Source organism: Phasianus colchicus, chromosome 7, assembly GCF_987193195.1.
Source record: "Phasianus colchicus chromosome 7, bPhaCol1.hap1.1, whole genome shotgun sequence".
Taxonomy (NCBI): Eukaryota; Metazoa; Chordata; class Aves; order Galliformes; family Phasianidae; genus Phasianus; species Phasianus colchicus.
In genome coordinates this window covers 30,119,280-30,245,873 of record NC_143442.1, presented here as the reverse complement: position 1 = coordinate 30,245,873, position 126,594 = coordinate 30,119,280, and the positions used below count along the sequence as shown (strand labels likewise).

General features: G+C 37.7%; 1 protein-coding gene across 18 annotated transcripts; it reads left to right on the top strand.

The window, feature by feature from the left end:
• Nucleotides 1-16,332: 16,332 nt before the first annotated feature.
• LOC149917299 (uncharacterized) lies at nucleotides 16,333-125,669 on the top strand. Of its 18 annotated transcripts, none has more exons than XR_016468406.1 (7): nucleotides 16,333-17,505; nucleotides 30,914-31,121; nucleotides 35,036-35,133; nucleotides 39,243-43,423; nucleotides 108,707-108,810; nucleotides 121,048-121,144; nucleotides 122,587-122,912. XR_016468406.1 is itself a non-coding variant. In XM_090144411.1 (6 exons), the coding sequence occupies exons 1-5, from the start codon at nucleotides 101,592-101,594 to the stop codon at nucleotides 121,131-121,133; spliced, it is 405 nt and encodes a 134-aa protein (XP_090000537.1). In that variant the 5' UTR covers nucleotides 101,374-101,591; the 3' UTR covers nucleotides 121,134-121,144; nucleotides 125,270-125,669. The 18 variants fall into 18 exon arrangements, 5 of the variants coding, with proteins under 5 accessions (XP_090000534.1, XP_090000537.1, XP_090000536.1 ...); XR_016468404.1 differs by lacking the exon at nucleotides 16,333-17,505 and adding an exon at nucleotides 18,207-26,746; XM_090144411.1 differs by lacking the exons at nucleotides 16,333-17,505; nucleotides 30,914-31,121; nucleotides 35,036-35,133; nucleotides 39,243-43,423; nucleotides 122,587-122,912 and adding exons at nucleotides 101,374-101,693; nucleotides 102,719-102,781; nucleotides 105,105-105,154; nucleotides 125,270-125,669.
• The last annotated feature ends 925 nt before the right edge of the window (nucleotides 125,670-126,594 follow it).

Genomic DNA, 126,594 nt, shown 5'->3' with positions numbered 1-126,594 from the left:
AGTTCATGGAAAACACTATCTTTGGATACATTCCTGCAGAATTTAGATTAATCAAGAATACATTCTGACTTACCATATGTAATTAAAAAGCAAAAAGCTAGGAAAAGGGAGAGTTTAATGGTATCCATGAAATATGTATTCCCTCTGTTTCATAAATGCAAATTTTTGAAAATTGAACAGTTCTGTATGCATAGGATGTTCTATCTTCTATGTTTCTTTTTATTTATTTTTCCCACAATTCCGTTTTTCTTAGAGAACTTTTTGAGAATGTGTGAAGTTTGCAGACTCTATATTTCAATTTTAAGACTACAAATAATGGCAAACACCTTTCTTTCTTAAAACCTAAAACCCAGTCTTTTTCCTGAGGATCACAAGTTGCACGTTGATGTCTCTAGGGGTTAGCAAGCCTACCAAAGAAAGCTGGAAAAAAATATTGTGGTTGGCCCCAAGAACTGTGCTGACTTCCAGGAATGATAAATCCGTTTGTAATCTACAGCTCCATGTGTTCTTGTAGTTGTACTTTTTTTCCACACCATATGAAACAGCATCACTCAGCTTGAGCATTGCCTGAGACTGCTCCAATATTACATGCTTGGATGGTAGTCCTTGCAGCGGCTCTCCAGGAGAATGCAATTTTAAGCACAAACAAATGAAGAGTTTGAACCCAATTAGGTGCAAACATACAGAGAATCAAGTTGTGTATGTACTGAGAGCTATGGAAAGACAGGGAGAAGTCCAATTTTTTGAAGTTTTCCAAACTCCTTGAAGATCTTGCTCACCTATTTTTCTGATGCAAGATACCAGACACAAATAACTCACAGTGCCAAGACCACCTGTGCAGGTTGATTACAATTTGATGCAGTCACTTCTGTATCTACTTGTACAGTTTATTTATGTTTTGGATATGGCATGAATTCATAGGAACTCTTTTTCTTCTTTCTTTTCTGCAGTGTGCTTACTTTGCTGTAGCACTCCTCTATTAGATATTTTTCAGTCTTTTTAAACACTTGTCATTATGGTAGGATAAAGACAGAAAAATATTACTGCCCCTTTTTGTGTCTTTGTGTCACTAGCTTGTACACCATTCCTTTATTGTCACATGTATCTACATAACTATTTCTAGACAAACCAAACGGTATACATGTAAACTCTTTTTATATCATTCCACCACTGTGGCCTTTATTCCTTTAAAAAAAAATTAGAATTTTAGGATAAAGTCATTAGAGATGTTCTACATTAGAACCAAATTCAGTCACACACAGGAGATCCTCAGATTCCAGGTGAGCATGCTGTTAAGGAGATTCACCCCAGGCTGCTGATCCCACAGGGCCAGCACCTCCTGCGAGGTGGTACAAGCTGGAGATCGATGTCACTATAAGGGTTCATCAGACCCAAACATGCAGGAAGAGTTGTGTAGCCTGAACTTAAAAGAGCTTCTCTGATGTTTCAGCTCTTAATTCCTTCTTACCGTGTCAGTTCTCCTCTTCCTCACCTCAACGGTCCCCGTACGGCACCAGAATCATGGCACATCTGTTAGACTGGTCTCTTGACTACTTTATGCAGGACTTTCCTTTCTTCACTTGAAATCCTGCATTGAACCTCATTTGATATGCCTGAATTTTACCTTTTTTTTCCTCCACAAGCTTGAATTGTGGAGCATCAGTCTCTACTGTGAGAGAAACAAAGCTTTCAAACACCACTGCTGTAGGACCTGTTTGAAGAGTAAGTATGCAAACCTCACGAAAGACAGACTAGACAATTCTTGTGAATCAGTCCCAGCCTCCCCTTAAAGGCTGTCTGGAACTCTTTTCTTTGCATGGCTGCCAACATGGTTCTCAGCAATTCATTTGGTGAGATACTGTCTGAGGCCAAGCCAAATGTACTCTTGATTTTCACAGCCCTCTCTCAAGATCAGTCTGTGGCTGTGGTAAGTTAAATGCATGTGGAAAAGTGAATAGCTGCCTCACAGTTTTGGCAGGCCTGACTGCTCCAAGACCACCACCCAGACTTTTCTCCATTACCAGTTAATATTTTAATCCTCTTTTGTATCGCTGAAGGCTTGTGCGTTATTTGTTAGAAATCCCCCCTCAAAAAAAGTACAAAAGGCATCCTCCAGACATGTGCATTAACTCAGGAAAAGGTTGTAAAGATTCCAACTTCATATCCACCACCAATGGATGGATTAACTCTCAGTGAGCCGTTACCATACTATACTCTCTGGAGTCCTGGAAACTCCAGTGCACAATCAGGACCCCGGGATTTTCTTGATATTTGGAAGAAGCATGTCAAAAATGGTGGAAAGGCAGGCTCATAGAAGGCTCTTGTGGTCAGTATCCTCCCACAAACATCTTTTGTCTTGTATTGTATTTGATATAAATACATTTTCTTTTGAGTCTGTGCCAGCGTGGCCAAAGACCTTCCTAGCTTTTGCTGTGGGTGAAATACTCTTTAGTCAGAGATGGGTCCAGTGGAGAAAATGGAAGTGTAAGCTGCTGTCTGCAGCTGGAAACCATACAATGCAGCATATACATTTGGCCTGCCAAGGCTTTTCTTGGGCAGGACAGGTTATGACAGCTCTATCAGTTTCCTCCAGAAGCTGCTGCTGGAGCTGGTGTCTGGACAGTCTGGCTGAGCAGAACAGCACAAGCTGCAAAGGCTGGTTTGGGTTGGGGCAAAAAATGAAGAGTTTCTCAGAGTATCTGTGCATATTTAATCAAATATTGAACGAACAGGGAAAGACACAACATGTATTTGTTATAGAAGAGACCTATTCCAATGCAGAGTAGTGAGTCAAAATTCAACAGTATTGGTTGTTTTTTTCTTTATGCTGAGTATTTAAAATAACTCATGGCAGTAGAAGCCTTCTTAGCCTTCACATTTCTCTGTACTGATAAATCATTTTATTTTAATCTAAGGCAATTAATGTATTTTATCCTTTTTATGCATGGACATAGTTTTGATCAATCCGCCAAGTTAAGACTTTGCCCCTAACAAGAACGTAGAGAAGGGTGGTGCACAGTAAGAGGCGTTTTGGTATTACTGCATCATCTCTAATACCCGATGTTTTGAGTCAGTGTACAGTTGCTCTCTGCCCTGGATGAAGCTGTCGCTAGTTCATAGGTTAGGCTGCAAAGATGCACTAGCAGTGAGGTTTCATCTTACACCTGCAATCAACTTGCTACAGGCCTTTGAAGAAATGCTCTGCATTTCTAAAGATATTCTATAATCCTCAATGCAGCCTTTAGCCAGTTCTCCTCCCTTCAGCTTATTATCAAAATGAGCAGATTATGCAGTATTATGTGCTTAATTTTTTTTTTTTTTAAATCTATGGTAACATACGTTATAGTGGAAATAGGAAGATATGTTTATTTCATGTGCAAAAAGAGGAAAGATTTGACTAATAAATGATATTATCCCAAATATTGCATTTCTTAATCTGTAAAATATTGCATTTAGAACAAAGTAATAAATTTATGTAGATCAACATGGAGACAGAAAGAAAAAAAAAGAAAAAAAAAGTCACTGAAACAGTGGAGGGCTTTCTAGGTGCTTTTTCTGCCAAACTAAATTGTTTTATTCTCCTAATGGATGTTTTAGCTGTCATGCCCTAGAAACTTTTGACTAAAATTAACTTCATTAATAATGCCAGGCCGCGGTGTTTTTATATACAATGTTTTCATATCCAGGGAGCTTTTTCTACTACTCATTATTCTCATTATATTTTATCTGCTAGTAAAGCTTTAAGTGCTGTCACCAGTAACCTGACTTGCAGTTTTGTGACCAGAAGCTGAACTCTTCCACAAAAATGTTACTTCTTTAGTTTTGTCCCTGATCTGAAGTGATATCATGTTTCTGTTCTTGCTGGAAAAGCTCAAACCAAGCTCAACTCTGTGGTTTTGATCTAAGTCTGAACGCGCAGAGTGCAAATCTCAGACTGACCTACTAGGAAAACACTGACAACTATCTGCTTCGTTGTAGTTACCAAAATCTTAAGTAATTTTTATCACTGGCCTAGACTCACTGCTGCTGTCACAGCAAGGGACTCAAGTCAGTTCCATTTACATCCCCCTGGCTATTTACTCCTTCCGCAAGGAGTAAGGAACAAGCTCCCCAGGGTATTGGGCAAAGTCCTAAGCTGCCAGAGGTCAGGGAGCATTTCAACACTGCTCACAGGCGTAGGGTTTGGGTGGTCCTGTGTGGAGCCAGGGGTTGGACTTGATGATCCCTATAGGTTCCTTCCAACTTGGGATATTCTGTGATTTTTCCTACAGCTGTACCTTAACAGTGGTGATTTGCTCCCCTCTGCAGTATCCCACACTATCTATGCGTAACAGAAACAATCTGAAAAGGGCTGAGATGCCTCCACCTGAGAGAGCAGACCTAAGAAACCCCTTCAAGACACACAGGTGTCTTCAAATATTTGTGAGACAGAAATAACCTTGCCTAGGACAAACAGGTAGAATTTCATCTCAATTCTGTTTGGAGTCCACACACTGGAAGAACAGGAGAGCAACAAGAGGAGAAGACCTACAGGAATATGACAATGGCAAGTGTGCTCAATGTACACATAACACCTGGATGCTTTTGTTAATCCACAGCATTAACCACACACAGCACCAGGGGTCAAAACCCCAGGGATTTGAGGGAAAATACATTAGTTTCAGTGGATTCCTCCCTTTGCACCTATGTGTGGTGTATCACCAAGCAACGGTTGTGAGTTGCTGTGGTTCAGCATGGCTGCTGTGAGAACCTCATGCTGTCCCAGGAAGTAGCAATGTTGTGTCATCTACACTTTCTAAAATTGCAGAGTTCTTTGTTTTTTTTTTTTTAATTAATTAATTTTAAAAGATAAAGTACTAGCCATAAGACTAGGACTGAGGCCCTTCTAAAGGAAGGATGGAAACTGAAGGTTTTTTGCTTTACACAAAGAGAGGATAGGAAGAGTTAGAAAAAAGGAAGAGAAGAGTTAGAGAAGGCAGCTAGGACAGGAAAAAGCACCACTGTACTCCTCTATATTTCTCACTGAAACTGTAGCCAAGGTAATTTAAACCGCCTTGCTGCAAAGAGATTTAAAACTTAGCATCTGATTATATTCTGCTGTTTTTGTGCTTCATGGCATTAGCCTGTGTAGACTTGACAGGAATTAATAAGAAATACGTCCTGTAAGAAGAAGCCAGTATATTTTTGTGATTCTTTCAGCTATCAAGAAATGTGTAAGTGCTACTTTGTTCTACCACTTTAAACTGCAGGTATAACATCAGTTTGGTATGAACATGAATATGTGAATGGCAGCTGAAAATCTGTGGCAGGCTCAGTAGCAGACTGCACAATTGCAAATGATAGCATAGAAAGAAGAGGCAAGAATAATGTTATCTAAACCCTAAACAACACAAGAATCTTCATTTCAGCTGTTTCTGTTTATTACTTTGGTTGTATCACTCATCTAATTTCACTGCTGCCTCTCTCTTTAATAAAGTATATCATAGAGCTATAATTTTAAACAATTACATGGGAGACGTATTTATAGAAGCATAATCGAGGCAGGAGCCTGCAATGTTCATAACAGTCTTTCAAAATGATTGCCTGGTGAAATGCTGACCACAGCGCGGTAGATATAGTTTCTATCACATGCAGATGGCTTTTTGTGTGATTTTCTTTGCTACAACAGCAATATATGTCAAGATGATGCTGAACCAAATTACAGCAAGAATTAGCAAACAAAAACCCTTACTAATGTATTATTAGATTTTTTTCATTTGGGAGATATGTTGATTTTGGCTATATTGATGTCCCTGGGGAAAATTCAACAGTTTCTTTCTTGAAGTGTTTCGCATCTAAAATTAACGTTGCCAGAAAATGTTGAATTATCTGGATTCATCTACTGTTTCCATCTGTTAATAAAAAGTGCAACCACATGCTTTTCTTCTTCTTGATTGACATGTGGTTTACCTTGAAAATATTTTATTTGTGAGAGTCTTTGCGTTAAAAACCTGAGACATTTGAAAATCAAATGACATAAAAACTGAACTAAAAGATGCTCAGTAGGCAATATCTCCACTTACACGCAAACTGATTTTTGAACATTGTTAAAGTGGTTTTCTCAGAACCTAGTGGGAGATCAGTACCCAATTTCCACAGAAATGCAGTACAAAATACCAGCTGACGCACCTTGCTATTAGTGTAGATAGTAGCAGTGGTGAGACAGAAAGGCAATTCAGAGGACTATCAAGAAGGAAGAGAGCTTCTAGATGCTTTAAGCCACTTGAACTCCATCAGTCCTGAGCTGATCCCCGGGTTTGACTTCACTAACTCAAAGATGCCATTGTGCTCAGTCTTTTCCTTCAGCACCCTATGCGCCTATCTCATCTATTTCTTGCTCCAAGTGCACATCCCGTGCCAAGCTTTATGATGAAATCTTTGCAATTAAGCTTTTTAACCAGGTTCCCTGTGGTATATCACACCAGAAAGCATCCAATTGAGTTGTGAATATCTCCAGAGAAAGGTACTCCACAGTCTCTCTGGACAGCCTGTTCCAGTGCTCTGTCATCCTCAAAGTAATGAGGTTTTTCCTCATTTCAGATGGAACTTCCTGTGTTCCCATTTGTGCTCATTGCCCTTTGTCCTATCACTAACTACTACCGAAAAGAATGGCCCAATCAGTTTGTCCTTTAGAATATATGTAGCTGTTGATAAGATTCCTACCTCAGTCTTTTATTCTCCAGGCTGAACAGCACCAGTATGGGAAATGCTCCAGGCCCTTAATCATCTTTGTGGCCCTCTGCTGAACTCTTTTCAGAAGCTCCCTGTCTTTCTTGAACTGAATATTCTGGAACTGGACACAATACAATTATTTCTGAAATTCTGTTTGTGAAAATCATTAAGCTAATTCATTATCAAAGCAATGATCATCCTCTGAAAATGGGACGTTCTTGATCAGTAAATGAATCAAGCCCAAAAAGAACATTTTTCTTCTTTTTGTACAACTGTACCTTTTTTAGATGTGTGTCCAGAGTGTCTTGTTATTAGTTTTGTGCATTCTGTGCATCTGTAAGTGTGAAGTGATGATGATCAATTACAAATGCAACACTAACAAACTCTAGAACATGAACTTGCTCAGACTGCTAGGCTCAACATGGGTAGTGATAGTTAGAATAAAAAAATCCTGTAGGAAAACAGAAAAATTTCACTTAAGACTTAAATTTCTGGAAATGTATGTAGCAGATAGTCTGAACAGTTTTGAGACAGCCTTATATGAGTTCCATTGGCCAATGAGAAAGAGTGCTATCAGAAGTTGCCTGTATTTTTATTTCTGGTCCAGAGACTGTCGAAGTAGTTTTCAGGTCATATGATTTCAGAAGAAAAGGGAAGTTATGAAGTGCAGTCAAAACTCTGAATATTACCTGGAAAGAGTGTGCTGAAAATGTAATGAAAGGCAGGGACTTGGACACAGGACAAAATTTTGTCAGAGATTACTGCAGGATGACAACAAGCTTTGATAAAATAACTAAAGGCTGGCCAGTCAGTCAAGCTCAGATGGAAAGTGTAAAAAACAGATTATCTTTCAGCATTCTGGAGTTGTAAGTGCCAGAACAGTGTTCAGTGCATAGGATGACAAGAGCAGTTAGTGCAGAAAAGATGACCGGATCCCAAGTGAAGCAAGACTTTGAGATCTGTCTGCATCCTTGTTTAAAGCAAACATACCAAAAAGAAAAAAGAGAAAAAAAATCAAAAAATAACCTCTGCAACAATTATGAAAATTGCAGGTTAAATATAAATGTATCATAGAATCATGAAATCACCAAGGTTGGAAAAGGCCTCCAACATCATCCAGTCCAACTGCTTGCCCACCACCAGTATTTCCCCACTGAACCACATCCCGTAGTACCACATCTAAACATTTAAATATTTGATGTCTGATGAAGCACTGTTTCCAGGTTTGTGGCAAAAATGCACTGATGTAAAGAGTGAGAAACCACATACTTCAGCTGTATACAAAAAATAGAAGCCTGCCTGAACTCCAACAGAGTATGAACAGTAATTGCTAGACCTCCTGTGAAGGATAACATCTAGTAAAGTGGATTGAATTTGTTACAGTAGCATGGTCAAAAGAAGACTATTAGCCCTTAGCAGTTCTAGGTGGAATCTTCGCTATTCTAAGAAAAATAGATTTTAATTTACATTTAAGAGTCATTTAAGGATTGGGATATATAATAGATGATTGATATTGGCCCCAAATAAACAGCAAACATCAAGTAAATTGTTAAGACTTTTGCATGTGCCAAAGATGGTAAAAAGTCTCAAAGGAGACTGTCAGTTACACAGAAAAATCAGCTCCATGGAATCAGTACAGATAAGCTTAGGCCAGAGACAAAAATACATACTTATCTTAATCTCAGACAGTAAATTTGTGAATTGTTTAATCAACTCCAATTCTGCTAGATGAGATATATTCTAAACAAGTACCTTGCAACTGACAATAGTTTAGTGAACACCTGAGGACTTGCTGTTTATGGAGTCACTGAGGTCATAAACCTTGTGATCCCCAGGGACTGCAGCAAGAGAGATAGGTCAGGAAAAAACACAAGAAACTGAGTCCAGAAGCTTTTTAAATGAACATTTCAGTCCAGCAGAAAGCAGTGGTGAGGAGTAGCTGTACTGTATTTTGAATGATATACTTTCTTCTCAGTTCTAATTTTTGTCATTCATGAAGTGTATTGCTTTGTCTTCTAACCTCCTCTCTTTACTTCATGTTCTTTAGTGCTCTCAGTTCTGTGTCCCCTTCTGTGGGGTTACCCTTTTCCCATGTGTCCTCATTCCCACCTTCCTTTTCTCTCCTCTCCCATGCTGTCTTCAGTTCGGGTATCACTCATTTCCCCAAAGCCTTCAGCTTTGAACCAGTAGCAGCTCAGCGTTCTTGGGCTTTGCCATGGTGACTTTTTAATCCCACAGATCCCTTTCAAATAGAAAACAGAAGGGGGATGTAATAGTTAGGCCATTGTTCTTATTTTCTTCCTGGGAAGAAAAATTGTGCATTTATCCATAATGGTCCGTAAAGTTCTTGGATAAAGTGCAAAATCACACAGCTTAATGATTTCCTTAGCCAAGTAAGTCTTGGATCATTTTTCTGGATATGACCAGTTGATGCATTGCACATCCCCGTGTCCAAATGGAAAACAGCTCATTCTCTGGACAGATTTGCAGCTGATTCAAATTGTCACAGTGCTGTTTTATTCAACTGAGTTTTGAACAAAGTCTAGCTATATATCTAGAACATAGTATCTCTCTATCGTGTTTCCTGCTATCAACACATATCTGTGCAGACTTGGTATGATGAAAAGAACGTCATTGTTAATTTTTCATTCTTATTATGTTTATTTTGACAGTTCTTTATTAAAAGAGTTTAGCATTTTTAAAATTAATTCAAATATTATTTAGGAATAATATTTAAAGCTCATATACTTAATTAATACAAAGCACTTTAGAAATTCAGTTCTCAGAATTTTGTAACAAGTGGTCTCTGAAAGGAGGGAGGAAAAAAACAGGAATATAATTTTTATCTTGTTGAAATAAACTCAATGTTCAGACAATTTAGTCAACCAAAATCTAGATAATGTGTTATACGGGGCTGTAGGAGAGGTGGAGCCATTAGAGTAACTGCTTGCTGGAGCATCCAAACTTGAAAATATTGTGCAGTTTCCTTCTCCTTCTCAGGGAGGTGCTGGTGCCTCAGGGAAGTATCAGACAAAATTACACTGTATATTGTCAGGAGGCCATTCTATCCCTGTAATTTATGTGTGATACCTTTCATTCCTTTTAAATACACAGCAACCCTTAATATTCCATAAGAATAGGATCTGCTTTTTGTAACAGACTTTATGCATTTCCAGTGCTTCTTTTCTATTTAAGTCCATAGTTGTTTCTTCACAGCTTCATAATCAGCAGTTGACCACATGGTAAGATGCCAGTTGCTGATGAAGAAGGAGGCCACTAGGCTTAGGCAAGCTTTTAAATGACAGATACAGTTCTCTCTTTATATGCATTTTTAAAGCTTGAGATTAGCTGCAGATAATTTTTTACTCATCCAAATGGATGAGTTCTAAACAGTAGTGAGTAAAAACTAAAATCCCTGGGACAACATCTCCTTGTACTTGCTGCTAAAGATGATTATAGGCTAACTTGCATTTTCCATAAAATTTGAGCATGTTTCATGGCCATAGAAGCTAGACAGGAAAATAAAAAGTAAAAAATCCTTTTTTACTGATTGCAGCTCAGTTTTTTCTTTCACTGCAGGATGGTCCATACAAAATAAAAGCAGTGTTTATCTTTTCACATGCAAAAAATTATCGTTATATTGCCAAGAGAGTCAATATGCCCTGGAGAGAAATGCAGTTAGGAAAAGCTGTCAGCCTACCTTCTTTACCATTTACCGTGGGAAAGCCATTGTTAACAATCTAGTTTTGCTGCTTTCCAGTCAGGGAATCAAAGCCTATATGCTCACATTCATCTCAGCTAAGGTCCCCTTTATAGCCATGCCTACCTATGAGAAAAGCCATAGAACAGACATGTGGATTCTGTTGTTTGTGTCAGTACTTTGCTTAAAGGTCATTACACGAGCTGGCACCAACTTCTTGGCTTTCTAGTCTCAGAGAACTGTGGTGGCCATCTGTAAGATCTGAAATTTGCAGCTGGATTCAATCAGATACTATTGGAATAAACCTTGGAAAAAGAGTGGCTAATGCCAAGCTGTCTGTCACTGTCAATTTAGCTCTGCTTTAAACTTACAAATGTAAATTTTCGTGAACTGTTGGGAAACAATAATAAAATCAAACGTCGTATTAAGCAATGCATATTTTATCCTAATGAATGTATCACATATGTGATAAAGGATGAAGCAAAATTAGTTACATGCCTGACAGCAGAGATTGCCTGGACCACACTGGCCTATCCTTCCACTGTAACTCTTAGAAGAAAGTGTTTGCTTTACATAAAAAGGGCGAGGTCATCAGGAGCTTGTCCAAACCAAACTGGCCAAACAAACCGAATTACGACAGTGTTGTCATGCAGATAGCAACTCACTGTAAGCTGCCCTTATGTAAGGCCATTAGACATGAGAAAGTTTCTTATTTGTTCTGTAAGGCAGATAGGGGACATGGAGTGATAATCAAGTGCCTTTAGACTATTCAGGCTCAAATCAGCTCTCGACTTTCTGGGGGAAAAATAGCATATAGTAATAAATTTTATAAGCAATTTGGCTCAAGACCAGTGAAATAGGAAGCTGTTTAATATTCGGAAGATTGCAGTCAATCCTAAATCATTCAACACTAATGATGCTTTTATGTATTGACTTCATAGCCTTATATTTAGACACCACAAGGTTTTTTGACTTCCTGATGGCTTTCGTATATTAAAGCAGAAACAATCAATTATAATTTAAAACCATAAACTAGTAAATGTCATCAAAGAAAAAAAAATGAGCAAGATGAATTTGCTTAATATAAAAACTGTTGTACCCTTTAAGTTGCAAACCCTTTTTCAAATAGGGGAAAAAAAAAGAAGATTAACAAGCATTTACTTTTAATGGGTGCTTATATAACATAGTACAGTTTTAAAGAGCTCTTACTATCAAAACTGAATTAGCAAGCTTCAACTATAGTGATGTTAAAATATAATTTTCAGAAATGCATCATTATATTTATTTGTTCTATTTCTGAAGCATCCTACACTCATTTTGTAACCATAAAACACTTCCTTTGTTAATGCTGCAATTTCAAACAAAGCCAAAAGTCAAATTAAAAAAAAAAAAAAAGCTGCTGTTCTAGGAGCAACTTCAGCTTGCACTGCCTTCTGCCTTGTTGTTGAACAGCTTGTTTCAATGTCTGCAGGTTGTGGTACAGTTCTGACTTTTTTATTGTTTCATTTTATAACAAAGTTCAAATGAAGAAAGATTTTAAAATCATTTTGATATATGTTGATATACTCAAGTGTGTAGTCAGTGGAAATTGTTTCTAACAGAAACCAAACTTGGCATTAATGATAGTAAAATTTTCAGTACAGGCTCTGTATCTGAAACAAATGTTTCATTATTCTCCAGTTTTCTTATGCCAGCCTTCATATCTCTTGAGCTCTGGTTCTTAGAAGCAGTTGGATGGCCCTTCCCAACTCACCTGCAATACATGCAAGGTGTGATCTTCAATTTAATGAAGGAGTTTACTGGAGCTTTGATGTATTCTGTTAACTCATGTAAAAAGTCAGTAGGTTACAGGCACTGAGTGTAGATGACATATAAAAGTGGCTTTGATATATCAAAGCCGATGGAAGAACGTAGCTGGGTTCTCTGTACGTTTGCCTCAGCAGCATAGTTTAAAATAAGCCTGCCTGTTTTATAGGTAATGCAAAGCACCTGTGGGTCAGGAAACCATCAGCTGAACTGTACAGTGAAAGCTGATGAATAAAAGATATATATTGCTCTGATTAGCATTTCTGCTCCGCGCATGACAAAATGAAGCCTCACCAGGCACCGAGCTGGCCTTTCTGTTTGTAGCCCAGGGGTGATCACTTAGGTATTGCTTTTGTTACATTAATACTAACAGGAAAGACACAGTTATCTTGTGTACCTGTACTAAATTAATAACATGCTAGTACAGCTAATCGGCTAATACAAAAATACACTTCTGTTCTGGATCAGAGAAGATTTTTGTTTGGATCTCAGTATTAACACTTAGGATGGCATTTCTCAGCACTTACTACGTAACTGAGATAAATATCATGTAAAATGAGTTAGTTTGTTGAAGGCTGAGATATACAAGCACATTCACTTGTTTATGTTGTAAGACTTTTCTGGAGCAATCTCACCATAAATGAGCATATCATGTATCTTCTGTCCATCTTTCCTGAGGTCTCCTTACTGATGAGAGAGCAGATGTAACAAACTGAGAACAGACAGGAAACTTCAACAGCTTGTTGCCATGATAAATATACTGACTGGGTGACTGTCTGAGAGTACTGAAAACTAAGAACTTACACAAGTCTTGGAAAGACTTGGAAAAGACAGTATTTGTGTTACTATAGCGTTCTGTGCTGTAACTTTGATATTTGTACTGGAAACCCCTGTAATATGTCTGGATTTTTAACTAAGATCTTCCATGCTTTGGCAGAAAGATATGCCTTGCAGCCGTAAAGCTAGCAATTTATTTTTTAGGCTACATGGCATGATGGGTGTGTGATAGAGCTGGAATCGTGTCAGACAGATGAAAGATGAAAGCAGTGAAGCTGAGTTGTGACTCCAGGAAGGACAGGCTAAGGGTCAGGCTGGAGGAGAGTAAAGTCTGCAGGCATCCCAAGGCAGGATGCAGAGAATCTTCTATTTCAGAGCACTGGAAGACATCAAAAAAAGACAGAGGGCAGAATGTGTGCTCTCAGATGGTCCCAGCGAGTGCAATGAGGTTTGCATGGGTGAGGAGTGGCAGCAACTTGCTGTATTTGTTGGTGAGTCCCCATCTTCAATACCAGAACTAAAGCACGCATCTTCAGCTCATAAAGCTAAATGCCACCTGGCTGTCTCATGCATTTCTGATTAGTTATGTTTCAAATGAAGATCAGGCAGCTTTGAGAGGATAGCCACTCTCATCTGGCAAAAGCGAAGGAAGAAATCCATATTCAAATTCATATTATTCAATGATTATAATTACTTGTACTGCAGATTGCTTGTCACAGCATCTCTGCTGATGGAAAAGCCTAAATAGTATATTGATACTGTTCCAGACACAAAGATCTAGAAGTTCTCCAGAAAATTTCTGATGTGTCTAAAGAATGCTAGCCTCAAATATATTAAATTATTTCCACAGGTACTCAAGACTATGATCTATCAAAAATAGGCAGATAAGAGTATTAGAGACCGTGTACTTACAATGTGTAGTTCTATGGCTAGGATTGTTTGGTTTTTTTTTTCAGGAAAACCATCAAGAAGAGTCTGTGATAAGCATCCTTCATTTTTTTCTTGGCCAGCCTCTTTATTTATTTTTTCTATTTTCCCTTCAACTGTACTTCTTTCTGGAAAATACAGGACGAATGTTTTGAACACTTCTAATTAATGTTAGCTGACATGGCCATCTCTAGAGCCTACACAGACATGGTGTACATGTTTTGAAAGATACACATATCACTCCCAGTCTGTAATTCAAAAAGCTGTTTAACTTCTGCAGTGCTTTACTGACAGCCTGGCTTTGTGTCTTATTCTTTAATTATGTTTTGTTTAAAGGCTGATTTTCTTTCCTATGTTTTGCTTTTCTCATTTCATAAGCAAAAATAGCTGTTCAGCTCATTTTATTTTCTTTCTCAGTTAATGGAACGGAAATGTTTTCAAACATATGTGTTCCTATTTGTGAAATATATCAGGGTTTATTGTCTTCCATGTTGTGAACAGTTCTCACAGCTTTGTCTGCTGCTTAGTCCAAGTTTGTGTTACTGGTACAATTTGCCTCAACATCATTTGGAGGATTGAGGCAAACAGTTTTGGCTGAGGGGTCATTTGGAAATGCATTCTCTGAGTTGGCAGTTTTCCCATCAAAGATCAGAATAAGTCAAAGGACTACTCACTTGCATGCATACTGCTTATGTGAGTAAAGGATTTTAAAATGTCTGTTTCTCTTTTCTAAGTCAAACCTCTGTAAACAAAAACGAACTGGGGATTGGATCCTTGTGCTGAACTTAGTGGTTCCACCACCCTCAACCTTTAATTACGATTTAATTAACTTTATTAAACTCATGAGCAGTCTTAGAAAAAGATTTTTCCGGACTAATAGGTTTGATGAAAACAAAAAGATTGATAAAAGGAAGGGTTTTAAATGAGGCTGAATACATTCACAATAGCAATTAGTACTATCAACAACAGCTTGATAAAAAATATGGTGTCTATTTTGTGAAAGACTTCATTATTAAACAAAGCTGTGATTTTGTGCTTCAGCATCCAACTGCGCTTGAATACATTAACAGCTTGTACCGAGTGCAGACCATTTAGTTCCAGATCTTTGGAATTTTTATAGAAAATTGGCAAATGAAGTACATCTAAAACACTTTTATGGCCACTGAGCCTTCTTATGAGTAGATACACATAAACATCCACAAAGTTTCTCTTGATGGATGTCCTTCCTAAGCATTTCAACCCTGTGGAAGAGGATCGGCTCCTTTGGAAAATGAGCAAGTGTTTCGACAAATAAACCCCCTATTTCTTCTGCATGGAAGGTCAGACCTGGCATAGAAAATTACAGTTCTTTGCTAAATGGGGTTGCTGGTACCAAAGGCAACATCTCATGATAGGTAGAATCTCCTCCTCAACACCAGAGTCCTGCACATATTGCAGCTCTCACTAAAATGTCGCTACAAGCCACAGTTTGCTGCAGACAGCATTCTAGCAAATGCTTTTGTTGAAAGCTCAGGATATGTATGGATCCCTTTTAACAGAAAATCCCAAAGCACAGAGAATCCTATCCTTTTCTTCTCAATCTGCTCATTTTTATTCTTTGCTTATTTCACATTTTAAGGAAATGCATTACATTTGATAGAGATAAAATATTATTGCTTAAATATATTTTACAATAAGTTGAATAATTTCATTTTATTCTTTTACTTAAAAACCCTGCCACCTGGGACATAATTATTATTGTTTACAAAATCTAAGTAACTCAGTGCAGTATGAGCTAATTAGATCCTTCTTTTGTTTAAATCCTGCTCTGAAGCTGAGAGAAGTTTTGGCTCCTTACTCAAGCCTCTAAATCAGGATTTCCTTTAGCCAAACTTGCTACATATATGGGATTTCGCTAGCAATGAAAAAATCTGCATCTTCTAGTCATGAAAAAATGCACATGTTGCTGTTCTGCTTGTTGTTTTGTTAAAAAAAAATAATAAAATTGAACACCAAACTGTAAAGATATAAAATGGATAATCCTGTCGTTGCTTCTGTCACATGGTAGGGTGAGATATCAGGATTTGTTTGATTATGGTCATGAAAAATAACATTTCAGTAATCCTGTGCATTAATTGTGATTAAATCACACAACAAAACACTGCTGATACAAATGTGCTTGAGGGCCACTCCACACACAAGCTTTTCCACTCAGAGATTCAACAGACAAATGAGATGCAGGCTGGTGGGTTTATCCAGTGCACTTCTGGGCCCTGCTCAAACACCACAGTGAGGTCATTTTTTCCTCCCTTATTTCAGACTGAACTCAATCACAGATCAGCAGCAAAATAAAGAAAATTAGAAAAATATTTTTAAAAAAATAATAAAAAAAAAACAGCTTAGAAGAGAAAGAGGTATCTATATGCCATGGAAGATGGATCTGTGGACCCATTTGTGGCCTGAGATGACCCAGCTTTTAGGACATCTTTCATGGCTTATCTCTAGTCCAAAGCTTTTAGGAAAGAAGGAGATTTGGAAAGGCACTGTTTTTATAACCAGAATTACAAGCTGACCCCAGGGATTTTTCTTTCCTGGAACTGGTGAACATGGGCTTAGCTGACTGCATCAGTGAGTGTAGTGTGAATGCTGAAAATGTAATAAATAATGTGTAATAAAGTAATCTACTTCCCCTGATAATTTGTACCAACACAAATGAATAATTATACAAGAAAAAAACAATAGCTGGCATATTTATAGGAAATTTTGCTTATGCTGCTTCTAACTCTCTGTTGCATGTGACAGTTATTGCACCCGGGGGATTACAAATTTTTAAAAAAGTTATAAAATCTTGCTTCCTCCAAGGTGCACATTGGAGGCTCCATGCTGACTTTGGCCAGTGCGAGAAAAGGAGCATGGACCCCAAGTTGTGCCAGATGTCTACCCCACTTGCCACAGAAATGGAGTGGGTTTATTCATCACTTAAACAGGCACCTGAATTTTCTGGCTTTCAGCAGTGCACATTTAATTTTTTTGTGCTTGTTGATCTGCTTTCACCTATGTAACGTGTGCATTATTTTCTACTTGAAGCAATGCTTTTGAAGTCCAGTTTTGCCTCGTGCCATCCCTCCCACTTCTGAGTTCCTATTGGGTGGGTTGATAATAACACTGATCCTGAGTTCATTCTATATGCTACTTTTCAGTTATGATCATAGGGTACTGATTTGCTGCTGGCAATGTTTAACAACAGTTTCAAGTTCTGTTCCAGAGCCTCTTTGGTAAAGTGATGTTACATCTAAGCTCTTCAACATCACACGAGACAAAGCTACTCTTTGAAAATGCAATCCAGTATTCATGTGGTGATGTTTTGCTCAGAGACTCGGATAGGACAGTGCAATTCTGCATGATCCTTGACTCTTTCATAAAAACTCTGTTCATATCAGGTGTCCAAGAAGATGACCATGAACTAAACCATAGTTACTTCAATATATGGCTGAATTTATCTTGGACCTGGGAATTTCTTTCCCCATGATGAGATACTCACCTGGAAGACCAATTTCGCCATCCTGAGCTTCTTTGTTTAACTCAGCCGACACAACCTCCTGCAGGTAGGTATAAAAGCATCCAGCAAACAATTCTATGCCAGGAGTAATGGCCAAGTTATCCACTGGACACAAAGATAGGAGCTATGGACAGATGGCAGACAAATGTTTGGGATGGGAGTCTTTTCCTTTAATTTCCACTAATTTCCACTAATCAGAGGTGGTGGATATGCGCGTTGTGCAAGTTGCTGATCGGTTTGGGATTTTCTGTTTGGTAATGTGCTGCCTTCTGCCCCGTTCCTCTGACACTATTTACTCTCAGCAGTGCTAGAGGTGAAACCTCCATGGCTGCATACAGGGGTATGATCACTCACTACAGGAGCACCCATCCCAGTTACAGATGGTTGCTTCACCAAGTGCATTTTGCTGTTCAATTGTCTAATAGATAGAACATATTGCTTCATTCTCTGCTGTAAATCTGTAGTGGTGCTATCTTCATCATGCTGCAATTGGTAATGTTGTAATCAGTGAGGTACCTAACTGTTTCTAGAGCATTCGAGTGCATTTAGTTAAATGATTCACAGTTTACTCTCTAAAGTTTCACTGCAATTTTAATTTCTGCAGACATCCTCCAGTTGCTAACATAAATTTAATTAAGATATAATTCTTTGCTAATGGGAGTGAGTCAGTCAGATAAATAAGCTAATAGTGCCAGGGGTACTCCTTGTTTACAGCTCAATGCTATAAATTCTGTGGACTGTGCACATATTAAGGAATTGACAATTTCAGTGTGTGAGCTCTGGCTTACACGAGAACTGTTTTTCCTCTATGAAGTTCTGACAGAAATGGGAACATCTGAGCAGTCATTTGCTCTCCTACCACAGTAAAACATTGTTTCACAGAGCTCCCTAGCAGTAGATAATTGTGTTCTCCAACCTGCAATTTCCTCCCAGAATTAAAAGATCTTAGAGATCTTCTCCCTGTCATCTGTGTTAACGTGAGCCTTCAGTCTATTTTTTATGGACAATTTTATTTATCGTTGTGAGATAATTAATTATTCTCTGACAATCAGAGCAGCTCATCAGATAAGGCCCTTTAGCCTTCACATGCATGTGCTTTCCAAGCCTTTCTGGCTAGGCCAAGCACTTCGTGCTTTGCACTGATGTGAGCTTCTGACAGCACGATAGCCCTCGGCACAGGAAAAGGAACATTTGATCTGTTTTATTGTGACTGTTTTGATTTACTTGTCTTCATTTTGGCAGGCTGTATAGGAAACAGCAAGTTGGCAAAAAAACACTTAACTAAGTGCCTAATAAGTTGTGATGCATCTATATTTTGAATAAGAAAATAAATAATACTAAAATACATTAATTCTATAAGATTACATGGCAAATCATATAGATACACAGAGACTGATTTCCCCACAGTTCATGTGTAAAAGAGAATAAACATTTGCAGCCAAGGCACAGTCAACCAAAACCATGCAACAGGATATAAACAGGCAATGCAGAGACATGTTCTAGTTTGGTTTGGTTTGGTTTGGTTTTTTTGGATAGAAGACCATGCACGTGGCTTAGTACCTTCACAAGCTATATATATAGCACAGATGCTTCCAATTCATGAGGACATTTTAATCGTGCAAACAAAGGAAAAAAATACTTTTCAGTCTGGATTGCAAATTACCCCTGAGGGGCACAACCACTTAAGCCCCAGCAGCCTGGGAGCTCTCTGTTTTGACTGGTAGAGATGTGACAGTACAGTAAAAGCCAGGATAGTTGTTTCTTAGAGCTATGGATTAGGTCGATACAGGTCCAACAAAGATAACCTGTGGGAGGTTATGTACAGTGGCTGCTGTAGGGATATTGGAGATATATGCTGAGGTGCCAGTAATCAGATCGCTTTTCATGGGGTTAGGTCCTAACGTAAGTAAATGGGTGAAGAGAGAAAAGCTTAGGAGGGGGTCCTTAGCCTTGCTACTTAAAAGAATAACATTGTAGAAAAAATAATGAAAAAGTGGAGAGTAAAAAGTGAGCAATAAGGGGAAAGGAGGCTTTTGTTATGTTCTGCTAAGACACTTTATTTTTAACACACTAATTCAGAAGAGTAGCACATGCTTAAAAAAAAGAAAAAAGAAAAATAACTAGTGAATTAACTAGTGAATTTTATTTTCAAAATAAATGGTACTTAATATACATTTCATGTCTGCTGCCCACCTTCCCAATATATGTTTTTCTGCATATTAACCAGGCTATCTCCATCAAAGGACCACCAGGTAGAATTATATATCCACTAAGAATCCTTGTATGAACCTTTCAGAGAGAATTACCTTGGTTATTTACACCTAGATACTACATAAATTACCTCACCTTCTGAATTAAGAAAAAAATTTTTGAAGGCATATGTTGAGAATTAATTCTTACTGAATTAAATTAATTCACAATATATGCCTTCAAAATGGCTCAAGGCTAAAGCATATTTCCCAGCACTCCTTAAAAGCAAAGTCAAGGAGCACTTATTTTTAGCTAAATTAATTACTAGCTGTGAACATTCCTTGAATGATGTGGCACAGACTTGTCATTCTGGTACAAAGGTTTTGGAATTACGTGTAGAACAATCATACATTCAAATATTCGTTTTCCATTATCATAGAAAACAAGAATGATGCATTTTTTTTTACCCCCAGTTCTTAATTTATTTCCTCATTCTAGGAAGGTCTATTGTGCATATTTAAATAACAAGACTTCAATGCATTATTCATTCATAGGCACTCTCCTCATTGGAAGAAGCATATGAGAAAAGAAGGCATTATATCTACCAATTTAGAAAGAAATATTTTATTCCGAAGGACTTTCTGGAATTGCCTGAGTGGTAGGATAGTGAATGTTTTCAATAATAAACTGCTTTCAGCTTTAGCCCATGAGACAGAAATGGCAAATTTGGTCATATGATTGATTAAATTCTTTAAGCACAAGCTGCACATCTCATACAATCTGATCAGTGTAGTATCTAGATAGCCAGCAAAACAACACAACACTGAAAACTAGAATTATGGCTGGTCCTTCCCTGCTAGGCAACTGTGCATTTACCTCAAGGATCATTTTATGTATAGCCCAGCACCAAGAAACATGGCTCACAGAAGACTTGCAAGCTCCCATATTTTTGCCTATGTCTGCTCTGCTGAAGTGGAAATCTGATTCTCAAGAATCTTTTCTTTAACTTAAACAATAAAAATGGTGACTTCCAATGTTTAAGAGAAAAATAACAGTCATACCTGCATATTTCTCAATCCTTATTGTATGGAGAACTTGAATTCAACAATTAATAATGTTTAATCAATGTGAACCGTAGACAATCAGACCTATACTTTGTAGCTGAAATATGCCATTCAGTTAAGCCTGCCCTCTACTAACAAGAAATGAGTTGAAGATGGCCACAGAGCAGGAAAGCTGACCTGTGTCCCTCCATCTGCTTCAGGGGAGATCTGCATGGAATGCACTCAGCTGCATGGGCAACCATGATGTGCTTCTGCAACTTCCAGTGAAAAGAGGTCATTTTTTGATATTCTGCAGCTGCTTTTGCAGCATGCACTCCTACCTCCTTGTATGGGAACTGCTGAATCACGGCCTGAACCTCTGATTGATCACTTGAGGCAAGGAATGAGTCAGCCCTGGGAGCACAGGTGAGGGCAATTCACCTGTGCTGCCAGAAGGGCAGACCTCATTTAAAAGCTGACTATTAGCAGGGAAAGATTTTTTTTACTGGAGATCCTTCCTTTAGTTTTCCAGTGAGCCTAGGGTAAGGGTAAGCCCTCTATCTATTCTTTTTGGTGTAATAATCTGCTTAGCCAAACTCTCTTGTATATTTCTTAATTATAACACCTGTATATTCATTGATTATACACCTCCTACAGTTTGGAATATCTCAAAACCCGAAGCAACACACCTGTCTCTTCCCCAGTGTTAAAAAATTGCTTAGACTACCTGACAAGATAGGTGAGCGTGAAGCACTACTGTGGAGCCTCTACTAACCCAAGGTAAAGAGGTGGAGTGCTATTAGAAAATCCTGGCACATCTTGCATGAGGCAGATCCTAATAAGGGAGCAAGAGTGTCATTCTTCTTCCTTGCAGTTTTAAAGAGTGCACAGGGCTGACACTTCCTGGAAACCAGAAATCCCAACAGACGTTTTGAATTCCAACTCATCTTTATCTTATTAAATAACTAAGGCAATCCAACGATATCAGTATGAGAAAAGCTCAGTACATGCAAAGTAACTTATTGTTCTGCAAGCAGGACCTTGTTTCTGGACTTAGCAGTATCTTTCCAGCAGCCTACAAAGGACATGGGCTTTGACATTCCTTGTTGCAAAAGTTTGTCACAATTCTAGAGGTTATTTGAAAAGAAAAATGTTTTTTTGAGAAAAGAAAGGGAAAAGTGGAATACAGCTAATGTATATTTTCTTCTTTCAGAATTACTGAAAGTATTACGCAACAGCCGGGTCTTTCACTGGGGGCTGTGCTACCCAGGCACTGCCAGGCTGCTATACGTAAGTTGCGTTCACTGCAATGGATACACTAACTTCTCTCTCTTCTGTAGAAGTATTACACATTTTTCACCCAAGTAAGCTGGGTGTGCTCTGCCTGTTAAATAAGAAGGTGAGGCAGTGGTGTGCAGAGGAGCCTAGTTCTGCAGTAAAAGCCAGCAAGGTTTCTTGTGAAAACAGGGTTTCAATCTCACCTCAACCAAGAGGAATGCTGAATAGGATTTCTACATGCACCAAGCATGAAGATGTTCATGCAACACAGACTCATGCAGTTCCATAAATGCCGAGCACGTTGGCACTGAGAGGGTTTTGAGAGGCTTGCATAAGCTTAGGACACAGCTCCAGCTAAAATGCAGCCAATGAAGTGCAGGAGGATGAAATACAGCTTAGTCCTTAGACAGCCAAAAGCAGAGCTCAGGCATAGCACTGCAAGTTCAGCTGTGCAGCTCTGAGTAAAGCTGGGAGGCTCACAGTGCACTGCTGTTGGATGGAGTAGCGATGAGCCTCATGCTGTGCTTCAGGTGGGCCACGTGCTTTGGCCAGGCTGTGTAACTCCTGTGCAGAGGCTTGCTGCCGATGAAAGTTACTGTTGAGTCAGGGATGCTTTTATCTTGAGCTGTCCCCTGCCAAGAACGAAAATGCACCAGATCTCTTCACTCACATTAACTTGTTCTGTGTCACATTCTTTCTCCTTCCAAAGGTTATGTTGACATCTTACTGATTTGTTGCATTTGCTTTCTCTTACTAGTTATGTCTGCTCTTCTTCACACAGGGAGAGCCCATTGCTTTCCTTCCTTGAGACATTTACTGTAGAAGGCTGAGATCACTTTCCCAAGCTGCATTAGATGGAAAGCACTGGCTGTATGCTTGGAGCCCAATTCATTCCCTGCTTTTATCCAAAGACAAGTTTAAATGATCTAATGATAAATAGACTGATTGATAGCCATATAGCCTCTTTCTGATAATTTATACAGTCTTTACCAGCATGGTCAGGAGACTTCTGCTACAGAGCATTTTTTTTTGTGTGCACAGACATTCATTACTTTTGATGCCTCTTTTTCAAGACGTGTATTTTTTTCAGGTGGTAGCAATGCATTGGAATGGCTGATTAGGTATGATAAATTGTAGCAAATGATCTCTGCAGGAATTTTATCATCACAATTCTCCGTTTATAGAACATTGTTTCTTTAAGAGCTGAGAGCAGATTGCACAATGTTCTACGTCCGAATCATCTTCAGTCCTGCCCTCCCCTCTCCCAAGTCACAACTGTAATGAATAGCACAATTTATAGATTTATTGAGCAAGGGGAGATCTTCCTCCTGCTGCTGTCTGCCAGCCACTGACAATTCCACTGAAGCCTTCCATCCAAAACAAGAACTTTCTTCTCCTTTTTGGTTTAGGTGGAAACCTAATCATTCAGTTACACTTGCTGCCTATGGAGGAGCTACAGAGCAAGGAAAAGTCTTTCTGACTCGCAATGCCATTCTTTGATGCTATTATATCTACTGCTATTTTTAGGACAGCAGTTATCATAACTGTACAGGGTTGAGTAATCAAAAGTGCCTAGATTTGTATAAGTACTGTAAATGTACAAAAACACATAAAGAAAGGTACAAACTAATACAAACTAGTGTGCATTCTTGTTAAATCAAAAATTTCATGTCATATTGTGGTTCCCTTATTTGTTACTGTGTCTTCCTAAGAAGATGAATATGGGGAACATGATGCTCTTTTATTTAAAATCAAATTGTTTTTTCTTACCAAACATAGAAGGTATTATTTCAACCTACAAGGCAATACTGATGTCAGCATGGATGTTTATATACTGGAAATGACCTGTTTTTTAAAGTGGAAACAATTATAGCAGTAATTGAGGTTTCCTCATAGGATTTTATGATTCAGAACAACAATTCATGCCATATAAATAAAATTGCTTTCAGCCTGGAAGCACATGTATCAGTTTTGTGGAATAACAATCCCAAAATGGCAAATGGAAATAAAGATTAACAGTAAGAATTAATTTTAGATTTAATTATCCTTTTTAGTAAGGATACTTTTTAAAAAGTAGATATACTACAAAAAAGAGAATATAGATTTTAGTAGATGTATTATGCCAGAGCAATAATACTTATATAAATATTTTATCTCAGCTAGAAAGAATCCGGTAGTGTTTGTGGAAGAGTATTTGTTCTATGCAAATTAAATTGGATATGCAAAGCTACACTGCATCAATCTTACTCATAGCACACTGAAGTCACTCAGCCATATACGTGTCTGAACCAGCGTTCAGGCGTGCTGGATCACTGGCAGACAGTCAAGGCACAGAGTCTGACATGGAATTTCTCAATGACTGCACCCACTGGCAAGCTGCGTCTAGCAAGTGAGGCTCCTTCTTGTCATCTTCTCCAGTAGGGTCACACGAGGCCAGAAGGAGCTGGCTTGAAACAGGCTCCTGCCTCACTTCCGTGCAAAGGGAAGAGGAGAGGAGAAGCTCTGATGTCTTGCATGTGGAGGAGAAACCAGCTCTTCTTCCAGAGGGATCTTGTGGCTTTGGAAAAGTGTCTTGTTTACAGCCTTTCCTCAGCTCCCTCTCACCAGCTGATATAACTCCTGCCAATAAGCATCTGCTCTTTACCACATCTCTTACTGACTCAGGAAAAGCTGAGTAGCAACGGCCAATACCTGTCCTTTATGGTGTGATCCTATCCCTTCATACGTGTGCAGGGTTCCTTCAGGCTCATGGCCCATCTGTTGGACAGATTGTCTCTTGTGTTGACACAAGATTCACTGTCTACACACAAAGTCAGGAATGAATAATAGGATAATTCTGGCTTGCAAACTCTTTTAAGTGTGTCAAGCGCATGTTTTGTGCTGGTGTTTCAGAAGGGACATTGAGTCCTGTTGGAAAGTCTCCAAGAACCTAACCATCTCTCATAACATGAAAGAAGTTATAATTGCTAATTACTGAGCAATTACTGATTCTTATTCCACTTTGATTCTTTATCTCTGAACAATCACTCTCTACATCTTATTTTATTTGTAACTGCTAAACTAAGAATGCTTTGCAACTTTCTTGCAGACTGAACAGATCACCATATTTTGGGCAAGCCAAACTACTTGATCTCCATTAGTATTCTGTAAGATAGTCTTCCAGATACTGCAACATTGTTGTGATATTTTTATTATTATTTTTTTAACAATAAATACTAGAACTGCATACATGGTGGTAATTTCACAGTAGTGAGGTATCATAACCAGCCACAGCAGGAGTTTCTCCTGATATTCTGTATCTACTTCTATGCCTCTGTTCCTGTAACTTTATTACCATGAGCCTTTCTGAGTCATATTTTTCCTAACGTAATTCCTAAACCATAGGAGCGTCTTGCCAATCCTGTTGATCTTTCATTATGTAAGTGGGAAATATTCTTTTGGAAATTATGTGCTGCAAAGCTTTGAATGAATTACCTTCTGTTTCTGTTAACTCTGGTAACCAGTGTACAGAGGGAGAGTGTGTTGGCAACAATTAATTTGAGATAAATTCTAAAGACAGCCCTAGGAGGTAGAAGCCCTGAAGGATGTCAGCAGGAGGAGGTATAATGTATGACCACTTGGATTTTCAGGATGATCCTCCCAGGCACACTCACTAAAGAAATCTGTTGTCTGTGAAATGGAAAGCATAAGGGCCATCATCTTTTAAAACAGTTTCTTAACAGAAATCTGAAAAAAATACTGATTTTGTATGTCACTTTGTTCCTATGGCCGTTGTTCTTGATGTTTCTTTTAATTAGAGGAGTTGATTCCTGCTGATTCACTTCAGGTGTGATAAATTTATGCAACATGTTCTTAAAAATTATCTCCAGAACTGATAGGATGCATTTTGAAGCCAAAATAATTCCTATTCAGTTTTTCAGTGCAAACACAGGCCCTCAAGCCTCATGCATACAACTGCTTTGAGTGAAATATAAAGTGAATAATTTACAGTATTTTATTTTCAAGAGAACCCAAATTTAAACTAACAACAGCAAAAGAAGTATTTTTGAATATTTGTTTTGAGTATGCTCCATTGAATAGGGTCACTGCCTTTGAGAAAAGGAGGAGCATGTTTCTGAACATGATGTCGTATCCCTGGATTACCAAAGCAGCATACCCAGGCAGGCCAGGTGAGCAGTGTGTGCTGGATGGGAAGTGTAATATCTGCAGATAGATCTAAGCCCATAGAGCAGCATCTCCAGCTTCAGTGCAGATGTTTTTCATACAGGAAGTCTCTAATCCAGACTTTCCCTCCTCTCCTCTTGCTGGCCTCACATGGCCTCTTTGTACTTTTTGCTCCTTCTGAAACAATTATCTACAATTGAATGGCAGCCAGCTCTTTTACAGCCTGTGTTTTTCAAAAAAGTAGCCATTCATTCCAGAGATCACATTTAGCAGAGCATTCAAACAGACCAGGCTGCAGGTAGAAAGTGTTTTTGTTGTTGTTACTAAGTATGACAGTCCAATATCCAAATCCTGTTCCTTCTTCAATGTTTCTCATATATGCCATGCTCAGATACAACCCATATACATGCGTATTTATGTCTTCATTCTTTCTGAAAGCTTTCGTGACTTTTAGAAGAGACTGAGGGCTGCACAAAAGAAGTATTTGACAGTGTTTTCCTGAAGGATTTCCACCTTTGAACAGAAGTCAAGGCAAACATTGAAAGATGCTGTGCTGCACTTAGATTGTGTTATATCTTGCAAAGCCCCATTGAACAAATCAGTTTCCCTGAGGTAAGATGTTACATTCTTGTCATGAAGTGGGAAGATGTCAGAATGACATGGATTGCTTGAGGAGTTGAATAGCAGACCTGAAATAACATGTTGCAGAGAACATATGTATTCCTCATGTTTCCAGAATTAGAATTTAGTTTTGTACTTTTTTCCAGTGCCAAAACTTACAGGAAAGCATGTGTAATTTGCTGGAATTCAGTGGGATAAAGGAACCCTCTAAAATATTTTGTTTAGATTTTGTTCTGTTCAGAATCCACAGCCAGTTATGGCCTGGTTTCTTTTTTTGCAATTATCTAATGTGCCCATTGTGTGGCTTACCTGCAACATGCCTCCTGCAAAGTGGTGTTATTAAACAGACCAAGCACCCCACATTTATCCCCTCGTTCTTATGTCACAAAAAAGTCAGAACAGTTCTATCAGGTAGTTACTTCCACAGAGATTTCAGAACACCGCTAAAAGGAGAACTATGTAAAACACTGGTCGTAAACACACTAAGTAAATTGCTAATATGTGGGCCCCCTTGAAATGCTGTTCTCTCTGCTAGTAAACACAAGCATGCCTGGGAACGCTCCCAGCACTAGGATGTGAGTGTCTGTGCTAGTAAACAGACCTTCACCTGGCACAAGTTCAACCTTCTCCAAAAAATACTGTACCCATGCTATTCCTGGCATGTTTTGGAGCTCTGGCAGTTGAACTGTTGGAGTGGATGCTTCCTGTGGGCAGACCCCTGGAAACTCTTGTTTTGGAAGCTACCAGCAGTTGTCTAGCATAGATGTCGGCCACCCCAGGCCACTTGGCCTCAAGGCCCAAACACATTCCCAGGCACAATCAGTGCTCTTGAGCAGATGTAGCCAAAGACTACTACAAGAACAAGAAGAAAATTATCTTTCCTGAGAGCTTGTGTTTCATGGAAGGATATTTTTAAAAAATATATATATTCTCTCAGATAAAGAAAATCTTTCCTTTGTGATTTTAAAAGCACGAGGTATCACTGGCCTAAAGAAATTATATATCTTTAACTTCGTTACAACCGGCCATTTTTTGAGAGTGGATTTTTCAACTGAAATACAAGAGCTGCTCTGAAAGTAATGCCTCCTATTTTATTCTGTTGGCCCATGGCATCAGAGGTAGATGTTGGTGGTATGGCAGTAGAGGATGAACCTTCCCTGTCAGTATTACATTACCATTTATTGCTGACAAATGGCAGCAGAGAGGCAGTCTGACATAACAGTGTCAACTTGTACACATTGTCCTCTTCCATTAAGTTTTGTTTTCAGTAGAAAGGAGAAACTGTGATAGCTGAACTTTATGATGGCATTATTTCAAATGAGATTCATTTATTAGGAGCAGCTCATATATTTATTGCCTAATGCAAGTTAAAATTTGACCTTCTGAAGTGGAAATTACGAACTGAAAAGTGGCACTGTATGAGATAATATTGCTGACTATATTAAGTCCAGAGACACCATGCACCTGGCATCTAATGTTTGTCTGAGTGTTTGACTTTAGATACTGATCTCAGCAATATTCAATAAATTGTTCAGGGAGATCAAACAGTTGTAACACCACACTTTGGATGATTACTACCTTTTCATGCAGGCAGTAGCCGGCAGGATATATGTGTTTGGTAGTAATAATTATATTCTGTGCTTCTGATTAATGAAACACTTCACTGATTTTACCCTGAATTTTTATTTGTATAAAGAACAAGGAAGCTGTATTTATATTAAAAAGAATAAAAAATACATCTATATGTATGGATGGCACTAGCAACTTATTCAAGTGAGAAACCACCTGAAGTCAGAAAGCTCCCATCAAATTCCCAAGCATGAGGAACTGCCAAGCAGTTATCTACCTGCCCCTGCCAGCTGATATTTCTGACTCCTTGTAAGCTCACACTCCAAAAGCTCAAAGCAAATCCTTTACATTTCCTAGTAAATGAAACCACAACTAGACAGTCTCTGTCCTACATTCAGAGCTGGCATCTTGCTGCAGTAAGGGAAATGAGTCAGATAAATGCAAATCTCTGCTTAGGTTGTTCATGATTTTGAGTCTGAAAGGCAGATTCTTTAAAACAAGTAACTCTTCAGTCAATTTATTAAGCCGCATTAATGAAGCACCAAGAATGAAGGTGCTGAGCATGCAATGAATGCAGGTGGGACTTTACTGAGGTTTCAGACTCAGATGACAGATGATAAACAAAGATTTTTCTAGAAATAACCTAGAAATAGACAATTATAGGTCTGCTTCTAGCTCAGGGCCTGCAGAATACTAGTAAAAGAAAGTTTCAGGCTAGGGCAAGAGATTGCAGCAGAACCATTGTTTCAACTGGGCTCTATAAAATAAGTTCATTCTGCTGGCTGTGGCAGCAGTTGCTGGCTTGTGATTAAGGTGAATATTAGTGTTAAGGTTAAGTTTAACAAGTATGAGGGCCAATAAACAGCAGCTCCATTTGAAACTGCTTGCCTAGTTTTGACAGGGTCAAAATGTTGGACGTAAACTCAGGTCCATTGCCCAGAGAGGATGCTCAGTTAAGTTCAAATTCATGTTTTAGCTGGCAGTGTTTAAGGAGCTTGAACTACATACAATTGAAATATGTTTCACCCTCACAAAAAAAGATCTTGTGCCAACAGAAACACCCTAATTAGCTTCTTGTAGCCAAGAATTTCAGATTAGAGGAAAATCTGTTTATTGCTGGGATGAAATTAGGGTTCAGGTTTGCTGAAGACTGTAGAACTAACTGCACAGGGTAGAAAAGTTTTCCACATGGATAATTCAGGAAGGGTCCTCTTGACCAGGTCCAGTCTCTCCAGCTCGTGTTTAATGAGATGATTAAAGCTGAGGACAGCAAAGACCTGACCAGTAGTGCTAAAGCACTGGGTACAAGCCAGTGTTGGAGCTGGGTCTCAGACAGGGGACCTGACCTATGGAGACATACATATATATTTATACAGCACAACAACCAGGATTCAGGAGGAGAGAACTGGGAACTGAGTTTCAAATTATCATAATTTTTGTTGTAGCAAATGAGTTTTAAAGTGGTAATAGATGTGGGCTGACACACAGTATAGGCTGAAGGTATTGGGTTAGGCATGGATGAAACAATGTTCCAAATGGAGACTTAGTCACAGCTCCTTGGATTTTCTCCCTGGTCATCTCAGGCTGTCCATAGATCTCAAGCCCAAGGGAGGACTGGAGTTAGTGCTGGCACACAGCCTGAAATGGCTTATGATTCAGCACTCTGCACTGGCCAGCCAGGACACAGGACTGAATGCAGGAGGATGTTTCTGTGATTCATGCTGGTCTTGGATGTCTAGGGGCTCTGTAGCAAGGGTTTAACCACAGTAAAAGGGCCAGTGAGCCAATGTTGGCAGAAATCCTAGGGAATATGAAGGTTTAGGACTGGCCCTGAGGATGCTGAGCATACTTGCCTGAGTCTGGGCTAGCAAAATTTTCCAGTTTATGCACATAATTTCTGTGAATATAGAAGAAAACCCCTAGCCTTTTGACTAGAAATACTGATGAGTTTTGATATCTGATTCTTCCCCTTACAAAGCAGAATTTTATTTTTTATCTAAACATAACTAGTCTTTACAGATCAGTTTCAAAACTATGCAAAAATTGTCTGTGGTATAAAATAATTATTTATGATTTTTAGTATTACAGTCTTCAGAGTTACATCATGGATTATAAAAGTATATGTTTTCTATTAAAATAGCGCATTAGCAGTAGATTTACACTGTGCACTGTTAACCTTGGACAAAAGCAGGATCCCCTTTGTTGGCACTGCATTCTGCGTGGATGTGTTAGTTACTGGGTTGGATGGGTAGCAGAGTAATCTCTTGCTTCCACATGAGAAGAATTGCTGGCTCAGGAAGCAACTTTGAGAACAAGTTTGAAGATATAACCTCTTCCTATTTACAGAAAGAATAACATAATAAAAAGCAGTATCAGAAGAGTTCTCACCATAAGTCTTCTCAAAATAAACAGACATATCTTCTTTAATGAGTTAAATTTGCACCAATAAACAGACCATGAGTTCCCACAAGAACTTGCCCATGGCTGTCTTCCATGGTCTAAAAATCATCTGAAAAGTAATCTAAAAAATGCCTGGAGTTGTACTAAACAACAGATCTGCAGCAGTGACCTCTGCTCTTTGTCCTGCAGTCTGAATTCTGTCGAGGAAGAACAACATGGTACGCCCAAATTGTCATTATCAAAACATCCAGGAATTCAGGAGCAGACAAGGCCGGGATCTGTCCCTTCCTCATCCACTCAGGAGCTGTCATGCTGCCATGAGGGGAATCGCATGAAGATCATTTGTTTGATGCCAGCTCTTTCCTGAAGTGTTGAAAATAAGCTCAATCGAAAATAGGTATGGATCAAGCCTTGCAAATCCGCTACATAAAACAGATTCAGTTTGCTATCATTATCTTTTCTGAAATGGATGGGATGAGACTAGCCAAAAAAAGATTTGTTTGTCTAGCTGCTAGAAAACACAGCATATATTTGCTATAAATTCATGATTCAGTAACTAGCACATGAACTAGGTTTCTAAATAAAAGCTCCTCTAGAAAAGATTTCAGATGATACAACATAAGTCTGGGAAATAGAAGGTTTTCTTGTAGGTATGAATTTTACATTTCTAAGTGACTTTTCAAAGCCTACTACTCCTACAGCACAGTGATTAAATGCATTTCTGTTGAGGTCTGATAGATCAAGGCTGTACAGTTTTGGGTTCACAAATATTTCCAAGCGTGTCACCATTCCCTTACTGTGGTCATTTTATTTTATCTAAATATCTGACACTAAAATAAGATTATTGCACACTTATTTTCAATAACAGCAAAAGATCTTCCATGAAGACTCACAGTTCAAAAGCATTTGGGAATGTTTTTGAGTAAGTAGTAATTTGGGGCCTCTTTCCTATTCACTTCCAGACAGTTCCAGCACTGGCACTGGGGCAGATCTTGTTAATTCGAGAAGGCTAAAATTAATATTAAGTAGCCAATGTTAATTCATGAAACAGAGCATGAAATCCAAAATATTCCAGTTTGCCTGTAAATGCTCACATATTTCATATTTCCTATTCCCAATGTGACATTTATGATGGTGTTCACTTTTATATATCCTTAAATGTTTGTGGAACATTGAGTAATTCTGGCTTCTTATTTCAGAAAAAAAGTAATTGAGTAAACTCTAAGTTTCACTTCTAATATGAAATTTTTAACTCTAAGGGTGCCAGAAGACCCTTAAGATTCCGTAGCCTGAATGTTTAAAAAAATGTAAAGGATAGGGAAAAAAAAAAAGCATTTTAGAATGTATTTAATATAATTGTATTCTGTTTCATCTAGATTGAAATCTTTTATTCTTTTGATTACACTATTGTAAAAATGAAAGCTGTGAGAGTAAAACGCAGAAATAAATGACAGGACTTTTATACATATATGAATAATACATCTATTGGCACCAACGGGATTGTTGAAATTAATTAGCAGTGTGGCTGATAATTAAATGCAATGTTGCAAAAGTTCATTTGCATGATCATTACAAAATAGGTCCTATGACAGTCTCATTTACCCAAATCAAACTGGTTAGAATTTTCTGTATTTCATTCTGAGGCAAACTCAGGTTTGGATGATGCTAAAATATTCTGATCTTCCTTAAGACATTAATATTTTTTTTTCCTTTCCTCACTTCCAACCACGGACTATCCCTGTATGCAGAGCTCCCCCTTTGTACAGAAATATTGTAGCATTTTGGCATGCCTTTATTTTTTAAATTATGTGTTAAGATGATGGCATGGGTATTAGTAATGAATTCAGATTTTCCACAGCTGCACACAAAGCTGATATTTTCTGTACGGTTTAGAGGAATTAGATTGGCAAAATCCAGTAAATGTCAGTGAGTGTTGGGCACCCAACTGCCTCAGCTGCTTTGAAAGTCCTAAAAAGAGAATGATTTTGTTTTAACTAGGTAAATTTAGTTGTCTAAGATAAATGTTTAGAAATCAATTGAAACACCTATTCTGAATGGATTAAATAATACCAAGTATACAACAGTTTAGTCTTGAAATAGTCTACATGTTCTCTTTTTCATAGCTCCTTCTTTTGTAAATTAAGTACCCAAAGAGCTAGCAACTGAAGTCAGTGGAAAATAAAGCTGCTGAGCAACTCTGTAAACAAACCCTCATAGCTCAGTGAGATATTCAGAGAAATATGGCCAAACAGTGATTTTTTGTTTGTGTAGTGTCTAGATGCTGGGTCATCGATAGAGACTCTAAATACAGCTCTGGTACAGCTTGGAAGGGATATACATTGACCAGGACTTTCTTACCTGTATACAGCAGAACTAACTGTGAAGTAGGAGCTTTAAAAGCAAGGCACTGACAGCTGCTGATGCTGATAACTTTCAGAGCACAACTGTAGCAGAACATGACTCTGTGCATGGTAGTTTTCAACAGTTTATTCACTGTATCTACTGTGTGCCATAGGATATGTTTGTGTCAGTTAGTGTGTTCTGTTTCAAAAGTGTTACTTCCATTGTTTCAGTGTAGAGGATCTCCATAGATCAACTTCTAAAAAAGTTTTCCAAATGAAGTTCTAAAGCACTGTTTTTGTGCTTAATTGAAATTTTAAAATCACATTACGGAAAGTGTTTTTTTAATTTTCACTGCTTTTGAGAATGTAAATTACATTGTCTGTGTGCTTTATCCATTTTCACTAAGAAGTCATTTCGTGTTCCACTTAAAAGCAGTGAATTTAAAACCTCAACTTCAAAGTGTGGCTTTAGTCATCTGTTAATAACTTCTACCAATACTTGACTTCAGACACTAGATTTAACAGTTACACTGGTTTCCAAATAAATAGCACTAATTGGCAGAATTAAAAATCCATTTCCACCCTAATTATCAGATGGTGCACCTTTGAATAAGCATGGCCACTGTGTCTGTGTGGGGAAAACTCTTATTGTTTACCTGCTTTCACATGTTCTTGACTGACCTGTTTATATTCCCATTTATCTAAAATTTCACAAAACACAAAGGAAAACCCATGAAAGCCATTGATCCTTTGCCATGCTAGGGACTTCAAAATCTGAAGAACAGGAAAAAAAAAATCTGATAGTAAAATGGGTAATGTATGTTCTTCCTCGCTTCACCGTTCCCAATTCCGTGAGATGCCAGACCATTTGGAGAGAACAATTTCAGGGCTGAGATGAGAAGCAACGTGGGTGAGAGACTGACAAGATGCCAGCTTCTCCCACTGTATCTTGGTTTTGGTGGCAAGCTAGTTGGCTGCAAAGCCAACTCATGCACATCAGAGAAAGTACATTTATTTAGGCTCAGGTCCTAACTTACAGTGTTATGTTGTTTTCTGTGTATTCAGGGAAACCTGATGATTTAACTTAGACAATGTCTTTACTAGTGTGACCTCTCAACATTTGCAATGATTCAGCCTCTCTGTGGTTATGATAACAAAACCATTACAATAATTCAATATTTTTATATGCTAGTTGATTGTTTAAATCGCTAAAGCAGCGCAGTGCAACTTTGAAATAGAAAAATACTTACTATTAAATAAAAAAGACAGTAAGGAATTAGATATAACTGTTATTTCCCTTAAGAATTGTAGGTCTAACACTCAAGTTTATATAGTCATATAAGTTCTGTAGCTTCCCTTAAAAAGAAAACAGATTTTATTTAGAGTGTAAGGCAGGAAGGCACGAGCCGTTTTTCAACACTATGCCTGAAGCCATTTCATGGGTATGAGGAACTTGCTCAACTCTAAAAATAGGCATGTATTGAACAACAAAAAAAAACCCAACAAAGGCGTCATTAGACCTACCTACCCCATAGGTCCATTAGAAATAATGTTTTCTGCTGTTGAGCTATTCCCACCTATTACGGTTTTTACATCTCGCTATTTCTTCCAGAAAGCTGGTTCTCATAAATTGTGCAATGAGAGTATGACTCAAAACGAGGATAAGTGATACTCTCCAAAGAATTAATTTGAGGCTTCAACAAGATCGCTGTTGTTTGAGGATATATAGGACACTATTTTTAACATACCCCAGAAAAAATAGCCATGCTGCAGAACATCTAGGGAAATTAAGAAAATCTTGAGAATCTGGCTAACACATTTTGTGCTGGAAAAGTTACTGAGGAGGAAGCTACACTGGGAAGAACACTACAAAAAAAAAAAAAAAAAAAAAAAAAAAAAACAGCAGAGAAGGTGAAAGAATCAGCTTTCAGAAGCCAGTAGGATGTAATTTTTCAATTCTCTTCTACAGACTGCAGAATAAAAGCTGTTCAACCTCTCTCTGGGAAGGTACAGGAGGGACAGAGGAGGGAGGAAAGGAAGCATTCTATCTACAGCTGTCGGAAAGAGGTATACTAATTCATCCAGCATTAGTCTTGCAGAACTGGGGCTAGAAACAAGACAAAACAACAGCTTTACAGTTCAGTGAATGTTTCACCCATGTATTATTTTAATGCTCCAAAATGCATGGTAAGGTTTTAGGAAAAGTTTTTATAAATGCCATCCATATAATAATCTAAGTATGCTGAATTGAATGAACTCTTGCTGACCACAAATACAGATTTAAGAGTCCCAGAGAAAACCAAAGCATTAATTTGCATTAAAAATGAATTAAAATGTGCCAAACTTAGAGGAAAGAAACATATGCCTATCTCAAAGCAAAACATAACTCAATTTAGGTTTGCCATTTTATGCATTTGTTTGCTCTTGCTCTTTTGTTTTCTGTGTCTGCAGCATAATATTCTGTTCTTCCAGCAAACCTTGCTAACAGAACTTCAACAGTTTTCTTTAAAGCAGACGTAGCAGTGTATACTTAGCAACTGGTGCAGAAGTCTTGGCACGGGAAGCCATGAGCATTGCTCAATGAGTGCTTCCAGCGTGGGCTTGACTCTGCTTCTCCATGCTAACTCAACAACCTATCAAACAAAACATTTCATTATGCAGGCTCCATGGGACATGTGGGAGACAGAATAGAGAGCATGAAAGGGTAGGAACACTCCACTATTATTTTCTTATTATTTTGCAGTTAAAGAATGTTTGGCAAATGATGGTACATACTGTTGCAAGGCAGATGCTATAAATTGGGTCAGTATGATATGTGTGGCTGTTAAGGAGCAGATATTTTCACTGTTTCCAGAAAAAATAACAAGAAAGAAGCAAAGGCATCCTGAAGTAATTATATCACTTGGAAGGAAAACATGGCCACAGTTTTTGAAATATATGTGCAGAAAAAGAACAACTTGAACACATACCATATTGAAAACATAATGGATTAACTGATGAACAAAACTAAAGCTTTTCAATTAAGGATTATCTTACCCTTACTTCACCCTGAAATCCAAATCAAATCCTCTGTAGGGTCACTAACAAAATGAAAGGCAGGAACTGTTCTTTCTTGTTTGGATACCGTTTTCAGTTTCTGCTCAAGGAATAAGGAGGTTTGTATTGCACATATATTAATAAATTAGTGATTATTTAAAAGAGTAGAGCATTGAGGAGACAGTCAACTAAACAGTTGTCACTAGCTATTAGCATAGGCCATGTCTGAAATAGAGTTTAAAATCATCATAGCTTGCCGTGATAAAATCAAATCACAATTTAAAAAGAATAGACCATAAAAGACAAACAGTTTGCTTGATTGGGGCGATACATTACTGTTCACTCTGACTTCAATTCTGAACAGATTATTTTTGGACTTCCCTTCTCAGATCCTTCAAAAAAGGCTTTGGGAATTGCCAAAATATGCAAATAAGAGGAAAAAGAAATAGACCAAAAGGCCCAGTTTTCTTTGCCAGTAAGTGGTTATCTTTAAAATGTCTTAAACATCATCCTTGTGGAGACTGATTCTATATTACTGCTCACGGGTAGACGACGGTGTTTGGAACTAGCATTTCAGTGCTATCCTGATGACTCAGCCAGGGTCATGCTCCAGCTGTAGCCCACAGTTTGGAAAACAAGCACCAGTCAGCAATCATTTGAAAACTATCAGTTAATGAGCCTCTTTCCACACCACTAACTCCAGCCCATCTATAACTACAAGACTCTAAAACTTACACTGTATGGGCTTTATGGCATTTTGCATTCCCTCCCGAATAAAAAGTGTTTCTGTATTTCATTAAATTCTCAATGCAATACCAAATGCCTGTCTTCCCTACTACCTGTGAGGTCTGTCCCCACAGGAGAAGTGTTACATTGCTAACACACCTACTGGGAAAAGCAGAAGTGAATCAGAATATGTAAGATAGATTTTTTCAAAGATTAAAACACAGAGAAGGGAGTAAGGGACAGTCAACATCAAAGAACAAAAGGATAGAAATGAAGAAAGGGTCTCCACGTAGATCATGGGGAAACTAACCTAGTAGGAGTGCCTGAAGACAGTACCATGGGAAAATGGAGCAAAAACCCAGGTCAGTCAACAGTGCACTAGGCTGATGAACTCTGTCTGTGACTAAGTAAATCCTAAATGACTAAGTCAGTCCTTTCCATCTCTCATGGCTCCAGTGAAGCCTCTGCCCTAGCCTAGTATCTGTAGAGAAGCCAAATAAGAAAAAAATGTTTGTCCAGAAAGGACCCTAGGGCCTTGCGGGAAATTAAAGGTTTGGAAATGGTTTGGAAGGAATTAATATGGCCACAGGCTGTGGAGACAATCAAAATCTCTTAAATGAACTTAGTAATTGTGGATGCCTATCACCCATGTAATTAAGGGAGGTTGGTTAGTTGCATGACTTGGAAAGACCTCTGAGGCATCTTTGAAAGACTCCTGTATCTATAAGAACACAATCTTCTCTTATTAGACATCAAAGATACTTTTTTTTTTTTTCACTTATCGGATGATGTTTTTTTAAGGATTTGCTAGCAGGTTTCCCTTACAAAGTTCCAAAGCTTGTTTTTTAACATTCTGTTTGCTATGCTGCTTTTCTGAGGGCCATCAAGAGGTTATTTCACAGTGATTATACACACTGGAGCTGGTTGAAATGTTAAGCATTAAAATGAACATGGATTGCTAGCACTCTCTCCTCCAATAAGTATAAATGCTTCCTATTCAACTCTCTTACCATTCCTATCTCCTTTATGCAAGTACTTGTGAGAGCTTTATGGCCAGCTTCTGCAACATGCAACTTTTCATGCTATTCCTTTTTTGGCATGGAAAAAATTTTTATACCATACTCTGTAATGCTCTATTACTCACAGCAATCTTTCACACTTAACCATTTTTTGACACAGCTTACAAGCCTGATTTTTGCTGCAAACTTCCAGAGTTATGGGGCTTCACTGTCAAACAGTCCGGTTTCCTGTGCTCATACTGGAGTCATATACTGACCAGGGTCTTTCCACATATTCTGAGCCTTGGAATTCTTTGAGAGCCAGCACTTCTCATAATATTTCTTTCTTGATCCTCATTTTGAACATCCTGTCTCCCATTGCATTTTATGAAGCAAATCTGAGCAAGTGCAACAAGAAATAAAGTGAGCATTATCTCTCTAAAGTTGAAAGTTTGATGCATTGGTAAACGTTGAAGAAAGAAGCAGGAATTCACAAGTGAAAGATGTATGTATTATTTCCATAGACTTGGCTTCTGGCTCTGCTTTTTTGCATATACGGAGAATAATAAGAAATGATTTTACTCAGGACTTGCATCCTTGTTATTTTCTCTATTACATCCCAACAGCATGATGTGCTGTGCCAAGATCTCCCTGGCCCAGTCTCCAAAAATTAAGCAAGTAAATGGATGCAAGTCAAGTTAGGGCTTTTCAGAAAGCTCAGAAGTGAATTAAGTTGTCCTGTAGATACTGACACAAGCCCCTGTTGCCCTGCTTTCAACAGTTATTGAAATTAAATACAGTGCAATGCTACAGTCTTGGGCCCTGATCCCACACATTTTTGTCCATTTCTTCTTTTTTTCAAGCCTCTGACCTCAAAGGGAGTGGGTTTATTTTTAATATACAATACTTTTCCAGCTTTTCTGTTTCTCGCCAATGGCACTTTTTTTGGCTCACTGGACTTAATCAAACACTAAAAATGTCCTTGCATAAATTTTATGTCAGTGATATGATTTTCCCAGGTAGTAAAAGTTATAGTAAAAAAGTTATTTCTAGTACCTCCACTGATAAAAAGAACAAGCCACATTCCTGCAGGTCAAACACACATCCAAACCAGCTCTGAGCACACATCCAACCACTATGAAGTTACACATAAGCAAGTACTAATCTTTCCTCAGCATATGGTGAATGATGACTGGCAAATATTTTCTTCTTTCTATTTCACGTGGGTGAGGAAAACTGTCAGGAAGCATGCAGCTATAGTTCAGCATTTTTTTAAAATTTCATCTGGTTTAAATAACTAAATGTTTTTCTGTCATCTTGAAATTATCTCATGGAACTATTCATAAATTCTCGTAATATGGGATTTGAAATGATACTTCCTACCACCCAGTATAACTGTATGTTTTGAATTGACAGAATGGACAGAAATGGAGTTCATCCCCCTCCTACACCTTTGCATTGCTGGGAAACCTGCAAAGGCAACAAGGCAAGTGCTACACAGTCATCATAAAATGCTCTATCAATGACATGCTGCTGATATGAAGAACGCACTATTTATCAAAAAAAAACAGTTATTATTTTTCAAAATAATAATTTGCTCTTTATTGCACCATAGCAAAGTGTAGCATTTCTCACTGATGCTATTTCCTTTTACTGTGTATCATAAAAGAAGTCCCAGACCAGCAACTATCTACTGCAGTTTTATGTGGAATGCTCCCAGGGCCTTTGAAGTTTCTTCCGTGCTTGGAATGCAGATGCTGCTAATCTCACCATCCTGTCCTCTACAGCAGGAGAAAGCTGCTTTGAGGAGAGGTAGGATTTGTTTATGGCTCCTGGATTATTCAGCATCTCTAAAGAGCTTGAAGGGTACCAGCCTACCAAGCAGTTTATGACAAAAGTAACACAGAACAGCAGCAATTTTGTACAGTCCCAGCATATGATGGTGCACTCTTTCCTCCCTGCTTTTCTATCTTTATTATTGCCTGCAAAGGGTGAAGGGACCATCTTCCTGAAAATAAGTGGCTGTTTTGTTGTTTGTTTGTGAGCAGTAAGGTGGGAAGTAAAGGGCAAGGAGTGTCGTGCCTTGTCCTCAGGATCTCTTCAACTGCTGCACAGAGAGCGCGTGTCAGGAGTGATTGCAAATTCAGGTTCCTATGGCAAATGTATATGTTTCTGTTATTGGAGATAAAACAGAAGTTCAGGAAGCTAAGGGAGAGCCAAAGAGGCAGTGAAATCAAATACTTTACAGCGCTGGCATGCTTGGGGGCATTTTGCAATTTGATCCATTTCTGAAGAGATTTTTGCAGAAACCCTTGTCCTGATGAGCAGTACGGTATCTGCCCCAGCAGCTGTAAGTGTAATGCAAAATCCATCACAGAAGAGCACTCTTGCAACCTGTAGCATCAAGTCTGAGCTTTCAGCCTGTTCTTATCAAAAGCCATTATCCCAAAAGAGGCATCTCAGTACACCTCATGCGACCTCCAAACTTAATATTCGGGAGGAAACTGCTTGGTTCATTCTCTTAAGACAGGAAAAACATATTTCCTAATGTTGTTTAGCACAGCTTGTTTGGTCTGTCCTGAAGATATCTCCAGAAAAGCTGCACTGTTACATTTCCCTCTGGACTTGATGCCATAGCTAGGCACTTGTAATGCTGCCTCTCTCAGAAGGAAATGCCATAGGAAGGGAGCAGGTTCAAGACCAGCTGCACAGTAGGGTTTTACTTTTACTTCCTTGAATAATCCCCGCAGTGGTGCCAAGGGAAAACAATAACAGTCCAAAAAGCCACGTGATATTTGGATTGGATTATCAGCAAGCAAGTCTATTGGGCAAAATCATTAATATTTTAACAAAGTAATGAAACGTTCCATTTTCTTGGTTGCTTCTATTCAAGTGTCTCTGTATAATGTTTCATTCCTTTGCATTCTAGTCTAGTCATATCACTTGACTGACAGTTTTTAAGATTCTTGATAATTTGTTAACTCTGTGGTATTTCCTCGTAATGTGGAAGAGAAAATAGAAAACTGTTAAAGGACTTGTTCAAGTAATCTGTGATTTATACTAAGTCTTTCTTGATTATTACTCTGTATATAACCAATGGTGCAGCAGAAACAAAGAAAAAAAAATACTCTTGCCAGTAATGAATTTCATAGTTATATATAGTTAAACTGCATCTACAATGTCCTTCCTCTAGGATATTATTCAGTCTCTGCACTCTGTGCTATAATCTCTTTAGATCTGTCAACTTATGGCAAGAGGCAATGCCTGGAAAGGAGATTTAGAGTACAAACTGTAACAGAAATAGCATTGGCAGTTCAGTATACATCGATCACCCTTCCAAGTCAGTGCTAAAACATTACTGCAATATTAAGGGAAACAGTGCTATTAGAGTGGCTGAGAATATCGTCTCTTCCAGAATCTTTATGCCAAGTAAAAGGTTGAAGATGCATAAGGTATTCTCAAAGCCTGCTTCCTGTTGAAAGAAAATTGCCTTGGCACAGATTCTCTCTGACAGCTGCAGACTGCTCTCTGGAGAGCCCCTCCAGGCTCCAGCACACCAGCTGAGGATGGAGCCAAGGAAGAAGGCTGGAAGAACATGCTAGCAGCACAGTATTAGCATTTTTCCAGTGCAGATGTTTGGAGTGGCATGACAATCTACCAGCACAGGCTGACATGTGGCCCAGGCTTTGCAACTCTATGAGTTATATTGCAGTTGTGAAGCAGATGTAATCAGGTGGATGTGAGAACACTTTAACATTAACTTTAGCTACTGCTTTTTTTTCTTTTTCTCTTCCAACACTTTGGGCACTTCATGGGCCCAATCCATGGGCTCTGTGCTGGTGGATTACAGCCACTCTATATGAAAGAAAGCTAGGCAAAGACCTGCAAGATGGTGAGCAGAAATGGTCAGTGTGTACAGCTGTAATTCTGCTCACATGGCCAGTTTTGGCGTCACAGTTTTTAAAAAAAAACTGTGTTTGGGAATCAGCACAAGTACTTCTGCGCTCACTGTGCTGCACCATTGGAACTAGCTGGTTTTGGTTGCTGTTAATTTAAAGTTCTATGAGTTCTCTCAGTAGGGATCTAATTTCCAGTGACTGTATCTTATTTCTGCGCGCAACATACTATGCCTAACCTCTCTCACATCACAATTCTTGTGCTGCCTGGCTTCAGGTATTGAATTTTACTTCAGCACCAGCATCATGACCCTGAATACTGCCACCAATTAGATTAGAACAGGCTACTGTAGACTTCTGATCTCCGTAACACTGTTGCAGTGTTTCCAGAAAGAACTGTAAAAATGGATTTAAAAAGATGTTGGTAGCATGTAAGCTTAGTGCACTCTCCATCATAAATCTGGCCACATCTGTTATTGATGCACAGGGACCAACCTGAAAAATGTCAGCTTCTTTTATGCAGATATATGAAGCTCATGGTCCTTCACTGCAGCAGTGTAAGTATGACCAAAATTACTTAGCTGTTGAGAGGACACAGAATAGACATCTCAGGTAGCTCTCTCTGGAAATGAAGTCACTATCTGTTACAGAACAGAATATAATATGAAACATCACAACCAAATCGTATTTTTACATACTGAAAAAGGGAATTAAAAAAATAATATTTTTGTATTATTTTTGTAGACATACAAAACATAATGACATCCTTGGTTACTCAATCTGTTTGTGACACCCGGTCTTCAATTACAGTTTTTATTAAGCTGACTTCTACAGGCAGTAAGTGAAGTACATTCACAAGTCTGACTAAGGCAGATAGCTTTGCAGCATGAACACACATCTTCTCAAACAATGCAAATGGATGCAGCAGGCTTTTTTTCTAGTTGTATATAAGTGTTTATACAAGCTCAGTTCTGCCAACTGATTATTGGTGAGTGGTCCTTTTCCCTCAAATATTTCTGCTGGGCTCTTCTGGAATATTTAATGAAGGGGAGAGCACCTCTATGCAAATTTATACTGCTGGGGACAAATTCCAATTTCCCCAACTGCACACACACAATAATTTAAATAAGTTTCTGAAGTGCATATACTCGATTCATATGCTGGGAATCACATTTGGCAGGGTTTTCAGCAGCCTACCACATTCCCTGCATGCAGAAGAACAGCTGTCCAAGATCCTTCAGAAGGATCCCTGGACTCCAATGCAGTCCTTCTGAGTGCCCTAAGATGTCCACCCAGCTGATCCAGACAGATGCAGAAATATTTGTAAGATCTATTAGGAGACAGTGGGAGCACAGCTAGCTTCGGTAGTTTCGCTCTATGTTTCTTTTCAATATCCAGCACAGAACTGACATGTTTTGCCAAAATATCAACTTTTATCTATGAAAATTTGACTTCACAGGAGCAAATCTGGTACCAACAGATACAGATTTGGAGTCCTCTGTGAGAAAATAACTCCCTGTTGCTCATGGGATGGTGTTTTGGCGCATGGCAGAGTAAAAGAAAAAACAGGAGAAAGTGAAGAAAGATACCCTTGTAGAAGAATGGATCATTCCAAGACAAAGAAATCTGCATGGTAGCTCACAAATTAGTATGGATTTTGGTGTTACTACAGGAGTTAATCTGCAACCCATTGAAGTTAGGGTAAGGCTCCCATTTGTTTCTCTTCAATCATAGATTTCCAAAAGGAGGCACAGTGATTCTTTTAATACATCCTCTCACCAGCAAAGTATTAGTCATTATAGGGTTTTGCTCAGTGTGACTTTGAGAGCACTATGTGATGTGGTTGCTTCCCTCCGGCTGCAATGAGGCAGGTAATGTAGGCTGAGGTACAGAGGTAGGAGGATTCACAGAATCACTGGTGCAGTAAATTGTAAATTAGGCTCAGATTAAATTGTGCTGAAATAACTTGATTGCTTTCCAGAAAAGATTATAGAACTACTAGCTGAAGAATCATAAAATAGGTGAGCTAATTACATGCTCACTTAACTCTTTGCTGAGCATGTTACATCAAAATGAATTTTGTATGCTTATTATAAATGTAGTATACCTCTATGGTTTACATTACAAATGTAATTATTTTGCAAACAATTTGATATTGTACCTTTTAAATCCTGCTCTCAGTCTAAATTGTCTGGATTATAAAAATTATGAGGGCAGAAAGCTGGATCAGAGACTGTAAACAAGGCATATTAATTAATGGAGCCAATCTAGGAAGGAGGTAATAGAGGGTCTATCCAGAAACAGAAACGGTTAGTATCATGCCTCCATTAGCAGCTTCATACCCTATCAGAAACTGGAAGTAAACATCATCTTAACAATGCAGTCCTAAAAATTGCACCACATACATAGCATTTTTTGCTCTTGGAAGTGAAGAGCATGCTTTTTGCAGGAATTGTATTTCCATTGATTGTTTGTTAATTTCCAGATTGTTGATACAAATTTTAAAAGCTTTTTATATTTGATCTAAGTCCTTACATTGATGTATTCTTTTCATTTATTCAGATTGTTCACAATACAGACTACATTCATCTGAAATATTTAAATTGCATTAAGTAAGCTTGATCATCTCACAGTTTGTGGGAAATAGCTATATTATGAGAAGCAGAAATACATTAAGTTCTACACTAACTCTGAGAAAACCACCTTTAAGGAAACTTAATTTTTCCACTTGACATTTTTTCCAGCAATGTGAAATAGCACACTGACATCCTTGTAAAGTCTTGCCAGAGAGAGAACCTTTGGATTTCTGCATTAACGCAACCTTCCACTGCATGCTGTGTCTATCTCATTGACAGATTGACTGGACCATGCACAACATTTTGTTTGAAACCAACTGAGAAATTAATGGAAGAGCTGGTAGCCTTTTCATTTTCAAGAGGTTGAATCTTTGAAATGTCTCTGGATCACCATGTGTGTATCCGTACAGTGTGTAAACAAAGTTTCATTTTGCAAAGCTCTGTAATACAGCTGTTTCTCATTTTAATCTTGCAGATGCTATCCTGCTTACAGGGCAATTTAGTTAAGGAGCTGTGTTATGTACAATATTCAGTTTTGATTGAAAAGTGAAAAACTTCTTTATCATCCACAGGTACCTTCATGGTAAAAAAAAAACAACTGTGTTTTACTCAAAGCAGAGAAATGTGTTTAGAAGGAGTGTTGAAGATCCCTTTTTCTGAGAAACAAATATGGTTGGCTGTAAAAGCCCCAAAATATGCTTATTCATCTTATTATTACGGAAAGTCCTGGTGACTCACTGCATTGGCGAGGAAAGCTGGATTAGTTTAGTTATAGCTGTTTTTAATTGACTTTGCTGTTAAGATGGTAACAAAACAGAAACAAGATGGAAGATTCCCTGTACGTGAAGATGCCTTCTGCCTCCTGGTGTTCACCGGCTCTTTGGGTTGGGGTCTAGGGAGCATTCTGCAGGAAGGAAAGTGTCTGGTGGTCAGCAGAGCAAAACAGACCTGACTGCAGAGCTCAGAAAATAGAAGTGACTGGCGTCACGGCTAGTGCAAAGAGTACCTGTATCCAACCACAGGCAAAGAAGGCTCAGGAGTACTAAGGCAAAGGAAGCAGAGATGTAGATGTAAGCATGTTTTGTATGGATTTGTCTGTTTGAATACACACACAGATATTCTCCAACTAGCTAATGAAAGACAACATTTGTGAATCTATTTTGTGTTCGCAATCTCTCAGTGTGTACTTCTATAAATAGCAGTGAATGAGGTCTGAGAGTAGATTTGCTGAAGTCTCTGAGGAATTGGAACTAGGCTGGGTAATGCATATCTAGGGTAGGGGACATAATTTCAGTGATGTCTGCAACCAGGGAACCTGTTCCTCTCAGTGTTTTTGTGCTCCAGGAAAGGCAAGAGCTGAAATCTTGTATGAAGAAAGCACTTGGCTGCTGCTCCTGCTTCTATGCACAGCAGTCACATGTGCAGCTCTGCTAAGGTTGTGAAAGAGAACAGCATTTGTCTTAGGAGATAAGTAAATGAATTATTCTCAGTGAAGAATTCACTGCAACTCTGTTTTATCTGTTTTTACCAAACCTGACGTCTGCTGAAACCCAAGAGCAATCAGTGCAAGTTAATAATCTCTAAATTAAGTGTCAGTGCCCTCCTTGAGGAATACAAGCCAGCTGAGAAGGAATTGAAACCCTCATGCTAGCAGATATGTTTTCATATCACTCAGACCAAGTTTCTTTTCTCGTCAGTGAATTTTTTGGGCTCATGACTTAAGTCATGATTCCTTTTTTTTTTTTTTCCCCCTATGAATACCTTTGTAAGTATAATTTGGCATTTGAAGGGATAATGGAAGTTCTAGCTAGGACTTATCTTTATTTTTTTTTCCTCAGTTCAATAAGCAATATACATTGCTTACTGTGTTATCTAATATTATATTGGATTATATAATATATATATGATTGGAAAACAAGCCTCAGGGAAAGGAGAGGACCAAGTGTGGTGAATAAAGCAACAAGTCTTCCAGAAACAGTAACCAGGAAGCTGTGCTACAAGGATGCACAGGGACACTGGTGGTCTACAAACAAGTCATGCAGATTTTTAATGAGGAGGCAATTATATTTTTTGAAAGTATTTTGCAAACAGTAAAGATGACTTGATCCTAAATTTTCCAGGTGAATACACAGAATTAGAAACAGATTAATCAGCTTGCTAACATCACTGAGGAGGTCAGCAGCAAGCTTAGCAGCATGTCTTTTGAGTTTTCAGTTATTATTACCCCTCTTAAAACTTACATCTCCTTCTACCTGAATATTTGTGTTCATGTGAGAGGAGGCAAAGGAAAATTACATAAAAAAGATGTACTGGAAGAATACCAATAAGTTTAGATAAGAGTGCAAGCGATCTGTGTATCCAGATTTTGCTTTTTTTTTCTAAATGTCCTCTTCACTGTCTTGAAGTTAAAGTGATGTTGGACTGGAAAAGAGGAGCTCTCTGATATGTTTACACATCATTAGTCACTGCATCTGGGAGGTAAGTTGCCCTTGGCTTTCTGCATCTGGCCCCAGTGTAAGCAGATAAAGACAAATGCTTTCTGAATGCCAGGTCTCCACAAGAATACAGCCCATACTACCACGGCTCTTACATTTCTCTCCTCTCTGCAATCTCTTCTAAAGATGCTGTGCTTCAGAAGAGCCAAGTTAATTATATTAAAAGTTCCAATCGTTTATTTTTCAGTAAGATTCTCAGACATATGAATCACCAGAAATAACCGTAGTTCAGGAAAAATTTCTGGGAGTTGGACATAACTGCTAGCACTTGGTCAGAGTCAATTATAGGGGACCTGGAGGCAAAGAAAAAAGGAGAAACAATGCTTTGCAATGCTCTCAGAACACACAGGGAAACCACAGAGGCATCTCGTCTCTGTCTGGTGTCATAAATGAAAAAGTGAAAAAAACAGGGTAAAAGTTTGTGACCGTCTTTCAGTAATTCCTTTGTGTTAAAACAGAGCACTTTTAGTAATCACTGCCTGAACAACATAAGCATGTGCTTAAGAGCTGTGGTAGGAATTGAGAAATGTTGGTTGTAGCATTTTTCCCTCTTTGCTCAATGTTCATTATTATCTTTTCCAAAAGAATGGATAAGCCCTCAGATGGCTGATGTCTTAGAGATACTTTCCTGAAACATGGCAATCAGTGCATACAGCTGAGTTCTTTTTCAACTTACTCAAAACTGGGAAGACCAAAAGGACAAGGATCCAAAGTGACTTTCTCAAACTTTTACAGTGGTACCAACTAAGCGTTCATGTGAGTCATATAAACTCCGTGCCTCTAAGAAAAAGTTCAAGCAACAAAGAGTCGTTTTAATACTGAGTAGAAGCAATAAAACTGAGAACGCAGACTGTGTACTCCAGAAAAATATGTTTCTGCACAGAACAGAGCATTCACGGGATTCAGGGTAACAGTACGTGGAATCAATTTGTGCCTGGCAAGGAAAATAAAAGTATAACATTTCTTATGCGAAGTTTTTTCCATATTCACTCGAACAGTGTGTGTCATTAGTTACATCTGTGACAAAAACATCACTTAAAGCAGGCTAGGAAAGAGAAACCTTGGCTAGCTTACACTATTACTTCATCTCTCGGGTTTGCCCCAGTGCACTTTTCCAGTAATTTGATATTTGGATAGGCTTTGTATTGTCTTATATAAAAGAAGTTACTATCTATTATTCTTTAATCGCTAAGGTTGCACCCAATACTTTGATAATTATATAGAGGGTAGCCAACGTGTCAGAAATAATTGTTTGTACATCAGCTTAATTAGCAGCTTCTCTTGGTTTAGGCTATTAGCTGGAGTCCATTCCTGTCCTTGCAAAATGAAGGTTCTGTGTTCACTGTGGTCATTGTGGTTTTATGGCAAATTATGAACTGATTCCGAAGTGGTTACATTATTTCATTTGTAATTGTAACTATGACTGTAATTAGCTTATAAATATGTAAATATCTGTAATGTGAGGTTTTAAAAACAAAAACAATTCAATTGTGTTTGAACACACATTCCAGTGTTTTCTCATCAAGACTCAGCAGTAGCCAGTATCATGCCTTGCTCAAATACACTATATGCCTATGATCTATTTGCTGTTATATGTAATTCAGTGAAGAGGGACAAGGTAACAAATTCTGCATACTTAATCTCATCTTAGATGTCACCCTTGAGAGGTCTCTCATCTGAGAATCCTTAGTGAAAACTCTGAGAAGTATAGGACTTAATACAGTTAATATTTCCTGTGTTTTTGTTTTATGTAACTCCCTATTCTCATGTGCAGAACAACTGTAGGCTCTTAGAAAAGGGGAAATCCACAAAATAGGAAAAAAACAACAACAACAAGCTGTCATGATAAAAACACCAAGGAAGAAAGGCAGCTGGTTTAAAGCAATGGAATGAATAAGGCACAGCATGGTCCAAAATATACATGATCCAAAAATATACATATACATGGAAGTATACAAGGGGATTCTCTGTACCTCAGACTATATCTTTTCTTCACCTTAAATTGCAGTTACGAATCCTGTAATGTTGTTGTATAACAAAGGAGAAAACACGAAAGCATGCAGGACCCTTAAGCTGAAGGAAGGTTGGGCTCTTGCAGCAGCTGTAGATCAAGTTCAGCTGGGGAAGAAGTAATAAGACACATCTCCTGTAATAATTCAGCAACAGAGTATTGTTTCCAGGAATTCAGTACGCTAATCTTTTATTCCAGGTTTTCAGAAGAAAATTAAATTTCTTGTTAAAAAAAAATCAGAATACTTGGATTTCTCAGCTTGGAATCTGTGAAAACAGTTTCTATTCTCAATTTCAAAGGAAAAATGGATAGCATGGAAGAAAAAAAGGACAAAATACAAGCTAACATGTATTGCTGAACAGATATTGCAGTACCAAACACCTATTCAGTGATTGATGTAATAATGAAGCTTGCTCAAATAGTTCTCACTTGAACTGCCAAAAGCTGTTGTAGTCAATACTATGCTTGTGCCATAATTGCTGACTTTAAACTCTGTGTAACCAAGTCAGTAGCCTTGAAAAGCACACAGGTCTGCAATGAAACAGAATGTTGACTGTCATACAAACTTAATAATACCAAGGAAAACAATTCACCAATATATCCACATCATTTAGATAGTTTGCATCATGTTTTCTCTTCACATGACACGTACAGCAGCAACTCTTAATTATTGGGTCTTTTATGTTATTGTTATTTTTCTTTTTTTTGCCTGGTTACATTGCACTAATTCTCAAACCATTAAGCTTAGGAAAGCAGAAACAAGAAAATCCTCTCTCCTCATTGCTAGGGGAGGAACAATGAAGCAAGGGGTGGAATAGACAAATTATCTCTTCTATGAATAATAGTGCCGGGGCATTTAAGGGACAAAGAAGGAAAAATATCTGCTCAAGAAAGTTCTGGCTGCTGGTTGAAGTCAACGTGCTCCCCCTATCCAGATTTCTATAAAACTCTACTCAGAGATTTTGACCTCTTAGGCTTTAGAGGGGTCCAATTGCACAGAAATATGTTTAGACTTCTTAAAATTAATTTTTATTTTTGCTCTAATACATCTTTCTCCTCAGCAGAATGCAAGGACACTGGTTTCAAGTCTGCCAACTGTGTGTGCCCTCCTGCTAGTGAGAAAGAGTTAAGAGGAGTGGAGATAAAAGCAGCTGGGATCTATCAAGCAATCAGGGCCCTCTGCCAGGGAAGAGAGGGACTGGGGCTAAGAGGATGGCTTTGATCCGAGAAAGAGAGGACTGGAGGTCAGGAAGTATGAAGTAAGGCTAGCTCTGTTTAATTTGGCTTTGGTTTTGAGAAGTAACATTTATTTCTTTGTATTGATTTTTATAATTTTGCCATCCATTTTTGCTGTGGTTCAAAATTTATTGGGGTGACAGTAAGCATGGTAGTGGCTAGGAATTGCATATCTCAGTCACCAGGATGATGTTTCTGGTACGATGTGGGTTCTGTAAGCCTCTAAGCCCTTCAGGAATCTTCCATTAACAACTTCATCCCTTAGAAAAAGGAAGTTGTCCCTGTGCATAATAAAGTCTCTGTGTTCATTCAGGTTACATAATATCCTCCTATGCAGATAAAATATACTGTAGCTTCTTAATCACATGGGTGATTCCTACTTAAAATCAGAGAACAGTGCCACAACACTGAACTATGTTCTCTGAAGACTCTTGTGTCTCTGTTAACGTTCAAAGGGATGAGGTTTGTGCTAGGCTACAAGAATGTTGCATAGAAGATAAAGAATCTCTGGGAGTACTTGTGCATGAGTAAGTTGCTGTAGAAGTTGGTGTTGTAATGTGTACCATAATCTTCTGAAATATTTTGGCAAGGAGACAATTATTCATCTATTGAGCATAACACAGGGACAGTCATTAGCAGGAATCAGAGTTGAGAGAATGAAGTCAAAAGCAAACTGATGAACTTTGCACATAAGGCTCTGAGTTCTGAGAATTAATAGGTCTTCTGTTTCTTCATGAGAATACACTGAGATCAATCATGGATGACTTTTTCCCTTGAGTTATTAGTTTTTTAGTATTTTCTGAATTCTCTTGCTATATATAGAAAAGAAAATGCCACTAAGCTTAGTGGATTTTATTTTTTTTTTAATATTGAGTCAGTCGAATTCTTAAACTAGAACCAGTGAATGTGATGCTTGTTGTACTACTACTGTTGTTGGTGTACTGTTGTTCAGTTTTTAAATCTTCAAGCAATGAGAAAAAAATATAGATAAGAGTCTTGTATACAAACTGAAACTGACTGTAAACATAATAAGTGCTTTAAAATTGATAGGAATTTTAATTCAGTTATAAAAGAATTATGCAAGCAGAGGAAATAATGTTTAGTTTTATCCCAACTATACACTCTGTAGAGAAATGAGTGTCTGCACAGCAAATGTCATCATCCTAAAGCTCAGTGGTGTATAAGTGAAGGGTGGTATTTGCCTCATTAGTAAGGATGATGCAGCAAATACCTCGATAAAATAAGAGACATAGTAATCATGATTATTTGAGAATATCTGAAAACTGCAGCTGATACTGCAGTTAACTTCAACTTGCTGTCAAACGCAAGAATACATCATGATCAAACTGAGCAGTTGGCATTAAATTGTTCTGGCAGTAATTGCAATTTATTCAGTCAACTGTAAATTGCCTTGTTCTTATCAGTAGAAGATCTGAGATCAAAATACAGCAGAGGGATTAAATTAATCTGTAACTTTGTTGTAAATGTGAGTGACTTCTAAAGTGAAGTCAGCTTTGTAGCTGATGAAAGTGCTGAAATTAAGGAGCTGGGAAAGAGGCTGTGGCTCAGAAAGTCACAGCTGGAGAGCTGCAGAACCTCAAGCACCTTGGAAAATGTAACTTAAAAATTTAAGTTTCTACTTTTGTATCACCTTACTTAAGGAATAGGGTTGTGTGTTTTTCATTGTTTTTTTTTTTTTTTTCTTTAATAATCTACAGTAACATTTGCATGCATGACCTCAGAAGGCACATCAACTTAAATTTTCTGCAATGCATAGTATCTGCAGAAGTCAAAGCCCATTAAAAAAAAAACTTGTTGTCTATCACTTCTAATGTGCAGTCTTCTAAATGTAGAAATTGGAAATGTGTCTCTAATTTCAGATGATGCTAAGGCAAGGTGGAACAGGCAGATTCCCTCAAAGGGAGGAAGACATTTATTTATGTATACAGATGTTGGGTTTAAAAAAAAAAAAAAAAAAAAAAAACCTTAATTTTGCAAAAAAATCTAGAAGGTCCATACTAGAGTCCTGAGGGAATAGGGTGATCTACGATATAGTCTACATAATGGTTTGTTTTTTGTTCTTTTAGAAGTATTAAACTTGTGTCATTATGTCAACTGTAAATGTAATGTAGCATTTTCTTTCTTTCACCGTCATGATTGTAACAATGTTCTCTGATGTGGAGAACTATAGAACAAATATTTTCTTGTACTGAAAACAACAGAAAATGAATGCTTAACTTGCTTATTACTGTAGCCAAAATATATGGAAAGGAAGTTCAAATTGGATATAATTTTAAATATTTTGTTCTTCCAAGATAATGAAAGAATGGTATTGTGTAATACTGACATTGAAATAGATTGAGTTTTTAGTTTTCTATGATGTCAATGTAAGGATTTCATTCTACACCTGCAGCACCAGGAGGTTCATGTTGCAGACTAAAGTACTTCCTGCTGCAAAGAGATAAGATACCAGACTAGTGTTTAGAGTCATCTGGAGTTTAAATTAGTTGCAGCTGTGAGGTATTGACTTCTCATACCTCTCTCCCATAAGATCGCAACATAGGTCTGCTTGTGCAACTTGATTGCAAAATCTGATCATTCTCAACGCTATCATGGGGATTAAAAAAGATATTTTGTAGAAGAAAGGAAAACATGGTATCCGCTAAAGCTACTTAGCTAGTTGGTACTAAAAATTTCTTGACATTGTGTACTGCTGCATTAAAAATCCCTATTCTTAGGTCAAAATGTAGTGCTTCTTTATCCATCTTTTCATTTTTCCAATGTTGTGTGGAGTGAATGTTGTATTTCAGTTCCTTTTGTGACTCAGAGGGCAAAGAGCATCTCTTTTGAGGGGGGGAGGGAACACAGTAGCTTTGTCTTTACTACTCAAGTGATGTGTTTCTCCAGATTGATATCAGATCTGCTGATTTGAAGTTCAGCATTTTCTTTCTCTTGGATGTAGTGTTTGCAATCTTATGTCCTCATCACAGACATTAATAATAAAAGTATTAGATCTTGAAATACTTTTAAGAGGACTAAACCCAGTAAATACAAGTTAACCTAAAATGTAGCAAAGATAGCTTCATCTGGTATAAAAGAAAAATGGCAGTTTGTAAACAGCCTCTTTAGAGGCCATAATTCACCGCTGTTCTTGTGTGTGTGTGTTTATTTTTTTCCAAAAGGCCCAAGCAATTTCAAATTAAGAAGTGTCCACCTCACTGTGCTCACATCCACTGATTGGTCTCCATAAACATTCAGCAAGTGTCAATGAAAGTCAATAGGTGCATTTTCTTTCCACATGGAAGAACTGAATGACACACCTTTGTTTCATATGCAGTTTCATGTCAGATGTCCCTCTATGCCTTCTGTCACGGCAACAGAATGTAACAGAATATTGGTAGGAAGGTTCAATTTCTACTGCTGTGCCAATATAATAACATAGGAGGCATTACTTTGGGAGTAGCCCGTGTAGAACTTCAGCAGGCTTCTTAATGAGCTCTTCTCATTTGGAGAACAGTCAGGTGTGCAAGCAGCAAGTACTTTTCTTAAATATCTCCTAAAAATGATTCCATACATTGCAAGTTGCTATTGCCAGACTTTGTTGGTTCACGTGAAGTCCTAAACTTCTGCCTTCTCTTGCAACTCAAGTCCTTAAACCTTGGCTTTCTAATGGGTAGATTTCCAAAACACTCAAATCAGCATTTTCTGCCCAAGATTTGAAACAGAAGGCATCAATTTGCAGAAGAAAAAAAACAGGCTCACACTTCTCAGTGTTTTCTGTTTGTTTGGGTACTGCTTAGTTTTCTGCCTCAGAGTCAGAACAGCAACAAAATTCCAAACTTTTTTTTTTTTCCAAATCCAATAAAACCCTGAAGTACATAGGGAGAAGTTATTATTCATAACAATATTAGTTTTTTGTAACAAAACTTAAGTAATGTTTCACCAGGATACCATGTTTTGAGTTGTAGGTATCCTTTCCTCTTCCATTCAGTACTTTATTGTAACGGCATTCATAGCTACAGCATCCTTTACAATCACATTTTGTCTGCTGGCGGGTCAGATCTGAAGAGCCATTTATTCAAAACATTTCAGTTCTGGGAGACAAAAAAATGTCAAATCTTGTTCTTTACATTAATAGATTTGACACATTTTTATTTTTAAGAAATGAATGTCCTACTAGGATGCTAAGGGTAATCTGTTGAATCAAGAGTCTGTTCTGAATTAGAGCTAAGTAGACAATCCTAAGAGATTGATTCCGTTTGTTTTGGAAATAAGCACTAATTTTTTTTTTTCTCCCTTGCTTCTAAACACATGGGCTCTCACCAAAAGTACATGCTGACTTAAATTTGCTGTTGCTTAACATCCTTCATCTAAAAGAAGTTAAAGGCTGACTACCTTTTAATGTGTGGGGACTCTTAACAGCAAGCATTTCCACACATTTATCTTTAACCACTTAGCAGTCCACCTTAAGTTTGTAAGTGTTCCTATTTAGGCAAAGTCTCAACGTTAGAGGCAAGGTGTTTGTAATGGTGATTTAGAAGAATCCCTAGAATGCTGTGCCTGTCCTTAGGAGCATTTGCTATTTCAAACACTTTTATTGAATCAACACAGATTCTCAGATGAAATGCATGCTTAAAGATGCAGCCTCTGGAGTTAGTGAAGTCAATAACAAAAGCAAACAAATTTCCACTGACATGAAAACAGGATTTCACACGTGTACTTTGCTGCTATTTTAAAGGTCTGGTTTATCCCTTTGAGACATTTCTATGAGAATATGATGATGATTTGATGAGAAACTTCAAAGCTCAACTGCTGCTGTATAATTTGTCTTTAAGAAACAACTGCTTTCGTTTATTGACTACCATGTGTGCCTGGACTGTGGGGGGAATCAGTAGTATAACAGTAATAAAGTATAAGATTGGTTCAGAGACAAGCAACAAAGCTGGTTGAGGGAATAGAAAAAAGACATGAGAAGCAGCTGAGGGAACTAATTTGAAGAGAAAGAGGCTGAGAGGAGACTTCATTGCTTTCTGCAACTATCTGAAAGGAGGTTTTAGTGAGGAGTCTCCCTCTTATCAGGTGATAAATGGTAGAACACAAGGAAACAGCCTCAATAGGCTGTTTAGGTTGGATATCAGAAATAATTTCTTCACAAAATAGCATGGTTAGGCATTGGAACGGGACACCCAGGGAGGTGATGGGATCTCCATCCCTGGGGGTATTTGTGGATTAGTGCTCAGGGATGTGATTTAGTGGTGGACTTGATGGAGTTAAATGGATGATTGGACCTAAACATTTCTGTGATTCTAGAAATGGCATTTGCCTGAAAGTTGATACTTAAGAACTATGCTTTCTATGCAGATATTTCTATAGCTGTAATGAAATATCAAGACAATACAATGAGAATACTTTACCTACAGTCTTTTTCTTTAAAAATAAATAAATAAATAAAAGACAAAAAACAGCCCTTCATCTTTAAAGAAGGAGCAGGTGTTCTCTTTTTCTGTAAGAACATCTGCTACTGTGCACCAATTTTGGTGGTGGTGGCTTTGTTTTTCTCATTAGTTTTATCTGCAGCATAAGGAATGTGTAAGGGGAGAGAATCTTAAATGTACCTTATTAGCTCTTCTCATTTCTTTACAAAAATCATTGACGTACTAATACAGAATTATCGTATTGGTGAAAGTGCAATAGTTCTGCATTGTTAAAGGTGTCTCTCGATTAGCACAATAACAAGAAATAAAACTTACATTTAATTCTTCCTGGCATACACAAACTATATTCAGTGCACTCTCTACAATCCTACTGTATGCCTTTTGTAAAAATTACCTGAGGTATTTATTGTTTCATTTTACAAGCTCTGGCTGTAACATTGCATCTCCCTGAGAGAATTTAGTCAAGGACCCTGTGACTTACAACTGCAGGTAGCAGACAGCAGGTATCAGAATACATGCATCTCATGCTGCCCAAATAGGCTTGTTCCAGATAGAGTAAGTCCACACTGAGAAATCAGCACTGGATATCACAGACAGGCTGGGGGAATAGGAGGGGAAAGGTCTGCTTCAACTATGAAGATGATAACTGAGAAGGTCTTTACTGTTGTTTCCAGCTATTTCCTAGAAGACTCTTCTTCCATGGTGAAGATTTGCACAAGAATAAAGGTGTACAAACGGGATCAAACTTGTTTAAATCTGGCAAGTAGAAGGAAGCTTTAAAACCTTGGAGCAACATCTCAGTAAGAATACTATATGTTCAAGCATTAAAAACTGGTGAATTTTCAAGGAAAAGAAAAGAATTTGAGTTTGTCGATTTCTGTTGCCAAAGAACACTCAAGAAACAAGATGATCTTGTCCTTAAAACCCTTGGAGTAATGAGTCTCAGGAATGCCTCTGTAGCATTGAGTCATTTGTCTGAATCTTCTGCTGTGTAAACGCAAACTTTTTTAAAAATTTATATAACTGACATTTGATTCCAAGAATTCTGAGAAAATGCTCAACAAATTAATAATGCGTGTAAACTATCGGTCATAAAATTTATCTAAAAGAAACTTTGGCATTGCTTTTGTTTAAAAATGCACCTGACCTTCTGTGTTCCTTTGTATAATGCGTGCATGAGTGTCAGTAGGAGTTTAACAGAACCCAGACCGTAGAAGGTTTGCCAGAATCTCCTTACAGTATATGCACTTACTCCAGTATCAAGATCCTTTTATTCACAGGAACATTAAATGTTGAAAAATATCTGCTTTTCAGATGAATTTGGAATGGTGGGATAGGGAGTGAAGGAGGACAGTTGGAAGCCCAGAAAAATGAAGCAGCTCACGCCCTGCTTTTATTCTATGAGCCCAAAGTGGGTGAGCCTTACTTGAATTGTATATTTTTAATGGGAATGCTTAGTGTAGTCTGTATTCATATTAACATTTCTCTTATGCTGCAAACCTCTGTGATTATCTCTTGAAGTTTGTCTGTTTCTCCAGAACTTACCTGTTTCTGACTTAAAAACAAAGGCAACAATTCAGCATGCTTTGAAGGACAGATTTGGAAAACCTCAGTGAGACTAAAATGGAATAGCTGATACTTAGAAAAGCACTATCCTGTAAATTACGCAAGGCAAACGTGGGACGTTCCTAGAAACACACATTCAGTGGAGTCCTCTTTCCTCACATCCGCTTTTGGACTCAAGCGGTGTGGTGGGAAGAACTTTCTTTGCATTTTTTATGTGAGTTACTTGAGAGAGCATAATCAATTGGTCTGCTGTGTTTGCCAGGAGGAATACAATTTATTTTGCGCCTTTCACTCATTAATCATTCGGCTTTGGCTTACCTGAATTGCCACTTATCCTCCTTAGGCAGTTTGCTCTTTGCGTGCAGAGTCCTTCAAAGTGGAATTTGCCACTTATGCAACCAGATTACTGTTGCCAAGCCTTTCGAGGGAGGCTCCACTAAGGATCAGTGATGCAGGAACATGCTTCCCAATCAGCCTTGCTGTAGCACCAACTTGTTAATGGTCTGGGTATGCTGTACATTGCTTCCAGTTGTGGAAATGTTTGAATCCGAGGTCTTTCTTTCTGTCCTTGTTGTAGCACAGTAGTATTCATTCCTCTTATGTACAAACCACCCTACTGCAGCGACACCCTGCCAAACAGAGAGCAGAAGTTTTTGACTTCTGTTGTATGTAGCATGTATGAGGCAAATCATACCAATTGAAAAATGAAAAAAGTTCTGAAAGAATCATTTTAAAAACTGATTTTATAGAGTTCAAAAGATCTCTTTGTGAGCTCTGCAGCACGATGTTTTCACTGGAGATTTCTGTGTCTGACTTCTCACAAGTCAGCCAAATGACAAATTCCTATTGCAGTTTGCAACATCTACATCTAGTAATTAAATCCTACTAAAGGATGCAAAGCAGAGTTTCCTAGCAGTGACAAAAGTCTTCAGGAACAGTGTCTGGGCCAAACTGTGGCTAAAGGTGTTAAGTCATCCAGGATGCCGGTGACACCGTGGCATTTGATGATTTAACAATATTGTATTTGTTTTCCAGCAAACTTATGAAGCAGAATGTGAAGCTAGCTGCCAAGTGGTTTTGATCATTAGGTTCTGTTAAGAAGAATTATCTTGTTTATTGCTTTGTCTTACAGTTTTAAGAAACATTATTTATTTTTTTTAAATGCAGTCTTGAGGCATTGAGTATTTAGGTGATCCCCTTTAATGTCCAAGATAGGTGTATTTGTTCTTATACTTGAAATTTACTTGAGTGTCTTTTTCAACTGAGCCTAAACCTAATCTTAATTTCTTACATAATCTTGCATCAAGTCAGACTGACAGATTACTCTGCACTGTCCTTGACCTCAGCTGTGCTTTGGATCTTTGAGAAGTGAGGTAATTCTGTTTCTGTACTGGATGAGAGTAGATTAATTTATGAATTAGTTCAGGTGTGTGAACTAGCTACTCTTGTATTGAATATGCTAAGAGTTTGGGTGACTTGGTATTGGTACATGATGGCTTACTTTCTTATAATGAACCTTTATTTTCTGTGAATTACTTACACTTTATGCTTAACAGCACTAGTATAACCCGTAATTTTAAATAAAACTTGTCTTTTTTATATATAGCAGTGAGTGATGTATAAGTATATTGTATTTTATTTTTTTCTAGCATGCTGTCTTCTATATAATTCTTTAGAAACCTGTAATATTTAGTGAACATCTTTGCTTATCCTGTCACTTGCTCTTTACCTTTTATTGGCAAACTTTTTTCATCACAGGAGAAACTGCCCCTGAAATACTGTTAACCAAAAGCACGCTCTATCCATTTGCATTTATTTCATACAGCACTTTAAAGAAGTGTGTGGTTGGAGGGTATGATTCTTAGGTGGATCTTGGTGCAGTTTAACTCCAGATGTGTGTGTATATTCCCAAAAGGGTGGAGATGTGCTCTGCCTGACTTTGTTTCTTCAGCAGGAGAAAACTCATTCTGGTCTGTGTTACATCCTGGTTCTGGTAAACCAGGGCAAAAACTGTTTTTGATGATCAGTATTTAGTCCTCAGTTCAACATCATAAAATGAACTCTGCTGCTCTGCTCTGCTTTACTAAGAAACATTCCCAACTTTCACATTGCATTAATAAGTGACAATAAATACTGAGGAATGTGCTGTAAGATAGGGATGGGAGCAGAATGAAGCCCTTATTATTAAAAAGGAAATGGTTAGCAACCTGCTATGACACTTAGATGCACGCAAGTCTATGGGGCTGAATGAGATCCACTCAAGGGCACTGAGGGAGCTAGTAAGTGCTAATCAAAGCACTCACCATTTACCAGTTGTTCTAGCTATCTGGGATGGTCCCAGATGTTGCCACAGGCTTGTAGGTCTGACTTCAGTGCTGGAGATGCTTATGGAGCAGGTCATTCTGAGTGCTGTCACACAGCATTTATGGGACAACAAGGTGACCAGGTCCAGCCTGGAATAGGCTGCCCAGTTGAGTCATCATCCATGGAGGTATTTAAATGACGTGTAGATGTGGTGCCTAGGGACATGGTTTAGTGATTAACCTGGCAGTGCTAATTAATGGTTTAACTTGATGACTCCAAAGATCTTCTCTAGCCTAAATGATTCTATGATTCAATTTAAAACATTGCATTCAGCTATAGTCAGGAGCTCCCTTTCTTTGATCTCTCAGCTGAAAGACTAAAAGAATACTGAAGTTGCCTATTAATTTAAAGAAAAAAACATCAGACAGTTGTAATGCTCTGCCACTAACAAGTCACAAAATCTGAATTTATCTCTGTAGATGAAATGTTTAAAGCAACTGCCACAAGCCCAGATGTCTTAGCAAGGTATTTCCAAGTAAGAAAAATAGCCAAGGGACAGAAGGTTAAATGTAGACAGTCCAAGTAATGAAGTATTCTTAGGTATAGGGAATAAAAATGCAGCCTAAGTAAATATTAAGACTTGCACAAAAAGACATAGTTTCTTTTAGTTAAGTGAAATACGTTTAAAATAATGTGTTCACATAACATTCTGGCTGGGTTAGTTGTATGGCAAACAAGAGTGCCAAATTCAAGTTGTAGACTGCATCCAGAAAAATAGAGTAAAAATGCCAATTCTGCTTTAATATGCTTAAAGCAATACTGCTGTAAACATGAGAAGATGATCTGTGGCAAAATCATGGCATGGGACTTTGTATATATTTTAAGGTAAGCATAAAAAATTTTAGAGTGGTTATCCTTATACTTCACTTGTTAAAAAGGTGGTGCATAGAGTAGATGGATCTGATTTTGGTTGCTGCTAAAACCTTAATCATAATCATAAATCGTTTTTGTTTTATAATGTGAATTTCTGTAGAGTATTAGGCTCAAAAATGAAGGAGTTGTTATAGTTGTTCAGTTGTGCACGCATGCTAACAGGAAGCATGAATAGAGTCCCTTATTTCAGTAGAAGATTATGATGAGGAATTAGGGAGTATGCAACAAAATAAGTCAGATTAGAACACAAGACAGAATTATACCATAAGATAAAAGAAGTGCTGTAGTGATGACCTATTCACAAAATGTCAGATCATCAGGATATGAGGAAAAACATTTGGCAATCTGATATGACATTTTTGGGAAGAGATTGATGCAAAAAAAAGGGGGAGACTACTGAAATCTTTGGTCTTTGGTTACTAGAATTTGCATGCTGTTTAGAGTATGGCATTTGTTTTTACTTTTATTTGCTTTTGTGAAATAGGAGAGCAGCCAAAATACGACTTGATTGCATTATTACACATCTCTCTTCTTTTTTTTCCCCCTCATGGTTGTGTTTTGTTTTTTTGTTTTGTTTGGTTTTTTTTTGTTTTTGTTAAACTGCAAGCAACTTAAGCAAGTCTTAATGCAGCACTCCCAACATGATTTTCTCTGCTCTTGGTTGGACAGGTTGATGTCATACAACTGTACAGAACATTTTTTCTAAGTCAGTCTAAATCAGAACAAATGTTTTTTAGTGCCTGAGAAATGTGGAGTAATATGCTGAAGCAGTCTTTGGAATAAAGTAATGGTTGGCAGGTAATAGAAGAATTTTAAGAGAGACTGACCACCTTAAAAATTCATTAAATAATTAAATGGTTGAATCCAAAGTGAATCATTGATAGGAATATAAATATTTAGTAGGTATCTCATGATTTCTTCATATGATTGAGAATATCTTCTTAAATCCGGTCTCCCTGACCTATACCAAACCTGAAGCCTGGTGCCAGGATAGTCACGGAAGAAAAAGTATGTGAAGTCTTTAGTTAAACCTTCTGTTCTGTACTGGGTTTAGGAAGGGCACCTTGTTTTCCCCTATAAAACTCTGCTCTCTGTGAAAGGATTAGCTATGGAAGAGAGCTGGGCAGGCAGAAACTTTGGGAACTTTCATTTTATGCGTGCAGTGATTCAGATGCAAGTATGTTCTGCTAGGTCTGGCCAGAGTGCACAGCCTGAATAATGGAATAAGTGATTTTTGCTTCTAAGAATGAGAGAAACTTGTTTTCCACTCCCAAACATTTTTAAAAAGGTCTGTAGATGATAATCTATATTACTTACAAGCACTTGTTCTCATCACAGATTAACAATTTTCAGTACAGAAATGCTGTTGTGTCTATTGCCAAACGTGGTTTTAATTCAGACATGTATGACGTTAAAATATTGAGCCAACCTAAACCTCCCTCTCAAATACATAACTAGGTGTACAATGTAAAAATAGAAAAAGGTTGGTATTTTCCTGTACCTCAAACTTCTAAGGCTGGTATTCTACCACCTGGGTATGATTAAGAAAATATTAATCTTTTTCTTAGTGTGACTTTAAGTAGCACAGTGAAGTCTTGCAAGATATGTAAATGTCACAATTTTAGTATGTAATATTTTTCTTTGATATCAGCTCTTTATCATCAGTGTTGTAAGTTTCTTGTTTTTGTATTATTTTTTTTTTAGATCTACCACACTTAGAGTTTCATCGATTTATATATTTAAGGAAGGTTTTCCATGTCTGCCTAAATGAAATAACATCTGAAAAGCAGGTACCTTCTCTCTTGGCAGCAGAAATACTCAGTTATTCTCAAAAAAAATGGAGAGGAAATTTCAAGGAGACTTTGCCAGTTCATAGAGCTGGGTGAAGCTGAGCTCTTAACTTTTACATACATTCATATAATATTGAGTTGGCTCTAGTGTGTGTAGCAGGGATAATTACCCTAAACTATCTGTTAGTTTCATACAGCTTGAAAGCAGCATACTAAGCTTGTCTTTGTCCTAGGGTTGTGGCGTGGAATCAGCACACTGTAAGGCTTTTCCAAAGGCTTTTAGAAGCAACATCAGGAAATTCATATTGGAGAAGAGTCATAGAAGGAGTAGGGCATGTAGTAATGTGGGCACAGCACATCATTTGCATCAACTCTGCAGTACTGCTTTCCTAGTGCAATGTTTCAGGTTTGCAAAACACTTCTGAACGCTGTCAGATTAAGTATGGATTCAGCAGTGCTGTTGGCCAGGGCTTGTATACACAGGGAAGATGTCTTTGGAAGTCTCAGCACATGCATGGAGCTCCACCAAGATGAATCAGCAGCACAGGAAACTTAGTACATCCTTCTAGAGCCAATTTTTCTAAATTATTATTTTATTTCTTTTTAACAGGAGAAGTCTCAGTGCTGATTTTTTTTTTTCCAAAGATTAGTTTTCTGCCAAAACTTTGACCCTCTCTGAATAAACGTCTGGGATCACCAGAATAGTGGTGATGCCAAGTGACTGTTCTTACCAGAATGCAATCTTGAATCCACTTTCATCATAGTGAACGTGTACTGACTTTTATAACTTCACTTACAAGCCTGTTAGCCTATACTACTGATAGATTTAAAACTGTTGATAAATGTTGCTCAGCATGTGTACTTTCTAGAGTATGCACTTATGACTTCAGTGTGTTTTGATGTCCCACCTGCACTTAATTATGTATTTATTTTCATCTAAATTGTTTCAGGTTTTTACCAAGTATAATTGTGAGGACTAGGTATCTATTTCTTTTATTTCACAGGAATTAATGGTCCTTATAACATACATGATTATCTAACTGCTTTAATATATGCATTATCCTTGGTGACATTAGTCTTCTTTCTGATGCTGTGGTATGCTTTGCAGTTATTCTTTCTTCTCATCTGCAAATCTAGAACTGTATTCCCAGTCTTAAACACTTGGTTCCTACTGTAGAATATTTGCACATTAAGAAATAGTGCATTGCTCCTCTGATGTTATTTCTCCTTAAGGAAAATATCAGAGTATGTCTAGATGTGGAAAAAATACATTATTCATACTGTGGTAAGGTTGGCTGGTCAAAAGGGTGGTGTTCTTCTGGGAAGGAACACCAATTGCAACAAACTCTATAGTAATGCATTAATGAAATAAGGTAGTTGTAGTCTGCAAAAAAAGAAAAAAAAAAAGAAGATTCCACCCCCTCTCCTGTTTTCTTTTCCCACTTTCACAGTGTTATTTTCATCTCTTTGAATATCCAATGCAATTTCAAATTAAAAGTTCTTCAACTCAGCAACCTGTAGGCAGCTATTTGTTTGTCCTTATGATGGCATTTAGAATCTTTTATGTCTGAAGTGCTGTGTAATCAACTCAGAAAAGAATGATCCTTTTACACTTTTTAAGTTTCCATCTTAATAATAGTAATAAAGTAGATATGAAATAAACTTAAAAATGAAGCGATTTTAGAGGGAAGGAGTCATGTTCCTCCCTCTTGCCTTCCCTTGCTTGTGAAATTATTTTATTTAGGGAATCAAATCAGCAAGAAAAATAACCTATCCAAGGTAAGCAAAGATGAGAGAATACTGCAAAAAAATATTATTTTTAGATAGTGAATACCTCAGTCTTGTTTGTCTTACTTTCACTAAGTACAATCTGACCAAGAAAAGAGTAATTCAGATCTCTCCAAATCAGCAGTTTTAATAACAAATGAACTGTTTTTCCATTCTGTCCTGTATCCCCTGATTTCACTGCCAAATTGCTCATACCAGGAAATTATAAACGGTTTTGAAATAAAGACTATTTGATAAATCACTGTTCTGCGGCAGGATGTTCTTGCTAGTCTTCAAATACCATATTTGAAATGTGCAAATGAATGATCAATCCCACCAATGTCAGTGGAAAGCCTTCATACAACACAAGCAAATCTAAGCGTTCTGCGGTCATCACTACAATGGATGAACATTCATCTAAGCTTTCTCTCATCACTTAACGGTCACACAGCTTCTTTAGAGGAAGTTAAGCAATATGTTCTTGTGAAATCAGTAGAAATGTTAAGCAATAAGAGTGGTGAACTGGCACGTGCCTTTACTTTCATTCAGAGAAGAGGAAAACGTCCGTCAAAAAGATGATTTATTCCTTCAAGAAGTATAGAAGTGAATGTAGTCATTCCTTCTACCCAACTCTGGCTTGGATAATCCACTGTGCTAAATTCTAAGTGAAACTTCTGCATCTTCTACTGGAGGTAAAGTTACATAAATTTAAAAAGTGCTGACTTATTACTGCTAGTGAGAATTTCTGGATGTCAGATATTACCCCCACGGTCTACTCTGTGTGTGTGTGTGTGTGTGCACGCGTGCACACGTTCCACCAAGTAGCTGAGGGTCTTGCAGAGCACTTCTCATGTTGCTGTCTGCCTACAGTCACTGCAGATTTTCCATTCTTTCATCTCTTATTTGGAAAGTGAATTGTCTAAGGATAAAGCAGTGTGGCATTAAGCAATCAGGATGGCAACAGGCTAAAAACAAATTGTGTAGTAAATTCTGAAAATGGTAGCACATAACAGTGCTTATTATACCCTTATTATACCCTCAAACCTTTCCTAGGAAATCTCCAACAACGAGGGAAAGACAGTTAATTGCTCAGTGTTAAGGGATTCCTTCTGCACAACTTGCCCATTCATTTGCAACAGGAGGCATCTTTTTCTTCTCCTGGTGCTGGCTGCCATTAGTTTTCACTTCTGTCTTTGATTCTCTTTCCTGTGGTGTTCTTACTATTTTCATTCTTACATTTGTGCATATCTTAGAACTATCTAGAAAATGACTGATCTTTGGTAAGAATGTAAGGCAGTACATAGAAAGGAAATGCTTTATTAATTCAATTCATTATTATAATGTATGGCAAGTAGAAGTGTTTGCTCTGCCTGGACTTGTGTCTGTGGTATTCGTCTCTGATGCCTTCTTGATTAGTCTGTTTTCAGCATGGCATCTATTAGCATATTCATTAAATCACAGATTAATGGTTTGGGGCTTATAGAGAACACTGCAGAATCTTCCTACTTTTTTTTTTTTTGACTAGAATCTCACAGTGAGTTGGAGAACCTATCCTCCTGTTTCAAAATGGTATTCCATGACTCAAAGATGACCACCTTAAGATCCTTTATAAAAAATGTTACTGAAATCATTTTTGGTTTTATCTAGTGACCAATTCTGACCTCAAACAAAAAAACTTCCAGCTGTCTAAAGAGAAATATGTACTTGCTGCAATAAAATTTACATCAGCACTAGTATAAATAGAATGAGAAAGTAGGTGAGATGCACTAAATACTTGCTCAATTCAGTGCAGAGATACATAAATATATATATTAAATAAAGGCTGTCTCCAATTCTGATTTAATTTTTTCTCTCAAATGCATCCAAAAATAACTGTTAGTGCTAAAATAATTCAAAAATGTGCACTGTACTCAGAAGCTTCTACTCAGACTATAAAATTTAAGACCCTGAGTAAAAATAGATGAGCTCAACAAGAATGCTTATTAGTGCCTAGGAATTCCAAGCAGCAGCAGGGAGAAAATACAGAGTTTCCAAGTACCGTCTCACTGTCTCCCTGCTTCTTCACTCTTCCTTACTTTAAGACACCAATGGTTTGGTAACAAAAGAATTCAAGATCTTCCTGGAAGAAGTAAGTCCTGGCTGTGTCCTCTTTTGTTTATTCGCATGTATTTCTACTTTGATTTCTCTTCAAGCCACTCTTTGTCCAACACCCTTCAAATTCGTAACAAAAGGCAGGAAGGACTATGTAGTACCAATCCAAGCATTTAACCATGCTTCTCAACAAATACTACTACTGATTTAGTGAAAGCACCTCAGGAATGAACTGATAAATTTCTCATGATTTGATGGATTTTAGTCTTGTTCGTTTTTCTTCTTTACATTACAGCACAAAAAAAAAAAAAAAAAAAAACCAAACAAATCAGGGCAAAGTGGAGTAGCAGTTATTTTATGTGCATGAAGTCTTAATCATAGTTCAGACTGAATGGTCCTTTGCTTTTATTACTGAAATAAGAGATTTTAATCTAGCATTAGAAAGCTGGAAGTACCATGATTGAGAGCAGCCTCAGTATGTTAATTCAGATGCTACAAAGCAGCATGGAAAAACTGCACATGCTTTAAGTCAAGACTGTTGGCAGCTTGCCAGAGACTCAGCTACTCCTTCAGGGGAGAGGCTTCTCCAACCTACCCTTGATATTCAGGGGAAACTAGAGGAAAAAAACGCTACCATGAGTTTAGCAGCATGGAAATTGGTAGGGAGGAAGGTGGTTTCCTGGCATCAGTGATTTGTCTACAGCTCACTCCCAGCTCTCGCTCCACTGTGCTTTGTGAACTAACTCTTCTGGGTATGCTCAGCAGGTCTAAGAACTGGAGAAAAAGATGGGGCAGATATGCAATGGCAGGAAGTAATTATGTCCCAATGCCTATCCTCCTTCTCCTTAAATATCCTTCAGATAGGCTAATCACTTTAGGTATGCTGGGGGAAAATTAAAGCATTGAAGGTGTGCAGCTGGAACGTAAAGGGACTCTGAGGTTGAAAAGAATCTGGATGTTCATTTTCTTTCCACTTAGATTATTTCCGCTTGAAAGATGTAGAAGTTAATGAGGTGATGGTCTAGAACATTCCAATCCTCTAAGCCATGGTCCTTAGCTCTTACTTTTGATTTGGGAAGTAATTTGGAATAGTTAAGCCATGTTCTTTTCTTCCTTAAGGTCAGTGTGAGAATCCAACCAATGTTTTTGCCACTGTTTTAATACATCTGACAGTGTTCCTATTAAAACATTATCAAAACAGGCTTGTTTTTAATCTTATTACCCTGTCTCTCAAGTAAGGAGGATGGAAACCTGTTTCCAAGGAATTTGCAGCCAAATTCAAGTCTTGTCTGCTATCTCTTGTGTCCCATCAGGAGCAAACATAGGCAGACCTTCGAGATGCTGCTGTGCTCCACAGGCATTGATTCTTGCTCACAACTTTTTCTCAAACCCCTTCTTAAAAGGCAGACATGGATTGCAATCAAAATAAAGCAATGTATCACAGAATCAACATATCATAGAAACATAGAATGACTTAGGTTGGAAGGGACTTTAAAGACTATTCAGATCCAATTTTACCCACAAGCTCACAACTTGATTGTTTCTCAGAGGCAGCTCTTCCAAGTAACAATCTATCCACTTCTTAAGGTAGAGGGCAATGCTCCCTCTCTTCTCTGCTTATTTCTTCCATAAAGCTTGTACCTCTCAATTGCAGCGTTACGGTTGTGTGATATGTCCCACCAGGTTTCCATGACAGCAATTGGGTCATAGTTTTCTAATTGCACCATGGCTTCCATCTCCTACTTAGTTCCCATTCATCATGCATTAGCGTATATGTTTAACCTGCTAGTTTCATGGGAGTTTGTCATTTTTATATGTTTTAATTAAAAAAAAAAATGAAAAGTTCTGTTAGCTATTGATGCTAACTCTATATTTTATATGCAGCTAATATTGCCTCCTAAACTGTGTCTGTAAGTACTATGCCTACCCTTTCCTTAAACATCTCCAGGTCTGTAATACTCTCATCAGGGTGTCAGCTCCTTGTCCACAAAGTACCCCCTAAGCAACAGAGATGTTGTGGGGCTGGAAAAAGATAAGGATCAGGATGCCCCCCCGGTCCTCACCTATAAAAACTCAATGTTATTATTCCCATATAGAGCCACCCCTACTGCCCCTCCTTCCTTGCTTATCCTTCCTAAAGAGTTTACAGCCCTCTACTGCAGCGTTCCAGTCATAAGAATGATCCCATCACGTTTTGGTGATGGTGAATAAATTATAGCTCTCCTGTCACACCAAGGCTTTGAGATCCTCGTGTTTGTTGCCTGCGTTGCATGTAATGGTACAGATGCACTACAGCTAGGCTGTTAGTCTCATCTCTGACCCTGAAGTGCTGTGTCTAGGCTCATCTACAGTGAGCACTATTTTATCCCCTTCCCACTTCAAACCTAATTCAGAGCCCTGTCAACCAGTCCCAACAACCCCTGGGCCAGAATCCTTTTTCCCCTTTGACCTAGGTGGACTTGATCTGCTGCCACCAAGCCTGGTGCTGAATAAACTACCCCATGATCAGAAAAAAATAAAAATGTATCCAACAACAATATCCTCTTAAACACAGGTTGATCAAGTGGGTCTTCCTACTCTCTCAGTATCTTTCCCTGCTACAGATGAGGTGGAGGAAAACACCGTCTGAACTCCCACTCCATAAACTAGCCACCCCATTGCCCTGAAGTCCCTCTCAATAGCCCTCAGGCTTCTCCCTGCAGCCTCATTGGTGCCTACCTGAAGTACGAGGAACAGAAGGCCTTGTCTTGACTCGTAAAAGCAGGAATGGATAGTAGTCCTCTTGCTTTCCTGGGGGCAGTAATTTTTCTTGATATCACAAATGAAGGGTCCCAGCAGGTGGAAAACCGCTCTAGAGAGATTATCTGGATGGCAAATGAATGCTTCAGTGCCTCTCTGTGTGGAGAGTTGGTCCCTGTTAATGTGGCTGTCACTGACACCCTTTCCTTTTTCCAGCCCCAGAGCTCTCTGTTGCTTAGGGGTACTTTGTGGACAAGGGGAGATTCCTTCTGCTCTGAGCAGAGATGCGGGTCCATTCTGTGGGCTTCTGTTGCCTGTCTCAGGGCTGGAAGATTTCTTAGCTTCTTTCACTCCCAGGGAGGTCTGTCTGTATCAGCCCTGGAAAGGAAGGCTGTGCTTCCAGTTTGGGTTTCCACGTCAGCTTAGCCATTACAGCAGGTGTTCGCCGTATTTGTTTCAAGAGAGAAGGCAGGCTGCCTGTCACCCTTCACTCGGGCAAGCTGCGGGCGAGCCTGCTGTGCTCCTGCACGCTCGTTCCCTCTGGAGCAGCTTTCCAACACGTGGGAGCGACTGTCGGTGCTCCTGGCCCTGCCCGCACCTGCTCAGCTGCTCTCGTTAGCGCTGGGAGCTCGTGGCAGCTTTCTCCTTGCCGCCTCCCCTGCCGTGCGGCGCTGGAGCTGATCGCCTCACAGCGACCGTTACGCCGTTTAAATTTCCCGCCCTTGCTACGGGTGGCCGCCATGTGGTCCCTCAGCGGCTTGCGGTGGGCTGGCGGCTCCTGGCTCTCTGCTCACCCTGAGGGCTCCTGGATTTCAGGTTTCCCTACACACGCTGCAATTTCCCCTCTGCTGCAAGACGAGCTCTGCACCGGAGCTGATCGCCTCAGAGCGTCGATGTTCTTCATGTGAGTGAAATTAGGTGGTGCAAGTACCAAAATGGTTGCCGTGGGGATGGGCGGGTTAACCAGCACGTCTCTGCTTGCCCATGGAATCAAACGGGATGTTTTGCAAGCTGTGCCCATATGGGTGTGAGAGGAGAAGCTGTAGCCGAGCAGTGTATTTAGCAAAGTGCAAAGCACTGACAACACGGAAAAGTTGTTCTGTCTTCAGGGGCTCTTTGCAGCCTTGCTACATTAATTACAAATGTAATTTTTTTTCTTCTCTATGTCCCTGGTGCATTTAAGTCAGTAAGTCTTTGTGTGGCATGCTATGAAGTCGTAAAAGAAATGCACAGCAGGGCAGCAGTAGCTTGTGTGAGACTGAAGAGTTTGTCACAGCACTGTGCAAGCAAAGATGGCTGCAAGTGTTGCTAGAGTTGCAGGGTGCCTGTGAGGTGCCAGGCCTTGGCACTTGCTGTGCATTGCAGTTGTCCAGTTGGACAAAAGTTGTGGATGTAAAAATATTCTTTTCCTTTGTTTGAACAGGCAGGAGAGGTGGGTTGATCCTGAACAATGAGGTATGCTGCATGCCTGCTTCCTGCCCTGCTAGGACAGCAGGGAGAATTGGAATGGCAGACACAAAATAAAAGTCACAAGGCAAGATTAAAGACAACAACAACAACAAAGTCAGTAAATTAAAGGGGAGAGAAAAAGAAGTGAGAATGGGGGAGAAAATTATGCAATGGTAATTGTTCACCGTCTCTTTCCTCCAAACCAATGCTTAGCCAATCTTTGAGTAACAGCTACTAAAGAAAGACTTTCTCGCACTTTGATCCTTTATTTTATTGTGTGCATGATATTACATGGTGTGGAGCATCTCTTTAGTTAGTTTGGGCTAGCTGTCCCTTCCCAGCCTCTTGCCCACCCTCAAACTTCTAGCTGTGGGGCAGAGAGAGAACTGGAGAAGAGGCTCTGGGGAGACCTTATCACTCTAAAAACCTGAAGGGAGGTTGTAGTGAGCTGGGGATTGACCTATTCACTAGTGTAACTAGTGATAGCACTAAAGGCAAAGATCTCAAAGGGGAGATTCAGGTTGGACATTAAGAAATACTATTTCTCCGAAAGAGTCATCAGGTGCTGGAATGGGCTGCCCAAGGAGGTGATGGAGTCACCAACCCTAGAGGTCTTCAAGGAACATGTAGGCATTGTGTTGAGGGATAAGGTTTAGTGAGAACTATTGGCGATAGGTGGGTGGTTGGACTGGATGATCTTGTAGGACTTCTCCAACCTTGGTGATTCTATGATTCTATGTGTGCATTGCTCAGCAACAGCTAAAATGCTGCCAAGTTTTCAACAGCAGTTATAGCAGAAATGCTGATTCATGGCCTGATTGAGCACCTGGTGGAAAGGCAAGGCCAACTCAGGGAAGCTCAGGTGTAACCAATGTTCCTGAGTGATTGGAAGGGGTGGAACCAGCATCCACCCCCTCCCTGATCTCATTTAAGGGTTGGCAGTGGAACTTAGCCTTTTGCTGGAGGTTTTTGTCTATGTGAAGTTTTCCAAAGGTAAGCAACTTTTTTCCTTTGTTTCTATATCTGTGGTTGCTGTGCTTGGGCTTATCCTTACTTGCTGTATTCTGGGGCTCTGCTACCCTGCTGTCGTTTATTGTGTTTTCTGTCTCTTTATAGTGTTACACCATTTTAGACACAAATGCAAAATGTAGTATCGTGCAAGCTGCAAGAAAGAAAATAAACTCAATTCCAGCTAGACACATTGTATAAAGACAGCAAAAAAGTGTTTGGCTTGTGTGAACTTCAATGGCTGGTAGGTTCTAAGAGGAGTTAGTGTTTTCCCCAAGTCACGTTCAGTTGATTTTTGTCAGTTGCCAGAATCATGCCACTCTTGCTACCAAGCATGGTTCTTTGTATGCTTAGTTGAACCAATACAGCTGTTGAAATCATAGACTCATAGAATGGCCTGGGTTGAAAAGGACCTCATAGATCATCTAGTTCTGTGAAAATGATTTTTCGTAGTGTAGTTGTGATAAAACTTCTCCAACACAGTATATGAGTTAATCTGAGGAAAACCTAGAAATACTGTTGACAGTTTTAAGTATGTATCTTCACCCTTCTGATACTGAAATATACTTTATGTTACTTTAAATGTGCAGTTTTCTGCTTTAGATTGACATTTTCTACCTTCCTTGGGCACTTAATCTTTCTGTAAAACCTAGGTGTGCTACAAACAGTGTTGTAGAGGAAAAAATCTATTTGGCAAACCACTAGAACTGCAGTTATAGAGGAAATAAATAACTCTTTCTGTGATGAACTGTTGTGCATCCAGGACAGTTGCTGTTCCAGGCTCTGCATAGGTTACCTGCATAGCAGGTCAGCATTGCAGACAAGGTCCTTTCTGTTCTGTGGTCACGTGGTGACCAGCATGGTTTCTCCTGGCTGTCCCAAGGAAGTGGAAAAATTGAATCTATGACTTCAGTGGTTTGCAGAGAAATGTTTACATGTTTGGGAAATAATTTTGTTACCAAGGACAGTGTTGTCTTGTAAATCACTTCCAGGTGACAGTGAACTTTTTTTTTCCCCTTGTTTTCCAGCATGCATTTTCAATCAGTGTCTGTATAAGTGTATCACAACATGATTTCATCAGAGGTGCCTCTTGCATTTTCCACTATGGAGGCACTGCTACATCCTGACATTTCTGGATCACTTTTGAGGATAAAAATAGAAACTCTTAGGATGTGGCAGATCTTGTATCTGTGAGATGAATGTAGACAAAAGATAGGCAGTCTCCTGGTGTCAGGAAAAAGCACTGGAAGACCTGGATTTTCCAGATTGGTCTGTTCTTTCCAAGGCACAGCCCTGCTGGAGGAATGTTCTTGTCTGGGCATTTGCTATTGGGCTTGTAGCAAGTGGCTTTTGTGTCACTGCATGATTCTTTCTACTGCAGTGTCAACTGAGGACATACATATGCAACTAATATACATGTATATATAAGAAAACGTGAGCCAATCTTCTTGATCCGTGATCACCTCCCCCATTTCACTGCCCCTCACCATTAGCCATTTCCTCTTGGCTCCTGCATAATACAGGAAGAGGTACCCTGATGGTTTAGATAAAGCGTTTTAGGTGCTTCTTTGAAAGAATTGAAATGTATCAACTATATTTCATTGCAAATGCTGTTTGAATCAAGGCTGCTTCATCAGAGCTTTTGGTGTTTGTTGGTGGCTGCATAAGAGCTGCAGTTCCCATGTGGTCTTGTAATGAGAGTCAGTATTTGATGACTGGTAGGAATCCCTTGTACTTTGAAGCCTTCCTTTTATATGTGATAAAATGCCCATTAAAAAAAAAAAATTCATTTTCACTTTTAATGTAATCAGAATGACTGTATCTTGAGTAGGAACTTGCATTTTATAAAATTTGAATGCTCACTTTGCTTTATCCCAGCATGTTGTGTTCCCTGGCATTATTATTGACTGATACAACTGTGGTGTATCAGAGTTTGTCCCTTTGTCAAAATGAACTGTTTTGAAGCACAACAATGAAATGTCATGGCCACAAGATGGCCTTCAGAACTGCCAGAAAATTAATTCCATTTGGAAAGTGAACATCTGTGTAAAAACAATGTTCTTAGGAAAAAAACCCAAAACCTATTATATATAATGTCCCATTGGGAATATTGGTTTGGAGTATTGGTAGTGCTTACCTCAGACTGTTGAAGACCTTCCAAAAGGTCAGCATTTTTTTTTTTCCTACCTTTTATGTAAACGACCGCCTTATCCATGATCAGAAGTACTGAGTTGTTGCACGAATGGTTTTGGGTAGGACTATCTGGACCATGAAGCACTAGTTATCCTGAGTAAATGGGCCAAATGAGATGAGAACTGAAGTTGTCTAAATAAAGACCCGATGCAGATCTATTCATTTGAAAAATGTTTTTCTTTAATAATTCCAGAAAATAGAGGGTCAGGTGCAATTTAATATATTACCAGGTTTCAACCTACCATCTATATTCAGTACCATCCTTGACACTTTCTGCTTCTGTATGCAGCTCTGATCTGTGCTCGCTCCTGAAATGCCTCTTGCTCCACTGTGAGTCAAGTAGCACAAGTAGGGAGGTGTCAACCATCCCACTTCAAAATTCAGTTTTTTGCTTTTCCAAGAGTTCTAATACTATGGTATTGTTTGATATCAGCATGCTGTAAATCTTTCAGAGGTACAAAGGCATTGCTAACATACCTAAAACTAATTAAACTTCTACTCAGTGCAGATCTTATGGTTTTTGCTATCTGACTTTAGAACTTGTGTACTTTGTAGTTGAAAAAATTATCTAAATGACATAATTCATTTCTGATTTAAAAAAAAAAGATTTTTTCCACATTACCTTTTTTATAGTGCATTTGTTCTGAATAAAACTGCTTGTATAACTTTTTCTCCTGAGCAAACTAATTCTGACTCAATTTAAGATGTGGAAAAGATTAAATTTTAAAGCTATCTGTTAGTTCAGTTTTGTGAAATATGTCCTTCTACTCATGTTCAAGTAGTATTTATGTGAAGCTGGTAGTCTAAGGACAGTAGTCAGGCCTTTTAAAATAAATACTATGAACTGACGGTATTACAGCATCAAATTAACCTTGAAACTCCCGAAATAAATTCATTAATTCTGATGGCTTCATTATGGTATGCGTCATATACCATGAGCATAAACAGTGTTAATTCATCTTCAGCACGCGTTCATTTTGACAGAGTAATAACAGGGAATATGTGACCACATATCATTGTGCATAAACAGCTGATAGACTGTGAGTTCCCACTACACATTTAATTCTCTAAAATTACTTTGGTGAGCTGAGGAAATGCAACGTGAATTCTTCTGCTGTCGTTATTCCCAGGATATAATATGTACGTTTTAACTGAGATATACGGAATACAGAGATATACAGAAATATTTCAGTGAATCTTATATATTCTATGTTTTGGTTGGCTAGCTTCAGAGTTTTCTTTGTGGATGTCACTGATACAATGACGCTTTTGAGAGAAAGATGGATCTGCATGGCTCATGTTCATTTTGCTCTTTAATTTTCTGAAGAATTTGTCATCAGAATGCTTTGTAATGCTGTTTAGGGGTGCTCTGGGATGTGAGGGTTTCATAGCAGCATACTACACAACATTTATAGGAAGGATTTTATTTGTCGTGGTTATCAGCCAAGTATTCCTTGTTTTCTGCAGACAATGGAAAGTGACTTTTATAGTTGCTAGCATAAACAAAAACTTGTTATTAAGGCCTACTTAAGAAGTACTGGCATTTCATGGTCATTTTTTACATGCTAGAATTCAAGTTTCAGGTGTTAACCAAGCAGAAATCTTGTTTTTGAGCAACAACAAAATTCTGTTAGGACTCATAACTTTGATTTATGAAATTCCATGATAATGAGTAGTATTATCAAAATGCAACATGTGGAGGTTCTGTGAAGCCTGTTTAGGCTTCAGTTTCTGCTAGCTGTCTAGTGCTAGTTTTACTCTGAATTGCATAGTTGTATCTCAGTCCATCCTATTCATGATGTTCAAGAAAAACTTATTAGTAGATTTAGAAAGATAGTGGAATGTGAACAGTAGACTGTATAATTAAAGGAGTTGCTTAAGCAAAACAGAAGTATACAGCTGTGATGAGAAGTCCTTAAGCTTCACTCTTATCCCTGTTCTAAAGCAACATTATCTAATTCTTTAAATCTTCAGTTGTTTTCATTCATGTGGGATTCTTGCCCATCCTCCAACAGCTGTAGGGTACAGTAATGCAGTCACGTCTGTTCATAGTTCAATAATGCCTAAGTGAAGTGTGAATATTGCCCTCACACAAAGAACGCTTTTAGTTATTGACTGATTGTTTATAGAATTAAACTCTCACCAAATTGAACATATGGTTTGTTTCATGTCATGTGACCCTAATTTTGAAATAAACCATAGACTAGAACTCCAGCTATCCTAAAATCTCCATAATAAATACCTACCTTAATAAAGTTACCTTGTGCATGAGAACTTGGCTTCTATGGTACCGTGGGTCTAAGGAATCATAACTCTTGGTATTGAGTGAAGCGAAGTGTTAGCACTGGTCTATCTAAAATACTTTCATTTATGTTCTGCAGGCCTATTGGCATGACTAGCATGAATTAAGGTAGGCTGGATGTTTTCGGCTTTGATTTTTGTCCCTTACATTGCCCATCATGGCAAATGCTCATCTTCCATTTCTAATAGTCTTGTGCCCAAATGCCATTTCAGGGTGCGAAATTTATCTATATGAAGTCCCCAGATCAGGAGAGTACTTGATGTGTCATTCAAGTCAAGTACAAGAATGGTAACTGGAAATCTTTGCTAGGTTGGATGTGGATGTGAGCAGAGTGGTGCGTGGTGTGTTTCAGCAGTGCCGACAACGAGTCACCTCTGGTGCAGAATGTTACAAGTGCAACATGCAGTCTCTTGTTCAGTAGTGATGAAAATCCACAGGTAATAGTAGTGGCAGTGTTGAAAAAGTGTTTTCCAGCTGAGAATTTGCTCTTTTATACTGTGTTATTGGGCTCTTTATATCTGTTGTCCCTGGAAATAATTAGGAGGCATTACTTTCAGAGCAACATCCACAGATACAGCCCCATATAATTCCATTCATTGTGGCCCAGGCAAGACAAATGATTGGACATCCCTGGTCTAAACTGTAGACTAAGCCTAGAGATAGGAACTTAGCTCCAATTTTTCAAATCGCTGTGTGTTCTTATATGCTTTTTTAAGTCTACAACATCACTTTCAGGATCTTTGATAAGTGCTCAACTCTTATAATTGCACTGCACTGAATCTCGTATGTGATCCATCTGATAAGGATAAAGAACACAAAACCTTCTTTATACACACACAACTGTGAACTCTGTGACCTGGAAGGGGTGCAGCTTTTTGGAAACTTGCTTTCGGGTAAAGCTTTGCCAAACCATGATTATAGCTGATATTCTAAAATCTTAATTTTTGTTATGTATTTTTATTTTTTCATGTTATTACTTAGTTGAGATAGAAATGAGCTTAAGAATGAGTGTTCATGTAGCAGTGCAGAAAAGGGCAACTGTATTATATTAGGGAATAACATATCAGATGAATTTCTATCAGAAGATAATCTCTGGTTTCCATCCTTAGGGCAGATGAGCATGGTTTTTCACTAGTATTCCTTGTCTAAATTGCAGAAGGCAGGTACTGTGATCAGCACTAACACTGAGGTCTTATTAAAGAAGCAGAAAGTCGTGTGGTATGTTTTTTCTTCTTCACTTAATGTATACTGCCTTTTGACTGGGAAAAGTCATCAAGATAAAGCTAATGAAAGGTGACTGAGGGATTGTGTCTACAACCCCCTTTTATTTGCAACTCATAATCTGTGAAGTGTAGTATATAAGAATAGAGTAAAACTGAAGTACTTTATTATCAATTTCTTCACGCTATTTGCTTTTCATCCCATTTTATGCCTTATGATTAACTCCTGCTTTATCCTCACATGCTTCAAATAAATTAGTGCTAATAGAGTTCTTAACTATTTAAATTTTTTCAACCCAAGGTGTGATAACTGGAATCTGAATCAGCAATTTGTTTCAAGTTTGTTCTTCATTATCTGAATCAAGTTAATTCTAAAATGTAAACAAATTATGATGTAATTCCAGTATGTTTATCACCTATATTGTACATGGAGTTTAAATTTCACCCACTAAAGTTGATGAGAAATTTATTGCTGAACTAGAAAATTGGACAGTGAGGAAATCACGGTCAGGATTTCTGCAAAAATATTTTTTTATGTTTCGAGTCTTGTTAGTATTATTCTCAGTCTGTATCAGAGAAAGCCTAGATATCAACAGAGTAACCCTGATGCTATTTTAAACAATGTAAAAACAGTAAAATATTAATGATTTGTATTTCCAGAGTACTAACATGAATTAAATCCTAATCACGAAAATTTTAAAAGACTAAAATTCTGAAAGGGGAAGGTTATGTATATACCCTTTATTCTCAATATATTAAGCATGGAAAAATTGCACAGGTAGGGAAAGGATGAATTGATGGCACATCATTCACAATTATGCAAATGTTCTGTGGCTGTGCTGTCCCCTGGTTCAGTGTCAAAATGCAATGCTCATTTACATCACAAACAATAGGGTAGTCAAATGGCAGGATAGTCAAAAGATCAGATTGAAGGAGTACTTCTGTGTTAAGTGTGTGATAAAGAATATGTTAACAATGTGGTTGCAGTTTTCACACCTCTTGTGACTCGAGAAACCATGTAAAGAGTCATAGCTATGACTGAGGTGTGCCAGTCATTGTTATCCCCTTTTTAAAGCCTGTGACTGATGATTAATGTTGCTTTAGAAAGTCCAAGTAGTCGAAGCACTTGGCATTGCAGTCCAATGCAGCAATATTTGACTTATTCCTTCATGGCAATGTCACTTTTGCTTCAGAATAATTTCTATTTGTTAGTAGTGCTGGCATACCTTTTTTTTTTTAAAAAAAAAAAAAGAGGGTAAGTGGTAGTAGTGTATTATTTGTGACTGCGGTCATGCTTTCTAGCTGAAAGCCTATGACTGACCAGCTGAAAAAAGTATTAATAGTTGCTTACTCCTATTAAGCACTGTGAAATAGTAAATAGTATGATTAAGAAAGGAAAAAAAATGTACTATGGGTTTCTGTAGAATAAACTGAAGTGATAACTGTAATTCCTGTGAAAAAGATAATTTTGCAATTGGTGCCACTATTACCAGAAAAAAAAAATCAAACATGGAACAAAAGCAGCAGCTGCATTTTATGTTTTTAAATTAGGACATACCAGAAAGGCTAATGGGACTGATGTGTCAACTACTGAGTTCCAAGTAATGCAAATACTTCTTGAGATGTAGAGAAAGAGTCACTGTTTAAAGAAATAAACACAAATAACATGAACAAAGGTAAGAGCAGAAGAACAGGAAACAACATCCCAATACTGCAGGGTAAACATGGGGAACAAAACAGATGTCTGTGTTATCGTTCAGTGTAAATTTTTGTGATGTAGTAATTTGCTGTTGGCTTCTAGAGAGGTCGTTGTTCTGCAGAGATTTTGATGGGAGGAGAATTGAGAACTTGGAATTGTTGTTTTCTTAATGGATATGTTCAAGTGTCTAAGATTGCTATTACTGGCTTTGTAGGATTCTGCCAAATAATGAAAATTGTTTGGTTTTCACCCATCATGCAAGGAAAAGTTTTCAGTTTTTCCATGTAAGTATATATGAAAATAATAAAAGGCTAAAAATTATGAGGATAGGCAGATGTAATATGGAAAGTGAGAAAAGATTTTAATAAGTGACTAGAGAAAACAAATGTGAATTGTTTAACACTGAAAAACGTTTCATTGTTCTATTATTGTACATAATGATACTTTCTCTTATAGTATGATTGGATATTTGGATAGCACAAATTAAGAGAAGTTTATTGACTTCATTATAACGAGGGTAATGTATAATAACAAGGAATCTGCCAAATAACATTCAGCTCAATGACTCACTGTTTCTTCATCCTCCTCAATGCAAAATGAAATGCTTGCTTCCCTATGTGCTTTGCTCTTCTGAGTTAATTAACTAAATATGTTGTGGTCATTTTGTCAACAAGCAGATATCCTGTTATTATTTAATTAGTCATATATGTGCTGAAACATCAGTAAAAAAAGAAGATTCTGTAAACTAACAAGCTCTTTTTTTTAAACAATCTCAATTTCTACCACCAGTCCAAATCTATAGCAGATTCCTGCTGTGAAATGCTTTGTAAGATTTTTTTCATGGTTTGATCTTGACCATCTTCCTCATCAGAAGTTTTGAAATTTGTTTAGCCCTTTTATTTTGATGTTCACCAAATAAAGCCATACAAATTCTTTCATACACTTTTGTTTTTATAAAGTATTTTCCTGTTATCAATTTTGCATAGTCTGCAAAGACAAGGGTTTTCATTAAAAAAAAAAAAAAAGACATTTAGGAAACTTTCAGGCTTTTTCAAAGCACTTCTCTGGCATTAATAGTTCATATTCCTGCTGTGATTACTTACTACATCCTGGTTTTAATCTTTTTCTGTTTTTAGCTAATGAGATTCGTTAATTGCATGGGTGTGCACATTCTTGTACTTTGCTTTGTCCCATATCAGTTGCAGCTATTGTTGAGATAACAAGTTCCAGGGGATGTTTTGCTGCATATTAGCTGCTGTCGTTCTCAACTTTAAGTCATTGTGTTCCATAATTTACTTGGTGTTAGTGTAAAAATGTGCCCCTTCACTAATTTTTTAGGAGGGCCTTTTTTCATCTTTGGTGGTACTACTTGCTACATGCTATTTAGTCTAAGTTCGTTCTCTTAAATATTTTTACATGTGATCTCTGAGCCACCTATCAGTGTACTACGTGTTGCGATATTTAACGCTTCACCCAAGTCTAGAAATAGTAGCTCTATATATTTTTCCTTTCTTTAGAATACTATTTGTCTCATCAAAGATACTCCTTAGCATGATGCAGTCTATGTGAGCTCTCTGAGATCTGCCTCATTTTCCAGTCATGTCATTGTTGTCAAATAATCTTTTATAGTCTGTTCTGAATCTTGCCTACTGTTGAGGTCAGTCTAACAGGGCTCTAGGTGTCTGTTGGATTAATCATTTTTCCATTCCGATCTGGAACAGACATAAATTTTCAAATCTAGAATGTTCTTGTTGCATGTCTGGGGGTGAAACTGAAAACATCAGTCATCTGCTTTAAAAATAAAAAATAAAGCCACCTTTTTTGGCACTTCCCATCAAGTAAGTCTTGGAAAATGAAGGTTTTTTTCCACCATCTTTTAATATGTCTTTTGTTTGCATCATCTAAATGAAGATGCAGCACTGTTTGATGCTTCAACTTTCTATAAATCTGATTAGTCCAACTCTTCCTAGCAGAATATGCACTTCAGTTACCAGAAAGAATAAGCATGTGCTTCCGGAGATGAAGTACATTTCAGAGAAGTAGACTGTGGTAATTTATATAGTTGTCTTCTTTCTCAAAGTAGTTGTGAAAATGGTACAAGAAAGATATATTATATGTGCTAAATGCACAAATAGACTATCTGAGAAAACTATGGAGGAAGCTTTAAGAAAACTGTCAGCTTTAGTTTGTTTGTTTTAAAGTTAGCTTATGTTTTTGTGGCTGTTGAGTTCTTGAAGCCATCACAATTTTTGTTGAACTCGAGTCTCTAACCTTTAAGAATTATTTTATTTACTAGGACTAGGGGTCTATATTTTATGACATGAGTTTATCTGTGTAAAGCCCAAATGTTTTGTTAGGTAGTGAGATATAACGCCATGGAGCAGTGGAAGATTTTGTGATGCTTTGTTTTGGTTTTCTTTCTGTACTTTTCTGAGATAGTAATTAAATGGATGTTGTGATTCAGTGGAGCTTGTTGAGCCCTGCTTGTTGGATTTGCTGTGTCGAGAAAAGCATGGAGACAAAAATGTCCTTATGTTCTGTACTTGTGAAATACAGACCAACAAACTTACTGTCTTAGTGGGTTTGGATATGTACTTTTCTTTTGTTCAACAATTGGTTTATATAAGTGAACACTTTTCTATCCCCTGTTTTGGAAGTTTTAGCTTTGCTGGAGAAAATGTGCAGTGGTTTTGTTGTGGGCTATGGCTAGATATAGTAGCATAACAATAAACAGTGTCTTGTTACTCACTTTCTGGTAGCATTACAGAGACTTTTTGTTTACTGATATTTCCTTTAAAAAGAAAGAGCAGTATTTCTTTCCAGTGTATATTTAAAAAAAAAAAAAAGGAAATTCTGTTGCTTGAATAGTGCAATTGATGAGATTGTAGCTTTTGTTTTATGGAAGTTAGAATAATCCAGAGGAGGAATACAGGATTCTTCTCCATGTAGCTAGATAGCTCTGAGTAGAAATATTTAGGGCAGTTAGGGATGACTCATTGATTGGTGGAGGATTAGCGGTCATAAACTGCAGCAACTTAAATCCCCTTGCAGATGATCCTATTTGGATTTTGAACATGCTGTAACTTATGTTCATTAGCTTCACAGAGCTAATTGAGTCTTTCCTGAACATCTCCACATAAGCAAGCCCAGATGTTCTTACAAAAGATCATGAGAAAATTCTTATAAAAGACCATGAGAATTTGTTTATAGTCCTTGATGTGTCTGACAGTACTTCGGAGGAGTCATCCACTGCCTGTCCTAACCACAATCTTAATACACAATATAAGATGGAAATGTCAGTTTGACTTTTCACAGATGTAGCATAAACTCCCAGGGACCTTAATGACATGTTAATCAACAGTAGTAGAAAGCTTGGGCAAAAAGTAATGATATATTACAAAACAGAATTGCATGCCATTAAAAAGTAAAAGTAGGTGCTGAAATGGAGATATCCACCTTAGTTTTAGAGAGTTGTATGGTATTTTGTGATGTGTGGATCTGATGTTTTAAAGCTGAAGCAGAGATGAGACTTCAATTTCAAAGCCTTTTATGTAGTCATGCAAAAATCTTTCATCTCAAAAAGGACTTTTTTTGTGTTTTTTTAATGTAACGAGAGGAATATGAGAGTAGTGTAATTGCAAAGCAATTGGTGTTCCTTCTAGCTGGAAGAAAAAGAATTATGAGGCAGCAAACGTGAGAAGTTGCACTAGGTGAATTGTAGTTGACAGATGTTGTCACATTTCATTCATTTTTCACAGCTCTTTTCTCACTGTTTGGGGGAACTGAAGCATTGCATGGAGGTTTTGTTGTCCTTAGGTGAGAGGCACTTGATCTATCGAGTCCTCAGAAGGCACACTGAATAGGGATGAGAGAACAGTCTGAAATACTGATGTGTATATATAATGAAGATTTTTTTTAAATGTTAACCAAAAAATAGTTTTTAGCCTTCCATATAAATCAAATATCTGCATATTCTATTCTCCCCAGATGTATTTTACTGCTTGGAGTCCTGAATATGTAAGTTGTTGAGTTTTGCTTCCTCTGGGAGAGGTAGGGAGGTAATATAAAGAAATATATCCTTCAAATTCTTCCAACACAGTATGAAGGCTTTTTGTCTTTAAATGCCCTTGTAAGTTAAGGACCACTGAATTCTGCAAAAGTCTGATCAACAGTGAACGGCCTTTTCTGTCAAATTCTAAATTCCGTTGGATGAGTGCTGAGGTAACATGGCTGAATGTAGCCGTGTCAAAGTCATCACTTTAAAGTATTTTCTACTTCAATATCACCACTGTTTTTAATCTGCATTTCATGACTCCTCTTTTTATCATTTGCGGATGCACTTAGTGTTTTCAATTCCCAGTCTTAATGTATTTTGAAAATGCTTTTAGTTGAAATAGGAGACTAATGACAAGTAACTGCATTAAAACCAGCATTTCTTCAGAGTTTCTGGAGGCAGTCTATAGAAATTCCTATATTTTTTGCTAAAAAAAGAAAAGTTTTTGTAATTGTGTTGTTGTTTGTTTGTTTTTAGACGTTGCACTAACTGAAACATGGGATCTTGTAGGGGTGTAGTGATTAGTGAAAGGTAGTAATGACACTTTATCACTTGATGCTATCTTCTACTGAAGCGGATGGATGGGGTGTTGTTTACAGGGTAATGTGAAAATTGAAGTAGGTTTAAGTATGGAATTTATCTTAGAGCGTTCATTTTTCATCTTCCTTTCTCAACTCCAGAATTAGTAAACTCACACTTCAAACGTTAGCACTATTTTTGAATAAGCCATGTTTACCACGTGTTATTTCTTTGGAAGTTTTCAAGGATATGTAGAGTTAATCAGACAACATTCATATTGCATATTTCTAGTATTGAAACGTTCTAACATGTGCAGCTACAAGCGCACGATTGTTTCTTTTTGTTTCTTTTCAATAGCTATAAAATTATACAACCTAAAAATCTACACAAATTAATTGTAAGTGATGACATCACTGAAGTTATGATTGAATAGATTTTAGACCATGCTGCGTATGTTGGAAGCTGCCTGTCATGTCATAAGATAAATCTGTTTGTTTTATTTAGTCACAAGTAATAAGGAAGGTACAGTAAGTGTCATATTGCTGATAATCAAAAGTATGAGCTGGACGTTGATTAAAATCTGATGTGCATGCCTGTAATTTAAAATGTGAGAAAAATCTTATGTCATTTTAAGATAAATAATTAAATTAGCAAGAGTTTGTATAACCAGCACATGCTTATATGTAACATCTCCCAGAAAAGTAATAATAATTGTAGTGAATGTACTTACTTAGCTTTAGGCAGTACGAACTAAAAATGGTTGCCAGAATACATGCTATTTACAAATTTATCTTAGGGAGACAAAGTTTATCTATGGGCAAGGAGAATAAAACATGCAAATCTCTTCCTGCACCTTTCAAATACTGTGTGTTCACAGGATAGATAAATGTTTTGGGATGACAACTACTCTGCAAAAGACAGTTGCTGTAACATGCATTGTACTGAATGCAAATATCCTGAGGTCATGCCCATGGCATGCTGTGGTTTTGTGCTTAGTCTTTCTCAGATCAAGTTCAGGTCAGATTTGGATTTTGGAGAGGGTGAATGGAAGGTGTGGTTTGATTTCAGTTTACTATCAGGCTGGGTCTTCATGCTGAAAGTACCGTATGTAGGCCTCCTCCTCTCCTAGGATTTCCTTGGAAAGCAAAGCATAAGTTGCCCAGACAACAGTTTTGTTCATGCTACTGTTTTGTTCATGTTTACTGTTCTGCATAAGCACAGCCTTTAACATTAAGCAAACTATGGCTTTGGCCAACAAAGCAAGCAGCAATAAACTGCAGATTAGTTGAAGTGTGGTGAAATAGCAATCTCACCTTCAAGTTTTTATTGTATCTACAGTTAAGTCAATGTTCTGGTAGTAGTTTTTCATAGTGAAAGGTTACAGACAATATAAACATCTGGAATCGTAAGTGCCTCAGGATTTTGCTGGAAAGTATGTCAGCTATTCCTGTGGACTTACAACAGAGCTGAAGACACAGTGGGTTAAATGGATGTAAGACTTGCATTTTCCAAAGTACTGTTATAATTGATAACATAAAAATAACCAACAATGACCATCTCTTGTCCCCAAGACGTGACAGCCTGAACAGGATAAGCCAGTATTCTCCATACAATTCAACCTGGGGATTCATGTTACAAAGCTTCAGCACTAGAGAGAATTTTTTCTCTTCTGTGTACTTTCAGCATTTTTAGATAAGTAATTTTCAGTGTGGAAAAATAAATATTAATGGAAGGATAATTAGGATTTGGTGAAAGAAATGAACATTGCTCAGTGAGGTGAAATATGTTTGAAAGACATATATCTGATCACTGATGTTTTTAACAGTTCCTACGCATGGATACTGAACCAAGGAAATCTCACAGTTTGCTTGTAATGAATTTTCATGAAAGAGCAACCAAAATAGAGAGTACATTTTTATTTTTGACCAAAATAGTAAGGACTTGTGAAACCAGATGCTTAGTGTGAACAGTGTGAAACTGTAAATTGCTAGGCTAATGTTAGTGTTTCAGATAGGCAGTAAGAAGTGATGTGAGGAGAGGAGGCGCGTTCCTCATGCTTTATTTCCAAGCATGGGGAGCTTTCATGGAGATGGAATACAAAAATGAGATTAGTTTAGGAAAAAAAAAGTATGAATTTCGGGAATGCTAAGAGAGAAAAATGAATGTTAACAGTTTCATCTTGGACATTCTGCAGAAGTTCTGTGGGGCTGAGAGAAGCTATCTCCAGTGAGAGGGGAAGATGGCTAGTAATAGTCTGAGAGCAAAGCCAGTGAGAAGCACATGGAGGCTGAAGAATATGCACACTTTGCAGGTAGAGGGGCAGAGAGATGACTTCACAAATCCATGAGAATTATTATCCTAGAAATGGGGAAATACTGTGATGTGTTCTTTGTTTGTCAAAACTATTCATTTGTTGAGAAGGTGAGTGTGGCTAACTGAAAATACTGGAAGCACATATGAAAAAATGCTGGGAGGAAAAGATATTAAAGTCATAGAGACTATAAGAGGAGAAGAACCAAGCAGTAACTAAACTCAATGGCAAAGCTCTTGCTAAAGTCCTTGGGGCCAGGTCAGACTTGGGGACAGAAAAGTAAGGAGCAGCAGGCAAATTGCAAGGATGCCTATAAGGAGAGAACAGCTAGGTACAACATGGAGAGTGCCACGTGCCTAAAGCAATGAATCAGCAGTAGCAGTTTGTTTTCCACCTCTGAAGTTTGTTTACTTAGCTCAAACCAGAAAGTTTTTGTGCAGTCAAGATTTCTATTAAAATCTTTTGATAGGCTTTCAGCCTCTTCAATATGGATTTCTTAACAAATCTGTATACTGTTGATGTTTCCCTTTGAAGTTGCTACACAACTGCTTGAATAACATCTGTAGTATAAAATTAAAAATCAATACAGAATTACTGTCCCTGTTCCCACGTATATTTCAAATAGCAAACTGTTATTACTATTATCAGTTGGGCATTTTTAAAACCACATTATTCTTTCATAGTCAGGAAAATATTTTAGTGACTAACTGTGGTTCTCTTTACTAAGGAATGCCTCATTTGCTCTGTCAGATAGTCCCTTTCTGGCAACGGAAGGGCCTGTAAATGCTTCCATATCCCAGATGGATACGTGGCTGACTTTTATGTTTTCCAGTTACTCTTTGGATAATTCAGCTTGTTGTTTCACACTTTCCCATTTGATGTAATGGGTTTGTCTGCATTTTGGTAACTGTGTTGTGGGTTTATTAATAAAGTAAACACAGTTTTAAAGCAGTTCTTGAAAGCACCTTATAATTATGCCTGTGACTGTCAGGCTTGTATCATCCAAACAAAAGATAAAACAGTGATAACAGGAGAATTGTAGAGGGGAAATATGTGATTTCAGTTTGGGCAGGTTTGAGTTGTTTCATTCTCTTGGATTTTTGTGGTATGGATGTTGTAGTGTTCTCTCTGAAACTGAAATTGTGTATTTATATTTGAATTCTCAGCTACAGAAATCTGCTGTGAGTTCCTCAGTGTGTTGTCATAGAGCTTGTTTTGAGCTTGATGTAAGACACAAATCTTGCCTGGGTTTCAATGCTGTCAGTGTTTAGCAGCAACTGAAAAGATTTGTAAGTGAAATACTAATTTCTTATATTCTCATTCCTCTTCTGATTTGTGCCAGCAGCAACTTTTACTCCCGTTAAGGTTCTGCACATAGAACTGTTCTTTTTTTTTTTTTTTCCTTAAATAGGCTTAAAATACTGTATAGTATTATCAAGTCTGCTAAGGCATCATTCTCTTTTTTCTTCTGAGACCATTTTACAAATTCCCCAGCAGTATGGTCTTGACTAATCTAATGTTTGAAAGTATTAAATAAAGACAAAATTGGAGGGTAAAATGTTTGTGTTCATTAAGAAAAAATTGTCATTATATTTCTGTTCTGCTTAAGCCACAATTTGTGTTCCTACAGAAATACAAAATAGAATTTATGCCTCTTTCTTCACTGGGACTGAACTTGGATGTGAGGTTTCAGATGTTGATTGCATTCAGCTCTGCCTCTGCTCCTGTGTCTGACAGTAAGCATTTGTGTCAATGGACTGAACCCGGTTCTCCATCTCATGAAGACATAATCATGACATTAAGAGAGGATTTGTGTCCAGCTGTGGTGAAAACAGTTTGATGATTATTGTACCTAAAGTGAACATTGATTTCTCCACACTAGGAATTATCAATGCAAATAGTGAACCAATAGACTAGTGGGCAGTTCCAGACTTAAACGTTGCTGATAATTGTTACTAAAAGCAAGATGATTTATATTTTTTCTCCGGTATTTTCACATAACAAAGAGTGGTCATTGTTTGAAGATTAATGGTATTTCACTGCATTTATGACTGTATTTATGGCAGGCACCAAGGAACAGTGTTCTGTGATCCCTGAGGATACAATAGGTTGCAGGAGATGCTCAGGGTGACACTGGTTTCATTGACCAACTCTTATCCAGACAGGATGCTCAGCAATAGATTACCTGGTCCCATTTTAAATCAGATTCCTTTTCTCAGAGGAACATTTTGTAAACCTCTTGGATCAAATCATTGCAGATTTGTCAAATCAGATAAATACTTCTTAGAGGCCTTCTGCCCTACAAGATTTAAGTGTAGGTACTCTAGCAGAGCACTACTTAAGACAGTGCCACAAAATATTGCAAAGGATCTGCTGTCAAGATTCTCACAGCTAGTACAGTGCAGCATCTTTGCTTCCTTATGGGAGAGTACATGGTGTACAGTATCTCTGCCCCGACAGTGATCTTTTCTGATTACACTGGTATCTCCTGATTCAGCTGTACTTGAGTTCTCCCTCTTGGGAGCTATTCAGAGATGAATCACTACCAGGAATGAAAGCAGCTGTATTTTGTGTATCAGATTCAAGAAAATTGGCAGTGGCTTTCGTCAAGAATGTAAAAAGAGAAACACCTAAATTGTCATTATCGATTGAGATTCAAATTATTTAGTACAGTTTTATGGAAAAGGTTATGTCAACGCTGAAAATATGCTCTCTAGTCAGATGAAGTGATACTGTGTTTTTTTTTAATAAGTCATTAAGTGAACAGGGAACCACCGAAACCCCATGATGTACTCTTATTTGAGGGCTAAATCAAATTCTCCTTCCTTGTGGAATGACTCTGTGTCAAAAACCTTTCTCCTTTATGTACATAGAAAATATTTTATTGCTACATCTGGCCTGGATAGACAAAGTGATCTTCAAGTTTCTTGTTTACCTACCTTTAAAATCAATAGCACAGTTACATAAATCTCATCTGTAGGATCCTTTCAAAAGTTGTCTGAAAACACTATTTTCTAAAAGGGAAAAAATGAAGCTTGCTGGAGCAATTTATGTCAAAAAATCCAAACAGATTTTCCTTACACAGCAGCCAAAGACCAGGAAAACAAATAATAAAAATTACATTTACATAAAACTTATGCTTTTGAAAAGATTACATATACAACGGTCACTTAAAATTGTGCTTAAATTTAGGAGTTTCTAAGCATGGCAAATCTAATCCAGTCTCTGTAGAGAATATAGTAATAAAATGTAATTAAAAAAATGCTCTTCAAAATGCAAAAGCTCAGTTTAGAGAAAGAAGATAGAAGTCAGAAGTGAGAAGGGGAGAAGAAAAGATATGTAAAGTGGGATAAAACGAGATTTCACCTTATCCTGTGTTATCTATTTGGCCACCATGGTGATCAAACAGTACTATCTGTCCATACTTTTTCACTCCATAGATAGCTAAAGTTTTTGTTTTCTGTTAATGCCTGAGATAAAATCTTTGTACTTATACATCTGGAGTATGTCCACACCTGCATAACATCTGGGTTCAAAAAAGGGAGGCTATTTGTACATAGCTGGTTGCTATGTACAAATAGAGTTTGCCTGACAAGATTTGTGCATTTCTAAACGGATCTTATAAAAGCTGAATGTGTGAATTTTTATCCTAGCAAGGGAAGTTATCTGGAACCAATGGTTCATAGGCATCAGCCAAACTGAGGACTGTTTTCCTTCTCCTCAGTTGCAGCAAGAGATGAAGCCTCAAGCCAACTGTGGCATAGTATTCCAGAGTTTTTTGGATTAAAAAATGTGTGCTGTGACCCCGACGGGGTCATCATGCAGCTGATAAACAAGCCATTCCTAAAAACAGCTGGTAGGCTGAGCAAGGATTTCAATCTTTCAACGTTAAGTGGGTGATCTTTTAGGTCTTGTTAAGTTAAATACATCTTCGTTGTGCAGACTGCAAGACTTCGCTCTCCAAAAACAGTTTGCAGTGCAGACTCCTTTGTAGCTGCTAGAGATCCACCAGCAAAGCACTTCTCCCCAGAATTGTTGTCCAGAGTCTGCAGAATGTGGAGGTGTTGGTTTAGACCCAACAGGCTGTGCCAGTTTGTTCAGTGTATTCTGCATAGAAATGGCAAGTTGAAATGGTGTGCTTTGAATGTCTGTGGTAGTGGTAGCATAATGTTTCTGAAGATGAAGTATGAGTACTCTTGTGTTTTTATTTTTTCTACTGTTTCTCTTTTAACTCTTATGCTCCAAGAATACAAATGGAATGGAATTTGGAAACAAATTTGATATGGCATTGAGCCACCAAAATAACCTCCTGTCAGTATCTGCTTGAATATTTTGATGATAAGTATGCTGAGTGCTTATGACTACTGTTTTCCCCAATAAACAGCATTATTCTGCTGTTCCTGTGGAACATTCCTTGATTCAGCCTACAATTGTATTTGATTTGCAGTGAAAATCTGTACTTCCTAGAGCAGAATTCATGTCTCTAGTGCAAGCTAGCACGGTGCCAAGCAGAATGGGGCTCTGTCATTTATGCACAGTAGAGAGTAGTGTGGAGAGTCAGGAGAGCACAGTGAGGACTAGTAGAGGTTTTCCAAAACATACCTTGGAGTATGGTTGTAGCATGGAATCCTTTGACTGCAGATACAGATGGTTCCTTTTTCTGTCCACTCATGTTGTTAAATTATTGTCATCTGTTAACTGGAAGCTCCCTTTAGAGGACTAAAAAGGCCAGCCACGGGGGCAACAGACATTAAAGATCTAACTGAGCTTATAAAGTGATCTGCTTTCAGTTTTGCATGTAATGCAGTATAGCTGGAACAGTAATAACAGTGGGAAATAGTGAAATAGCTTAATCTGGGTTTTGTTTGATCTGCTTTTAAATTCCTTTATAAAATGTTTTTTTTTTAAGTTTCCATTCTTCTTTCTAACTATCCCTAAAATAGTTTTACAGTAATAAGGTGAGCAACCTGAGGAGAAAACAGTGTAGGAGCTTCTGGAGGACCCACTGTTTCTGGGGAACAGGGCCCAGTTTGAGCGAGGTACAGATCACCTCAGGGAGTGAGAAGTGCATGGCTTGGATTTTACCAAAGACCAACCAAAGTATGATGCAGCACAGATCATCATTTACACTGTTGTTTATGTAGGATTTTTGAGCCGAGTCCCAGGCAAGTATTTACTAATATTTGTATTTAAGATGAGAGATCTCTAGGCTGACCTTCTGCTCAAAGTGGGTGCTCAAGCCCAGTTCTCTCAGCCTTTCCGGAAAAGTTTATCAACATCCTTCCAGAATGAAGAGCCCCAAAACTGGATGCAACACTCTAAACATGCTCTGATACGTGTTGCATAAAGGTGAATACTCACTTCCCTTGATCTGCTGTCTATATTTCTGTTGATACAGCCATCAACCAGTTGTTTAGCCTATTTATGTTTGTCATTCTGTTGTTCACAATAACAGATTTGCTCTTGAGCACATCAGCATCCCCTCAGTTTGCTCTAAAAAAAAAAAAAATGCTGGTTAAAGTATGTCAAGGCTCTCATTTTTAACGTATGATGTGGTGTGAGACTTAATGTATTGCCACCAGCCAGCAAAACAGAAAATCCTAGATTTTCAGAAGTTGCAAGCAAACATTGCCAAGTAATTTGTGAGTAAAGGCTTCATAAATGACAACCAAAACAATTCTCTTACTAGTAATTCTCTTACTAGTATTTCTATTGTACGAGCCACTTTATGAACAGTCAGAACAATGGTAATTTTCAAACTTTCTGATTCAAATGTCTTGGCATTGTATTTCACATTCTCCAAAACATTTTCAAGGCTGCTGCAAATAATATAGCATTTTGTTTTTCTCTTTTGTTAAAATATATCTCCATGAGAAAATCAAGACAATTAAAAAAAAAAAAAGAATAGAGATTAGATGGTAATGGCAATCTTAACTTCATGACTGTGATTCTGCGCCAAGGGATTAGGGTACAAATCCCTGTACTGCTTTACCACCAATATCTGCCTCCGACATAGTAAGCCAAAATAATAAAACTCTTGGTGCAGCCCTTGTATGTTCATGAAGGGTATTAATGTGGTGTATACAAACGTTTTGTAGTTATGTCAGGTATGTATGGGCTGCATCATCTACCCATGTCTTAAACATAAGAAATCTGCTTGATTTTTTGAATAAAATATTAAGATTTATGATATCAATATTTGCTTATTGATCTCATAAAAAGCAATCATTACAAGCTGAATCAATCGAAGTCCAGAATGTTATTAATAGTGCCAACATTTGTAAAGACAATCCAGAAGATAAGTCCATTTCTTAAGCAATTTGACCTCTAGGAGGTTGGGCAGTCCCTCTGTAAAAGAGGTCTTAAATTTGCTTTAGCACCTAAAGTGATCAGTTAGTTTGAAATATCTTAGCCATACAGCATTGACTGACATGTTTGCTCTTGATCTTGACAAGAAAAATCCTATGCTATATCCAGTGTACTCTTGATGAATAATTTTGAAAATGCAAGTAGTATCTGTTTTGGATCAGCAGATCAGTTTGACTTGCAGAATTACTTACTATGCTCCCTCATTAGTTTACTGCTATATCAAAGTATTAGAATTTCATCCACACCCATCTATAATTATCAATGTATAATGTAGATGGAGCTAGAGGGCTTATTTCTTATATACCCCTACCACAAGAATAGCACATCCCATCTCTGTGTGTGAATGACCCCATTATTGTGACAAAGCAGCCTGCAGATGTATGCTACTGTAGGAATGGGTTGATTTTTTTTTTTTTTAGCTGTCACTAGAAAAATTAAGTGCTTCAAACTTTGCATAGTGTGACCTCATTAAGGTGATGAAACTTCAGACTTCATTTATTTCATTTTCCAATGGATTTTCTCTTCCCATCACCAAAAACAAGTAAATAAATAAGGTTTTAATTAAGACAGTCCTTAGCCGAAATAACTTTGCTTGACCCGTTTATGTCTTATCCGAGTCATCTTCCTGGCTTCAGAACCCTGGGTAGATATTATTTAGAACTAAAAACAAAGGAGTTTTGAAATTTCCATTATTAAAACAGTGAGGTTTTTTGTAGGAAACACAAAGCTGGAGAGTCAGGATTGTTTCCCCACCCCCACTGGTGTACTGTTCAATGAAAGCTCGTTCTGACAAAGACAGAAAACTGTGGCTAAACAACATTAGTGGATGAGTCACTTAAAGAGAACTGGAAAGAAAAGAAAGGAAGAAAAAAGTCTGCTGCTTGATAAGAACCAGAATAGTTCCATATGGTCTCAGCAAATCTTTCCATACTTGCCTGAGGAACGATGGACAAAAACATCCAGAGCAGTGGTTACATTTTCAGTAGTTCTTGTTTTCTTGATAGAATAAGAGCTTTCAAGAACATGAGAGTTCTCATCAGGTTTCTGCATAGATGAAGATCAGTGAGGTCAAGCTGAACAGCACATTGCTTCCACAGATGCTGAAACTTACTAACAGCTTAATAATGATTGTAAAGCATTATTATGAGGAATGAAGAGTTTGAGAATTCATTAGTGTGAATAACTGAAGATACAGGAGAGAGGCTTTACAGTGTCCAATGTAGTCCAGAGCTTCGGTAGCAGAAGATTCCTCCTCCATCCTTAGAAGGGCAGATTGAGTCTCTGGGATTTGCCTAATGGTTGTTACTTCAATAACTACATGCAAACTATCATGTTTCAAGTGTTTGTGTGTTGGGCATGTTTTTGGTGGATTTTCACAAGAAAAGAAAGATGTTGGGATGGGTCCTGTAAGATATCAAAATTTTTTGTGCCCTAGCTTAGAAATGCTAAAGTTTTTTGTTTGTTTGTTTTAAGAAAAAGCATGACTTTTTTTCTCTTGCATCATTTTTGGAAGTGACAGAACTATTATATCTAACAGTCTTGCTTTCTTTTGCCTTGATTCTGCATCAGAGCAAGACACAGTTGTCCTGGATTATTTCAACATCAGGAGTTAGAGCTGTGGGAAGCTCCAGAAATGGAAGTATGTGAGGATGCACTTTGTGCAAATGTGATAAAGGTGATGCAAGACCATGGTGACCGTGTTTGAAAGATAATGCTATACCACTATGGACATGAGTGTGCTTGTTTTCAAATAGCATCAACGTTATAAATATATTGCATTTCCTAATGTCTCTTTCCTATCTTCTCTTTAAAACCTTCAGAGAAATACCCTTGAACTGAGAATCAATAATGTTTAAACATTATGCAGTGAGATGCTTGGAGAAATGAGGGGACAGTTGCTGCTGAAATGTTCTTTGATATCCTGACCATGAAATGGCATAGGTTTTCTGCAGTGTATGAAAACCCATTATAGTATATAGGATATAGTGCTAATTCATGTAGACTAGGGCTTTTGAGAGCTGCCAATTGATGCCTGAAACAGTCAGGCAAGACTGACTAACTTGCAGCTGTGCACAATCACTGGGCACCGTGGTAGCAGTGCATCATTCACCACTTCCTAATCACCCACAGAGATTCAGCATAAAGGGATGCAAAGTGGAATGCATTTTCAGATAACAACTGTAGGCAGCACAATTTCTTCTCAGGAGCTGCTGTGTAAACACAAGTGCAAGCATAATCACCTTTGAAGTAGCTGAAGTAGGTGTCAGGTTGACAGGTTTGGGCCTGGAGTTCTTGGCTGAAATATTACTGTAGATTGGTGTGAAAATAAACAACTGAGTGTGGGCCAGCATGAAGAAAAACTGTTGGAATCAGGTCTTTGAATTGATGCTAGCGAGGCTGTGAGCCAGAAAGTGATACTGCAAGACACCATCTTAGCTAATCAGAAGAAAGAAACAAAAACAAGCACTAACTGACTAGGGAAGGTGTGGATACAAGCACAGTTGCCTAACCTTAGATATGCAAAAAAAATTAAACTTCTAACTTCATATCACACTCCAGTTTCTGATCTTTGACCACCCACTTTCTCCTGCCATGCGTGCTGGAAGATGGCCTTGTTCAGCTTTTCACAGAATGTGGTAGAGAAGGGCCCTGAGAGACCCCACAGGAGAATTGCAGTGAATTGCTGACTCTCCCCGGCTTGGCCTCCTGACCAGAGTGAAATCGGGGACTGGGAGTAATGAGGTTAAGTTTGTTTCCCCATAACTGAGATCAACCTGTTAGTGCTCTTCAGTGGTCAGTGCTGTTACATTTGAAAAAGAGCTGCACAGTTTCAATGTGCCTTGCAGGGAAGGAAATTCTGATACTTTTTTTCTTTGGATATAGTCAGGCTTTTTGATCTCAAGGTGCAACATGGACTGAGATAAGAAAAAAAATAGTTCCATACAGCCCTTAGAAGCTTCAGTTTCCTTCATCTCTGTGTAAAGAGCACTGCAAAGGGGGAATGGATGCTGAATTGCTTTTTTAATACATTTATAGCATGTGTGTTTGTAGTCTGGAGTTACACTGGGGGGGGGGAGAGGGAAGGGGGGGAAGAAGCCTTCTGTCTATACATCAGATGATGAGGTTTCCAACAGCAGTAATGAGAAGTATGTCATTTAAAAATGACTGTCTACTTACTACAATGAACTTGCACAACAGAAAACTTTTTTTACTTACAGCTTCGTTTCCAGATCATTTTTGTGCATGTTTTGAAATAAAAATCTGAGTTGTTGTTTGTTTCCTTAGAAATATATCGAATTGTAATGCTTTTTGTAATGCAGCTTGTCAAATGCAAGAAATGTGAGCTAGAATCTTGAACTTCTCAAGGTCAGCCAAAAATTACTTTCTGTAAGTTCTTTTCTACTTATGTGTAAGTGCATGCTATGGGAGTGTTGTGAGCACTGATAATCAATTATTTGATGTAAGGATCAGGTAAAAAACACAGAATCAGTTTGTCATTTGTAGCCTTTTCAAGCACAGGTCTGGGTTGTCTTTGAGAAGGTGGAAATAGTCATTAGTGCAGGAAAGATCATCATCTGAGGTATTTGAAGAATGAAAATGTAGAAAATACTGCTGAAAATAATCCAGTCCTGGACTTGGCTACCTACAGTACTCCATCAAAAATATCTGCTCCTTGGGTGAGAAAAGATGCTTGTTGTGTCCACTGTATGCTTGTAATACATTCCAACAAGGAAGCCTGAGAAGCAGAAATGTAGTCTTTAGATACCTTTTTAAAAGAACAACACGGTGTAATTAACATTAATACAGGCTGCAAATACCAGAAGAAGCATAAAACTTGCTTAATGTTCTTTCCAGAAAGCTTTGTTGCAATACTTTATAAGTGATAGGAGCACTACTTATGGGACACAAAACATATTACATTAAAAATGTATAAATTAAAAAACATGAGTGACTTAAGCCAAGGCAGCTGATTTTAGACAGAAGTAGACATGGATTACCCTTCAGGATCTGTTCATGTTCAGGATAGATGAGGGTTTGCTGGCAATCTGCTAACTGCATGCAAAAGGCATGTTGTTTTTTTTTTTTAATCATCTAGGTCAATCTAACTGCTCTCTGCTGTGATTTTGCTCTCATCCCTGTTTCCAAGACAGCCCGTCCTTTGAGATTTCTCACAAACTAGTTTAATCTTTTAGCACATCAAGAATGGCTTGCACATTATCAGCTGGAAGGCAGAAGGGCCAAACAGCCAACCAGAAGAGATGGATATAGGTGCCTGTAGACTCACAGCTTCTGTACATGTCTGTGTCACTTAGTGTAGCCTTCCATCTCAGTTCATCAGATATTACTAAAATGGCATGTTTTTGTTTTCCTGTCTTCAATGCTTTGTATTATACAAGAGGTTTCCATGTTTCACAGCTGCTCTCTACAATGTATGAGTCATGGAAAGCACTGAGGAGGGGAGACAGATACAGAAGAAAGGAGAGTAGGTATAAAAAACAGTAAATACTGCTAAAATGACAATCTATCTGAGATGACAATCTATATGAGAGATCTGTCATGAAGTTTCATTGAAAGATTGTAAGAATGGAGGATGAGTTGGAAGGAAAGTTGCAGGTTCAAACATAATTGTTTAAAAAATGTATTTAAAAGTGGTCAGAAAAATGATCAGCAACATGAATATTTGAAGGATGATCAATCTTCTACAAAAGGGTAGTCAAGCTTCTACAAAAATGAAAGTTCTGATACATTGACCTGAAGGAAAAGCTAGTGGGAATTTGGGAGAAAATAACAATTTCTAAGAAAACATACATCTGAAAATGATTCTTGACAGACAACTGGGGAAGGTATTGTGAAAAAGTGAGTCAGAAGTTCTATTTATTTGGAACCCATGAAAGGACAAAGAATGTAAATGTGTTGGGACTGTGTCTTGTGTGCAGAAATCCATGTTTCTATCCTTCCATATCTGGAAACAGCTTAGGAGTTCATCTTACACCTAGTAGCAGCTCCTTTAATCTAACAGAATAAAGTGTTGGTGCTGATGGTTATTACAGTCATCTTCTCAAAACTATTTTAACTAAGCTGCCTGTTAGTCAGCACTCTGGCACAATTCTGCCTAAGCCAGAAGCAGATGGAATTGTTTTGTGATGAGCTCAATTAAAATAACAGAGCTGAAGGAATTTGGAATATTTCCAAAGTAGTGTTCTTACACACATTTACCACATACAGACCATGCTAATGTATATATTTAAAGCAGCCATGCAAATATGAACTAAAGAAAATTAGATGGTTACAACCTTGGTCTTCCTTTACATGCTGTGCTATTTGATTTTGAAATCCAGGGCTTCGTTCTCTGGTAGGCATAGCTTTGCAGCTGTGGGGTTTGGGATATACAGCGATCTTCTGATGCTCACAGCTGCAAACTGCTACCTGGGGGAGGGGAGGGGGGAAAAGCATAAGTGGTAAAAGAAAGTTATTGCAATAGAGATAGTACTCTGAAAAATTTAATGCTCTATAATAAAGCTGTCTGGAGTGTAGATGGTCTACAACAAACCTGGAGGAAGAGTAGATCAAAACAGTCATATTTATGCCAAGGACGCACGGAACCTCAGCAAAACCAGAGGCCAATCCTTGTCCTTTTAATCGCAAAAGTTCACACAAATGCAGCCAGTGATGCTTAGGAAGTAATTTAAGAAGAAACAAACTGAAAACCCAGCCAAATACTGGGTAGCTTGAGACATGTAAATGTTTACAAGAGCAAAAAGCAGCCTTCTTTTTATGTAAGTACAAGCCTAAAGTGTCAAAGATCTAATGGACCGCTCTTTTTTTTAGTCTACCTGTTACGATTTCCATTGCTCTGAATAATCTTGTATAAAATTGTAGATTGATGCTCACTTCCAGGACATAAGTTGAAATTTGAAAGAAAAAACAAAAACAACCATGCACATTTGGATATATCAGCGTTGCATATTTAAGTCTGATTTTTTTTATTAATTATTTTTTTAGTCTAGATGTCTTTATTTCTATTTTAGAAACCAAGGAGTGATTATTTTTAAACTGCTATAAAAAAATATTTCAGTTCTAAAATAGGCATAGTAAAACAAGAGTGACTGGGAATACTTTGTTAATGCAATCAAGCATTCTTATTTTTATTCTGTTCTACGGGCTGTTCCTCAACTGCTGTAAAAGAGCTTGTGTATGCCCATTAATTTGTATTAATATTAGCCATAAAAATCTACTTCACTTGAAAGGTTCCTTTGCAAAATATTAATCCCATGAGTATTAGTTCTTCCCATGAAAGAAGAAATCCTTGTAACTAGTTTGAAGGCGTAGTTACATACAGCAATTGTGTTGAAATACCATTGCTTTTGGATGTGATAATCCAGTCTGAAAATTTGCCTATATTTTCTAAAAGGCCATACCAGGAAGCAGGTGATATGGGAGAGAATATACCAGAGGAGAGAGCTGGGACTAAGTGATCTTTGGTGTCCATTCCAACCTAAACCATTCTGTGAGAGCGAAGCATCAATTTATCAGTGTCTTATGCGGATAAGGAAATGCTGTCCTTCTAGATACAAAGTCTGTCTGCAGTATAAATGTTTCTTTTACCACGGGACTTTATTTTTCTTTCTTTCATTTAGCATTATTGCTTCTGTGGGATGATAATTTTTTGATAGAAGTTTCATCATTCTTTTTCATCAAGAAATGATCTTCTTTGAAAAGGAGTTTATTACAAGGAATTTATTTTCCTCTGAAATCTAATCTTCTAAAAAGCTAAATTCCTTTTTGTAAAAAGCTCAGTTTTTAGACCATGTTATATTCTCTTGAGTGCAGTGAAATTAGCAGGCCACTGTGGCAATTGATTCCACTTAAGTTTCCATTCCCCTCTGTGAGTGATATTATCTAATTGTTGGATAAAATTAGCTTCTGAAAATCTTATCAGTGTTTCCTTTTTATCTTAGTAAAATTTAAAGACGGTTAAGAGTGTTCAACAAAATAAATTAAAAACTTCAGTTTTACGTTAACGTAACTTCTTGAATTTGTTGAGTGAAACAAAAGCATGGGAGGAAACTGAGGAGTAAATTCTCATCAAAATGTTTCTCTGAATATAAACTGAAGTATTTGCAGGTTGCATCCTAGCCTGTGAAAATCTATCCTAAGTACTTTTTTTTTTTTGAAAGGATGGCACATATGGTGGTGTTTGTTTTTTTTTTACAAAGTTTTTGGGTGTTATTGAGGCTGGACTTCCTACTTATGGCCCTTTTTGTGCGTCTCGTTTTTTGAACTATTAAAATTAAGGTCTAAATGGAAATTGGTTAGGTAGTCTATTTTCTCCTTGGGGACGTTTATACAGAGTTTTACAGGATGGGATTTTATATTTATTTAAACTAACTATGAACAAATAGTACAATTATACTGCCTGCAGTTTGGACAGACCCAGCATTGAGTATTACTCAAACAATATCTATTTATAAATCCTTATCATAAAGAGTTCAGGCTTCTTTTGTTTTAGGTAAGGCTAAATATCAGGATATCATACAATCAGCTCTAGGAGCTATGCTGTAATTACTGAGTCTGAGATATCTGATATATTGTGGAAAAATTTGACACTTCCTAGCCTTGCCTGGTCCAAATCCCCATTTTCTTTTGTGTCATACCTGTGCGTTATGGTGTCTGTGGAACTCACCTTTCAAACTGTTCTGGGGTTTCCGTTCACTCCTGAAATTGCATAGCTAGTGTATTGCATGAAATTGGATGGAAATTGGATTTCATCTTGAGCTCTAGGGAAACCTGTCACGATAGTGCCCCCCTTCTCACAGGTCTGTCCTTTGTAAACTTCAGGGAGCCCAGATGGTGCTGGGTGGTGGGAATGCACTTCAGAGACAACAGATTATTTATTGAAACTCATACTAAAATGTATCCTGAAATCATTGTATGGCATCAACAGAGTACACTGTAATTCAAACAAAGCAAAATCAACAGCAACAACCAAAAAAATTATTAGAAAATAGGCACTGATTTGGCTTTTTTACTTTCCCGCTACGAATGCTGCTGTTGTTTTCATTTTATCCACTATAATAATAAGCCTTTGGCAAAAGTAGCAAAACCAAAATAGTTCTCCACCCAGTATATTGAATGTTCTTGTATTCTAGAGGCAGGAGAAAGGAAGCAGTCGTCTTGTTTGTATGTGATAGTGAAGGCTGTGTGGGGACAGCATTTAAAACTGCAGCATTATAATCAGTGGAACATGATAGTGTTAAATACATACATAGACGGTAGTATTATTAAATGAAGTTGATGTTTTTAAATGACGTGTAGGTAGGCTTGGCACACTGAGAAAGCTGTCTCTGTAACCCTCTGAACTCTAAAAAGCATGACTAATTTTCCATTCTTTTCCGTAAAACCTATTATAGATGTGGTATTCTGTTCATCTAAATGTGCTGTTTGACTCATTGAAAGAAAGTAATGTAAATGAAATCTGAATTACAGCTGTGATGTGTTATAATGAATAATGTCTGCTTAGTAAGACACTGAGTCAAGGACCTAGTTCTCTGTGGAAGGAAAATATGTGCAAGTTTCACTGGAAAAGCTGACAGGCATACATCTGTGTGTTCTGCTTCACATGCTGAATACTAGAAATAATGCAAATTGTTGACTTGGCTAGGAGCAGAGAAAACATGGTTTGAGAATCATACCATGTTCTGTGTGACTGAGTTTGAGAAGCAAATGTAAAGTCTTAAGCATTTTTATTTATTTATTTAACAAAACTTCTGTTTGGTTTGTCTTTTGTATTTTATACTAGTTTTGCTAGCTGTGCTATTAGCTTCAGTCTGGAATGCCTTAAGCAAAGCTCAGCAAGCAAATCAACACATTTTTGTCCAAGGCAGATCACTGATTCCCAAAGCAGGATTTAAAAGAGTATCCTATTATGGTCTGAATTTTTCATGTATGTGCACGCAGCTTTAAATAAACACGTTAGCTTCCTGAGCACGCAGATTGTTACAGGGTTTGAGGTTTGTGTGATTTATAAGACGGCTGCCCTAAGAGAATGGTCTCTGTTTTTCAGTTTCACTGCAAAGTGACTTCTGGGTATGAGCAAAGCTTCAGCATGACAATGGACTTTCCTCTCTTTATGTGTTCCACTTGTGTAAGCTATTTGAAGAAAGTGCAAGGCTTCTTTTATCGCTTCTTTTATCTTAGCACTGAACAATTTCTAAAAAGTCATCTTACAAATATAGATGACTTCAGCTCTTCAATTTGCATTTAGTATGTGCTTTTGTGTCTAATGCTTGTTTTGAAGTTGAAGGCAGAGTTTAGAAAGCTCTTTTTGAAAATGTTTACAGAAATGTAGAAAACCTGTAGCAGATTGTGATAGACTTAATTTACTAGTGATTAAATTAAAAACATGAGAGTTGTGTAGGAAATACGAAAGGATTTATTTGTTTTGAGCAGTTGGGTATTGTGCACAATACCCAGCCTGCTGCTACTAGGAAGATGATGGAGCCTTTGGGATACTGAATCCTGCTGTCTGGCAGGACATGTAGAGGCCAAGTGTTGAACAAATCATCTAGAAACAAGACCAGAAATTCAAATCTGTGCTGGTAATCCTAGTGCCCTACTTCCTTCAAGCACTATTTGACTGCCCATGCTGATGGGACAAGCTCATATAAGGCTAAAATTGTGCTTACTACCCCAAGGAAGTCTTGGATAACCTGAAAAAAAGAATGAACAATGCTTCAACCTACCATCTAGGCAACTTCTTGTTTGACATTACAATCTCCTATATACCCAGAGCATTGTTCCCATGCATGTCCAGAGCTGCCTTCATCTGGATCATTCACAGCCTGTTTTCTACCCAGACTTGATTTTGGTCCAAGAGCTCAAGAGCAGAACATTGAAATGCAAGGTACGTGCTCAAGGAACATATATAATGCATTCTTCTGAAGCTGAGAACTTTCCAGTTTTAAAAGCTGTGATTAATTTAAAGAGGGTCAAAAGAGTTACCCGTCGCAAGGACTAGTGTTTTCATTTTCACTGGGAAAAATTTCCACCATTGGTTGCCATTGGTCTTTCCTGTGCTTCATAAGCCATCCTCTTTTTTCTACTGTGAGCTAAGCCTGAGTGCTTTCTACATAGCAATCATATGGCTGTAAGTAATATATTTTTCTTCCTGGTTGGTGAAGAATAACTTCTCTGAATAATGCACTCCTATTTGTACAAGTAGGAAGACATCGTTTTAGCAGGGATTCTAATTGTCTTGTCTTTAAAATATTTGGGTTTTTTCTTTAGTGTTCTCCCCATGTTAGATCAGAAAGGGTGATGCTAGATATGTTACTTGATTGAGTTTAGGTTTTAGAAAACTTGTTTGGTTAAAAAGAAATATTGATATAGTCCATATGTATGAGCAGCCAAACCTTTTTGTAAATTATATTGCTATCTAAGCTCAGTTATCATACTTAATTAGTTGCAGTTCTCAAGCACTTAGGTATTGGGTTTTTTTCATGCTGCATCTTTATTCCAATTTTGACCTCAGCAGTGTCATTGGACACTAATGAAATTCAGTGAAGTCCTTTCTGAATGACTGTAGTAAAGTTTACGTACTTTAAAAACTATATTCAGAGTGCCTACAACCTAATTTCCCACTACAACTTAAGAACAATGTCACTGAGTTATTATTTCCCAACAATAAGAGAAGTGTCTGCTGAGATCCTTTGTAGCTTTTATGTCACTTAATCTGAGCTACGGAATGAAATGACTTCACCCTAAGCAGCACATGATCTATTTCTGCTTTCTTGATGTTTTTTTTTCCTAATTTTTTTTTTAACTGAAGCCTGTGTTAAGTAAATCAAGTCATGATGCAAAGTACTTTATACTTTAACCTGGAAAAGATCTATTCAGGGGCATGAAATAAAATTTGTGTATTTATTCCAGGTACTAGTAATATTTTATATGCAAAACACCCTGGACAGATATATTCTTGAAATGAAGACTGTTGTAAGTATATGTTACCATATGGGCTATGTGGGAGGCAAAGATTGAATCTCACATTCTACAAACTTTTAGGAAATCAGAATAATTTCCCTTTCATTTGCAGTCCTGTGAATGGTCTTTGATTCAGATTTTTTCAGTAAATCAGCCTTACTTAGGTGGCCAAATTTGACTGAAACCAGTAGGACGTGAGGTTCTCAATAATCAGACCTTACATCCATTGAAATCCAATCTAAAAAAAACCTCCACATCTGTTTTCCTTTTTTTAAGATACTAGCAGATGTTCTCTTGCAGTTGCCAGTCTCTCTGGCATTGTAGTGACACTTGGAAATTAGGCTGCTTGATTTATGTTAAATCTAGGCAGGCCCTATGAAACTCCTGTGAAGCAAGATGGAAGAAGAGTAGAAAAAAAGCAACCATTTAAAAATATGCCAATAAGAAGAGTCATCTGGGAAGGTAAAAGAGTAATCTGAGGTTCCATCACTTGACAAAAATTTTCTCTGAAAACATCCCAAGCAAATTTCACTTTTCTCTTAAAGTTTTATATTAGTCTGCAGTGACCCTCTCCTGGTTTACATCAGAAGTAAAAATAGAGGGGAAACAGGCTGAGGCAACAGGTGCAGTTTTGATATGCTGTCTCATGACAAATAGTTCTATCAAAATTGGTGTTCTGAGGTAGTTTTGCACTTTTACGTAAGCAGGAAAGGAGGAGGCAAGGACAGATGAGGACATGGATTTCAGCTCTCCCAGTCTTCGTGCTCAGCACTACTTCAGTGTGTATCAAGCTGCTCTACTTTAAGTGAGGTGAAATTCAAAACCCAGTTTTCATCTTTGTGTGGACAATTGTGTTGTAAACTGAAATTCATGGCTCTCTTCCCCTCCACCGTGAGCTGAATCACAGTGCCAAACATTCTCAAATCTGTATGAAAAGAAACTGCAGTACAAAACTAGGCGTGAATCCTCCCTCTGTGTGATTTCTCATTCACTGAAACTTTTATTGCTTTTTGTTGCTATTAAGAGTGACTGGTGCAGAGATATAGGAAAATGCTTACATCAGCCAAGTATAACCATCAGCTCTGTGCTCTGTTTTTTCAACCTTACGATTGTCATGATGGGAGAACTACAGACACATCTGGCCCAGTCGCACAAATGCAAAAAACACACTTAAAGCAGAGTTGTAGTTTGGCAAGCTGAGTTGCTATAATTTTTAAGCCAAACGGGAGAGACAGCAAGAGCAGTACTTTGAGGAGAGCAACCACCTAAGCCTATGCCAGGAGAGCATTGCCAGAGTAGGCATTGACAACGTCAGCAGCCCTTGGCAGTAGTGTTACAAGAGCGTGAACCTTATTCAGAGTCTTGAATACAGATTGCTCTGGAAATGCTCCAAAGCAAGATGTTGTGTAAATTGATTGCTTTATCCCCAAGAGCTGAACTTCAGCTCAGATATTATAGCCCTTCCAGCTCCAAAGTAAAGTATTCTATGCAGCACAGTACTCGAGAGACTGTGAAGTGTTGGTCAGGGTATGTGTGACTCCATGAATGCTGAAGATGTTACAGCTTTGTGGTAATTAACAGTTTGACCCCAGAATTTATTCAAGGAATGTGCGAGGGTTTGTGCTATAGAAGGCTTGCTCAGTACCAGCTTCTAGTTATCTCTTTTTTCTTTCTGTTTCTAAAAGTCTGTGAAGCATTAATGGGAATGTATTATTAATTCTATAGCTTATTAGTGTCTTACTTAAAATTATCAGTATCACAGTGACTAACTAGAAACTCTGCTGTGATATTCCACTGGAGTGGAAATGAATTACTCAAAGAAAATAGTTTTGAAACATCCCACTGAAATTGTAAATTAGAATCAAATGCAAAAAGCTCTAGTAAAATGAGTCAAATCTTCAACATCGAGCAATTCTGTTCTCTTTTCTCCCATCAGGACGTTCTACAAGTAATAGAAGTAAGCATGTCAGAAGAGTGGCTTTCAATGGGTCGTGTTTTTTTGGTTGCAAGTTTTTCTAACATAAATGAAATACAAGGATTCTTGCTGAATTATTTTGTTACTTGTGGTATTATTTGCCAAAGTTAAGAACTCCATTATGAATTCTTGTTTTAAAATATCATTTTCTTTTAATACTACTTATAATCACGTCATAGCATGAATCTCTGTTTTATATACTGTATTTAAGTTCATAATAGTTCATAATTATACAAGGGCTGCTCCAAAAGTGATGCCACTTGCTTTATTGTGTTGCCCCATGAGAGGCAGATATTGGTGGAGTGGCAGCTGAGATTAAACCTTCCAGTATTTAATTACATTTTGTTGTTGTGTGAACAGATGGCATCAGAGGGGCAGTCTGACAAAATGACATCTGACACGATGCAAAGGTGTGTTATTGAGTTCCTCCATGTGGAAAAAATGGTGCCCACTGACATTCATGGACACTTGCTGAATGTTTATGGAGACTAAACAGTAGCTGTGAGCACAGTGAGGCATTGGGTGGTGTGTTTCATTAGTGGCAACAGTGAGGTGAAAAGCAAGCCATGGCCATGCAGATTGTTATAAGTGCAGCATGCAGGCTCGCGTTCATCGCTGGTGAAAAGGCACATCTAATAATAGAGGCTTTGTTGAAGAAGAGTGTTTTGTCGCTGGTATTTTGCTCTATTAAATAATGTTATTGTGTTCTTTGTATTGATTATAATTTCCATGGAAATAAATGACAGGCCTTACTTTCAGAGAGACCTGTATAATTTAAGTGTGCACCGAATTTCTGTAAATGCCATCGAAAAAATTGGACTTCTATAACTATTTTTCCAAGTAGCACATTCTGATTTACTGCTTTGCTGGAAACACAGGAAGGAACAGTACAACTAGAATTTCTTTCAGGGCTGTGTTTTAACAGACACTGCAAAGGCCAGGTACAGAAACAGCTTTTCTAATTTTCATCATCCTTGTCCACTTTTTATTTTTTGTTTTAAACTTGAATTTAATTATTGCTGTTAACATACACATTTTCTTTTATATATGCAAGGTGAAAGTTCAAGTGGGATTAGAGTAAGGTCAAAGTCTTGCTTTGCACTAAAACTTTCAAAGTCTTGTTCCTTATGGCATTTTCCAGCCCAAGCTTTCAGCAGTCATTTGGAGAGATGAATGAGAGAGGAAAATTTCTGGGGGCTGAGCAGCGAAGTTTAATATCCAAAACTAAAAAGTCTCCCAGATGAATAGTGCAAACCAGACAACTCACCAGACATGAACCTTGGCCCATAACCTGCAGATAAATCTCTTTGCATGGACAATTACCTACACAGTCAAATGATGTCAGTGGAAACCAATGCAGAGGTAAGGATTTGTAGGCAGAAGCTTGGCTCTGCTCAGGTTAGGAAAGCTACTCAGGTATTTCATTTCTTTGTAAAGTGAGACGGATGTTAGATGCTTCCTTTCATTGCATGTTTTTTCAGTATACCATTATTCAGTTCAAGCTATTTAGAATTCCTATCTGTCAGGCTGAACTGGGTACTGCACTCATCCATCATCACTGGGAGGCAAGTTATGTATTGTAGAGAAGGGCATAAGTGGAAATAAGATTTTTCATCCAGTTATGATCTCCTTATGCCACACAACAAAATTTTATTGAATCTTGCATGGTTTTGGGTCACGTCCAAGGAAAGATATGAAGCAAGAAAAAGGGAAACTGGACTTGTAGCAGAGTTTCATGGAAGGGTTGGCTATTATGCAACTAATTCAAAATAACGGCACTGTAATTTTGTACTTTCATGAGAAAATTCTTTGTGACTAAAATTCTACTGCAGTTTATAAATGCCAACGTTATTTTCTATACATATTCTTTTATAGTCCTCTCATCATTTAAGAAATACAGAAGAAATGTGTTTTATTAACTTACTCCAGAATGTTTTTGTTCCAAACTTAGATATGTACTTTATAAATATTTTTAGGTCTTCCTCTTATTGTCTCTTTTTGCTTTCTCCTGTCCTGATTTTGCATACTGGCCAAAATGTAACAGATGTCCCACTAATTATTAATGCAGAAGACTGAATTGCCACTTGGAAGTCTTTAGAGGACAAAAGATAAGTCTTCTAAATAATTCAGACTTCCTTGTCTCTTTTTCTTTACTCTTGTTCACTTTAGTTCTCTGTGATCCTTAAAATTACCTTTTTCTCACTATGTTCAAAATGCTTTTCTGAAAGTGTTTTCTCCCAGCAATCAAAACTAGTTTAGACTGGCTTTTGAAGGACTGAACCCAAAAGATACCAAGTGCCCGAACTTTCCTGTAAAATGTATTTTGCATTTGTCAGGTTCAGACCTTTGTTACTAAGTTCAGAAACTGATCATCTTAATGCCCTTCATCCTAAAAGGGTCTGCACTAAAGTCTAGCTGAGAAAACTGACACAATTAATACTGAGTATAAATAAGCTTTTATTTTAAAGTGAATTATTTTTATTTAAAAATTTCTCTCTTCTGTCCTGTTAAGTTCTGGGTTTATGGAGTTATACAGGAAACACGCAAGCTTAAATCTTCACATACTTAAAAGAATATGTATGTATGCATATATCTATGTAATTATTTTCTGTGATCCAAAGGTAAGATTCTCACTGAGTCCAAACTGAAAAGCAAGGTTTCTGGCTTGACTTTCAGGTGGTCAGAAAAGAAAAACAAGTCAAATTGTTAACCACCTGCAAGTTTTTCTCAAGTCTCTCTCTGATTGGACAAATCACTTATTTCTTTTTATAACTACAACGTAATTTTATTTTGTCTTGCTTCTCATCATCTCTTATTTCCAGGAATAGGTTACAGCCATCATTCATCTCATTTTGATTGTAACGTTTTAGGTGTACCTTTCAGCTTTAAAGAATATTTATGTAAGACAATTGTCTTAATTTCAGTTTGTTACATTGTATATACATTTAGCTAATGGTTTCAAGACAATATATTAAGTAATATCATGTTTTCACGTAGAGGACGTAGCTTGGAACAAAGCATGTGACTGAAAAGGAGTTCTGTTGTCTATGCCTGTTGTCCTGCCTGATCTTTTAGGTTAACATAGGTCTGCCATTTGGTTCTTTCATTAGCAAATGTCTCAGGTAGAATAATTCAGTTCATATCTGACATAGATGTTTGTAAGAATTTCAGCATGATAGTTTATATGTATACTTTAAGATAATAAATACACTTGGAAAGACAATGCAAGAACATTGTGGTAGAACATTGAAGACTGATGATACTTTTTAGTTTAAATGATATTTTTGAGTTGATTAGTTTTAGCTGTTACCTGCATTACATAAAATTCATTCAAGAAGGAGAATCAGTGTAGGGAATAGTAGGCCAGTATCTCTTGCAGCATGTTGGAAAGGCTAGAGCTTCCTGTATGACATCACAATCTTAGTTCTGTATGAACAAGGCTATAATGGGCTCTCAGCTTCTCCAATAGCTATGTCGTGACTTTGTTCACTTTAAAAAAAAAAAAAAAAAAAATGCAAACTGCTCTGATTTTGACTAATTCTTTTCTCTGGCACAGCTGAACTATTTTATGGAATGCAAATCTTCCCATGTTTCAGCTCACATCTCTGGCAGTATACCCAAGCTCTGCTCCTAGTGAACCAGAGTGCATGGAAGGCAGCCATGCAGCTGACATAGGTAGATTTGAAAGAGGGATGAATTAGAGAGAAGAGAGTCCTTGAAAGTGGATGGTTCTCAGATGAGGCCGTAGACGTTATACTTGACAGACCTTTTCATTCATTCCTTCTGGTCTCTCCTTATGGTGCCCCAGTCTTCACAAAACATGCTTCCAAAAACGTTTTTACTAAGTGGAGAGGAAAAATGTTTTACCTACTGCATGTAAGCTTTTTATTATAGATATGTGTTTGGCATTCAGAAATCCGTAAAGTTTTTCTTCTTTGCCTCACATTCTGATTCTCTTTCAGGTATTACCAGAGTGGGACACTGAGTAAAATCATCAAGAGGCTTTGCTCTCACTGTCTGCTGTGCATTCATCCACATAACAAGAACACGCACAAGGGCAATCACAGTAAGTATAATATAAATTCTGAATATCCTTGTGTTTTGCTGCTTAATATCATGGTTATGTATAGCAAAAATGTTTTCATGAACTTCAGGGGATGGCTTTCTTGATCAATTGTGTTGTAGTCCAGCTCTGTTGCTTGTTAAGCACTGTCAGCGGAAGAAGAGTATTCCTCTAGGCTACAATACTTCCTGCGTGTTACTGATATAACTCATGAAATATTTAGTTAAAACATATAATTATGCCAATATTTTAACCCCATGTCAAAGTTACACTTTTTTCCTTACATAAAACTATTCATTTTCTAAGAAAGATTCACTTTTAATTATAAATGAAGCTTAAAATAACAGATTCGCTTAGATAAGGTTAAAATCTAGAAAGACCATGATCCAGAAGAGCTTTTTTGAAATGCCCTGACTGAAGTGGAATTATTCCAGTATTTAAGTGTAATAGTTTTGCTGAACTAGAGCTTTGTCTTACTATAATACTTTTATTGCTTTTACAGACTTAAAGGGAAGTACGGGAAAGCTAAGCATAACAACCTTGAACAAGATCTGTGCAACTTTCTTGGTATATAAATATTTCTGGACTAAGGAGAGAAACACAACCAGAAGCAGCACTAGAAAAATCAAATTCAAGGCATCCTTCTCTTGAAAGATTGCACAGAAAACTGTTTTTTAAAACTGATACATTTGTGTATTTCTTTTTATTACAAGCATCAGAAATCCTTCCCATTCTCAACTTTTTTAGGCTTAACTTTTAGGCTTAAAAGCTTCCTCTTACCCGTTGATAAAGTGTCTCTAGAGAAGGCAGGAGTTAATACCACTCCTGTAGCAATAAACTGTCATTCTCATATGAGAGTATTTTGAAACCCATTAGAATCCCATAGTGTCTTTTCCTCATCTCAGCCTTAATTTCCTATCATATTTTTCAGTTTTGAGAACAGTAATCATATTTTGCTGTTGTGTTTACTGGGGATAACCTCAGTATAAAAAAAAGAAATAAATGAGAAGGGGCACTGGTACAAGTAAATAACTTTGAGCAAGTTTTAAGATATTTTAGCTAATTCAAGGAAGATTATCTCATAGGATTATATTTTGAGAAGATAGGAATTGTTACATATATGAGGTAGCTTTTAGGTCAGTTTTAAGAGAGTACTCCACTTAGCAGTTTATCTTCCTCTGCACTTCATAGTTTATCAGAATGCATAAACCATGATAGGATGTTTATGTATTTTGCTCTGTTTTCTTTTTAGAAAATTATTGTTTGCCTTTTGGTAGCTTCCAGTGAGTATCATATGATTCATCCCTATTAACTCCAACAACCGTAATCAAAACAGCTGATTTCGCTAAGAGAAAATATTCTGGATGTTCCAATGATTACTGTCCGTGAGACCAAACTGTTCACTCTGGGTCTTGTAGAGGTTTCAAATGTTTACATAACATACAGTTCTTGAACAGTGGTGTAATCTTTATCATTATGCAATCTTGCATTATGATTCTAAAAATCATGTAAAAATATAGGTCACAAAGCACCACAGAAATGATTCTGAAATGAAAAAGTTGCAGTATAATTTACAGGAAATATTCTGGCGCTGCTTTTCTCTGTCCATTTCTGACCCAGCCTCAATGTTGCTTTCAGCTCACTTGAAAAGTCTGTGGTTCTCATTCCTGGCAGGATCATCCATATTCTTTTTACCAAACTGTGAACATACAGACAACAAGCTGAACTCTATGGGGATTCAAAAAAGAAAGAGAAAATTTTCTTTTCCTTTTTAAGTCCCTTTTGCTGAATAACAAAGCAGTTTCATACTTTTGTCTCCCTGCGTGTTGTTTAGAGACCCTGAGAGGCAAACAGCTAAAGGAAGATTTTGTGGAGGTGAATAAAGAATGACTGTGCAACCTTGAACTGCATTGGGTATCCAATGAAACTTTCAAATCGCCTTATCAAACTACACAGTTTCTTTGTGCAATATAGTTCAAACTGTCAAGGCCATGGGCCTTGCCATGGCATCTTCTGAAGGCTGGTTGTACAGGTTCACACCCCTCCTGGAAGATTCATAGAGGGGGAAAAAAAATGGAAAAAAATCACATTTGGAAGCTATTAAACACAAAACACCACTTGTGGCTTAGGAAATCCCTTAGCTGTTAATCACTAGAAACATTCGTACTGCCAAAGGATATCAGTTTATAATTACTCTGTTCTTGCTAGAATGTTCTTGTTCTCCCTGAGGGATCTGCTGTTGGTCACTGCTCAGACCAGCACATGGGGCTGAAGGTGGCTTTTGTCTGATCCAGAAAGGAAAATAATGTTCATGCGCTAAGTGATATATGTGGAATTTGGAGAAAAATCCATGATATACTGCCCCTTAGATGATGAAACATGGTATTAAGTGAAATTTAATATGTTTCTGACCTTGTAACACATTAAGTGAGGGGAAGAACATGTAATATAGGGTAGTTAATTCATTGCTAAATCACAGCTCTTCAGTGAAGCTCCAGAAGCGTCTCTTAACATGAAATGGATATTTGGCAATAGATATTTACGAAGTCATTTTACCTAGAAAAGTGCCAGTTTTTTTAATTGGTAACCTAGATTTCTTGTTGTGTTTGTTTTTTTACGAAATAAGGCCAGACTGAGAATGCTTGTCTATGTTAGTTGTGTATGGCTAGAAATATATATGAATTGGATGATTTCTCTTGTAAATCCTACATATCTAGCATTTACGTTTCATTTACATGTAGGAACATGAATACATTCCTTGGGAAATCCCTGAACTCGATGAAACTGCTAAAAAATGTGAAACAGAGGTTATAAGAAAAAACATTCAAGATTTTGAATGTGTGTCTGAAGCATAGCAATAGAACTCTTATTGCTGAGATCTTTAATTTAAAGTCTTATTATGGCAGATTGTTTCACAGAATACTCTGAGGGAAATGTGGGGAAATGAAGGAAGTGAGTTACACACTGTAGAGAATACAAAAGCAGTAACCAGATATCTATGACTGCAGAAACAAAACATACACTAAGTTGATAGGTTTCATAAAGCTTTGTGTACGTCACAGTTACCAGTGACATAGCCAAGACCAAGGTATTTAAAGGATTATTCCTGATGCTTAGATGTAAATAAAACACTATGCCCTTTTTTACAATTCTGTTTCCTTACCAATTGATTGGTACATTTTTGCTTTAAAACTTTTATCTGATCTGCCTGAGGAGTTGACATTAGTTTGGCTGGTTTTGTACATTATTTCACATCAATATTTTAAAAATAGAATTAGTTTCTATTTCAAGACTGACAGTGGCCTTAGTGGCTGTTTCCGTAAAGTTGTGACAACAGCTCTTTTTTAAGGAAATACATTTTCTATAATGTATTCCACTGTTTCTGTATTCTCTTCCACCATCAGCCTGTCATTTCACCATTACCTCTAGTTTAAAATTGCTTTAATCTGCTCCCAAACCAAACTTAATGTACTGCTACTTGGAGTCAGTATCAGAAGTCAGTCAAGGGATCTCCTCTCATATTCTGTTGTTCTCTGTTTAATGCTCTAGTAAATCACCCCTTGGCTTAGTTCGTGACTTTTTACCCCATTAAGGGTCTTTGGAATTTTAAGTAACAATGTAATGATGTTTGTTTTCTTTTTTTCATTTATTTAGTTTAATTCTTGATTCTTAGCTCTTGAAGTGTGCTCCTGCATGTATTTTATAAACAGCTCTTACTTAGATTACTGATCATAAATGTTTACTGAAGTTATCTCTGACATAAAACATACATTTACCAAAATTGTAGACTTGTAGAATGGCCTAAGTTGAAAAGGACCATAATGATCATTTAGTTTCTGTTGGAAATATCCAAATAGTTTATCAGGATGGTATCTCTGATAAAGCAGATTTTATTTGCAATTGCAATGGTGGGCCTCCTGCAAGCAGGAGAGCGCGCAGAAAACAGCGTTACATCTCTTATGCCCTATTACTCGATGCTTATTTCTTTCCCTCCGATTCCTCATTGGCTGAGTACTTCAGGTTCACAATCTTCCCAACGCTCAACTAAATGTACGGATACTGGATAAACATAAATTTTTGCTAGGTAAGCATATATCATTCCGGAATCACAGAATCATAGGGGTTGGAAGGGACCTCCAGAGATCATTGAGTTCAACCCTCCTGCCAAAGCAGGTTCCCTACACCAGGTCTCACAAGTAGGTGTCCAGGCGGGTCTTGAGTATCTCTAGAGAAGGAGACTCTACAACCTCCCTGGGCAGCCTGTTCCAGTGTTCTGTCACCCTCACTGTAAAGAAGTTCTTGCACACCTCACAGTCCACTCATCTATCCCACACTTCTTCAGCTTTGTTATGAAGATGTCGTGGGAGACAGTATCAAACGCCTTGCTAAAATCAAGGTAGACTACATCCACTGCTCTCCCTCCATCCACCCAGCCAGTGACAACATCATAGAAGGCTACCAGGTTGGTTGGTCAAGCATGACCACCCCTTGGTGAACCCATGCTGATTACTCCTGTTAACCTCCTTTTCTTCCAGTTGTCTGGAGATGGCATCCAGCACAAGCTGTTCCATCACCTTTCCAGGGACAGAGGTGAGGCTGACTGGCCTGTAATTACCTGGATCTTCCTTCTTGCCCTTTTTGAAGACTGGAGTGACATTGACTATCCTTCAGTCTTCAGGTACCTCCCCCATTCTCCAAGACCTCTCAAAGATGACAGAGAGCGGTTCAGCAATCACCGCCAGCTCCCTCAGCACCCATCGGTGCATCCCATTGGGTCCCATGGATTTATGAACATTGGTGTTGCCTAGGCACTCTTGGACTGCCACTTCCCTGACTAAAAGGGAAGTCTTCCGTTCCCCAGACCCTCTTCTAACCTTCAGGGTCTGGGATTCCCAAGGGGGAGCTTTTTCACTGAAGACAGAAGCAAAGAAGGCGTTCAGTATCTCCATCTTCTCAGCATCCCCTGTTACCAGAACACCCCTCTCACTTAGTAGGGGAGCCACATTCTCCCTACTCTTCCTTTTACTGTTAACATAGTTTAAAAAAGCCTTTTTAATTATCTTTTATCACCTTTTGTCAGGTTCAATTGCAGGCAGACTTTAGCCTTCCTCATCACACCCCTGCAGGCCCTGACAACATTTCCATATTCTTCCCAAGTGGTCATAGCCTTTTTCCACGCTTCATGGACCTTCTTCTTTCCTTTGAGTTTGTGCATGACCTCCTTGCTCATCCACACAGGTCTCCTGCTACCCTTTCCTGATTTCTTGCTCACAGGGACACGCTGATCTTGGGCTTGGAAGAAGAGCTGTTTAAATGCCGACCAGCTCTCACAGGCCCCCTTACCTTCTAACACCCTAGCCCAGGGATAGTGCCAAGTAGGTTCCGGAAGATCAAAGTTGGGTCTCCTAAAGTCCAAGGTATTAATTAGTTAACTTTTCACATTTGCTCATTCAACACTCGGTCATTGTTTCTGGATGTCTGCTCATCCTTGCATAGAGATAAGCTTGGAAGGAGGATAGAGGGGAGTATCTTGATGCCTGCCTGTTGCATCCTAACCTACCCACAGAGTGAGTCAATCCAGCCTTGTGTAGAGGCCCTGGCTTCTTTGATGTTTGTTAAGTCTGTTTTTCTTTTGCTAAGGGTTTCTTATCCAAACAGAAGTTCTACAATATGCTTTCTAGTCCATATTGCTATACCTGTACTATTTGGAACATTTAAAAACTATTGCAGTTTTGCAAGCAAGAATTAATCACATAATTCAGCAACTATATTTCTAAAATATGCTACTAACATATATGGTATTTCTATTTTTTCAGGACTAAGGACTAGTAACAAAATACAAACACGTTGTGCTCTACTTCTTCAGATCAATTCCCCCTTTTGAATATCTAATGCAGAAACAACATTCCATTCCTACATTTCCACCCCCTGCTATGTGCAGGGTCACCAACCATTAGACCAGGCTGCCCAGAGCGGCATCCAGCCTGGCTTTGAATGCTTTATTCCTTGGACTTCCTTGTATTTCTTAAGAAGAAAGAAACACCAATTCAAGGAGCAATTCTGTCTACCAAAGCAGAATGTTGTGGTTGTTTTTTGTTTTTTTTTGTTTTTTTTTTTAAGTTGCTTCTACTACCCAGAACTTTACAAAAAGTTCAGTATGAAATCTAATGCTACCCATGCTATCAGGAAATATGTTTTCCATTAGGTAGCATCTCACATCCCTGAGGAAAACATGGGCTAAGAACTGCAATCCTGTAAGTCTGCATCATGTTGCATTAAATTCATCAAGGGCAGCTTTAATTGTTCGTGTTTGTAACATAATCCTATTATTTAGAAACTTCGATAATTCATTTCTAAATCATCACCTTTTAGAAATCTTTTAAGTTAATAAATGTTGTTAGGGTTAAAGCAGCAGCAGCAGCTACTTACTGCCTGATATTCAACATTGACAATTCACCTCTCAGTTTGCTTAGAGGCTGCTTCTACATCACACATTATCATTATCTATAGCTCCCATATCTGCAGACTGGCTTCATCTATGTAGGTTGGATTTGCACAGACATCTTTAAATCCAGTCTGCTCCACAGATGGTCCAGAGTGGCACAGAAATTCAAAAACTGACATTTATGTTAGAATCTATTAGAAAAGAGCGCACTTATTGTCTCTAGTGAAGATTATTGTTTTTGCCAATAGCATACAGTATTGTAATTGGATGTTATAAAGCTTGTGTCTGAAAAGCACTACCACAATTTTGTTTTAGAGCACTGTGATCACGCTAGCATGCAGGAAGTACAAATAGTAGTGCCTAACAGGTTAATCACTCATTTTTAGCCAAATCATGTACTGAATAGGCTGTAGTGCATCCTAATATTAGTAATGCTTTTCTTGTCTGATCTTTGAGGAAAGATCAGAGTTCTGAGTGCTGTACCTAAGAGTACCATTACACTCAAATCATACTGGAAGTAGAATATAGGCAGCAGAAAGTGGAAGTGTTATCAGTGGAACATACAAGCACTTCTGAAGCATCGCATTTTAGTAAATTGGACATTTTCAATAAAAGTGTGATTTCCATATCAACCATACATTACAGAAATACATCTTTCATCTGAGCTCTGGATGAAAGCAAGTTTTCATCTAAGTAACAATTGTGATACTATTTACAGGCTCTTCATTTTGCTGAATCACAAGCTATTCAGCTTTCTGAGAGGTGTCTGTACCTAGCAGTAGGTGCTTGAGGATGATATGCTAAAATGTACTTAAGCAGGCAGAGAATCTTCAGGGAAACATGGCACAATTTGACTGAATTAGAGCATATTTAGGTAAAAAGTATTAGTTAGGGCACTGTAAAACTGATCACTGTTTTTTGTTTTCTGCTCAGTCTTTGTTTTCACCCAAGTGCAGTATTTCCTCTTCACACAGAGTTATGTGTCAGACAAGCCAACTTTAATTGTTAAGCAGCTTCTGTATTCACATGGTGGTGATTAGGACTACTCAGAAATTATGGACAAAAGATTTTTATCTTTAACAAAGATTTTTGCATCAGTTCTTTGGTGTGAAAAGCATCAACAGTAAGCACTGACCAATTTCCCACACTTCAAGTAGGCACATCTTTTTCTGAAGAATAATGGATATATGACATCTACCATGTAATAGGACTTGAAAATAATTTAGTAGGTGGATCCCAAACCAGGCCATGAAAACATCACCAGTAGCATCCAGAGTGGAGAAATTAGTCAGAGCCACATAATTGTTCAAGAACAGTGCTAAAACAAGCTGCTAAATGCAAATCATTTTATTTGATTTCACACTCCAAGTTATAACAAGTCCACAAATCATTGGAAGGTCTTCTGGCGTTTTTTATTTTGCATTTTCTTGATATGTTACAAAGAAGATGCACAGAAATATTTTAATAGAATTGATCATTAATGAAAGATTTTTTTTTTGACTGGTCTTCACACATCACCACAACAGTATGCTAGAAGTATGCATTTCTAACAGAAGTAGGAAAATGAAGGATGTTATTGTATTTATATCCAATACAAAGTGAACCATTACAAAATGTGACACAGAAAACTTAAAACTGAAAAAATTGATGTGCTGTAAACTATTGTTCCATCCCTGGCATACAGGAAGAAAATAGGGGTGTTGCTAAGCGCTACAGTAACATCAGCTCTCTGGCCTGGTATGCCTGTGGAAATTGCTTACTGCTCTGGATTCCATCAAATATGGTGTCAGCAGTTCATAATCCTGCATGGAGAATAATTCCTCTTATCAAAATTGATAATTTTCCAAGTAAAGTTATCTTCAGTTAGCATTTCAATAAAAAGAGTACTCACACATCTTGGAGACTGGAAGCAGAAAGGACTTCTTAGGTTGTCAGATTAACTAATCTGTCTGCCCATACATGATCATGCACTTATAATTCTTGGGATAATGGCATTTTAATTTTACAAAGAGAAGCAGGCTTTATCAATTCAGAAAAAAAAATAAAAATCTGTAGACTTCTCCTTTGCAGACTTAATACGTCTTATTAGCATTAGCAAGCAAAGGCTGAAAGGTTTTGGATTTTCTTCTTTCAAACCAAGGTCATAAACAATATTTTTGTCCTAAAATTGCATTGAAACTAAATAAAATATGTTTGTAGCTATTCCTCAATTGTTCATTTAATCTGTTTGTATCAGGGCTTCCATAGTTCACTCTCTAGGGAGTAGAACAAGGAAAAGGGTAAAATTAATTAACAATTTTACAATTAACACTTTAAACTGTTGAAAAACATGAAGTTTTCTCTGTTCTTTTCAGTACAGCTTTGCCTTTATTGACATAATAAAAGCTCTGGTCTGGGGACTGTCTTTGAGAAGTTGTATGGATGTAGTAATGAGTCTGCAGGCTATCTCTCACACTGTCTCAATCCTGATTCATTTCTTTTCCTGCACAAGGTTTGATGCTTCTTGGATTTTCATAGATTTGCAGTTGGGTGGTTCTAATTAGTGGAATCACAATGATATTCTGTTACAGAAGCAGTCTCTGGCAAACTTTTTGTCAATGCAACAAGGTGCTTAGTAGTTAGAATTGCTCAGAAGAGGAGTGCTTTAAGTGCTTTTATGCAACTGGTAGCTTGCTCTGCTACTCACAATTCTTTTGGAATTAAGGATTGTCAGTAGTCAGACATCGTTTTCTAGTTAGCTGTACTCACGTGGATCCAAGGTTTCTATTGCTATGCTCACAAAGCTGTAAACTGTGAAGAAACACAAATGCTTTGATACAACTAACATCTGCTGAAGCTTGTTTGCCCCACATTTTTTATGGCATATATTTAGTTGTCGTTAGAGTATCGAAAGTTACTGATATTGTAGGTTTTTCTAGAAATAAGAAGTCAACTGTTCATTTTTTCCCAGACTTTCACAGATCTTACTGCTATTTAATCTGAAACCCATTGTAAACACAGTCCGATATAAAGTAAACATAGAAGCCTCAGTATTAGATAAACAGAACACTCAGGATTCACATTGTCTTCCAGACAAGACTTCCCAACTTAATTCCCAGCAAGTTTTCCATATATATATATATCAATTTCTATGGGACTTTATAAAGTTTATGTGGTTTATTTTGATGAGATCTACAGTTTTACTGACTGCCCTGGGAATTTGATGGTACTTGCACATTTAGTAGATTTAAATTCTTTTGGTGACTGTGTATTCAGAAAGCAAAGACAGTGTTGCATACAATAACAAAATGTGGGAATACTAAGGAGGTGAAGAAGAAAATATTTTTGCTTCTTCCATAAAAAGAATACATGTTTTATTGTTTACGTGAGTTTTTGTAGAACCTCTGCTTCTCTGACATGAACTTCTATGGAGAGTTGTGCTAGTGGTATCTTCTGTAGAACGACAGAAGTTGTTTATAGAAATAGCCCTTTTGATAAATTTCACAGGCGCTAACAGGAACAAACAGAATAAAAAGCCTGGAAATTGGTTTACAGTAAATTAGATATGGGTACTTAAAGGACATTTGATAATTAACACTGTATAATTGTGTAACAAAACAGTGAAATGTTATGTGAAAAAATATGATCTTGATAACAATTATATTATCAGTTTATGATATTAGGGTAGGCCAAAGTGATAAAATAGGAAACCAAAATCTGAGGACTGCTATTATGTCTAGATACCAGTATGGGGTTTTATAATGAGTTTTTAAGCAGAGTAAGCAAATTCATACTTCCTTATCTCTCAGCATAGCTAAAAACTATATTATTGCATGCAATATAGATACCTAGTTCCTTGTGGCTTTTTTTTAGTTGGCTAAGAAAGCTTAGACAATTATAGTTAGAATTTTTCTAATTTGAAAATATGAGGGATATTTTTTATTGAAAGTGTTGCAGAAAATGGCACGGTAATGGTATTTTTGTAAAAACGGTGAATTACATTTTTGTTTGGGTTATCTGAAAAGAAAATACAGAATAGGACCACTGTTGAGAGAAATGAAAATGATAGTGAAGAGGGCAGAGGTGTAAAACTCAGCCTCAAATGGAAAAGGCAGATGTGGATTGGATAAAGGAACTGCAATCCAAACATTCCTGAGAAATGCGCAACAGCTTTTGCAAACACTCCCCTTGATAATTAGTGCCCTGCTTTGCATCTTCTGAGGGTCAGAAGGGTTTTCAAAGCAGAGAAGGCAAAGGATTTCAACCCTGATGCCAATTTCTAACTGTTCCCACTCTTACTGTAGGCACTCTGTAATTAATCAGGACATTAATTTAATATTTTCTAATAAGCTTATGTCCACCTATTGCATAATGTAGAAGTTTCTCCAAATTACTTCTGTCCCAGACATTTAAACAGGAAATCAGTGAGTGCAATGTCTGCAGCTCCTTACAAGGAATGAACAGTTCAAAATTCATAGCTAGTATCAAAAATTCCAATTTACCCAGGTGCTTAGAACAATCCCTATGTCTGTGTACGTTATTTTTACTCCGTGTACATTCATGAAGAAAAGTTGCATATATGTAGGTCGAAAGATAAATACAGATATCGATTAAAGTAGCATTTAAATAAGCGTATGTCCTTCAGGAAAATCATACGCAGAAAAATAGCCAGAAGTTTTTTTTATGTGAGAGGATAGATAGTCAGTAGACAGATCCATATCTCTGTTCTGCTGAAGAATTTCTGAAGAAACTGGCTGTTTGTTTTATGAGTGGTTCTTTTGCTTTTTAAAGTCTCAGCTGAATAACTATGGCTCTACCCAGGCCCTCTGCTTCCCAAAGTACACAGAGAATTGGGGAATAACTAACAACTGTGAAAATAATTCAGACATCCAAATATGCTATCCGAAGCAGTCATCTCATGAGACAAGGCCAAACCTTTGAAAATCAAGGCCAATTTATAATGAAATTTGTAAAAATGTATTATTTTAAAGTATGTTGTATACAGAAATCTTTTAATAAACCTCTAAGAAGCATTTTTTGAAAATGTTGCTTTGTGTCATCAGGGTAAACAGGGTGGGACTTATAAACTTATAAAACTTATAAGTTTTCAGATATTTCAGGATTCAGATATTGGAAGCAAAGACAGTTCAGGAAAAGAAATCTACTAAAAAAAACCTAATATCATTAAATGATTTTAGTCTCCTCAGATTGCAGATAATGTGTTATTGTACTTTTCATTAAGAAAATAAATTATTTATGTACTATTTGAATGCAGTTAAAAAAGGCTCTTGATGTACAAGTTCAGAATAACCCTAAATTTCTGAATGCACTGAACTGCAAAGGTTAAAGGCCCTTTAACTGTTTTATGTTGCAAGATGAGCTCATTCCAGAGTGCGTTCTGCCACAAAACCCTGGTCGATCCTTGTATTGATTTTCTTCAGATACCTTAAGTTTCTGTTATGTATTTGTCAAAACATCTGATTCTTCAGCTGTCACAGCTCTGAGCAGCTTAAGTAAAGCTTTGGTGCTGGGGTTTTCTATTTCTGCAACCTGATTGATATGCAGTGAGGTCCTTTGTTGAAAAAGTAAGAAGCTTTGGAACAGAAAATGTGATGCATACAAACAGCAGGCATGCATTCTTTCCAAATGTTGGTAGGTTGATGGAAGCCTTGCCTTTTGGAGTTGGCCACAGATGCCTACTGCTAGAAATAAGATAGTGTGTAGGGTCCTTTTTCTGCCTCCCAGTCTCTTGATGTTATCTAGATACAAATTAGTAGTCATTTTTTAATATATATATATATTTTTTTTTTGCTTAGCAGTGTGCTGTCTTGGAGGGCGTTTGCCTGCATTCCCAAGGAGACTAATCCATCTTAGATACAGGAAGCCTAAACTGCTTCAGTGATAAGGAACATGGTAAGTCTCTTTGTGCTGACGTGGTTGGGCTGTGGTGTTTATACTGCGTTTGACACGTTCAGGGGTTTAGCTTATGTGTTTTTCAGCTCATTGAAAATAATATACTGCACTTAGCGATTGCAGAACAAAATGTCTTCTCATCTTCTCTATTCTGTGTCATTTGCCATAGCAAAGTGCTAAGAATAATTCTGAAGACGGAATATTATGTTGTCCATGTGCTATTTCTCACAGAAATAGAAAATAGGACAATGTTCTTGTTTACTTAACAGTTTCTTTCCATGAATCAGTTCACTAAAAAGACCTTGATATATGTGAAAATATAACTCTTGTCTACTGTACGGTTAGGTAACATTTACCTAAGTGAGTGTCTATGTATTTTGGTGTTCCACTATTTTGTTCTATGAAGAATGTCTTCAAAATTTCCTTTCATTTTGAAACCTATCAGTAGCTCAGCCTTCAACAGAAGTTCAGTCAGATACATTTGTTTCCACGAAGACCTATAGCCGTCTTTCTCTTTAGAGAGGTCATTACCTCTACCCCAAATAGATTAAAACTAGCTTCCTCATTGTCTTCTAAATTAGCAAATTCACTAAGAAAACTGGTGCACATCATGAAGTTAATAGCATCAAAAGTTATTCAAGGATAAAATTTCTGAATTTTTATGGTTTGAATTATTTTTCACTCTTTGCCTAATCGAAACTGCAGTCTATGCTTCTTGTGCACTTTCACAAGTACCACATTAAAAACATCTCATGAATGTTGAAGTGCTGCTGAAGATACTGAAAGGTGAGTTTTCCCAACTGTCTCTTAATTGAAAACAGAATTTCTATAAGGTTTTGGAGAAAAGCTCTGATAAGTTACTTATTCTAACTTTGAGAAGATGTTTGTTTTGTTCCAATTCAATGATATCAATTGGAATTCTGCCTATTTGTTGGATCCTTCAATCTCTAAAATTATGGTGCTGAAAGTTTTTGGTTGATATGCACACACACTATACTACAGGGTATAGTTAAGTATGCTTGCCCATGCTATTCTTCCTCATGAGCCTGTGGAGAGTGTGTTGAAAAATGCAAGTGCACAACAGCCCTAGATTTGCAAAGTCACGTTCAGACCATGCTTTATAGAGCAAGGTTTATATAGCTTGCAGTTTCACTGGATGGTAAGTTCTCTGGGGTTTTGGTAGCTACCTCAGCACAAACCAATCTAATATGATAACTATTGTTTTATTGGCATAATGTCACCTGCACAGAGAGGCAGTATGCTAGGCTTTACTGCTACAAATTTTGTGAGATTTTATTTTATATGAGAAATACTGTCATTCAAAATATTTTCATGGTACCATCCTCAGGCACCAAGCTTTTAGAACGTGCTATGTAGCTAGCTGTTCTTAATTCCTACCAAATTTATCAGGCAACTTCAATTTTCTTGACATTTCTTGACAGCGTGTGCACTGGCGGTTGGCTCTGTCAAGGTGCATGACCTATGCAGTATTCTGGAGTTGGGTTCTTGTCCCACGGACAGCTGTCAGCATGAAAAGCTGGGGCAGATCTAACATCGAGAGTATCAATCCTAGCAGAAGTTTCTAAACTTTGCTGTGATCTTTCTTCATCATTAAATTGTAATAACAAAATGAAGTAATGCAATAACACACCATTTAATTAAATTAACCACTTAATTTTAATTACAAAATAATTTAAAGGTCTTATTGCAGTGGTTTCACGTGACAACTTGTTGCAATGCACAGTAAATTTACCTTTTCATTTTTTCCATAAAGCTTTCAAGGTGCATCTGTGCCATAACTATTGGCAGGTTGCTCCCAGTGCTAGACCATCTCACTGTGCACTCTGAGGGGTGTGCAAGAGAAAGCTGAGAGGCTGCTAAAAGTGAAATGATCTTTTATTCTGTTTTGTTGCGTAGAACAAATAAATATTTCAGTCAATGTTTTCTTCCTGATGAATAACCTATGGTGTTCTCATTCTATATGGTATTGTTCTCTGAAATCGCTCTTGCACTCAGGCAGATCTGCATTCATATATCTGCAGGAGACAACCCTAAAGCATCATCCTGAAGTCATCCTAGCTAAAAAAAAAAATAATCCAGCAGCCGCCAGCCAGAAACCACCAGTCAAGTTCCTTTATTTTTTGTCTCCCTTAGGCAAGTGGCCTGAAGTCGTGAAAATGGAAAAAGTGCTCTGAGAAGAGCATTCATGAGACAAAAAAAAACCATTAGTGTCTGTAAGCATTACTGTCTGTATCGTCAAAACTCTTAGTTTTTTTGATAGATTTTATATTTCAGTGCCTGATTTAGCTTAAAACATAAATATCACCAGCAGGACAGCTGTTTGTCAATTGCACTCATGCAAATTTTTTAGAGGTGCTAACTGTTCTTACAATAACATTAACTACAAGTTTCCTCAGTAGTGTTTTCTACTTGTGTGTGTATTTTAAGAAATGTGATCTCTACCATCAGAAGTCCAACCAAAAATACAGGTGGCCTGAGTGTGGTGATCTGTGCTATTTGAACATCAGTAGAAGATAAACGAATAAGCAGGATAATACTCTGAAAAGATTGACTTTTTCACTTGGTGGTTTTACATCTGTGGCTCCATAGATACGAGTTTGACAGAAATGCCAGTGATGTTTCTAAGAAATAACGGTAAATGGCATTTGGCTGATAAGGATCAAAATTGAAGTACATGGCAATCTTCACATATTCTAATTCAGTAAAAACAGGACTAGTTCAGTACCGGGATTAATGACACCAAGCTGAGTGATGCAGTTGGAACAGCAGAAGGAAAGTATGCCATCCAGAGAGACCTTGGTAAACTTGAAAGGTGGGCCATGTGAACATAATGAAATTCGACAAAGCCAAGTGCAAGGTTTTGAACTTAGGTCAGGGTGATCTCAGGTATGTATACAGACTTAGAGAACTCCTTGAGAGTAACCCTGATGAGAAGGATTTAGGTGTCTTTAGGGATCAAAAACAGCATGAGACAGCGGCGTGCACTTGCAGCCCTGAAAGTTAGTAGTTCCTGGGCTGCATCAGAAGAGAGGTGGTCAGAAAGTGCAGGGTGGAGATTGTCCATCTCTGCTCTTGTGAGGTCCCATCTGGAGTACCATACCCAGGTCTGCTGCCCCTAGTTGAGGAAAGATGTGGAGTTTTTGAAGGGGGCCCAGACGAGGGCCATGAAGATGATGAGAGGGCTGGTGCACCTCTCACATGAAGGCAGGCTGAATGAGCTGGGCTTGTTCAATGTAGTGGAAGAGACTGCTGCAAGGAGGCCTCATTATGGCCTGCCAGTATTTAAAGGGAGAATGTAAACAGGAGAGAAATCAACTTTTTAAAAGATAGATAGTGATAGGACAAGGGAAGTTTTAAACTGAAGGAAGATTTAGATTAGATGTCAGGGGAAAGTTTTTCACTGAGAGTGTGGTGAGGTGCTGAAATAAGCTGTTCAGAGAAGTTGTGGATGCCCGTCGCTAGAAGTGTTCAAAACCAAGTTGGTTGGGGCCCTGGGCAACCAGATCTAGTCCTCAACCTAGCGGTTGGCAACTTTGACTGTGGCAGTGGGCTTGGAATTTGATGATCCTTGAAGTTACTATCAACCTAAGTAATTCTATGATTCTATGTTTCTTCTTGTATCATCTTTTTATATTTTTAGGAAGTGTTCTGTTTTCTTCAAGTTACAGTTTGCCATTTGCCTAATGCAAAAATGACACCTCATAAATTCTCAGAGATCTAGAGATGGCACATGAAACTGTTCTTCACTCTGAAATTTCATTAAGCTTCCAAAAGAAAATATTTTTTCCTTTTTCTGAGCAGTTGTTAGTGGTCATGGGTGATCTTGAGAGCTGGAAAACATAACAGCATGCAATGATTTTGTTCACAGTGACAAGACATAAAGAGGCACAGTAAGACAGCTTATGGGAAAGATAGTACAATAACAACACTGACCTCCTGACCTTTATAAATTAGGAAGTGCAATTTCTAAATCAAAAACAGGACCAGAAGTGCTGGGAATGGAAACAAAGTTAATTCTCTGTTGTGCAAAAAACCCTAGATTTTCATAACAGCAGGTCGGATTTTTAGTCCTTTGTACGTGTCCATTTGTTTCATAAATTCCAGACAGCTGTGTGCTTGGAATGGCTTTGGGAACAAGGACAACCAGCGGAACAAGGGAAGACTAGGAGAATGGCTGGGGATCAGCACTCTTTGCATGCTGAGGAGATGCACAATTTCTCTGGAGAGGGAGATTTGAATATTCCTAAATGATGAATTTCTTTTCAGTTAAAACTCTTCTCTTCTGCAGTATCTACAAAGTTGACTCAAGACACAGAAACTGCAAAAATCAATACCTGTTTACCATCAGAGAAAAATAACCCAGACCCGATCGCTAATCTAAACACTAAACAATCACTATATCTTGGTGGCATCCATTAAGAGATTTTTTCTGCTCCTACTTCTTTTAATTTTCTGTAAACAAGATTAATTAAATATCGTGGATCCTGGAACTTAACTGATCTCTATCAGGAGTTTAGTGAAACATCCTTTTGAGGATGGGGAGGTCAGCTGGGGGCTGGGAAGGTGGGATTAGGTATATTTTTGTTTCAAGGCATACTCTATTTCTTTACTCTCAAAATGGCTTCTGTAATCACAGTACTAGATTATAGACTTGTTTTTCAATATAGCCTTATCAGTGTATTCAGTGTTCTGCTATTTGAAAAGAAATGTTCTATACCTTGTAACATTCATATAATCTATGGGAGTAAGCACTTTTTTGAGTTTTCTGATGTGTGTGCAAAATGATCTGTTGAGAAGAACCCATTCTAATATTATGGAGTAAGATCTTTCATCTCAAAAATATTACATTGTTCTACTAGTAATGTATATTTTTTTCTATGATATTTATTTCTACTTTTCCATGACGCATAGTTGTTAGGAAAGGATACAGAAAAATTTCTTATTTTTGAATATTTTAGAAAATTTCTTATTTTAGACAGAAAATTTCTTATTTAAGACACAGTGAGTAAGTGGATCTTGAATGAGCATATCAATTTTTGTGTTCACAAAGCAGATAAAATACAGGTTTTTGGGCAGGCAGTTGATGTACATTTTATGTGGTAGCTTGTCTGGGAAAAAATACTTTTTTTGTCACAAATGTAACAGGACTGCCCGATAGCAACCCAGGCCTGGGACAAGGAAGTATAAATAGGGCTCTATTGCTGCTATTGGAAAATAAAGCTATAGCAAACACTTATGAAGTATAGATTTTGTAAACGCACTACATTTACAAAATTTACAATATGCATAGTTTCCACACTATAAGCATGGGTCTTTGGGCAAAACAGTGGAGATAGAAAAGTATATGTCTTAAGAACATATAGATGCCTGTGTAAACAGAAGTCCCCACTGTGCATGGAAAGTCCATGTTACGTTACAGTCAGGTGATA

Coding starts and splice junctions, on each gene's coding strand:
- LOC149917299 (XM_090144407.1), top strand. CDS start 101,592: ATGCATGTCCAGAGCTGCCTTCATCTGGATCATTCACAGCCTGTTTTC. Junction 101,694..102,718: donor GCAGAACATTGAAATGCAAG/GTACGTGCTCAA, acceptor TATTTATTCCAG/GTACTAGTAATATTTTATAT. Junction 108,811..109,309: donor CACGCACAAGGGCAATCACA/GTAAGTATAATA, acceptor TTGCTTTTACAG/ACTTAAAGGGAAGTACGGGA.